Raw genomic sequence first — 103,522 nt, 5'->3', positions numbered from 1 at the left:
TAAAATTATCTCTGGAATATGATCAGAAGTATGGAGTTTTTGGCTAAAATTATCTTTGGAGTATGATTAAAAACGAAAGTACATTATGTTTAAGGGCGGCTCAATATAATTCGAGAGCTAAAGTGAAAATTTAATTAGAGGCCTAAAATTTTTTTAAAAAATATTATTCGTATTTATTATTTTTCTAAATTTTTAGATGTAAATTATTTCTTAATATCTTTTTTATAATTTATTTATTCAAATATTTTTTTTACTTATTATTTTTATGCAAGACTTTATCAATACAACATTGAAAACATCATTTTATGGAGACAATTATTATATGAATCAATTGTATAGTTCTAGAATAATAAGTTGATAAATTTTAAATAAAGATAAGAATTAGAATTATTCAAAAAGTTGATAATTTGGTATACCCTACTTTAATATGAAAAGTTACAAAGAAATAAAAAAATATTTGTAATTTTCTTTCTTCAACACTTTTTGTCTATAAATTCATATTTTCGATAGAATATTACTCTAACAATATAGTCAAAATAAATAATGTGAGTATTAGGGAAGAATATATATGTGCTTCTTATCATAAATAATTATTTTGTTCATGAAAAAAATAATCATAATATAGGAAATTGAGGACCCAAAAAGGCATTGGCCTAAAAATTAATAGGCAAGAGCTGGCCCTGCAAGTGTTATATAAGTGAACAAAAAACATCTTTGAACTATCCAAAAAGTTGCAAGATTAATTCTTTTATCTATATTTTTTTTAAAGAAACTCACGCCCAAACAAAAATATGTGCCAAGTTGAATGAATATATATACACATGGTTAAACTAATCAAGTTAGGAGATTTTTTTTAATTTTTCAAAATTGAGAGTTTAAATTATATTAAGATAATATATATTCAAATTCTAAATTTTCTTTGAAAAAAAAAAAGATACAGCTCCAACTTCAAAATTTTTAAATAAAGTAATTATTTTTTTTATTTTAATAACCAATCACCTACGTGATTTCACTAAATTTTCAATATTTTTGTACATTGTATAAAATGTGAACATTGTATATACAGTATATATCCCTCATTATTTTACTAAAGAAAATCTCTAAATAGTTGGATGCAATATATTTGAAATGATTTTTTAACATAATTTTTCTAACCTTCGAAACATACTGTATGAATATTTCAAAACTTATGTATTGGCATTTGGCGCAAGTCAATTTACTTGATGATGCAAAAAAAACATACTCTATAAACTAACTACACACGAAGTTTAAATTCAAGATTCATTTCCTATCCATATCCTTATTTTTTTTAGGTAACTTTAATCCTTTCGACGTGACCAAATCTAAAAAGTATGTTTATTTTATTGGTTCAATCAGTTTCTTGATAAAAATAGGCTAAAGGATGATTCTTGTTATTTTTGAGATAATATAAGGATATTTTTTGCTCACTTAGATAATATGAGGATGTATATTAGATTTGAGTCATAGTTGAGCGAAGTTAATATTATAAATTGTTTCAATTAAACACCTAAACATATAATAATAAAGCATTCAAATTAAATACAATATTCATCTCAAAAAGTGTAAAACTCTAAACATTTTCTAATTGAGGTTAATACATGTAATAAAGAAGATGAAATATCATATAGTTGACTTAACCACCTAATAAATACTTATGAACATGTAAAAAAAAAAGATAATTTAAAAAAAATTAAAGCAATAGTGTCTTATTGAAATAATTTGTGTTAGGTGCTCAAATGCTCAATTGAAACAAAGAATAACTCAAATTTTAATTTACTATTAAGTTTATGCGACTCACAATGTATAAAACCTAATATTTCTAATGATATATATGTTTTCGTCTTTTGCATGTAAAAATTAGTGGATATGGTTATTAAGATTCTGTTTCTTGAATTCTTACCACAAGAGTACTCCTCCATGCATGGCCCACTATGCTTATAGCTGTTTCCAGATTTATTATTATTATTTTACAAAAAATAATAATTTAACATACAAATTAAAATTACCATATGAATAAATTTTGAGGCCATTTTTAAAATCTGTTACCATCCACTAGTGGATCAAGTGGAGGAGAACAATGGTTCAGATTTTCTCATCAAGCAAACATAAGTTGAAAGAAACAAAATAAAGGACCACACACGAAAAATAAAATTAAAAAAAATTCAAAATTCTTATAACTGAAATATAGAGACAAAAATGTCATAAATAACACTAATAGTAGCAAGCCTTGTTCATTCACATGTTAAAATAGGCCCCATAAGAATCGTAAATATAGACATTTAACCAATGAAAATACAGTGTTCTGGATGGATTTTAGAAATTCAACCAATCAATAATCAGATGTGCCAATTTATGGGACCCAAAACAGCTTAATCTTATTTTCTTCTTCAAGGAAAATATTAGCCAAAAGTGCATGGACTCAACAAGTAGAAACAATAAACTGTTATATCAGAAGCGGTTGCTGTGGGCACACAAAAATGAGCAATTATTGTACTAACGATCCTTTATATATATCGAACTGTTCCACTTTGTTTTTTGGGCTTGTTCAAATTCCTTTTAATTGAATCCTCCGTAGCGTTTACGAATTTCACTATATTCTCCTTCGGATCTCGTTTTGATATTATATCAGAACGATTGTAAATGATGACTAGTGAAAGTAAGACGGCAAATGCTATAGGAGGAAAAACAGCTAGAGCTTGTGATAGCTGTTTGTCAAAGAGAGCACGTTGGTTTTGCCCAGCTGATGATGCCTTTCTTTGTCAATCGTGCGATGTTTCGATTCATTCGGCGAACCAATTGGCGAGTCGGCATGAACGTGTTCGTCTCGAAACATGTTCTAACAAATCAACCATTACAAAATTAGTCGACAAAACTCATCAACCTTCTTGGCACCAGGGATTTACTCGAAAGGCTAGAACGCCGAGAAATGGAAAAAAGGCACAAATCAGGCAATGGAAAAAGAACGAGGAAAATCGGGTACCGGAAATTGGCAGCGAAGAGAACTCGTTGGATGAAAATGAATTCGAAAACGAAGAGCAGCTGCTTTATCGAGTTCCAATTTTCGATCCGTTTGAAGCAGAACTCTGCAATGTGCCAGATGAAACTGGATCTATTGTTGATCTGGACATTTTGTTGAACACTGAAGATGCTTGCCATGATCTGAACCTTCCTGAGTTTCTTTCATCTGATATTGAGCTTGCTGAATTCGCTGCGGATGTTGAAACCTTACTGGGAGGCGAAGAAGAACAGAGTACTCAGTTATTAAACGCGGATTTTGAAAATAACAAGGCGATTAAAATTGAAGTTGAAGACGAAGAAATGAGAGCTGTTGTTGCTTGTCATTTGGATCCTGAATTGGATATGGAAAGGGAAGCACTGAATTGGAACTTTGATGAATATTATGAAGAAACAGTTGAGCAGAAAGTAATGGCAGCAGATGCAGCAGTAACAGAATTTATCGCTAGTGCAGAAGAGTACAGTGGTAGCAGTACAAAATCTGATGAAAAAAACAGACTGTTTCTCAGTCTTAATCATGAGGCGGTTATTAGTGCTTGGCCAAATCAATCTTCTCCATGGACAAATGGAATCCGACCCCATTTCAATCCTGATGACTACTGGCCCGATTTTTTCTCGGTATTTTCTTCTTCTTCTTCTTCCACAATTACTGTTCGTGTTGAATAACTAGTTATATATAATCATTGATATTGTTGTATATCTTTTTTATTTAGGAAACAAGTGTAGGTAATTATGGGGGACATGTAAGATGTGGCGATGGAGGAAGAGAAGCAAGGGTATCGCGTTACAGAGAGAAGAGACAGAACAGATTGTTTTCGAAGAAAATTCGATATGAAGTTAGGAAATTGAACGCAGAAAAAAGGCCTAGGCTGAAAGGACGATTCATTAAAAGGAGCTCATCGTTGTTTTCAGTGCCTGGTTTTTCTTACATGATGAATAAACGATGATGATGAATTGATCTTGATGTAGTTGATAGTAGAGTTTGTATTATAACATCACCATTTTGCTTACACTAGCAATCTGGAATGACTTAGGTTCTTTTTAGGCAAAATAGTCCGGTGGATCTTCGTACTTCTATCAGATTGTATTATGGACTCTTCAACTTCATTTTTTATCATCTGCACTCCTGAACTTAACCAAAATAAGATTTTTATTTCAAGTCATAATTTTCTTCATAATAATTTTTTAATTATTAGTAAAAATATTAAATAAAAGACAAATTTACAAAAATCTATTTTATCAAATAAAATTATTATTTTTGTACACCTTTCCTCCACTTCCCTAACCCACCATCACGGTCTTCAATTTTTTCACAATCCAGCAATCTGATGAAGTCATAAAATTACTTCACTCCCCGCTAGTGCTATTTTAATTTATTATTGACATTTCTAATCCTCTCTATTTTCACTATTTCACCACCAAGCCAGTGTCGTAAAATCCATTAGAATTCAATTGTAAAACCCAATATAGCATTTTTTATTTTTTGGCATGGATAGCAATACAAACTGGTCGAACAAGGTAGAGGATCTCGTCGATGCCGGAGAAATAGATGGAGCCATTGTGTCGTCTCCATTTTTGACGGCGGCGTCCTTTTTTGCCGGCATCATCGTCATTTTTTTCAGCAAGATCAAAGTAAGAACAACCTAAGTCATCTAACAAACAATAACAACAACCAAGCCACCTAACAACCAAATCTAACCAAACTTTTCATAATCCAATGTTAACTATTATTTCACACCCCAAATTGCTTACAAAGACAAGAATAATTTTGACATCAAAAGTGGTTAAGTTACTCATCAGAGATATCAACAACTCCACTAATTCCTGATTTTTCTTTGCTTATTATGTTCAAAATTTTTTGCCCAAAATTTCATTTTTTATTTAGGATAACCAAAAAAAAAAAAAACAAGAAAGAAGTTGAAAATGAGCAAGAAAAAGCAGAAAGATAGAAATTCAAGTATGGGAGGGAAAAAAAGAAGGAAAGTGATGATTGAAGATGAAAAAAATAGGGATGGGTGGGGGAAAGAGGAAAGAAGTGAAAGAAAAATGAAGATAAATAACAATAGGGCGTGGATTAGAAATAAAAATAGGTTGGGATTGGGGTGGCTGGAAAAAAGTTGGTGTGGGGAAGAAGATGGAGGTAATGTAGGGAAGAAGGTGAAGTTTTTTTCCTTTTTAAATTTATATTTCAAAAAAAATAATTTTAATAACTTAAAAATAAAAGTTAAAATTTCAAATATTATGTTCACCTGCCTTTGCAGGCGTGTGACTACACTCTCTTGTGAACTCATTTATATTAATGTCACATAAGGATGATCAATGGTCAGAGGAATTTAATATATTGTGAAATTTAATTTATTGTGTTATGTTGAGTATAAGAGTCCAGATGACAAAAAGCTAAGTAGAAGAGTCATAACCTATGCTTTTATTCAATTAACAAAATAATTAATTCAGCTTTGGTTACATATATTGCATATTTGCAAACATATATAAAGTATGCAATATCATTTTTAATTCAACGAATAAACTTGAAATAAAAAAAAAATATCTCAATCTGCAACCACTTAATTATATTTTAAAAGTTCATGCTGCTAAACACTTGTTGTTAGAGAAAGAGCTTAATGATAAACCCTAATTACTATACAAAATCACCCAGTTGTGCATGCATAATCAGATCGATAACAGATTATATCAAGTCAAATTACATCACATAAATTGAGATATAGAGAATATAAGATTGGTTCAAAGAAATAGAGTTCATGATCTTTAAGACGGTACATATATACGTGTCAAGTTAAAAATAGTTCCATAATTGAGTTTGATTAATATATAGAGAGAGAGTTCATGATCTTTAAGACGGTACATATACACGTGTCAAATTAAAAATAATTCCGTGATTGAGGTTATTAATATATATATATATGGGATGCATGTGGGAACTCGGAATAGACTGTAAACCCAAATTGAGAGTGACACAAATTGGATCCATCGTTCCTTCTAATTCAGTGAGTTAATATATGGGACACCCACGCCCAATAAAACATCCAATTTTATCGCGCTCCAATTATTAGGCTGTACAAAAATGCACCTTTCCTAAAATTTCATGATCTAAATAAAATGTTTTACCACATATAATTAATTATATTCCCATGAATTAGTAATTAGTTCCATATTTGATTACGCTATTTTTCCCTGTAATTCTGATAGTTGATCCATAAATTGACATCCTTGATGGAAATTACTTAATTTAAGATCTCCACGTGTCATAATTTTGTTTTTCGTGTCTTGGAAGCAAATAATGCACTATATGACCCAATCAAATATATAATCTCGTTGTATTTAGTTTGTCAATATATTCTATTAAATTAAGAAACCAAAAATACTCTAAATTTAACTTTGGTAGATATATATCATACCTTCGTCCTATTATATAATGACTTCTATTTTTATGCATTTAACAAGTTACTTGTCCTACTTTCTTTTTAGTTCAGAATGTTCTTTTTTTCTTTATGATAATTTTATAATTTCAATTTCTCATCTGACAAATATTTTGTTAAAGTTCCTATAAAATTGTAAAATAACAGAAAAATCAAAAATATTTTAAAATACAATTTGTTTTAGTATAGGAGATTGTTAGAGAACTAGAGCTAAATTTGCATGCTGATTTAACCTAGCTAGTTTTTGACTTTTTTTTATTGAATGTTCTCTTGGATATATATGATGCATCTATCGATCAAAAAAATAATATTTTTTTAAAAAAAAAAAAACTTGATAAAAGTTGAGCGGGTTAAAATATCGATATCTTTTGGGATGTCAAGGACAAGTGTTAAAAATACAAAAGTAAGGTCAATATAAAAAATAAAGAGGTATTGGGGTATGTCAAAGTTCAAGAACAATACCTAATGATATATCAAGAGCACCAAGCGCAAAGGTTGGACCCATACCCATCGACAAAACAAGAAAAATAATAATATTGTTATGTCTGACAATGTGCATTAACAAGAAACATGTTGTATTTGTTGCATATTAAAAAACATAAGTAATAAGCAACAAAGATATTTGCAAAATAACTTGATAATATCTCTTTCTTACGAGGAGAATTCATATATATCTCACTAGCTGGTTACTTTTCTATGCATCTGGTACCATAGATATATTCAACCACATGAGATATATATGGATATATGTATTTTTAGTGTATTTTACATGTATTTGAAATACATAATTATTTTCATTCTTATTTCGTTTGTCTCTCTCAATTTTAATATATCCGGTAAAAGAAATACATGGATCTTGATATATCTTCCTGAATATATGATAGGAAAGTCTTAATTAACGGTAAGTACATAATTATTTGAAGGAAAAATTACCTAAATATACAACTTATTTTACTATATTCTCTAAAATTCATTACCAAATGAAATAGATAAAAAAAATTCCTATTCTCTCACACATACACGATGTATCTAGATATGTACGATGTATATATTGAGACATTGATAATGTATCTGAAATCAAAATGTGATGTATCTGAATGTGGAGGTATGTATCCAAAAGGCCCTAAATTGAGACGGTATGTATTGAGACATTTTTGAATGTATCTACATTTCATTAAATTTGAGAAATTTTCTTATTTGAAAAAAGAATAAAAATAAAATGTAATTAACTCTTAATATTATGAAATTTGCATGAAATTCTCTTATTTGATATATAAATGTGCGTAATTAGATAGTTTCTCCTCTTCGAAACTCTACACTTCTCATTCTCTCGTGGGCCTTGGCCCATTTAGCATGTCTGAAATGAAATCCGACAAGCGAAAAGAAACAAAATTGAACCATACATAGTACATGCTAATCCTCTTAATTTATCATGATTTTCTATTAAGGTTGGTTTTAATTGTAAATCTCAACTTTAATAAAGATTTTTAACCAGACACTTTTCATTTAAATTTTTGATAAAAAGTAAGTGTGTGTGCTTTCATTCGTCTATTAACTACTTAGGTTAGTCATTCACAATATGTCATTTTTTTTAATCCTCATTGAAATGATGCATATAATTAAAAAGTGATATATATTATATAGTTGATACAACTATCTAATAGACGAATGAGGGGATCACTCAGGTAAATGTAAATATATGACAATCACATTTAACTCAACCTCAAAAGTTAATCTACGAGCGGATGATTATTCAAGTCCATATAAAAAAATAATCAATCCAATTCGCGAATTAATCCGTCCATTTCCCAACCAATGTGGTACTTAACCATACTAACAATATACATCCTCCAACTCCAACTATAAGGTTGTGAGGGCGAGTCATCAAGTGAACGAAAAGTAGAAACCTCCAAAAGAGAGTAGAAAAAAAAAATAGTCAGAGAACACACAATTTTTTCTTTCAAAATTAAACTAAAAGTGTGTAATTAGAACAGTTTATTAAGAGTTGAGATGTTCAATTAATACATGACTTAGTTTGAATGTCTATATAAAATATCCCGACAATTTTTTAGAAGGCATACCATGCCTTAAAAGCATAAATGGGAGAGAAGAAGTAAATCCAAAAATAAGGTCATGTCACAATCTCAGGAATAGGGGAATCCTAAAAGCTTAGAAGGAAGACAAATACAAAACATTCTTACAAAACAAGGGAAGGACGATTTAATTAGTCACGGAGGGACCAAAAAAAATATTACGACCTCGTATTGTTGTCTCATTCGTTTAATTCATCATTTCAATAACTCTTTTGACTTTAAAAGTTAGAGATTTATCAATAATAATGTTTGCGTCGATTCGTAATTATAATGTATTAATCAAAAATAGAATCGTGATTGCTGAATGAAGATTGTTAGGATAATTACCCAATGCCAAAGCCAAATCTTAAAGTTATATTTAAAATATTATTAAGATGATTTGAGATTTAATTAGCAATATTGTATAATATTGACTAGTAGATATTTTAAAATTTTCTAATTAAAAAAATTATGAAAAAAACATTCTAGAAAAAGTGAATCGGCTCAGCCCAATTCATGGCCTATATATGTGTCATTTGTTAAACGCAAGTGTATATATATGTACCTTCGTTTAATGAGTAATGTATTTATTTTAAATGACAATTTATTTATTTTTAAATAACTCCCGGTCATTATAATTTCTGTCACAGTCTCTATCCTTTGGGGATTCACTCTGTGGTAAGCACTGAGTAAATTTTTAACTGTGTAATTGCCTGCAAAACATATGACGCATGTAAATCACACTAAACAAGTCCTATGCGACACGCTCGACTCAGAAGACATTGAGAGGAATCAATCTCAAAGTATCCGTATGAATAATCACCCTTCAAACCAATTGACTCATTCCAAAGGTATATTTACTCATTTTTTTTCACTTTTAAATGATGCATATTTATTATTTTCGTTATTGTCATATGTATGCTCCCTCATTGTAAACATGTTCATCAAATTATTTTTTTTAATGCACGCGTAGCTCCTCATCTCAAGCATTATTACAAGAGCATTATTAGTACGGCTAGATTTAGTCAAAGATTTTGTTTTTTTATGAGTTACAAGTAATGTACTACAACATCTTTTATTTCCCATGTAGAGTCATATCAAATCACAAAAGCAAACAACACTGAGAAGCTTGATCACGTCACACAATCTGATATAGTATTCCTCTGTCTCTCGTCAGTTTGATTTGACACGAAATTTTTTTAAAAAATAAGAATTTTTGAAATTTATGATTTAAAATAGGTAGTAGATATTTTATGTGATGACTATAAATCATTTTATTAAAAATAAAAATAAAAAAATTTAAAGCTAAATTATTACTTATCATATAACAAAAAAAATGACAAAGGATCGAATACACTCGTACAGTATTAGAAATAGTTTAAATATACCCCTCATTATACTTTATCTCCAAATATACCGCTCCAATCTTACGATGGGTACATTTAAACTATTTGTAACAATATATTAGTATGTTTGACCATTTGATGATGAAGAAATGTGTTATTTGTTTTAGAATCGACAAAAAATGAGAGTAAGTGGAAAGTGAATTTAGCATCAGCTTCTACAGTCAAAGTATCCATTAGGTAATGAGCAGAGGCTTGTCTGCATGAATCATGATTCCCAAACTCCAAAAAATGATTAGAAGTGGCATAGCTATGTTGCCTATTGTCATAGGTTATTAGGTAGCTCAAAGATTCCAAACCTACCTACCCTACAATTTTTATCTAAGTGCAACTTCATGTAGGGCATGTTCTACTTCTACATATATAAATAGCTGATGGGAGTGAAGCTTCAACTTTCTCATACACACAACACAAAAAAAAAAAAAAAGGAGAAATTTTGCTCAACTATTATTTTTTTTTCATTTGATTTTCGAAGTCCACATTCTCAACTAGTAAGTTAAAGAATGTTTAGATGTAAGTAGGAGCTCCTTTCAAGCCAAGACCGAGGGACGAGGAGCGGCAAGAGCTGCCTAGTCATGCATATTGGTTAACCTTAACAAACAAATTATGTATAGTGTTAAGATTAACCAGTTGCATGGCAAGGGAGCAACTACTTCCGCTAACTTGTCTCACTTATTGGACTGAAGGGAGCTCCTATCCATTTATATATAGTTAAGTTAACTATATAAAATATATTAATTTTGACCTTAGCTTGTTCTAGCTAGTTAAGCAGTACTAACATTTTGATAAATAGTAAGTAACAATTTTATGCCACTTTTCAATCGACTTCTCCGTGACTTTAATTTTTCGATAAAGGTAATCTCTTTCTTTATTCATATACTGTTGTTTAATTGCTGTATGTATGTATAAAAAAAATAAAGAACAGATTTACCATGCATATATGTATCAATCGTACTCTTGTTAATTAAACATGAAAAAGAAATAATCTCTAATCATTGTGGTGGCAGAGGTTGAAAGAGAGACATCAACAAGGCGTCGAGGAACTCAATTAAGATGAGAATATACAATGTATATACATTCTAAGACACTTTTGTATATTGTACTTTTGTTGTAGACATAAAAGACTATATTTAGTTGGGACTCAACCCATTTGTTTTGGGGTTGGTTGTGTGTGTAACCTAAGATGATTTTGGGCCTTGTCCTCTTCCTATTTTGTATGGATTCATACATACAAATGCATATAAAAAGCCCAACTCAGTGAGTAACAATTACTTTGAGAGCGTAATTGTGATCGTAGAATTATCCATTTGTACCTATCGAGCTAGTATCGTTGAACCTACACATTTGACTTCGACAAGTTATGCCGAATCCAATGGCAATATACAAATTTAAATTAATCGTAATGAGAAATCAGTCAATATAGGCTCATTTGGCTATGAGAATTTCACTTTTTATTGTCAAAGCTTAAATAGTGTTAACTAAGCAATCGACTCACTAGGTACAATCATAATGTAATATATTACGAAAAAAAAAACTCTTAACCAAAACTCATCAAAGAAGAGAGAACCAATTACCTTTACCAACTCAAAATAGACGAACATAGATAATGTCAAAGTAGTTGTGATGATAACATGACAAATATTGTTTCTTTTGTACGTTATAAAAAGTGAATAAACCGGAAACTTCGATGAAAAAAGCAAAAATTAATTGATCAGAATTTTTTTATTTTAAGGAATTTATTTTATTTCATCTAATAAACCAACTACCAAGAAAATGAAAGGTGTAGCTATTAATAACACACCAAACACACTCTAGTTTTTCTTAAAATATTAAGAAATAGCCAAACATATGAATTTGAAAATAAGTAAACTTCTCACAATAAATATAGTTTATTCAAAAAATTATTATTTGAATACAAGTTCATCCATTCTAATATACACCACCCAAACCATAATCTAACTATACACATATTTGATTGGACGTTTTAAGCGATTTTAAAATTATTAATTTCACTATCTTTATTGTAGCGATAATATAAGTTATATCATATGTATATTAAATAAGCAAAAAAACTAATACTGAAATAAGTTAATAAACAGATTCGAGATCTTGGAAGGGCAAATGTAACTTAGATTTGTATAGTCATATATCCTTTATATCTAACATTCACATTGCACATGGACTTCTTTTACTGCAAAAAGAATTAGTACTAAAAGAAATACAAATCTACTTGGGAATAAACTCTAATAATATAAATAAATAAAAAACCACCATCCAAAAAACTGGGGGCTCTCTCACAGGATTATCTTAAATTTAAACCCGTCAAAATAAGCTCCAACAGTCGTATTATACACGTGGCCTCATCCAGGCCGTTCATTTCTTTCATCAGCTTCTAATCAACGGTAGCCACCCCAGCGTTAGTTCCAAGCAAACATCGCTCTCATCCAGCTTCGCTGGTAAGGCTTCTACGGTCTCTACCGAGCCGCTATCCACATCGCCGCTTTCTCCATCCCGGCTCGGCTCTTCCGTCCGCTGTTGGCTCAGACCCGAATTAAGGCTCGGTGACCCGACTGCCTCTTCCTCCTCCTTATGACACCAACTCCACATCACCCTAGCCGCATCGTCAACATCCGGCGACTGCTTCCTCGGCTCAGGCTTAGCTGATACCCGTTTAAACCGGGTTCTGGACTTAACCTTGTGCAGATCGGGATCCGAGATATTTTCTCTAGACACGTGGCGAATATCACATGCTTTAAGCGGAGGGCTCGTTGCGTCTGCAGCCGAGTCGGGTGAAAGTTTAACGATCGGCGCACCGTTTAGAACGGCTTCAACAGCAGCTTGACAAAGAGGCCAGTTGCCGGAAGTTAACAAACCAGTAGAACCGTAAATTGGATTTACAATACGTCCACAAGCTTCATACAACAACGATCTGAAAATAGCTGCAATACACAAAAAATCAAAATTAATCATCATCATCATCACTACATCTAATTTGCTACTTATAACATTATATGTAAAATTAACTAACCAGGACGCAAATGGTCAGGTCCAGAATTAATGAGATTGAGAAGCCCCGCACGGCCATAAAACTTAGCAAGGAAAAGAGTGGCGTTAGATTGAGCTTCTGGAGATTGTATCCATTGAAGACAAGGTTTAATGGAGCATTTTTCATTGCAACCTTTTCGGAGAACCCGGCAACCATTACAGCTTAAACGCATAGCTTATGGTTTAATAGAAAAAGAAAAATCAATTTTGTTTGTTGAGTTGTTTATGGATTTTTGGAGTTGGTGTGTGTATATATATTGTTGAAGGAATTGATTTTCCATGTGAGGGGATTGGAAGTTATAAGGGGCGCCCGCAAGTGGTTTTAGAACAGTGGTATCCTGGGAATATTTCAAATCATTTAGCTGTTTCGTAAAGCTTATTCACCTACTTTTGCAATCTCATTTTTACCCCTGCTTACTTGTGAATCAAACTTATATAGTACTCATTTATTTTCAAAAATATAAATATATTACTCATATTTTATTAGACTCTTAGCTTTAAAAAAAAAGAAAAGAAAGGCTAATTGTAATTAAAAAATTATAAAATTCATATAAAAAATTACTATAATTGCTATTTTTCACAGAAAAAGTAACTTATAAAAATTTCATGAGTTGCTTAAAGAACTGCTTACAAAGCTAATTGTAAGTTATTAGTAGAAATTTCAAATTTACTTACAAAGTTATTTATAATATATTTGTTGACAATTGACTAACTAAACTATTTATAAATTATGAAAGTAATCAATCAATAAATATCCATAATTATATCACTACATGTAGTCATGTACTTAAAGATCTCTCTATTCTTTTTATTTTGTGAGTTTTAGATGCTCATGTGTTATTTTGTTTATGATTGATCTATAAATAGAGTTGTATTTTACTTAATTTACAGTGGTGTTACCCATTTCAACAAACATGTTATATATCTCTTCTTTAAGAAAAATATCTTTTTACATCATGTGTATAATTACTGTCAGCGCTAAGTAGAGTTTGTGGCTTCGGATAAATTTAATATGTTTTAGTAAATTTTATATGTATGTGTAGATTATTTTATCAATTTCTAACAAAATTAATTTAACGGCTCAATGATTTAAAAATATTTCTCTTATATCTTAAAATTATAAAATCTCTAAATTTTTAATGTAGTCTCAAGCTGTGTCTATGATTAAAAAGTACATAACCAAAGCACATAATCTTCTCAAACTTTTAACTTACAATTTTGACATATTTATTCTGTGGCCTAACTGCTCATTTTTCTTACTTATTATTCTATACTTCTTCTGCTTCATTTTATTAATATTGTAAAAATAATTTGAACACAACAATAATGAATTATTATATTTTCAATTGTTGTTCTATTACCAAATTTTATTATACAATTTGAGCATTATTAGTTGCAATGTATTTCAAAACGAGTATTGAGGGTAGTTTGGTCATTTGGAAGTTCAAAGGCGAAAAAAATTCATGGAAAATGAGAAGGGCGGAGAATGACATGCAAATTGGTCCAAAACCAGGGATTGTGACATAGTGCCACGTGTAAAGCCTGTCGACATGGACCCACAACTACTTGACGGCTCGCCACATACTTCTTCTACTGCATATCCATTCACGCACTCTATATTATTACTATTCTCTTTGTTATAGAAGAATAATTCTATTTTTTTTAGTCCATTTAAAAAAAAAAGTTTTTTAATGATAATTTAGTTTTAATTTTTCAAATCACAAAATTAAAGGGTATTTTAATATATTTGATATAAATTTAAATTAAAATTATAAAATTAGATAATCTTTTTTTTTTTCTTAAACTACGTTCAAATCAGTCTAGGCTAATCTTTTTAAAACGGATAAAGTATAATGTTACTCACTCTGTCCCATTTGATGTGACAATATATAAATCGGTACGGAATGTAAGAAATAATAATGATTTTAATTTATTTATTAAATTGCCCTTTTAAAAAAATAAACTCACATTTCTCTATCCTCATAAATATATTAGAGTACTTAAATGAGACTAACAAACGTAAAAGAGAAATTATATCTTTAAATATTTACTAAGAAAATGTGACATTATTTTTTAGACCGATAAAAAATGAAATAATATCACATAAAATGGGATGGAGAGAATATTGTTTTTTCATTTTTTAACTTATATAATACACTTTTAATATATATAGGATATCAAAAATATAAAAAGGGAGTGATATATATGTGAGGTCAAGGTATCAGTTAGATAGTTGTTGTTTGGTTTGGATCGATTAAAATTAAATTAAATTAATGAATTTGTTTTTAAAATTAATTAAAATTAAATCAAATGAAAAAAATAATTATTGATTTAATTATTGTCAGTTTGATTTATTTTTTCATTTATTCGAATTGAAAGTAATTTTTTTTTGAACTTACGACCATAGAAATAAATACCTAGCACATAACCAATTCTTCGAAAATATATTGTCAATTCAATTAAACAATTAATAAATACTAGTTTTATCACTATACGAACAAAATATTTCAATAAAGAAAAAGTGTGACTATTTTATGTGAAGTAGGATAAGTAAAGACTAAATGAATTTTGATGGATTTAAATTTTATTTACGAATAATATACAATAGTTATAAAATTTATATATTTAATTTATCATTTGATTTAATTATTTTTATAATTTTTTAAAAGTGAAATCAAAACCAAACCAATAATATTAATTTTTTGAAATTTAAAACTAAATCAAACCAAACATTAACTTTTTAAATTATTTTAATTCACATTATAATTTAATTTGATTTTTTAAACCTGAAATCTTTTTACATTTCCTATCATATATTTTGGCGTGCAAGCAAACAAGCGAATCAGAATCAAACTTTTTCTTCTTCTTTCACAATATTTATGTCAAAAATACTCAAATCAATTTTAATCGATATGTTCACTTATGTTATGATCATTTTTTTTAAATATATGACTAGTTATTTCGAAGGCTTCTCTATCTAGTTTTTTTAAAAAAATTTATTTGATTTAGTAAATTTATATTACTTAACGATTAATTATAGATATAGTTTACTATATATAATTATAATTTCTCATTTATATTAATCATTAATCACGTGAACTTATTTTGAATTTGTATAATTAATCACGTTCGTATAATTCGCCATATTTATATAATTTACAACTAACAATTTCTTATTTGATTTGTATTTATATACGATAATAATTTCCTTTGGTTTTTCAATTTTGTCATCATATACATTTAATTATTTTTTTACAACTTTTTAAAGTTTATATTATAGTATAAACATGTAGTTTCAATTTCATATAATATAATCTAAATAATGTGATTCGTCTAGTATAATTTTTTCTAATTATATAACATTTATATATTTATATCAATTAAAATTATTCAATTTTACTTAAATTATCCAAATTTAAATTCGACCCGACACCAAGAGTAGGGGATTCGAAAGAAGAAGAGGCGCGTGGCTAAGGTAAAGTGAAAAAGAAAGGTGGGACCCACACTCACAAAAAAAACAAAAGCTATTCCCGGTTTAATGGAATACCGTACGCGGGGGACTATGGGCGCCCTTAGAACTGCTATTCTGGTTTTCCTCATACTCCTTCTTATCCTATTTTCCTGGAAATGACCCCACACCCACCATTTTACTAATCATTTGTATTTTTTTATTAGCTCAAATACGTAAATAGATTCTTAAACTTTTTTCTCGGATATCTTAACTATGTTATTTTTCTATTAAATCATTGAACCACTCATAATTTGTTTCTTTAAAACACCTTCGGTGGATTTTGATCGGCTTTTCTATTGTTAATGCCTTCAATTCTGTTCGAATTGTGATAATTTTGATTGGAGGAATGAAGACAAATCGTGTTAGTCTCATTTGTTTTCTAATGTGTTCAAATGATTTAAGTAAAACACAATTATTCTCAAACATTTTCATTATCAATTGGATTAATGAGTTCTGAAACAACATATGTATCCCCTCACAAATCTGGTTCCACATCAGACAACAGTGTTTGTTCAAACGAAACAAATTATGGGAGTTCAATGATTCAATAGGAAAATGACATAGTTGAGGTACCTGAGAGAAAAAATCCAACAAGTTTAAGAATTTGCTTATGTATTTAGCCTTTTTTATTATCTCCTAAATCAATTCATCTCTTTATTTATTTTTAGGATCTAATTTAAATTGATATGATTCTTTTTCTTTTATATAAATTATGATCTAGTTTAACTTAGTATAACTTTCATCAATAATAATTTTCCGTTTAAAAAAATGAAGCTTACCCAAACTAGACTTCATTGTATTTAGGAGTAGTTTTTTCTGTTCTTTTCTAATTATACTAGTAGAACAATATTGAATAAGTCTATTTTGCTATTAAAATTATATAATCACCATGAAAGCTTAATTTGTTCGATAAATTTACTACTTCATTTAATAATATTTCTCTCTCTTGTGTATATGTACGAAGTAAAATGTATCAATCTAGTATTAATAATTCATATATGTACTTTATAATTGACCCACAAAAATATTCATAGACTATTAATGATATCCAAAGGTTGCTTATACCATTTCAATGCCTTCAAAAGTGAGGTCTTTAATACAACAATCTGTAAATTAACCCTCATTATTTTGTCATAACAACTGTTCTTAGGTCTACATTAAAATCTACTAGAAATAAAAAAAAAATTCTGACAAGTTTGCTTGATTAATTTTTCTCCTCCACAAGCATAAATTAATAATAACTCATGTGTGACATTTTTTAGGAGTGTTAATACAATGTATACTGAACAACTTGTTGAATAAATATATGAAATAAAATAACTACGATTGAATTGACTCGTTCTAAATGTTGTAAAGAAAGGTTTGGTGAAATTTAAACTACTTTATTATTACTAGTTGAATTTTTTTAAAACGCAAGCAAACGAACCACAAAGTGTGGAAGAAAATATTTACTAGTCAAATAGTTCACATAGGTCTTAACAAATATAAAACATTTAAATAAGTTGTAAAATAGAAGACATTTAACTAATGGATTTACTCATTTAGTAGTAAAAAACACATAGACTAACATTTTTAATTTACGATTAACTGAATTTAGTTATTTAAATAACTAAAATTATTTGAAAAATCATTTCAATTTGGTCACTCCCTTATTGTGTGATTACAGATTTGATATTCTATTCAAAGCCCAATGAATCCCTTAGCTCTTCTGTATAAAAGTGCGCAAGCCCGATCGAATTGGCCCAACTAAGTAAGCCCATACAAGTGTAGTGTAAAACAGTAAAAACAAATTTAGACTATAAAATAGAGAGTGGTAGAGTTCTGAATTTCAAAAGTGACACGAAGAAAGTTACTCGGATAGTAAGCACTCCTCACTTTCAATTTTAAGATTGACCAGTGGAGAGTAAAAGACCGAAGCTTCATCGGGAGGGGAAAAAATTATCCGTTGTGACATTTTTACCTAGAATTCCACAAGTAGAATTCGAAATTTCATAACAACAGCTATTTTTGAAAAATAGAATCAAAAGTGGACAATGGACGTTATTTCATGAAGAATAAAGTATGAGGCCCACTCCATATGCACAAAGAATTTAGCCCGCAAAATGTTTCAAGTAAAAGCAAAATTAGTACTATTGTAGGATTTATGGACACTTCTTTATAGGCGTGGATGCAAATTCTTGCCCACGATATAGCTGTCTAATAAGTGTAGTGTATGCATAATTCTTTTTCTATTTGTAGCCAATAATTCAATAATCACATTTATCAGTATAAATGCTTCACCTTTTCCACATCAAGTTTTGTTGGTTCAACAGTTTCCCCTAGTAAAGTAGCCAAGATCCAAAAGACTACTTACCCGTTCGACTTAAAAAACATTACCAGTACTCTTTGTAACAAATCAGACGAACGATTGACACATAACAATTAAGAACTAAAAATTGAAAATGTTCGCTCAAAAGGAAGAAAAGAAACGAAAAAGTGTCTATGCACAGCAAGTTTCAAAATAGAGCAAACAGAAGACGAATTATTGAACCAAATAATTGTAGATGCTGTCCTCCATATTTGACAGCACAAAAGGCTTTGATGCTTGCCACCATTTTGAGTAATATCTTTTTTATTTTTTTTCAAAAAGTTGAGAATAAGGGTATTTTGGTGGTTGATTATGTAGTTGTCATTAAGAAAGACGTAAAAAAGTAAAAGGTAAAACAACATGAAATCCGCCAAAACAAGCAAAAACATACTTCTGAAACACCTCACTTATAAGATCACATTGAGTATGTCACGTTGTTGCAAGTAAGTTCTGCAAACAACTTACTCATAAGATCGAGTATGTTGTTATGACCTGTGATTGTCAAGATCATGAACTCGACAGCTAAAAACATGTTGCATGTGGCAACAAGATGAAAGGGTAATTTTTCGGATAACACTAACATCCTGCCTACTACGAGACCTTCATGATGAGTCAGGGATGGCCCGGGTTAAAACCATAATCCAAAAAAGCAAACACATGGCAAGGATATTATCATTGGTGAACAGTGGCGACTCATGGTCGGCACACGGCATTCTTCACACTTTGTTATGTGCACGATAGTTGGAAAAGGACACTTCTTGGAAAGTGCATGGGCCACCAATATGCCATTCTTTTATTGTGTGTATTTGTCTTAGCAAAGTGGTACCCAACACATGACCAAAAGCCAGCCTAGCAACTAGTCAGCAATCAATAAAATAGGACTCTTCCATCTCTAAAATACAACAATCTGCAAAACACAAATACCCCACACCACCTATTCTTCCCTAAATCTTAGGTGAGGGTCCATCATTCACATGAAAATTCAATATTTTTCCTCAACCAACTTGCCATCTTCAACAATTCTTTAAACCAAACAAATCTAATTAGATAAGTACAAAATCGTCAAGCTGAATCACATAGTTAGTGGGCGATAATAACGCCCTTTTCATATGACCAAACATTAATACTTTAAAACTACATCATTGATGATCAAAGATTGACAAAGAAATTAGCATATTGCTATAAAGAATTAGACCATTTTCATTACTCCTTCAGATTACAATTACAATGAAGGATAAAGAGTGACAAACTTTACCGTCACAAAAGAACAAGTCTTTCTTGTAGTCTCTCTCACACTACAGTAGATACTCAATACAAACTTTAGCCTAATGCTAAATAAGAACCCTAATTAATACCCAAACTAAAGAGAACAATCTTTTGATTTATTGCTCTTCTTTGGGTTTATACTAAAAGTATTTATTTTCCGATATCAAATGAACACTCATTCATCACCTAATAAACATATTCACAAACCGGAGTTGAATGATGACTCTCTTTTTTTCACTCTATATGTACAAAGACTAAAACGAATTCGTTATGGTAACTCATCTCATCCCAAAAATCTCAAATTTTTATTGTTTTTGGTTGGTTTCTGGTTTTACCTAAGCGAAAGCAGAGATGCTGCTGCGGCAATTGAAGCCTTCAATCCTCACAGTAGCTGGCTTGATCCGGAATTTCACCGGAGCACAGCCTCCTCCGCTCTTACGAGTGGAAGCAGAAGATTGTGGTGGAGAAGGTGCAGCTTCTGGAATTGCTAGTATAGGAACAAAATTTTTGTTGCTGAACTGTGAATCCTGAATCAGGGGATTCGATGCCCTACTCGGTGGAGATCCGAAAAAAAACGGTGGAGATGAAGCCATATCAAAATTGGGCGTTTCCATATCGAAATTCCCCTGTTTACCAAAATAAAAAATAATAAAGCATCAATATGAATTTCAATCAGTTCACATCACAAACTAGATCATAAAACGCATAAATTTTACCTTGCTGAGGATGATATCCAGAAGTTCAGTTCCGGCTTTCAAATCGCAACCCTCCGGTTGCTGATTACTGCAACAGAAACACCAAAACCAAATTAACAAAAGGGGGAAAAAACGGAGAAATTAAAACAGCAACAAAAAAAAGTTGTATAAACCTACTTGATTTGGAGGAATCTAGAAGGTTTGATAGGTTCATTGGAAAGCCCATTCCGGCGAGGCTTGGGACAAACAAGACCATCAGAAACAGAAATATCTCGCCGTCTAATTTCTCCAACACCATCACAACCACCCATCAAGGCCTTTTGCTGATAACCACACCTATTCATTTTTTTTCCTTTTTCGTTTTTGAACAACAGATCCAAAAAGCTGAAGTAACAAAGAAGAAAATAGTATATCAAACACTTGAGATCTCTATGATAATACCTATAAACACATAGTTTTTACATATATATGTATTTGATATTACTAAATATAAACATGATGATGATAAAAGAAAGAGCTAACAAACACGGAGTATGTAATTATGGAAAAATAATAGGATTAGAAAGAGAGAGAGAGTTGCCTGTGTGGGTGGGTGGCGCCTGTGAAAGGCGAAAATGGAGGAGAGAGATATTTGGTGAACAAAGAGGATGACGAACCAAAAAATAGAGGAGCTAAGGGACACACCATTCATACAACAAAAGAGACATTAAAAATAAAATTTCCGTACGGTTTAGTGTGTAGCACGTGGGATAATCACAAATATATCCTATAAATAGTGATAAATATTTTGTTATCAGCATAATAAACATAAGCAAATTCGTATGAATTATATACAAAAAAAAATATACCGAATATAAAATCTCTTTTTGATAAGAAGAAAATACTAGTGAACTCAAATTAATTAAACTTTCAAATTATATAAATATGAGATAAAAATTAAAAAACGTGGATAATCACTAGCATTGTTGATTCAATTTTCAAATATGGACGCATTTCATGGAGATTTGTATTGCGGGTTAGATAACACTAATTTTTTTTTTTGATAAATATCCTATAAAAAGATTTGTTCGGTAAAATTAAAACGTAGTTAAAGTTACTTTAGAGACAAATATTATAATATGAGATAAAGATTTTTAAAAAAAAATAATAATCATCACTAGAGCCGTCAATATGGGCTAGATTCGTTGGGCCGGCTTGGCCTAACCCGATATTTAATAAGGTTGTGCTAAGATTTTTGAAGCTCATTTAAGAAAAAAAAACCTTTTAGCCCGGCCTGAATAAGCTTGTTGGTTTAATAGGCTTGAAAAATATAGGTAGGGCCGGCCCGTGGGCCAATAATAATTAATTAAAAATATAATATAATATTAAAATTCAAAATTAAAGAGAGTCCAAATTCAAAATAATTAGGTTAATATTTTTATTTATATATTTATATTTTTACTTGAAAAAAAACTTAATCAATAGAGATAATTTCAGAGATCTCCCTCCAGGCTTCGCTCTATAACGCTCACCTTCCTTATGGTTTACGATATTACGTCTACCTCTCTTATTTTCATTTTCTTGTAACCATTCTTTAAACATATTTAAATAAATATAATTAATTTAGTTTGACAAATTTACCTTTATATATGAATATTTAGATCTAATTTTTAATGATTTATCTCTATTCGTTGGATCATGTTTCTTTTTGGGTGTGTAAATGTTTAACTGAAACAAAATCTTATTGTTCTTATCGAATTTATTTCTTGGGAAGTTCAATTTTGTCTTCTATTTGAAGAAATTATTGCCGGAAAATGATGGGTTATTGTGGGGAAAAAATTTACGTGAATAGATAAATGTGAAATAGAGATAAAGATTTAATATTTGGTGAGAATATGGGTCAGCTTAGTTGAAGAGTTTGATTTTTGTTGGTTTAAACAAATAAGGTTTTGTGTTAATTTATTTTTAAAGTATTTGTTCAATAAGTTATTTTTTATATAATATTTATTAATAAGAAGAAATTTATATAAAAAAAGTAAAATTGTCAAATCTATATTAATTTATATTTATTTTAAATAGGTTTAAAGAATTGTTACAAGTAAATGAAAATAAGGGAGGTAAACGTAATATCGTAAACCAAAGGGGAGGTGAGTGTTATAGAGCGAAACATGGAGGTCTCTGAAATTATCCCTAATAAATATTATAAAAATAATTTTATTTTGATTCGATTAACAAGTACTAACATTAACATCATATGTAATATTGTTTTGTTGTTATTTATGACAATATTTTAAATTATAATTTAAAACTTAATTTAATCTTATAAAAAAATATATATTTTTCTAAAAAAGTGGTCTGACCCGTTAAGCTTGTAGCCCACGTACTTGTGAGTTAGGCTGATAATTTTCTGGCCCACGCCAAAAATGGGCTAGACCGATCTGACCCGTAAAATATCAAAGCCGTATGGGTAAACTAGCCCATATTAACGACTCTAATCGTCACTGACGTTATTGATTTAAAATTATAAATATGGACTATATACTTTTTATGAAAAATTAAATAAGAAAAGATTTGAATTGCGAATTAGATTACAACTTATTTTTTGGGGCAAATACCTATAAAAAAGTTTGCCCAGTAAACTTAAAACTTAGGGAAATAAATTTTTAATGATATATTTGGAGACAAAAATTAGAAATCACTCTATCTAAACAATATAAATTACTCCATGTTCAACAATGTATTTTTACAATTAACTTTACACACTTTTTAAAAAATTACAAGTAAAATAATTATATATCTCGCTAAATGTAATAAATATAATATCTTACAAAATATACTAATAAAAATATGATTATAATTAGTGATAACAATAACTTAAAATTTGGTCAAGTGGACAAATATATTATTAAAGATCTCAAAATAACAGTAAACATTAAAAATTGTCCAATTTCGGGGGGAGGGTCTGTGCAAAACGGTGAAGCCCATGGAGTATTTGATTGGGCTCAACATGATCTTTTACGTATATGGGCTTCATTTTTTTTTTTCTTTCAAAATTATCCTCAAATCAACCTAGTTAGGGTTTTGTGTTTCCACAGCACGGCTGCTGCTGCTGAACTCTTCATCATTTGTCAAACAATTGAAGATAATCATCCACCAAATTTAGTAGATCCAGCGTTACAATTGCCCCTCCATAGTTAATCAATGCTGAGAAAAGAGCATTGCACGCTCTGTTTATCAATGGCGAATACATCCGTTTACAAGTTTTCCATTTCATTTCCCGTTGATACTAACATGGATAACCGTGCTTGTAAAATGGTTCGGGAATTTCATTTGAATTGTGAGCTATAATAATATTTTGTATTGGTTCCTAAAATTCATGACATGGTTGGTTTATAGAGCTTGGTCCCTCACATTCAGAGTTTTAGCAACCAGAATACAACTATATGATTGTTCAAGAAGAGGTATAAATTCATCTCCAAATTTGTCTTCTTACCAATATTAGGATACAACATTTCAATCATATTTAGCTCCTCCAAGTGAGGTTTTAGAGAACAACAATAATATTGTATTGGTTCCTAATGTCAATGAGATCATGAATAGAGATTGGTTCCACAAGTTGAGAAGTCATCTTGAGAATTTTAGCAACTACAATACAACATTGGACATATGTGTTCGTGAAGAGGTACACTAAATCTTCACGTCCATTTAACTAGTGAATTGTACTTACTAATATACATCATTGACATGGTTTCTCCCGTTAAATGGACGTTATCTAATTCAATTTCTTCCAAATTAGCAAAACACGTGTCTGAACTCAGCCATGGCGTGGCCTAGGAAACTGAAATCAGATGACAGAAAACCCCCCAAATCATGCATTGCCTTTGAGATTTGAGGAGGATAGAATGCAAACAAATCTTCCCCTAATCTCACTAAGTTTATTCAGAGGCTTCCAAGTTGGATTCTATGTTTCAATAAAAGCATAATCCTCTTCTGCTTCTTCACAACTATCAAAAAAGATCAACACTATTATAAGCAATCAGAATGATGTTTACTATCTACTAGGGGAGTTTTTACTTCAGTAGGTGCATTAATATATCCTAGCCTATGCTTGTCGTAGGCAAATGTGTTTCTGTCATGGCGAGAGGACAAGTACACCAGAAGATTTTTACATGGAGAGCAAATTGGAGAACAAAAATAAAATCACATTACTTTGTCTCTCAATTGGACTAGAAATAAATCTTACCCTCAAAGGCTCAAACTATTATGTTTCCTTGATTCAATAATACCACTATTGAACTTAATTGGTTCATAAATCATCAATAGTACCACTGTTGAACTTAAAAGGTTCACAAACTATTCTACGCCTGTATAAAAAATAGATATTTTGTGGACGTTACATACAAGTATATGTTTCTTAATCTCAAGCACAAAAAGAGCTTTTTGTTGTGTCTATCCTTCTCTTTTTTGAGATAGACTACACATTCGAACTTTTTTTAATTCACGCAAAGAATGAAGTTAGATAAGGCAAAATATATGGTATAATTTGCATTTACTTGAAACACATGTCTTTAAGGCAAAATATATGGTATAATTTGCATTTTACTCAAAACACATGTCTTAAGACAATATATAGTATAATTTGCATTTACTCCAAAACACATGTCTTACTATAAATTATCTCAATTTGGCCAACAGAAAAGAGAGTGACCTAACTTAATAATTGCCAAGTAAATATGAAATTGAACTTCTTTGTCTGTGCTTTTTCATTCGTAACTCGCTCCCTAACCTTGAAATGGCGCCAACACTTGTTCTGGGAATCTGCAGAAGAGTTGTCTTTCCTTCTGCTTATGAGATACTCATTGTAGATTTCCTGCGCAAATAAGCAAATGATATGAGAAAAATTATATTAAAAACCTTGAAGAGAAAATGGAAAACAATGTAAATATATGTTTGAGAACATTACTAGTGCAAATGCAGCAAAACTAGTTGACATTGATATAGTCAATACATTTGGATGAGACATCAAAAGTAAGTTATTAATTATATATTTTCAGCAAGGATCTATGGGATTCTTCTAAAACTTTGAACCTTATGTCTAGCTTTAAGTGTTCGATATGAGGTACCGCTTGTGTTGGAATTCTCCCAATTGATATGCTCCACAAGTTATTGCTCCGAGTTTACAAGTATTCCATTTTGTTCACTTTAATAGATGCAATGTTGCCGTTAATATGAATATTCGTGCTTGTAGAATGGTGCGGGAATTTCCAGTTGGTTTTGATAATGAACACTTCATCTCAGATTTCCCTCATCTTGAAAATCTGGTCCTTGGTCCTTGTGAGATATCTAAGTGTGTCAAAATTTCAAGTCCATCACTTAGGAAATTAACCTTGATATTCACACAACTGTATAATTATAATACTTCAAGGAAAAGTGTTGTTTTAGTTCTAAATTTATGTTCTTTCCAATACGTTGGTAGAACATTTAAATCATTTTTAGCTCCGAGTGAAACTCAAAAGTTGTTGAACACCATCAACATTTTTTGATTCCTCATGTTGAGAAGATCAATAGAGTTTGGTTCCTCCAATTAGAAGTCATCTTACGAAACTCAACAATCGTATTGGATTGACCTTCACCATTCATGATCAGGTACATAAACATACTTTAGATCTGTTAACATATCACAATTATTTTCATCGTACTGGCTATAAACATCTTCTTACAATGCATGAATAATGAAGACAAGTTTTTGTCTACTTTGCTTTTGAGTAATACACAAATCGAAAGAAGATCATTCATCCCAAAATTCGTTAAATAAATGTATACATTTTATAACCCTCCTCGCAATGCTAATTTCTGCTAATGTAATCAAGAAAACAAAATTTTCAAACAAAACCTTATGAAGACATTTTTTCTGAATTGACCAAACGAGGGACATAAATTCTGGAGCATACCAATTGGACAAAGTCCAACGCAAGTGATACCTCACATCGAACACTTCAAGCTAGACATAAGGCTTGAGTTCCAAAAGAATCCTATGGATACTTACTGAAATATACAATTAATAACTTACTTTGGATGTCTCATCCAAATTCATTGACTCTAGCAATGTCAGCTAGTTATGTCATTTGCACTTGTAATGATCTCAAACATTTATATATAATTTTTGGTTTTCCATTTTGTCTTTAGAGGTTTTAAATCTAAATTCCTCTTATCATTTGCACAAAATCTGTAATGAGTTTTTGATCAGCAGAAGGGAAGACAACTGTTGTGCAAATACTCAGAACAAGTGGTGGCGCCATTGGAATTCATTGTAAATCTTTTAAGTTCAACAGTGGTTGTGGTACTATTGAATCTCAATCACAGAGATTAGTTTCAGTCTTTGAGGGTACGATATATTTCTGGTCTAATTCACAGACAAAGTAATGTGATTATTTTTTTGTTGCTCCAATGTTCTATCCTTGTGAAAATCTTCTAGTGTACTTTTTCCCTAGGCAGGGGTTGTATAATTCGATGTATAATGGTATAGGTTCAAAATTTGTATATGCTTAGCCTAGCTTGTATATAATTATCGTGTTGATATAATTGATTTGTATTTATGTCATTAGCAAAGTTTTGGGCCATTGTAAAAGGAGCCCAAAAAGATTGTTAATGCATTAGAATCGGCAAGCCCATCTGATCGAGCTGCAGATCATGCCTCCGAAATATTTTTTGCTAAAAACTAATTCTAGTTAGAGTTATAAAATAAAAATGTCCCACTTTAATATCGCCCATTTATTGTGTTTACCATTTTATTTCTATTCATTATGAAGTGGATGAATTAAAAATTCAATATTTTAAAAAATCCACCTTTTTCAAAATAATTTATTAAGGATATAATAGATCAATTTTTCTTTTCTTGATTTGTCAAAATGGATAAGTAAAAAGAGATAACTATAAAATGACAAGTGGATAAATAAGGACTAATAATGCACCACTCAAAGAATTATGTACTTTTACCCCCAATTTATATGTTGCATCATATGAATCTTGAGAGTTGATTAAATTTTTATTTTATTAGAATTCTTTTATTTTATAAAAAATATTTTAAATTGTTAATTATTTGAAATTCGAAAGTTTGAATATAGGTGTTCAATTGTTTCTCATATCATTTGCTTATTTGCGCAGTAAATCTGCAATGAGTTTCTCATGAGCAGAAGGAAAGGCAACTGTTGTGCAGATACCCAGAACAAGTGTTGGCGCCATTTCCTAAAGGATTTCAAGGTTAGGGAGCAAGTTATGAATGAAATGGCAGAGACAAAGAAGTTCAATTTCACATTTACTTGACACTTAGTACGTTAGGTCAGTTTCTTTTCTGTTAGCCAAATTGAGATACTTTGTAGTAAGACATATATATATGTGTTTTGGAGTAAATGCAGATTATATTATATATTGTCTTAAGACATGTGTTTTGAGTAAACGCAAATTATACCATATATTTTCCCTTAAAGATGTGTTTTGAGTAAATGCAAAATATACCATATATTTTGCATTATCTAACTTCATTCTTTGAGTGAATAAAAAAAATTTCTTCGAAGGTATAGTCTATCTGAAAAAAGAGAAGGATAGACACAACAAAAAGCTCATTTTGTGCTTGAGATTAAGAAAAATATACTATGTAACGTCCACAAAATATAGATTCTTAATTTAGGCGTAGAATAGTTTGTGAGCCTTTTAAGTTCAACAGTGGTACTATTGATGATTTAGACGCAGAATGGTTTGTAAACCCATTAAGCTTAACAGTGGTACGATTGAATTTGGAGATGAATCTATACTTGTTCTTGAACATTCATATAGTTGTGGAAAGGATAACATCCATGTTAGGAGGGATGAAGCTGAAATTTTGATAGGCTTCTCTGTTTGACAAGGTCCTATTAACAAAGTTTCAAGATGAGGAAATCTGAACATAAGTTGTCAGAATCAAGACCTTTAGGAAATTTCCAACAATCCAAGTAAAATTCCCGCAACATCTTACAAGAGTATATATCCATGTTAAGAGTAACATCTCTGCTTTCATTACCCCAAAACGAAATGAAAACTTGTGAAATCGGGGCAACAACTTGCATCTCCGTAAAAGAATGAAAATGACTAAGGTGTATATAAAGCTTCTCCAGAGGATCCAACTTAGTTATTCATCCTCAAGAAAACATCAAATTCAAATATCTAATATTTTTCAGATAACATAACACCTTCCAATTTCAACTATTGTAAAGAGGGAATTATTTCTACACCACATAACACAAGTCCACAAGTAGTTAACTGTAGTATAGTAAGACATTTCGACGGAAAAATATGGGGCAAATAGCTGCCATACCTCGGAACAAATGACTCAATTTTCAAGTAATCCTCCTGAAAATCGTTTCCGTCGAGCAATTTCATCATATCGTGGAGATCCCCATGATTATTGAATTGAACACGCAATGCTCTTTTCTCAGCATTGATCAACTTATTTTTAGAAGCATCCAGAGAAAAACGAACTGACTTCCAAAACTTGTTATACGAGTATGTAGTTGGATTTTTTTCACCGAAAACGGATTCATCAAAGGTTAAAGCCAAGTGTGAAACATGCCCTTTTTTTTTTGGAAACAAGGCAGACATGGAGTAGATCGTGAAAATTAAGGCAGGAAAAAAATGGAATAGAGAAGATGATCGGGCAATTGTAAGGTTGGATCTACTGAAATTTTCTTTAACTGTTTGAGAAATGAGAAAGAGTTCTTTACCATAAGTCATGGTGTGTAAACTAAAACGGCAACACGAAACATATAGGTTAATTTGAGTGAGCAAAGAGCAACAGTTATATATGGTAATTTTGAGCCCAATTAAATATATGGTTTTCACTAACAAGTGTGTGCACATACATTATTGGAAAAATGATGGGTTATAGTTATTAATTAATTATAATAAATGTACATATTGTCATTCAGAAAATTTCGTTTGTCGCTCTTGAATCTCGTTTCGTTGTCGCACTTGTTTTTTTTTTGTCTCTCTCTTTCTCACTTAACAAACTAAATTATACAAATTACAATATATAATTTGTATCGTATAAAGTGAGAAAGAGAGATTTGATATACAAATGTTTTAATTTAATTCAATTAAATACAAATTTCATGCAAATATATATACACAACCATTGATACATATACATAAGAGATATATTATCGGTGCAATCACTTGTTTGTGAAGCCCATATATTTTAATTGGGCTCAAAAATACCATATAACTCTTGCCCATTAACCTAGATTTGTGTTACCGTCTTACTGTTTCAGTCATGGCTCATGGTCATGAGCTCTTCCTCATTTCTCAAACAATTAAGGATATCCTAACAAATTCAGTAGATTCAACTTTACAATTGCCTGATCATCTTCTTCATTCCATTTTTTGTTGCCTTAATTTTCACGATCTGCTTCATATCCCCTTGTCTGCAAAAGATGGCATCATAATACACCATCATCACACTTTGCTATAAACTATAATCAATCCGTTTACAGTGAAAAAATCCAACTACATACTCGCATTACGATAATTGGAAATCAATTCGTTCTTCTAGTAAGTTGATTAATGCTGAGAAAAAAGCATTGCGTGTTCAATTCAATGATCACGGGGATATCCACGATATAATAAAATTGCTCGACGAAAACGATTTCCATGAGGTTTATTTGAAATTTGAGTTATTAAATGTTCCATGGTTCTGTTCCTATTTGCCCTGTTTTTTTCAGTCGAAATATCTTACTGTTCTTCATTTAACTAATTGTGGACTTTATAAGCATGCGATACGTGGTGAAGAAATAATCCCCTCTTTGCAAGTGTTGAAATTGGAAGGCGTTTTGTTATCTGAAAAAATACTATCCATTTTTACTAGCAAGTTCCCTAATATTAGAGAATCGAGTTTGATATTTTGCTTGAGGCTAAGCTTTATCGTATTAACTAAGTTGGATTGTTTGAAGAAACTTTATGTACACCTCAGTTGTTCTTTTACAAACATACAAATTGTTGCCCCAATTTTACAAGTTTTCCATTTCGTTTTACGGAGTTATGAAAGCAGAGATGTTGTACCTGTTAACATGGATATACGTTCTTGTAAAATGATGCGGGAATTTCACTTGGATTGTTGGAAATTTCCTAATGGTCACAACTTCTGTTCAGATTTTCCTCATCTCGAAACTTTGTTAATAGGACCTTGTCAAACAGAGAAGCCTATCAAAATTTCTGATTCATCACTCAAAAAATGGATCTTGTCCTTCCCACAATTATATGAATGTTCAAGAAGAAGTATAAATTCATCTTCTTTCCAATATCAGGATACAACATTTCACCTTCTCCAAGTGAGCTTTTAGAGAACAACAATAATATAGTATTGGTTCCTAAAGTCCCTGAGATCATGAATAGAGCTTGGTTCCATAAATTGAGAAGTCATCTTGAGAATTTTAGCAACTACAATACAACATTGGACTTGTGTATTCTCAAAGAGGTACATTTAACACACATATTCAATCTTTTATTTGTTATTTATATTGATGAATCATCTTCTTACTGTGCATGAAGACAAGTTCATGTGGACATCCTAAAGGCACGCCAAGCTCCAACACAGCCGCTACATCATATCAAACACTTAATGGTAGACATGTACAAGCTCAAATATCAACAGGCATATTTGATGGGATATATTATTGATAACTTACTTTGGATGTCTCATCCAAACACATTGACTCTATTAGTACCGACTAGTTTTTCTCCAACGCTTTCCCTTCATGTGTGGGCGTCTTAACAAAAGAATGATACATCTAGTTATTTGAAATAAATTTAATTTTGAACAGGAAATAAGCATGAAGTTGTTTGTAGAGGTGTTGCTGGAGTACACAAGATAAGTGTTGGCGCCATTTCTTAAAACATTTCGAGGGTTAAAAGGAAAGAAGAAAAAGAAAAGCTCGATGCATTAAACTTCCACTATGTCCCTCTAGGACCAGGACAGGTCAAAGAAGATAGTAATGAGAAGAAGGACAAGTTAATTTTCACATTCACTTGGAAAATTCAATAGATAGGCAACTCTCCTTTTATTTTTGTGGTTTCTTTTTGTTCTCTTCTCTTTGCAAAAAGTTGAAAACAATTTCAATTTGTATTTAAAGTCAAGAACTTCAAATTTCAAATATCATGTTTTATTTTAATAAATAAAACCTGTTTTTTCAAATTTCACTATGACTAAATGCATGATTAGTGCCTCTAATGTGAGACTACAATATAAAATTGCTTTTTGATTGAAAAGTGATGATTCGAGCTCATTAGAACTCAAAATAAATATCCAATAGAGATGGAAGCAAATAAAAAACAAACTGAATAATCACCGGATGCAAAATTTCTTATATATACATTTAGTCCTAGTAAATTTCTATTAAAGAAAGGGAATTTTTATAAATCAAGAGCTAATAATATTCTATTTCCATTCTTTTTCAAATTACAGAAGTCTTTTAAATTTGGTGAAATTCAGATACATCTCAAAATGTTACTTCTAAAGCAAAGAAAAAGTTGGTATTTGAGTTTTACCCCAACTCATACTCTTTCAGAGAAATATATTTCTTTTTAATCAAAATAGTTACAGATAATTAATCAATCCTAGTTTTAAGGGATATGTGTATGGATTGTATGTTCAATAATATGTTATAAAATAAAATAAAATAAAATAGTTTATCCGTGTAATTAGATAATAAAATTGTTAGAAGAAAAGCCCATATATATATTGGGATCGTTAAGTGTTATACCATAGATTTTCCTCCAAATAAACCTAGTTAGGGTTTTGTGTTAGTGTTTTGAGTTTCCACAGCATGGCTTATGAAGATGAACTCTTCATCATTACTCAGACTGCAGCTGAAGATAATTCACCAAATTTAGTTGATCCAGCCTTACAATTGCCTCATCATATCCTCCACTACATATTTTCCTACCTCACTTTTCATGACCTGTTTCATGTACGCCTTGTAAACAAAAATTGGTATCTCAACACACCAACATACTTCAAAATCCACTTCAATGAATGTCTTTTCCGAGATAAAAATCCAACTTATTACTCACTTAACCAATTCGAACTCTGGGATTCTATCCGTTCTTCTATCGACACTATCAAAAACAAGTTGATCAATGCTGAGAAAAGAGTGTTGCACGTTGAGTTTATCAATGGCAAACGCGTCCGCGATATAATGAAATTGTTGGAGGAATACAATTTCCATGAGGTCTATTTTCGCACTACTGAATATGAGTATAATTTTCCCTATATTTTGCAGTCGAAATGTCTTAATGTTCTTCATTTAAATAAAGGTTATCTTGATAAGCATGTGTTATGTGATGAAGTAACAATTCCCACTTTGAAAGAGTTGAAGTTGAAATATTTCAACTTATCTGAAGAAACACTATCTAAATATATTCATAAGTTCCCTAATATTAGAGTATTGAGTTTGGTCAAATGTTATCTTGATAAGCATGGGTTATGTGATGAAGAAGTAACAATGCCCACTTTGAAAGAGTTGAAATTGGAATGGTTCAACTTATCTGAAGAAACACTATCCAAATTTATTCACAAGTTCCCTAATATTAGAGTATTGAGTATGGTCAAATGTTGGGGGATAAACTCTATAGTATTAACTAACTTAGCTTGTTTGGAGAAGCTTTATGTGAACGTTAGTGATTCATCTTCTTTTACAAACATACCATCTTCTTTTACAAACATACAAGTTATTGCCCCGAGGTTACAAGTCTTCCATTTCATTTTACGAAATAAGTATCCTGAATCCAAAAACGTTGTTACCATGGATATTCGTGCTTGCAAAATGTTGCGGGAATTTCACTTGAATTGTACCAGATTTCCTAATGGTCTTGATCCTCGAAATCTCTGTTCAGATTTTCCTCATCTTGAAACTTTGTTACTTGGCCCTTGTCGGACAAAGAAGAAGCCTATAAGAACTTCGGTCAGAAAATTGATCTTATCCATCCCAAAGATGTATGAATGTACAAGAAAAACTCTAGTTTCATCTCCAAATTTGTCTTATTTCCAATATAAGGGTATAACATTTCAACCATATTTAGCTCCTTCAAAACTTTTGGAGACCAACTATACTATTGTATTGGTTCCTAAACTTTGTGAGATCATGACAAGAGCTTGGTTCCTCAAATGGAGAAGTCATCTTGAGAATTTTAGCAACCACAATACAACATTGGAGATACGCATTAAGGTACATTAAATCTCTTAATTAATCATCTTTGTTAACTATGCTCTTTATAATTTTATATATTATATATGTACCATTGATGAATCATCTTCTTGCTATGTATGAAGACAAGTTTATGTCATCCTAGTAGCAAGCCAAGCGGACGAGCTCCAACACAGCCGCTACATTATATCAAACACTTAAAGCTAGACATGAACAAACTCAAATATCAAGAGGAACATTTGATGAGATATATTATTGATAACTTACTTTGGATGTCTCATCCAAACACATTGACTCTATCAATTCCCACTAGTTTTTCTAAAACTGCACTTGTAAGCTTTTTTCCCTTTCTTCCAGTTCAGTTTGTATCATTTTTTCGTAAAAGAAAATAATTTAAATTTGAACAGGGAGTAATCAAGAAGTTGTACGGTAGAAGGAATCGCAATTGTTGCTCAAGTACTCAAGACAAGTGTTGGCGCCATTTCTTAAAATATTTTGAGGTTAAAGAAGAAGAAGAAGAAACAAAAAAACATCCTGGTGCATCAAGTTCTCTGTATCCATGGAAGGTCAAAGAAGACGAAAAGACGTTGACAAAGCTCACTTTCATATTTTTTTGGAAACAAAAAATCAATAGTTAGGCCACTCCCTTGTTAGTTTTGTGGTTTTTTGCCTTTACAGGATGAATATTGGCCCGCAATTAGCACGGCTCAGAGCTTTAATAACTATTTCTATTGTCTTTTTGATTGACCTGTTCTCTTCACAGAATAAATTTTGGTTCGGCTCAAAAGCAACATCCTTCCGGTAAACATTACATAAAGAGCTAGGCTTACAAATGATACAGTACTAATAATAGTAATCAAGTAACATCTAAAATGCCAAATATGGGAAAGGGGATAGTAACCAGGGTGGGTGGGGGAACTGGTAGCGCCTGTGGAAGGTGAAAATGGAGGAGACAAATCACTAGTATATTGAACTCATATTAGATAAAAATGCTGCTAAGTAATTCATTCATCTCAAGTGATGTTTACATACAGAAACTGCTAGATATTACAGGTCTACAATGTAATAGTAGTTGTACTAATATATATATGACAACGACTTATCTTGGAAAATTTACTGGGGGTTCCAGGCTACTGACAAGTATGCTGAGATCAATGTCTTTGTCTTCAAACTTCTTAACAAAAGGGTGACTCTGAAATTGATATTGTCGTAATGTGGTGAGTTGCACATTTACAGACAGCAATTAAAAAGGAAAACACATGAAAGATGATGCACTGAGTTATGCTTACCAAAAGGTCCAGAGCTGAAGATCTATCCCTGGGATCCTTTTGAATGCTGTGTAAATAAAACAATGCAAGTTAGCTAGAGAAACATTAATTAAAAATTCTAGCCAAAACACATAAGCAAAAGATATTGTATCCTTACCAAGCAGAAACAAATGAACAGAATTCTGGGGAAAATTGATCTACTGGAGCAGAAGGTGGTGGACTGCTAACAATAGCATCCAAAAGCTCGTAAAAGCTAGGCCGAGCTTGCTGGTCCTCTGACTGTATGTATGGGAAACGTCCAATAGCACATTCAAGGATGACCATGCCCAAGCTCCAGATATCACTCTTGTAGTCATAGGTACTTCCACTTATTCTTTCAGGCTTAATCAGGGACAGGGTAAATAATGAGTCACTTTACTGCTAAACTGCATTCAATCATGAAACTAATCCTGGAAGGAATTATTCACAAGATTGCTGAAGTGATACAAAAATAAAAGGCAATTATTGTTGCAAGTTTGATTCCCCCACATACCGCAAATTCTTTTCTTGATCAAAAAGAGCAATTAATCAAAACACAGAACAAAACAACTTTACTGCTGTAGGAAGAGGACTTACTGCCATATAATTGTAGGTTCCAACAAATGTATCCCTCTGACCCATAGAGCTGGCTAGCATTGCACTTACACCAAAATCTGTAATTTTTACCTCTCCTTTGTGGTTCACTAGCAAGTTTGATGGCTTTATGTCTCTGTGGATAACATGTCTCTCGTGATGCAAGTAGACAAGACCTTGTAAAACCTGCAAGAAAATATCAAGCGCTAAGGCATAAATTCATAATAGGTAGACCAGAAGTTTGTTCAAAGATTAGTTTCTAGAAAACCAAGAACCTGCTTGCAAACAACTGCGAGATATGGTTCAAGAATGGTCTTAAGTTGCCCGATTACATCAACTAAAGATCCACGGTCCATATACTCCAAAACCAGAGATATAGCTCCATTGTGATAGAAAGAGTGGTAGCATACAACAACATGTGGACATTGTGATGCTTGATTTATTTTCAGTTCTTGCACTATCTGCTTACGAATATCTTCTTGTATATTCATCTGGATAACCTGGATCAGAAACAATCATCACATCAACATTGAAGGAGGTGATCAGGATGAAGTTAAATCAAAATACAATTTCGGCGCACCACTGCAACAAAATATGAAATGGGTCAATTTGCACCAAATGGATACAAGGGTCAAATGGCACCACCGCGGAATGAAAGATTTTGCAAATTGTTATTCCAAGACACTAAGACAAATGTGCTTATTTGGTTGCTTTATCCAAATGCTTAAACGGTTCTCCAGTAGGGATTAAAAACTCTTTTTTAAGATTAGTGTGGTTTTGTTTCGAGTGATACACCTTAAACAAGAAAAACTTGCACCTATGCAATTCACCAATGGAGGATCATTATCATAGCCACTATTTGATAATATTGATAGGTATAGCGACCTATGTGTTAGTATTGCACTCTTCTTGGTCCTAACCACACAGTGACATCATTAACCAATTAAATTGGAGAAAAGAGGAAGTCCAAGGCAATCTTGCTTGGTAGGTACTGACCTTCAGAGCAAACAATGTTCCAACCCATTTATGACGAACAAGTTGAACAACACCCCCACTTCCTTTTCCAATGACTTTGATGGTTTCAAGATCTTCCAATGAAAACTGAAGATCTATCTCCTTAGTTTCTGAGGGCTGTGAACATGCACACAAAATATTGAAACTTTCCATCAGATCATAGAAATGTACAATACCAAATTTTAAATTAACCTAAAATTTATGTATATACCTGCTCGTTAATTAAACAATTAATCCTTGCTTGGAGCTAAATTCAGTTTGACGAAATAAAACATCAGATAAAGATATCTACAAATTTACGGAAGTTCACAAATTGAAGTTTCCAAAGTGCAACTATAGCTAAATATACAATCAAAAAGAACCCGCTCATCTTAAAATAGAATAACAATGAAGACATATCAGGTGAAAAGTATCTGCGATTTTACAAAAGTTAACAAATGTAAGTTTCCAAAGGGCGGCTAGAGCTAAATAAACAATTGGAAATAATCTGCTAGCTTAAAATGGAATAACAATGAATAAATATCAGGTTAAAAGTGTATGCAAATTTACAAAAGCTAACAAACTTGAAGTTTTCAAAGCGCGACTAGAGCTAAATAAACAATTGAAAATAATATGCTTAACTTAAAAAGGAACATCAATGAAGACATCTCAGGTTGGTTTCATAACCGAAAGTAAATGCAATACGAAATACGAGAACTTAAACTACAACATGTGGAAATAGCAAATAAAATCAGATCAAATTATCTCTGTTTTGAGCCCTGAGTAAGGAGAACTCCTTGGTGGGGATAGCTTCCCTCAAATGGGCCCTATGCAGTGCGAATCCGGGTTAATCAGGCTCCAATGCAGTTACCGGACACGGATAGAAACCAAAAAAACAAAAATTAGAAGTAGATCAGTTAAATTGAAAAATCTCACCAGAGATTCATTCTCTTCAGAAATGAGTCTGAGTCCTTTCTGGTTCAAAAGTAAATCGCCATCATGAAACGTTCCACTCGCAGTCCTGAATCAATAGTATCAATATCATTTTTTTTCACTAAATAAATGGGATTTTTTTCAAAAAAAGTTGTACTACAAGTAGATTCGAGGTAATGAGTAAGAAAGATACTTACAAAAAGCTGGAAATGGGAGTATCTTGAGCAGGTACAGAGAGCTTAAGCTGCTTCAATGGCTTCGCCGTCTTCATAATTTTGATCCACTAGGGTTTGAAAGGGGAAGTGGAGATTTTAGAATTTGAAAAGTGAAACGGACCGCCCAAATAACCACTGATTTTCAAACTCAGACAAATGCCAACAAATTATATTCTATTTCTATTACTGACAGGTTTGAATTTTTATTCTACACATTTTATTTTATTTTTTTTAATAAAAACAAAACAAAACAATCAGTAATCCTTTATTCTTTTTATTATTTAAACGAAAAAGTTAAAAATATCTTTCAACTACTAAAATTATCCAATTATACCCCTATTTAATCCCCCCCCTTTTTTTTTAATAATAATAATAATAACATTGAGATGGGTTCTACCTTTTAGAAAAATATGTCACCTAAATGTTGTTAGAACATACATATGCTACGTAATTGTTACTCCTAACATAGCAGATTTTTTCGATGAAAATCAAGTGATTTCTTTTTATTTGAATGTATAATTTTTTGAAGAGTTATTCGATATGTATATTGATGCATGTAGGAAAATACTAATGAAATAGTTTGAATTGCACGATAATACTATAACCTGTTCACCCATGATATTCTCCATCCGGCCAGCCCAAATAGTTGGATTAAACGAAACCGCGTTGAGTTTCAAATAGATGGCTTGAAATCGATCAATTTCCAGCTACCAAATGCATTAAGAAATTATTAGGGCATAGTGCTGTAGCCAAGTGTAAGGTAAATGGTGTATTTATTTATAGCTGTAAACAACACAAGGGAAAGCCAAATATTAGTGCTAGCCTAAACGGCGTGTGACTGTTCTCCCAGCTGATCTTTCATTGTAAACTTGAAATGCATTTGGTTGGAGCCATTCGAATGACAAAAAGCTTGTTTAAGTGAAGAAGGTAGAAGAGAGTCCATCATCAACTCTCGATTATAAAAGCAATGCTTTGCTTGGAGCAACTTTCCAAGTCTTCTGATACGAAAACCATATCGTTCTTCTCGATGAAGTCATATGTAGAGAGATGAATCAGCTGCACATGGATGTACAATAGATCAAACACATTATACATCCATTGCATATTGATCACAAAACACCTATTCACCAAATAAGGTTTTATAGACAAGTTCCACCTAGCCAATATCATCAACTTGCCAGTGTCTGCTTGCAGATTGCACAGCTTGCTTAGTGTTAATTGGCTCTTTATGACTGTTCAACCCAGCATACGATATCTAGACATATTGCTGCAGCCAAAAAATAAATAAAAGTGCCCACCTCACGAAATCTTTTACCTTTTTTAAAGGGTCATTCACACATTTCAATGTTATACCAGAGCAAACAGCGAGTTCAAGTCTTGCAATCATCTGTCAATAGAATACTTCAATGAAACTAATCCAAGAACAGTCTTAACAAGGTAAGAGAGGGAGTGATGCAGCACAGAAGAATATATAAAGAAAAAATGCCATACCTCACCAAATAACAGCTTATAGATCACATGAATAAACACAAACTTAGTTGTCCTCCATATCCCAATCGAAGTGATGTGATGCCCAAAGAAATGGGAGAAAAAAGATGCCGTCTACGGCCTTCCCAGATATCAGTGTTGCTTATCTAAGTTACTTTTCATCTTTTTTTCTTTCATTTAGCTGATAAATTTGCTAAAATAAGTTTCAGCACATTTGATATCAACTCCTTTTTATCAACAGAAGCAACTAGGCTTAGAAATTAAGAACCAATAACAATTGGAGCTTACCAAGAAAGGAATGGAGGTCATTATCCTACTTCATCAAAAACAATATTTACATAATGCATGTAATCAACATGTACAAATGTGAACAATTCACTGTGATAGGAGAAACCAGGAGACCCTTACATTAGTATTTTTCAACTCCAGATTGAACAAGTTCATCCTGTTATATTGAAATAATGCCCCAGCATTTCAAGTTCAATGATTCAGCTATATAAACTTTGGACCTGAAATTCTGCACTAAGTCAACAGGAGGCACATAAAGTGCCCACAATGGAACTGCACAAATTTAGCACCAACGACACCCTTGATATCAGCTGGATCCACAATAGTAGATGGCTTCACGACTCCAAGGACCATACATTGCCTCCAACATATCCAAGACATTGGGTCAATTGGCATGACACATTATCTTAGAAAATCTGAGTGGCCGGTCTTTAAGCCGCATGAATTTAAAATGTGACAGAACACGCCAAGTACAAAGCTCAATAACCAATCTAGCAAAACAATTTTTGGGACAAACTCAAAAGCAGGGAAAGAGGACACTAGAGGGGGGAAACGAATATGAAGTCCTTGAGAAGTTTCAAGTTGTGGGACATAAAATCTTTTGCATTTATCGCATCCCATTGATCAAGAGGGACATATTGTAACGGCCCCTAGGAACGTGAACAGCTGCCTAATTTTAACGGTCGCCTATTCAGATGTTTTAGTTGTTTAAACGTGTTCTGCATCTAATTAAGAAGGATATCTCTCCCTCACAACTATTAACTAACTTATCTAATTAATGCCATCAGGGAAAGAATTACTACAAACTGATAAAGGTTTCTGTAATACTTGGCTACTTGCACTTATAATGGAAACAATTTGAAATTCTGTCTCTTCAGTCAAGCCCTCTTCTTTGATCTCTTTGGGCCTGACTATTCTTTTATATTTTTAGACGACTCTATTATCAAAAAGTATTGAGTTTTGATTCATCGTATTAAGAGAGAGAGCCGGTGTGATTTACATAACTGCTGAAAATGAACATACAAAGACCCATTTCTTTACTATTCCAGGACTATACAATTTTGTTTCCTATGGTATGAAAATGGGTTCAACTGAAACTAATATTTTACATTCATTCCTAAAAACAACAGACTTTTTAATCAAAAGAACATCAATTTATACAAACAAGTGGTATCTGAGCTAGATAAAGATGATCACTAACCTGGGAATGCCACGGCTCAAGTCAGTGATCGCTATATGATAAGTTTAAATTCCTGAGCAGAATCACATAAACATAGTAGTGCAGATAATAATGCATTTAAATGCACCTTTCATAAAGATATGTGTAAAAAAAATTATATGACTACAGCGTCGATAAACACAGTTCGACAGAAAAAAGCTCATTACACATTCTTCCTTGCAACGATACAGCAGAAACTATAAGCAAATTAGTAGCACAGGAAAAATTAAATTCGCACAATTAGTAGAATAAATACAAGATGAAAAGAATTTGTCAAAAGACGATCATCTTCTCTTCTCCTTTGAATTACAATTACAATGAAGGACAAGAGCGACAAACTTTTCAGTCACAAAGCCGAAGCCTCTTAAGAGTCTCTCACACTACAGTAGATACTCATTACATAACTTAAGCCTAATGCTTAAAAGAAAAAACTAACAATCCCAATAGGAAGAGGACAATCTTTTGGCCTCTCTCTACTCTTTGGGTTTCTCCATTTATTGTTTTTACGATCTCAACTTAACACTCATTCATCACCTCATAAACATATTCACAAACAAGATTTGAATGACCGGATATCATACATAACTCATGACGACCCTCTTTCTTTCACTCTATATATACAAGGCTAAAACAAATTTGGTTTGGTTTCTCATGTCTCCCCCAAAAACCTCACTTTTTAATATCTTTTTCTTTGTTGTAGTTATTTTCATAATGACCTCTGCAATATGATTTACCTAAGCTACAGCAGAGATGCTGCTGCAGCAGTTGAAGCCTTCAATCCTCACAGCAGCTGGCTTAATCCCAAACTTCACTGGAACACAGCCGCCTCTATTATTACGACCACAAGTCGAAGTAAAGGAGGGTGGTGGTGCAGGTGCTCCTTCTGGAATTGTTAGTATAGGAACAAAATTGTCGTTTCCAAATTGGGCATCCTGAATCAGGGGATTCGGAACCCTGCTGGGCGGAGACCCCAAAAAGAATGGTGGTGATGAATCCATCTCAAAATTGGTCATCTCCACATCATAGCTCCCCTGTTTACAGAAAAAAAAAATTATCAGCTGTAGTAATTGAATTATAAACGGTTCACATCACAAAGATATACCAATCTACCATTAGAAAAAACTAAATCATCTATAATTTACCTTGGAGAGGATGATATCCAGAAGTTCAGTTCCGGCTTTCAACTCGTAACCCTCTGTTTGCTGATTACTGTAAGAGAAACACCAAAACCAATTAACAAAAGAAAAAAGAAGGAAGAAATTAAAACAGCAGATCAAAAAAAGGGCATATAAACATACTTGATTTGCAGGAATCGAGAAGGTCTGATAGGTTCGTTGAAAAGCCCATTCCGGCGAGGTTTGGGGCAAACAAGACCATCAGAGACAGAGAAATCTCCCCCTCTAATTTCTCCAACTCCAACACAACCCATCAAGGTGTTCTGCTGATAACCGCATCTATTCATTTTTTTTTCGATTTTGCACAACAGATCTAAAGGGCTGAAGCAATAAAGAAGAATACAGTGTATCAAAAACTTGAGATCTCTATGATCATACCTATGAACATACATTGATATATATATGTTGGATATTACTATAAATAAAGATAATGGGTGAAATAGAAGGTGTAATTGGATAAGAAAGAGAAATACGTAAATGGAAAAGGGTATTTTACCTGTATGGTTGAGGAACTGATGGCGCCTGTGGAAGGGCGAAAATGGAGGAGAGAGATTTCAGGGGAACAAAGAGGATGACGAAGAAACAGAGGTACTTCAGTAGTGTACATGAGTAATAAAGAGATGAAGCATTTTCAAATAAATTTAAAGCAATAATACATAAATATGTTTCTAACTTCGTTTTGCGATTACTTTTATATTCTTTAATTTTAAATGTGAAAAAATAGCATTTTTGTATAAAGTTGAATAAATAAATATAAATGTTCTATGTATCATTTTTTATCTTATGTCTATTATTCATATAGGATTCACGTGTTTATTTATTTAAAAATTAAATAGTTAAAGTATATTTGTACATTATGAAAATTGAAGATCAAAATTAAAATTTAAAATTCAATATATACATTGTGTCAAATTTAAATTGTGTATATATAACTCAATCAAAAATACCAATTAAATTATCTAGTTCAATTAGAGAAATATCACTCCCAATAAAAGTTTTTTACATTATGAAAATAAACAAATTCTCTTTGATAAATAATAACATAAATAAACTATATCTAAAAATAAATATACAGAGGAAACTTGTACATAAATATATGGAAAAATTACATGAATTAGTACATTTTAATAAATAATTATTAATTTTAGCAATATTTTTTATTTATTACCATTTATAGTAATACTATGTTAACTCTGCAATATGAATTAAAAGTGAATTATGTATGTCATATATATGAATTATAATTGTTTTTTGAAATATACAATATTTTTTGGTAAAAATTTGACGCATTGTATTATAAGTGAATTAAAATGTGTGATAAATGTATTGTCTATCATTAAAACTTGTATTATATGTGAATAATAAATTATTCTTTGTAATATGTATTAAATTTGTATTATAAATGAATTAAATATGATCAAGTGGAAAAAAAAATATTGCAATAAATGGTAAATAATTTTTTATTATAATATATTTATATAAGTTTCCCTGAATATAAGTAATAACTTAGTTAAATAAGTCAGTCGGGATGACTGAGTGGTTTGGAGGATGGTTGTCTATACGGACGATTCAGGATTAATCACCCCTCAATACTTTCTGAGTCAAATCTGTTGCATAGAACTTGCCTAGTACAATTTATATTTCTCCGTGCAGTTTACAGGCAAGCTATTATACAATTGGAGAACCCGATGCGCACAAATACTCACGCAAAAAAATAAAAATTATAACAACAACAAGTTATTCCAATTCAAAACTTAGTCAAATAAACTCCATATAGTCAAAGATTTACATTTATAACTCAATATAAAAATATAAAACTTAAAAAAACAAACACATAAAAACAAAAGGTACAGTGAATTTGACCAAGTTGTTGACTGTCCGTCCGAAGGTCTAAATCAGGATTATATAGTAATCATCATAGAATAAATGAATTGTTCCATTTGCTATCATTCTAAAGATGAATTGGTCAAATAATTTAATATTAAATTGAAGCAGGCAGAAATTTTGATTTTAGTTTCCACCAAAATCTAAATCAAGATTATATTTTGACCAAGTTGTTAAAATTAGTCAAAAACTTACTCGTAAACTTTGAAATTAATCACAAATGCTCCACATGGCTCGAATTATTTTTACTTAACATATATAAATAATTAAACACAGAGCTAATAATTTTTTAGCAATTTAAAATTTTTAAAATTTAAAATCTTAATTAGCTCGATTTTTTGCTTGTTTTATTTATTTTGAATGAACTATCACTTTTTACTTACAAATTCGACTCATTATATTTTTGGTTAGGAGCAAAAATGATCCAGGCAACCAACCATACAATTAAATGAATTCAGATCTTACAGAAATAAGATTTCAAAAAATTGTGGCAATGAAGAAAAGAGATTAAATAACAATCGAAAAAGGGTGACGCCATGGCAGGTGAGCTTCTAACCTACCACCAACTATTTTGGGTTTAATTATTATTGTACACGGTTACTCCAACTGTCCAAAATTAAATACTTTTTTACTTTCCTAATTTATGAATCACAGTATTTATTTTTAAAAATAATTATCTTAAATCACATAAATCGATGATACAAATTAAGATAATGTTTTGTTTGACTGACACGTGTTAAGCTGCAACCTTTTACTTTTATTCAAGTGCACAATCTTCAGCTTTGATTTTCCTTTTAATTCAAGTAAGGCTGCCCTTGTCACTATCCTCACATATCCATCTTTTTCCTTTAATCCATTTGCTTATATATACTTTCTTCTCGTTTAAATTTGATCCTTTAGTATCAAAATAACAATTTAGTCTTATTATTATATAGATTTTGTGAAAAAATTAGAATTAAAAAAATATGGAAAATAATCTAAAATATTTTTAAAGTATCAGAAATGGTTCAAAATTACTCTTAATTCAACTATTGACTCCAAAATATCCTTGTCATTTATCTTTAGGTTCAAAATTAACCACTTATTTAACGATTTTAAATTTAAACTATTTGAATATTTAAATGACGATAGTTTTATACTATTTTTAATGATTTAAAGTTATTTTAGGTCTTTTTTTTTTTTTTAAATATCAAAAAAAGAAAGTGAGACAATAATTCACTTTTATCAAAATTGTTCATAAAATTCTTTTGTCATCCCCACAGACCACATGCATATTTGAACTTACTTTAATTTCTACTATGCATGGGTTACCCACTCTTTTATTACAGTACTTATTTACAAAACAACAAGTTCATGAGGGTATTAAACTAGCTAGAGTTTAAGAAATATACATGGTTAACGTAAATTTACACTATCAAATTATTTCTATCAGCTTATAACAGGTTACATATTTTATTTTTAATATTTTAAATCCTACATTTTAAAAGGGAAATCTACTTATAAATATCGATTCGATAGTGTGAAAAATTATTTAGTCAAACAATTAAAAAAAATAAAAACTTAAACTCATTCAACTAATGTGTGCTGGGAAAAAAAGTGGTGAAGCATCTCTATGTAATTTGCCATCAGAAACTCTGACTTTGCTCATTTTGTCTTCACACCAATGCAATTGTTCATCATTCACTTCACTCATTCTTAATACTCTTGATACCACTTTTAAATCTATTAATCCCATCAATATATCCATTTCTTCTTCTTCTTTTAATCTCCTTTTTCCCAAGCTGCATTTTCCTGACCTACCAATATCCTTCACCCTTGTCTTTTTCTGCATATATGCATATATATATCAAGTAAGTCGCTCGTTAAAATATGATAGAGTATTTATAATCTTGAAAATAAAACAGATACGCGCCTTTTTGTTGACTTTCTTGAGTAAGAGGAGAAGAGTAGGGTCAGTAGAGGCTCTTTTGTTTCTCCTAAAGAAAGCTGTCATTAGTAATTGACAAGGATTCTCTTTGTCTGCTTTGAGGAATTTCATAAATGTTCTCATTGCTTCTTCCATTATCCCAAGAAATGAATCTGATGATATTCTCGACCATAATTCTTCTTGTCCCTTTTCCTCATCTGAATCTAGTCAAAATTTTGTTATTTTATTTCGAGATGGAGACAAAAAGAAGATCTAAATCACATACACTATTATATTTTATATATGACAAGAAAAAAAAAAGTTCACTATTACTAGTATATAGTTTTACTTGCTGCGACTAGTCACGTAATGTTTCAATTTGTTTGTCTGATTTTAACTTGATACTGAGTTAAAAAGAAAGTAAAAGAGATGTTGAAATCGTGTGATCTTAAACTAATAATACATATTATGTATCAAAATATCATTTCGTCAAGTTCGGTCAAAATCAGACCGATTTCACCCCAGTCTCGTATTTGATGGTCGGCGTGGCTAATCAAAAATTCCGGCTCGGCCCGTTCTTAAATGTGTCACAAGGAAAATTGAAATTAAATAGCTGCCCAAAAAAAGGAAAGACACATTCTTTTTTAAATGGACTAATAAGGAAGTAAGACAAACAAATTGAAATAGAGAGAATATCATGTTAAGACAAACAAACTGAAAAAGGATGGAGTATCATAGTACATTAAGTCGAATAAATTGAAATAGAGACAGTGCCATTAAGTCGAACAAATTGAAACAGAGTAGTACATGTTTCGTAGGACACCTATCCATGCTTGCTATAAAAATTATTCATAAAAAACTTCTAAATGACGATTAGTAGTATATAGAAGTTAAACTCGAAAAAGGGATAAACTAAATTACCTCTATATTCAGGAACTTGAAGCAACTTTGGAGCTAAACTTCTCATCCTAGCATAAACTTCAGGCCTCTTACCATGTTCATATGGTTCATTCTCAATGTATCTTTGTAAAAGCACTTGAAATTGTTGAAAATGTTGAGCTACATAAGCAGGACAACCTGGATCCTCTTCAAGACGCGAAGCTCTTAGGCTTTTGAAGTATTTGTAGTTCCAGCTCAGTGCTTCCCATGCTAAGCATACCTACAAGCATACGCATATTCAGGATTTAAATTTGACGAGTTATATATTAACGTCTGTTAAAATTTCATGTGTATATTTATGCGTTGTGCGTGGGAGGACAATACTGAATCCGCCTCTGCATGCTTACCTGTGCTACATACGCAGCCTCTAATTCATGATATGGATTGTGTCGAAATTCCGATGATTTCCTGTTTTTCACTGCCAATTTATGAACAATCCTGTCTGATATTGATCTTGGACATGATTGAATGGATCTTAGTGACTCTGAAGAAAAGAAAAGGAAGAATTTAGATAATATTGAAAAAATATATAATAAACTTTAAAAGTGTAGCGTTTAGATGCTTGTTGCACACTACAGTGCTACAGTTCAAGTCTCACTGTCATCCATTATGAAGAAAAATTTCTACGTGTCACTGTAGAAATTGAATTTGAGTTTGCAAAGTTAGACATTACCTGTTTCATGGAGTTTTTGTACACTGATTTTATCTAAAAACAACATTTCTTCATCATATTTTTGGAAGACAGTGTAAGATTCCCATTTTGGGCAACTTCTTCTTGAAGAAGACGAAAACGGATCTTCTTCTTCAGTACCCGAATCTTTAATGGAGCTTCTCCATTCAGAAGAACTCTTAGAAATGGATCCAACACTATAAGAATCCCCAAATATTTTATCAACATTATTATCCTCCTTTTTTCGGAATTCGAGTTTCTTGCTCTCTAACTTAGCTGGTGCATAAACCAAGAAATTATCCTCTCTACGTAACTTTTTACTCTTCTTTACTTTCTTATCCTTCGTGAATTTCCCTGCATCAACAACAACACAAGGACAAAGTTTTAACCAACACATTTTAACGATTACTCATTGTACGTAGTACGTACCCTGATTATCCATCGTGTTCAAATCGCATTTGTAAGTATCCAATTTGAGATTCTTCTCTTCAACATCGTCGTCATCATCATCAGTATGAACAGATTCTGAAGCTACTGATGCATAAACAGAATCTACTTCATCAGCAACTCTGCTATTTAAGTTATATTCAACTTTTTCACTTTCGCCAAATGTGTGTGCTAGAAAATGTTTTTCCTCCCCTGTTTCAGCTTTGTTATGATAATTATATTCATTTTCTTCGTCTGAAAACTCAGCAAATTCATATCCATTAACTCGATTCCTGCAAAACCCACAATAGTCTGTCATCATGGAGTTCGAATAATTCAAATTAAAACAAAAAAGGAGGGAAAATTTTGAAAAATAAGAAGTCATTCACAATTACTAATGAAGGAATGATTATTCCTAGAAAAGTTAAGGATTAACAACTCTTCTTAGAAATATAATGGATTCAATCTGGTACTTTCTGACACAACCCTGATACTTAGAACGGCCTACCTATTTTAGATGGTAGAACCAAGAGAGAGGAGAAATCGCGCATATTCTCTATCCAGACATGAGAAGGAACATATATTGACTATGGAAAACATAGTGATGATCACGAATAAAAACTTGTGATACGATACGATACATACCTCCAGAAAAATGGATTTCCACCGAGAAAGTAGAAGACTTTGCCAAGTAAAATAGAAGTGAAGTACGAGAAAATAAGGAAAAGTTGAAATGAGCTTGAGACATTGTAGAATAGCCTTGCAATTGTTTCATTAGAACATTGCATTGTTTTCCTAAATTTTGTTGAAATTATGAATGTTTTCGAGTTTCTAATGATCCTCTTCTTTACTTAGGTAAAGCAAAAAATAACAAAGTGACACTAAATAATAAAAAGGTCAGTCCTTTAATTGCTTTCACAAATATCCTTGTTTGTCAAGATGGTCCTTTGCTTTTTTTCTAGATCAATTATTTATTCCATAATAAAAACACAAAAAAATAATTTTTAAAAAGAAGAGACCAAAACCCAGCCACACGCATTTGTAACTTGCTCTTTACAAAAGAATTACTCCACTAGAATACTCTGGTGCAGGCAACATGGACGGAGCTAGGGTATCGGAAGGGAACCCTGTATCGAAAAATTAAACTATATATATTGCACCTCCATTAATTTCAATGATATTTATCATCATCAGTAGATACCAGATAACTCTTGATAACTTTATGCACCAACACTAAAACATATAGTAAAAAATTACCTAGTGTTTTTTTCTCGATTAGAATTTAAACCTGAAACGTTATTTACTCAATTGTTTTATCATCAATCACACCGATACAATATAAGAATGTTATTCTTTTCATTCTATATGAAGAAAGAGCCAGGACAATAGTTAATAGTACATTTTAAGGTTCTCATGTGGAGCACTTCTATACTTGCGATTAATTTAAGTTATACACATTTGACGATATATAAGGAGTAAAATTTTAACTTAAAACTATAATAAGTAGTTCATATTATTTTCTATTATTGTTCAGCTTCTTAGTCTAAAAGTGTAAAAAAGGTACATTGAATATATGGCCTATATTTTGTCTCTAACTTGGCCCCAAAGATTTGTCAGGATTTCAAGTAGGATGTAGTAGTTCATTAGTGGGATTAGTATCCTATCCTAATCGTGTTTAATGAACTTTATAAGATCCTTAAAATAAACCCTTGAAATTAACTAAATTTTGTGAAGTTAAAGCACTTGTGCTGTATGAAAAAATAAAAGTAAAAATGTTTTTCAGTGCTTACAAAAATAAATAAATATGTATTCATGCTCTAAACTTGTATTTAATATGTATATCGTCATATATAATTACTTTATAATCTATATATATACGGACTAAGAGAAATAGTGAATACGTTGGCTATTTGTGTAAAGGTGAAAAAAATGTTGCAGGACTATATGGTCAGTTTCCAATAGGATAGTGGGCTATTCTATGGGCCATAAAACTACTGGGCCATGAAAGCCCAATTAAGTAGCAACCGTTTTCTTCTCTTGAAAAAAAATGAACATTCCCTTTCCGTCCTCCGGCTGAGAGTACGGTGGAAGAGGCTGAGAGCAATGGCCGGCGACGGTTTACCGTCGAATATGACTGGAATGTCTAAAGTAGAGTTATACGATGTCATGTCTCAGATGAAGGTACTCATATATGTGTATGCGTGTAATAATCCATACATAATTTTCGTTCGTGAAGATTAAGTCAATTTCGATTGTTTTTCTTTTTGTTTGTTACTTATATTCTCTTCCTAGAGCTACCTGATGAAATTTTCTGTGAATTCTTATGTGTTCTTGTGTAGGTATTGGTGGAACAGAACCAGCAACAAGCAAGGCAAATTCTCATCCAAAACCCTAGCTTGACTAAAACACTCTTTCAGGTCTTATTTTACTTTTTCTGCTGATGTTACTTGTTTGGTTTACTTTTGTATATAAATTGTGTAACTATTACTGTTACAAATGCTAAAATTAGGGTTTTAATTTCTCTAATTATTGGAATAGTGTAATTACACTGAGAAAGTGTGATTTGGTTTAGAACTTAAATTCGGATATTCGTGAGTGATGTGTTGGATTGTAAAGCTCAATATTTGAAAGTTGTGTGCCTTAATATTTTGGAATTTTGATGTTTCATATAATTTTAACATTTAGAGAGGGCTGATGTAGTTGGTGGCTATCACTGTTTTATGTCTTAATAGATAACTCTCCTCCCCTCTTCTCAAGATAGATTATGCATTGATTTTACTGTGATATGGATGATGTTTCAAGGAACTACTGTCTGTTTTGTATTATTAATCATCACAAGATTCCGTGGAAGATTGGGACTATTAGCTTTTACAATAGGAACGTTTCACATGAATTTGGAGGTTTCTTTGTTGGCTTCTTATTCTCTGATGTGGGTTTTTACAATGATGTGTTTATTAGGCACAAATAATGCTTGGGATGGTGCAGCCCCCACAAGTGGTAAGTTGGTATATATATCATTTTGACCTAATGAAATATCTGTTTTCCACGTCTACAATTAAGTTATCATTCTCAAAAAAAATAAAAAAATGTAATGCAGTTCTAGATATTTACTTTAATCTGCTTTTAGATACCAACCATCCAGCCAGCAGGAGCATTGAATATTCAGCCATCAGTATCTCAGCTTCCACAACCAATTGTTCAGGCTACTCCATCGTTGCCAGGGCATATTGGCATTCAGGAGCAAACAAGAAAGCAGCAGCAGAATCAAGCTGCTCCAACAGTGCCATCCGCTTCTCTTCCACCCTCGAACCTTCAATCCACATCCGTGCCATCTCATACATTGCAGACAGTGCAGCAGCAGAAAGGACTTATTGGTGCTCAAGCCACACCAATCTCTTTACCACAAACCTCTCAAGTTCCTAATATGTCCCAGCTTCCTCGTCATTCTGCTCCACCGCTGCCATCTCATCTTCAACAACAGATGCATCCAGCATCCCCCAAGTTGGAGCAACCAATGCAAACTAGTGTAAACCAACACCTGGCTATGCAACCACAGCTACCACCACAAGTGAGACCATCAATGCAACCCTTCCCCCATCAAGTTCACCCTCACATGGGGCCCAATGCTGGTTATCCACAATCTGGGGCAACTCAGCACCACCATTCACAACCTGCTTATCATGTAATTATTATGCCTTTAGTGAGTTTAAGGTTTACTTTTCCATGTATAAGATGTAAATAATTCTTTTATCATTCAGCCTGCAATGAGGCCTCCAGCAAGCATGGGACCTTCTTTTCTACCGGGACAACCACCTGGTCAAAGTCAGCTTCCACCCCAGCCTCTATATCAGGTGCCCTAGTTTTTTAAAATCTTTGACTGACAGTCTATCTTACCTTTGGCTGTTTCTTGCTCTACTAAATTTGGTTGATGTTAGTAGAGGCCCCATGGTTAAATTTAAGTGCCTCTTAATAGTTACCTTTTTTCAAATGCATGACTCCGTGCCAATTTTTCTGTTTAAGATTTTTCACAGCTGTATTAAATACACCAATGTCATGATCATTCGTTATCTGGGATTATGAAGTAGGATAGGTCATAGGTATAGGGGTTTCTTAGTCTTGGCGAAAAAATATCTAATACGATCAGATGTATGGCTAGAATGCATCATAGTTTGCATTCTATGTTTGCTCACTTAGCACATGAATGATGCTTTGCTGTGGTACTGTTTTCTTTTGACAGATCTGGGTTACTGACTTTTTATTTTACATACCAAATTATTCCTATACCCTTGGTCCCTCCAGCCCAAACTAACTGTTCTATTTTGACTCTATTTTCATTTTCTTATTTGACTATCAAAATATTCTTAATTTATTTGATATATTTGGAACTAAATTTACTTGTACTTTTACCATGTAATGTCAAGGTTATACATCAATTTGCAATATTATTTGGGTTGTTTCTTTTGTTTTGTACCTTCAACGTTTAAGTTTGATATTTTGTGTGACCATCTCATTTAAGCTTCTTAACTATGCCCCTTTTGGTTTGATTCTCCAACACGTGGATATTATTTTTGCAAAAGGTGGTAGTTAGACTTGAACTAAGGACCTATGGTTTTTCTGATACCATGTCAAATTGTAGTATAACCTCAAAAAAAACGTTGTAAAAAAATACCTTGTCTAATTGTGTGAACACAGAATATAAAAGTTAAGGTTGTTACAGGTAACACACTTTATATGCTTACTATAATAGAGTTTAAAACTTGAGAAAGTATAGCCTGACCATTCCCAAGTCATCTTTCTGTAACATGATGTTCCCAACGACAATCTAATATGTTAGTTCTGGCAATGGTCCACAATGCGTGATAATTTTTGGTGTCTATTGCTCGAAAGAGAATTCTTAGCTCTTACTTGTTTTAGAATATATGCCAAGTACTATTATCATGGGATTTGACATGATGCTTTTGTATGTGCATAATCTAGATGGGAGGTTCACATTTGAGACCAGAATTCAATCAAGTTGGAAATTCAATGCAAGCAGATCGAGGATCTCCTTGGATTCCCAGCTTACCAGAGAATACATCAGGAACACAGCTCCCAGGGCCACCATCATTCCCTGCACAGATGGGCCCGGGCAGTCAGCCTCCTAGACAAGGAGCAGTAATATATCTTCAGTCCTATTGTTCACGTTTTTAGTTTAAGGACAGACTGTTGGTTTTACTTTTTGTTTCAGACAAAAAAAAAGTTAATCTTGTTGATGTGCAGCTGTCCCCAGAGATGGAGCAGGCACTTCTTCAGCAAGTAAGGAGTCTGACCCCAGAACAGATTAACATGCTGCCTCCGGAGCAAAGGAATCAAGTGCTTCAGTTACAGCAAATGCTCCGTTAATCAGAAGCGAGTGCTGCAAAATACGGTTCTGCCAAGAAACTGAAATATCCTCATCTGGCTAATCGATTTTTCTATTTATCAATCACCATTGGGTAGATGGACAGTGCGCTCCTTGTTCAATGGTGTTTTTTTTCCCCTTTGTTAAGGTTATTTTTCCTTAGCTCAAGTCGGGTTGCCTGTCATGTTGCTAGCAAATCGTAAAACGTCGATGGAGAGCTTCTTTGGTGCATATATATCCCATCTTCTCCACCTGGATGCTCTCCACTTTCTTTTTTATGTAATGTCACTTATATGTATCATGTCACTGTATTAGAATAGCCTAATGCCCTCAATTATGAGATTGTGAAACAGTATAGCCCCTTCCCTTAATCTTGTATCCAAAATTTCCAGACACATTTTGGTTTTGCAGATGCATCTTGTGAACAGTTTGCTGGACTTAGTGGAAGGTATAGTTGGATATTCATTTAGGGGGTGTTCTCTCTTATCATACTAGGTGTACACAATGATGTCAATTTTTTTTTTTGGATATGCGATATTTATGTTCATTGTTATCAGACAGATTTGAGCAAAGCATGGACTCATGCAACAGTGGATGCTTCTTCATGGATTTCATTAGCCCCTCGTTACTCATATGAAAGTAAATAAAGCTTTGTTCAGGCAGCCATGTTCCCAAAAATGCCTCTCTTTAAGAAGAAGAATGTTCCGAAAATTTGGAACCACATGAAAGTTTCCCTTTTGTTCTATGAATCGTAAATATTCACTTCCACTCAGTTAGAAATGGAAAACTAACTTATTCATGTTACCTTTTCAGTTTGCCTCTATTTCCCCCTTGGATATGTGATACATCATTGACAATTTTAGCTCTATAATTCAACATAGTAATTACAAAAACTGGAAGATAGGACAATTGACAAAGCAATTACATGTACACCCATTACAATGTTCACCCCAGAAGACAAGCACTCCAATTAATTCTTCCATGTACGATTTGGGGCAGTTCATTCTTTCTTCGGAACAAACTGAGCTTGGATGGATTGCATGATGTGAAACCCCTTCCACAGTTTGAATCGACCAGCGATCCAAAGGCTCCATCAATGACCATAAGCAAGTAATTGGGATCTGTGACCTCAAATTATGATCCAAAAACCTCAGAAAGATTTTTGTTGTGGCTGCAATAATAGTGTGTCATACTTGGTCAATGAGACATACAGTTTATAGTTGGGACACATAGCACCCAAACAATAGTTCTTATCACATTGCGGCACTGGAAGTTAATGCCACTGTTAACATACCATCGGTTAAGGTGTAGTGAATATTAAGCGCATACTCCCAACAAATAAACTTATGTAGTTTGCAACTACTAGGTATCTTCTGAAAAAATTGAACAGTATATTCATTCCAATTGAAGACCAGTAAATCACATGTAGTTGAAGACTTAATCCCACACTTGAAACAGTTTAAAAAAAGAGCAATAAAATAGTTTTATGACATGCATCATGAGGTTTAAATTACAAACAGATCTCTTACTGCTAGTCTGATCATAGAACTGATTGTCAAACGTAATTACCTTGTCCTTTCAGTTTGTGGGAGCATCAACTTTTCCTGGAGAGATGTGCTATAATCATAGTCTAGTAAAAGTGTAAAACTTCCCTTCGTGCAATCTTTTTACATTTTTCACTCAGTAAAAATAATCATTGACCAGTAGATTTTACAAGTTAAAATGTATATGCATTTATTCACACTTAAAATTCTTTAAGGAATAAGAGTTCTAAGAGTAGTCTTAAGAATGAAGGCATAAGACCTGCAATGATTACCTCAAAAGGACCATGGCCATGATACAATGCAATTCCTCATATAGTATTAACCATGAAGTGTTGTTATCCTGTTTCATCGTCCTCAAGACTGGAGTACTCTGAATCGTCATCATTTTCCCATTCAGGATCTTCATCCTCGTCATCACCAGACTCTAAAGATGAATCTTCATCTTCACTCTGCATACCAAATAAAAATTTAGTCAATATGGATATCTCATTATACTGATCCTTTTTCTTGAATTACAATAAATTCACCCTTCCTCCCCTGGGGATCCCTCTACATCCTTCACCGCAAGAAACTATCAACAGCTATGACAAGAAGAAGCCACACACTTAAAGACAGTTCTCCGCTATCGTATAAGAAATCTCCCTGATTTTTCTTAGACATCCAGAGGAATCGTGGTAAACTTACTAGGGATTCCGAGACATGATTGAACTGATCAAGCACCTCCAAATTGCTAGTATCACCAAAATCAACCTATGGACAGACAAGAAGAAAATTCCGTAAACAAGTATAGAGGTGAGGTACCCACTTTGAACTTCAAAAGTACTGGTGAAGAACAGTGTGGTGCGCATAATACCACGGTTATCAAAACTAAAAGAAGATCCAATTAGCACAAACGATGTGGTGGTGTTCATCAGAACCATATTTTATGTAAGTTCTCCACTTCAATATACCAGGAAATCTCACACCATATCACAAAATTGTTACTCTATCAAGCAATGATGAAAATAGAAGTCCTTAGATTTCGTTAGAGAGATCAGACTCGGTCTTCTTCGTCACATCTCTATAAGATTCTGAACTGAAATTTGTAACAGAATCTGAGTTAAACTTCCAAATATTAGGATTTGGTCTTCTAAGAGATGGCTATCTTAATCAACGAACAATTATTTTATCAATTGTAATTTATAATGTTTGTTTATTTTTTGATGAAGGAATAGTAGATTGTATTACTGGCATCAAGTAGATGCATAAACTACAAAATTTATGTAAGCAAAAATACCGTTAGATGCTTTACATCGGAAACTTTGACAAGACGATAGAGCTTACAAAATCTAAAATGTTATCTGGGGATTCTATGGGAGGGGAATTATGCCAGCTATACAAATAAACTAAACATCTAGCTTTAAGGAATTATATTTTAGTTGATAAGCCCTCAAAACATCGTTTGTTCCTTTCTGTCCAGACACAGCAAAAAATATTTGTGGGGATCATCTTCCGTACTTGTTTGATGGCTTTACCAACTCTCTTGGTACGCCATCCTTTAATTGCTTCTTTACCAACTCCAATATAATGCTTAGAACTATAGTTTGATCAGCAAATTTAGAACTATATTTCTCTATGAAAAACTACTACCGATGGGCTAAGTATGGTCATTTATAGGAAATATTACTTTTTGAGTAAAGAAATTGATTTCAAGAGTATCTTCAGCTATGCATGATCATTGGCCTTTGAAATATGAATAATATAATAATACTCTAACAGTCTGATCCCACATTAAACTTAAACTTTCAATATGCTCTATAATTTATATGAGAAAGATGCAAGGATAGATTATGCACCAATTAGTAAGGATCCAGTTAACATGTTTTAAAGCTAACGGAACTTGAATCATAAGCCTCCAAAAGGTTTAAAAAATTCGGGGAAATATTTTAAACGAACAGTTAGAATTTGCATCAGAATAAAAACCAAGAAAAGAAGCACAAATGATCAGACAATTTGCTGAAGTTGGGACTTCAAAGTTTTCTGATACATGAATATTTAAGTTCCAAGCAGTATAAGCTATAAAGCTGGCTACCTGTCACACAGGCAGAATAACTGAAGAGCCCAAATCAAGAGGAAGGAGAGTGCACAGTAACATAAAAAACGGTAACATGAGGTACATTAGCGAATTGCACTACAATAACAAATCCAAGATCAGATTTTTTGGCTTACAATTTTACTTTTCGTTTGCTCTATTGTCGTCTCCAGCTCGCCTATATGCTGACTGAGAGCCTACAAGAGAGCATTTAGGATGCCAGATAAAACAAGTAGATTATCAGTAAAAAGTGAGATAACATCAATTTATAAATAGGACAGCTGACATGTTTAAGATGAAAAACCTCATAACGCTGCAGTGCCACTCTACGTTTTAGTGCTTTTGCTTTTGTCAGAAGGTTCCTTGGCCTGAGGCTGATAGGCCGCCTATAGTTCTTCCCACGGTAGAAAATAAGAGCATAACCTTTTGGCACTCTTTCTATTGCCACTAAAATCCCACCGCTTTCATATTCCAAAAGTCTAGCTGTTTCTTCAACGAAAGCAAGTACCTTTTCTTTTGATATTAACTTAACAAGTTCTCTATGTTTCCAATGCAGATGCATGTTCTCAATAACACCGTCAAAGACACCACGAATACCTGGTAGGTAAGCATATACATGAGTTCTCGGTTAAATGCAGGCAGTAATCAACAGATTGACCAATATTTTAGTTTACGTCCAAAAACAATTAACACTCACCAAGTGGCAGGTATGACTTCATTCTTAGTCCAACTCTGCGCAACATGACCCTCTCCTCCTCTGTTATCGTTTCCAGGTCATCAGAAGGACCAGCAGGAATCCAGGATTCCACAATCTTAGCCAAAATTTTCTCTGCTTTAAGCTTCTTGGTCTGGGACTGTTCATGAATCACATAAAAACTATTAATAGAAGACAAAGGAGTCATCAAAATAAAAAATGAAACATGACTAGGGAAAAATAATTTTGGAAACAAAGATTAAGGGAAGAGTTTTTTTTTTTTTTTTGGACAACGGTAACAGTTTTGTGTATTAATCTGATTAAGGGAAGAGTTTAAAAACTTATTTTGGCAGGACAGTTTCAGAAGATCCAAACGTTATAACAAAGAACGAAAGAAAAAAAAGCTACAGAATCAAAAAAGATGAATAAACATAAGAAGTTTTGAAAAAACAAAAAGCCTACACACATAAAAGGGTTAATGAAGAATTCCAAAGACATCAAAAGTAAAGGTAAAGAATTCTATAGCTCACCAGTTGATAACTTCCAATAGCTTGATAATACTAATACACCTCGATCACACCAAGCTATCTTTTTAAAAATTAAAAGGAATCTGATGGATTTGAATAAATACAAACATTTTGCAACAGAATGCTAAAATAAATTGAAGTAAATACAACAGGTCATCGTTAAAAAAGCTAACATGAGAAGTGCTTGTAAAATTAGGAGGAAAAAAATATACTTACAATCTCAAATTTATGTTCAAGACGTTTGACTACTCTAGCCATCTTAGCCATTGCTGCTTCTTTTAACATTCTTTCACGTTCTTCAGCAGATATTTCTCTCCCCCACCGAGCCTGAGCCTCATAAAATTCTGCTAAAGAACCGGCAACGGCCTGTCCATCTGTGATCAATGGTGCCACTTTAGCAGGCCCACTCCGTGTTTGCTCTTCAACATCTTGGATCTGTTTTGTCAACTCTTGCCTTTCGGCTAAAACAGCCGCGACAGTAGGTGGGACAAAATCCTTTCCTCGATAAAAGATTATGTAATATTTGTTTCTCAGAAGTAGGACCCCCCCTGTTAACATCTGAGATGCAACTGATATGTTAGTGGTATTACTCAGTAGATTTCCTAATTTAGCGGCACTTAAGTATTATGTGCTGCTCAGTTAAGTGTACTTGTCTACGCCCTAATTCTACAATCTTAACCACAATGGGAGGCATACTTCTAAATAGTTTTTCTAAATAGGAGCGCCTACCCGATTAAAAGGGACAAAAGAACCTTAATATCCGACAATCCATGGAAGAATATTTGTATGAACTTTATTATAAAAAAGGAATAACTTTAAGAACTTCTGACATTCCTAGAGAAGCCGATTAATATATCACTGTAAAAACGTAATCAGCTGATATATGATTCCAACAAAGGATGGCGCACACAACTCGATGGTGATTATAGAAATACTGTATGGCGTAAACAGCTTATGATGAGCCCCAAGAATCACATATGACAGGATACAGAGCATGAGCTTTTTGGGCAAAGAAATCTGTACATGATGGGCTATGGCACTTTAGAAGTGACAGAAGGAACAACTAAGATGTATTCTAAATTCAAAAGTACTGTGACGTCTTCTCCAAACAACTTTCCAGTTTCACATAAACAGGATTATTTTTTTCGTCTTTCAACTATGAGTGGTGTCTGCAGAAGGGAAAAAGAAATGAAAAACACGACGTGAGAGGCAATACTTCCTCTTGGAAGGTGGAATTATGAACTATGATCACTTGGGCTATTAAGGACCCTCTAGAAGTAATTACTTGTAGACAAGAAACTTGGGTGATATGACTAACAACCTTAACACAAACTAATTTCATGAAATCAGTATTTCCTCCGAGGGAAGATTATAGAACCTTTGAATTAATATGGCATCACTCAGACTCAAAGCAGTCACAAAAGAAGCAACTAATTATATCAAGGACAATCTTTTCCATATATTTTCATTTGGGATAAAATCATATCAAAACATTCTAACACACCTTTAACTCCTCTGACATCAGCTTGTTGTTTGTGTTCTGAATTCCACGTTTGACTGCTATTTTCACAACTAAACTTTTCTCCCAGAGCTTGACTATAGCAGCAGCCAGCCCTTGATGATTTCTGTTTCTCCCTAAAAGGAACACGAGGAAGATAAACCGTGTCATAAGGCTAAACGATAAAAAAGTAACAGTACTTAAAAGGTTGAAACTTACCGAGAGCAAAATGACAAGGAAGTGATTTAGCAATTTTTCGTAAATTAGTCATTTCTGCATTTGTTAGGCGTGATCTCATTCCAGTAGGAAGAAGTCGGAAAGGTGTTTTATAGCCAGGAATTGTCTGAGGAAGCAAATCAGCATCAACAGGAAGTACTCCCGTACCCCACCAATCCTCGAAACGTGGGCCTAAACCATCTAATACCCTATTGAATTCTGATTCCTCCTCAGTCATGCTTTGAACACGATTAGGATGAACTTGATTACGATTTTCAATAACTGGATTAAAGCTTTTGTTGTCTTTTGTAATAGATTTGTCAGATGAAACATCTGGAACAAAGAGAGCATTGTCTTCCTCATTCACAGATTGAGATCTTGAAGAAGGCCCCTCATAGTTACTTCCTCGATACACCACCATAACGCTCCCAGCCCTCCATATCACAAGCCCTTTTGTCCGACGCTGACAACCAGAAAAAAGAAAGTTTGCACTTCAAAATTTCTTGCATGGTAAATTACAAATGATTAAAAAAAAATGTATTGTGAGGAGTAGTGAAGGCTCAGATCAACTTGTTCAGGAAAGACTTTTAGGAGATTGCATGGGTAGTCCTTTTGATTGACAGGGAAAGTCTTTTAGGTTGACTGATAAACCATCGTATAACACTATTATCAAAATGCTTGGAATTAAACTTGAGGTTTGATATGCAAAGACTTCATTAGTTGTAGAAAAAGGAGGAGAAGGGAAAATATGTTACCGGATTATTACTCGTTAGTGCACTTTCCCAAACATATGTGGTTTTAACAATGTTACAAGATAATTGCTTGTAAAATATCTATCTTTTCCTTGAAATGGAGTTGAAGAAAATAACTCTACTTATTCTATATCTACATGCAATACATATGGAAAATATGGAAATCATAATGATGAAAATTGTTCTCATTTAAATCGAGACCATTTAAGGTTAAATAGCAATTTCATTTCTAAATGAAGATTTATGAAGAGATCTCTTTCTTCAATTTAATGGTGATTTTTAGTATTGCTTCGGAAGTATTATCTAATCTAGTTGGACCATTAGTTTAAAATGCAACTAGGACTATTCGCCGTAATCATGGCCATCACAAGGACAGTACAGGAAGAATAAAATATTTGTACAGAGTCTGGAAATTATTTTGAAGAATCAAATGACTTATACCCAAAGAACGCAAGATAAATACAAAAGCACAACACGACCAAGTTAATGCTATCATGGTAAAGCCAAGGACACCAACCTCTACAATCTCGTGGCCTGTTCTCATATCATGAGCCAAAACCTCATGAAACTTGAGCCTTACCAGCTCATTCTTCCTCCATGAATGATGAATCTTCTCCAACACTGCTCCTGTAACCCCAGCCTTAGGTACATTAATCCTTTCTCTCAAAGTCATACCTATTCTCCTCAGCCTCCTCAATTCCTCATCCTCAATGGTTAGCTCAGCCAGTGACGGTGCCCTTACCGTCCTCTTCCCTCCTCTCTGCACCTCCACCGCCTCTTCCTCCACACTTCGTTCCCATGGCAAATATGTATCTCCCTCATCATCACTCTCTTCCAATATCATATCCGGTCGAACCCAATCCCTCTTCAACAAATCTCCTAACTTCTCTTCTTCACCGTTAACCTGCATTGTCGAACTAGAATCCAACTTCAAATTTCCCTCTTCTTCATCTTCTCCTTCTCCTTCATCGTCAGAACCTAATCCTAAGTTTCTCAACCGAAGCACAATCCTATCTATGGCTGTAGTCCCTACTCTAGTGTTCTCGTCAAAATATCTGGTTTCCGTTTTGGATTCGACGGTTCTGGAATTGGATGAATGCTTTACTGGAGAAGATGTATTGGGCCATTTGTTTAGCCAAGTAGAAGAGCGAGAGTTGTTTGATTTCACAGGGGTAGAACTGGAATTTGAATCTCTGTAAGGTTTCCGATTATCCTTCCGGGGGATGTTGGTTCTGGTGTTACCGGCGGTGATAGTGCGGCGAAGGAAAAGGAAAAATGGAGGTCGATCAGTAGGCGTAGAGAAGGAAGAGAACAACTGTGGTGTCAATTGTGTAAATTTCGCCGTCGACAAGGCCATTTTTCAATTAGCTCAGCTTCTTCTTCTTTCAGTTAGCTTCATAGTAATGAGGGCAAAATGGTTTCAGTTGACAGAGCTTGACGATAAGGTATCAATCAATTCGGATATTTTTATATCTACACGTCAGCCTCCGAATTTATGACCCGACCCAACTGTTGCCATATCGGCCCGCAAAGGATCTTGGGCCCAGAAAATGTCGTGGAAATGGCACCAGGTAGCCACTTTTACGACTACTGTTTAAGTTTTAGCCAAGTTTAAAACTTCACGACACTAATATCCTGAAGCAAGCCCATTTCAGAACACGAAATCAGTTAATCAAAAATTATTAGCCTTAATATACAAATTCAGTGTATGATATTGATGCGAAAACTATCCGTCATAATGAATGGGGATATGGATTGTAATTTTTTTTGAGAGAATTGTATTTTTTGAATTACTTTGAATTGGATATGAAAATGTAATTATTTTGAGTTTTGTGGCTCATTTACGTAGTTACTTAAAGATTTGTGGGAAAAAAAAGCAGTATGTGTGGAATAGAAAAAAATGTAAGTTGAGCATCCACTAAAATATACAGTGAAAGAAAAATGTAATTCTGAGTCCTTGTATATACAAACGTTACGTTTTTATCAAACCAGAACAGGAATTAGCCACTAATGCATGCAACAGAGTAGGCTGCCTACATCACACCCCTCAGGAGAGTAGCCCTTCCGGACCCTGCAGCTTAATCCACCAGACTGTCCTTTCTTTAGCCAGTGGTTTCATTTTGAAAATGTGTGAATGTATTTTTCTTCCAGTTAATATACATACAGAAAAATCAATTCTACATCTTTAAAAATTCAACAAGATCAATATGGACCTATGACCTATCTAGTGTGATAATCATATAAAGTATATTAACAAAAAGGATAACAATGGGGTTATAGTTTTTTCAAGGTAAAATAGGTCTTCTACTCAAAGCATAACAAGGTGATGAATTAATGATTTCCTGTCCAAGCTCATTTATCTTGTTGAGCAAAAGTGTTTGTTCAGTCTCGAGCTGTACCATAAACTCTTCTTGTGTGTCATGTAGGCTTTCCATTTCGTGCAACGATGCTGAAAGTCCTTCCAGATCATCGTCTTCAATTAAAGACTGGAACTTGATCATCATTTGCTTCATCTGATAGAATCAATAATCAGATGGCAGGTACAGTTGATCAAAGTTAGTACATATATATCTTCCAGCTTTTGGTTGGAGAGTGGTAATTTTTTTTGTTTGATGAAATATTTGAGTTTCAAACGTTGATGTTTTAATATTGAAGTGTTTGTCAAAACAACGATATGAAGTTAAAAGACATAATTGTGATGAAAAGATCATCTCCACTCAAAAGCGAGGGATGCCACTTCCCCTCTTTTGGTGGAAAACATTTTCCATCATAGCAAACACACATCGCGTCAAGTAATCTACAAAATGTAATGACATAAAAGACCTTCTTACCTGGTTAGAAACTTGGCGTCGTGCTTTGGTTACTGAAGACTCAGAATCTAAGCTTGATTTCTTTTCTAGATCCGGGACTTTACGTGTGACTTGAATATGGATCTCTCCCTTCTTTACATTTTGAAGGGGTATCCACTTATCAAACATTTCATTTGGAGGCAACCTCTGGTACTCAACAACACAATCACCTATGCTTGATGTTGGCAGCAAATGGTTGTGGTCCTTAACATGCAACTCCAGGGGACTCCCGTCATCAGGAAATTCTAGCGTCTGGTGCCATTTTGGATTCACCGTTTTATACATAACCTGCGAAGAATGCAGGATGGATAGAAAATTCTAGTTAAACATTCATATTTTTCTTCTCTCCAATTTTCATTGCAGCTGGAGTATTTTGCAGTGATAACAACAACATATCAGTAGTAGTCCCACAAGTGGGGTCTGGGGAGGTAGTATGTACACAGCCTTACCCCTACCTTGTGAAGGTAGAGAGGTTATTTCCAACGAACCTTTGGCCTAAGTAATGCATATATAAAAGTATTTTGCTGGTGATGGTTTAAAAAAAAACAGAAGTTTGATTAACCGTTCATTACAATTTGGAGTTGGAGGGGAACATTTCAAAATAATATTAGATGATACAGTTTGTTGGCAAAAATAGGTTAACATGAGACAAGAAACCTTCAGCAGATACTGGACTGCAGCATGAAACTGCTAATTTAGCACATATATGAAATGGTATCAGTAGTCTGAAAATAATTCCTTTCTAAAACTCTTACCTTAGTTCTTTTCTTCAAGTTCCCATATTGTACCCTCACATAAGGATCACTGGTTCCTCGGAGATCAGCACCAACAAGGTCTTTAGCCTCGATGAGAGCAAGTTCAACCCAACCATTGGAAGTTGAACCCTAAAAACCAAAAGTAGAATGAAAGTGGAATCAAAATCGAGAACATGAGCATGTAGGTGTTATGGTTTTCTTTTCTCTAGCACACAGTGCTTACTTTCGGATAATATTAATTTCTGAAATGTTTATCTGAAATTCCTCTTTTCTCATTATTTCCTCATTAAATTACTAAATGAATAGATAATACCTTGGATCCTTCAGAGTCCTCAACTCTGACTGCTTCAATCTGGAGCCGCAATTCTCCAGAATTCACTTTTTCAAGAGGAATCCACACATCCCTTGGGGAGCCTTCTATAAGTCCTTCTAAGTTTACTCGTGCACTACCAATGTTCTCATCTGCAAACATCTCCTCGATGAAGCATTTTATCTTCAGATATTCACCACCAGCAATTTCATCAAACTCAAACTTCTGATTCCAGATAGCATTTGATGTATGTGGAACAGTTTTCGATCTTTTGAGAGCCTAAGAAAAAAGTTCAAGGTTTACTATAATTTCGATCAAGCTCCCTTGCATTGTATTATTGAAATAAAGTTGATATGGAAGAGCTTTTAGTATTCCATTTCTAAATCAATTCAGGAAGGGCAACATGAAGAGCATATATGGGAATTTAGCTTTGGATATGATATTTCAAGTGACGAGTTCTGTGTGGACAAAAGAGGAGATATACCTTCCCATACTGGAATTTCACGTAACAGCCAGAACCAAGCTTTCCATATTTATCTTTTGATGGAAGATCTTTTCCTTCAACTATTGTCACATAGATTTTTCTTCCTGTTCTAGATAGGAAACTTGATGTGCCGTTGAGTGAAGGTTGAGAGCTCATTGGCAAACCATTTGAGCTATGTGAACCATCAGCAAATTGCCATTCCTTTAAAACGAGTTTCACCGTCAACTGAAACAACAATTTAAAACAAAGAAATCAGCAGTATAACTTCGTAGCTACACCAAATAAAAACACAAAAACAAATATTACTTTGTTTTTCATTTCAATCCTTCTACTTCCGGTGGAGCATACCCTACTAAGGTAGTTCCACACGTGAAAAATAAGATGTTCAGCAGAAGCAGGACAAAACACTAATTATGTGGTACATATTAACCTACAAATTGTTATTGGTTGAAGAAAAACAGTTAGTAGAGACGTAATCAAAGAAGAGGGAAAAAACAAGGTAAGGACTATCTTTTAATTGGTTTAAATGACATGCAAAAAGCCTACATATAGAGGGTGAGAGTATATGGAAAAAGGGAAACTTTACACTGCATAAAATACGGGATCTATTACAAATTTGCTCAAGCTCCCTCGTATGTATACAGGATAAATCTACCCATATTTTTCTACAGGAGTCCAAACTCTGATGATCAAAAGCAATCTATGATACGACGAATGGGTGGAAATTGAACGACATCATACTTGTGATGATAAAAATGTGAATAATACTGTATTATGTTTTCTGCATCATCTTTATCAACTAAACGATGTGCAAGCTCAAATGAAGCCAAAGTAAAGAAATTATAGGGGTTGCAACTTTCTATGGACAATAGTTTAAAATTAGATTCCTACCTCCCCTGAATTGATCCCCTCAAATGGCACCGTCATTTCAATTTCTTTACCACAGAACTCTGCGCGCCTGGCTATAGCAGTGGAGTCTGCTCCCGTCGCCCAAAATATTGTTGAATCGTCTGCAACATATCTCATCTGTTTCATAAAGCCACATGTCACTACGGACTGTTAGATAACTAGAAAAGGTTTAAGCCTGTAAACTGAGTGAACTGAAAAATTACTGCATTAAGGTTCACCCCTTTCTAAGATGTTAATCCATAGTTAATACTTTCTGTTTATAGATTGAAAAAAGAAAAAGATGTCACTGATCTTTAACCAGATTTATGCATCATATTATGACATTCAAGTCAACCAGAAAAATTTAGTACTACATCACACAGTCCATTTTCCCGATGTACCCGTGCCAGGCGAGTGTGCTGAGCATGTGGGATACACCAAATATTAGCAAAAATCACCACACGTGTATAGGATACTTGAAAACAAACTCGTGTGAGATACATACTCATAAAGAAGTCCATGTGACAGAGCTTTAATATATAAAACATGGGTAATCATATTAATCTACACATACTCACCTTTACTTCACAGCTTGTCAGATAGTCATACTTCACACCGCCAGGAGTGCATTCAAATAAATTGAACTTAATTGTTCCTGCATCCTCATGTAGAGTCATATTGAACTTTGAGTCCCATCTAGGGCAGGATCCTGGTTGGACCTCTGTTCTCCTGGTTAATTCTTCAAGTTCAACCTCAACAAATGTCCGCAAATCCTTGTAATCATTAGAATTCTCCACATAACCATCTGTTGATGAACTGTGTTGTTTCCTGGAAGGACTAGTCCTCAGGTTACTCCTTGACAATTTGCTGGCAGACATCACGGTGACAGAGAGTACACCAGCAACAGCCGTTTTGAATAAATTCACCGCGGGCAAAGAAAAACAATTACGGCGAGGTTCAACCATCCTCTTAGCTAAGGAGTCATTAACAAGTTTAACCTGTGTAAGAAAATAAACAAAATAATGAACTTGTTAATAGTGTAGCAGAATGCTTCTGTAAACTGAGGCCAGAGAGAAGTTCAATAACATAGAAGCACAAAACCTTACTAATGGTAACAGGATGTGTGAAGTTAAGATCAGAAAATCTACTGCAAAAGAGCAGTTTGGGAAAGAAGATGTCAAAATGTAGTAAATTCAGCTGCATACCAGCCATGCAGAAACCCCTGGCAGCTCAGTTGCTGGAAGAGATTGGCTTCCACCACTTCCAAAAGCAACATTTATCCTAACATCCGGGGAAGCCACAAATGAGTATAAAAATGCTCTTCCATCTAAAACTGGCACTAAGCGGAGCTGTAAAAGTTAAATAAAGGAACAGTCATTTCACAGCAGTAATTCTAGCAGCCAAGGAAACAACAAAACAGAAATTTGACCCTAAGCAGATGGCTATGCAGTTGCAGCCAAAAATCATGAGAGTCAAGTACCAGATAGTTATCATCTCAAGGACTTAAGTTAACTATCTTAAGTAAATTCTTCTGCAGCCGAGCTGTTTGAACAAAGCTGCTCACTTCAATTTAAATTGAGAATTGCATAGTTGCAGGCTTATGTGAAACATAAATACTAGCAAAAATAACTAATGAAATGTTTGTACAATGAATCATTCTTCTAGCTACTTTTATATTTTCCCAAGAGGCTGATAAGGTAAAATTGTACATACATCACCCTTGATGTGGATACTGTTAACGACTATCCGAGCAGTCCCCATTAATGGCTTTCCCAACTTGGCAAGCAACATAATACTTATATCAGTAGTATCCCAGTCAAAACCAAGATGTGCAATTCGCTGTCCACGAAAGTAATAGTTAAAATACAGGCATGTATTAATTGAAAGGGAGAAAAAGGAAAGAAAGAAAAGTTTATTAATGAAAGCAAAGGTTTATAAACTACTAAAAGCTCAAAACAAGAACTTGTACAAGCACCCAGGATATCATCTAGCCAGTTAATGAAACTGAAAAAAGAATCATGCAGACAACATTATGAATTCAGCAGAGTTCAAAAAACTATTTGATTAATTTTAGAACTATCTAAACTTTGGTGGGCAGAGTTACTGAACCATGCATCATACCAGGCAAGTGAGGTCCTTGCTTTTGGCCCCTCAAATTTGACACCTCAAAAGATGATATGTAAATATTTTTGTTTTTCTTTCATAGTAAAAGATTGAGAATACTGGAAACTGGACCATGAGAATTTAAAAACTACAATAGTCACTCTCATAATGACAGTTTTGACTTTTTGTAAGGAATTAAAAGTGCAAAAAGAATTGATCAAATAGAATATAATACTCCAATTAATTAATTAATCATATAATGATATATTGTTATCCTTCAGATACCTATATTACTAATAGAACAATTGTAAAAAAACTCTTATAACAATTGTCTCATCTGAAAGAAGTTCTCAATTTGAAACTGATAAATCAATAATACCTTAGATCAAACTATCTAGCTACTAAATTAATACCTTATAGCTGGTAAAGATACATGATGTGACAGGGGTTATGATTACATACAACCTTTACATGTATCCCTTGTCTGTTTAGCTTCATTAGCCATGAAGCTAAGTAATAACTTTTTTTTAAAAAAAAAAAACATCAGTTTATCAAAGTAACTCCAAGGTACGTAAAAAGAACCAAACCTGATCATTGGAAGTTGACCACCGTACTCCACGAAGCCCTAAAACTGGAGGCTTAGAACCAAGTGAAAATTCTTGTAATTCAATCTTTTCCTACAACCATGATCAAGTCTACAATCAGTTTTTGTAATTTAGGCAACATTTAGTACTTCTAGCACCAACTATCATATGAAGGGACGAACAAGAAAACTCACAATCAACTTTGATCTTCGTTGTTTCATGCGTCTCTGTGTCATAACAATTAAAAGAAGAAGGAAAAAAAAAAGAAAATAGTTAGATAATAAAACAGCTGAATCTGTGTCAAAAGAAAAAGCACTGTCATTATAAAGCATCAGATATACATTATTTTCCAATCCATCGAAACATAAACATAAGATTAATACACCAAAAGCATTTTTCGGTTATCAAAAGAAAAAGATTAAAGCAAAGAATGCATCAGTATAAGCTATACATGAAGCATACACACATCAATCATGTTGAATCAATCAACTATACACATCATGCAGATGCCTCAATCACGAGCTAGTTGGTGGATCAATCTTGTTACTTCAGGAAAGAAAAAAGTTAAAGCTTCTATGTGGCCTAAGGGACAGTAAGTCAGAAACTCAGCTTCTTCTAATGTCCAGTAACAAGCATCTGAAATGATGGAAATCTCTTGATTCCTCGCGACAGGCCGGCTCTGATCAAACATGACTTAAAAGAGCTTTGTAACTATTTTCAGAGGTTTAAGGTGGCCTTTGCTTCACAAAGTGAGGTGGAGCGCCTTTAAATTTGAACAAGGTTTAAGGGTCTAGGATTAGCCTGTGCATAAAATAGATGCTTGGACAGTTGAACTCTAAACTAAAACTTTTATTAGGCTAGTCAGAACCTCCACAGCCAATTGATACATCCTGAGATATCAGGATTCGGCGTTTAAACCTAGGATCACAATGTAACTTTCTCTTAATGCTAAATTCTTATACATTAGGCAAAAAACTTGTATGCGGATCAAGAGTGTAAATTATGATCTATCTGACTCAGATTATCTCAGTAAAATATTTAACAGGATAAAGTAAAATAGCAAAGAAACAAAACAAAAGAGAGAGGAGAAGTTTGTGGTTATCAGGTATTTGTAAGAATGAAAGACTGTCACTTAAGTTTCTGGTATCAATGATACATCAAGATCCATTGACAAACAGGAGCTGCGTGAAGATCAACCTAAATTTTTATGTTGATAAATGACCAGATTGAAACTTCTAGAGGGACGGGAATTTAACATGTATCCTACTCACTAAACACTTACTATTTATCCTATCCACTTGTTCCATCAACATCGACTGTCAAGTAAAATTCTTCTGCTTGTTGAGGACAAAGAAATTTACCTCGACAATAGAAGAGAACCTCAAAGAAAGCCTCGGGCTAATATAATTAGGCCAAACTTCAATTAATAGCTTATTCAGCCACTCACACTGCTCCAAAGGTGTTGTTGGCTGTACATCATCGTTGAAGGCCAAAACAAAGAGCAAAATGAGAGTAAATTATTACCTAACTCGTGCAGGAAACAGTGGACAAAGAAAAGAAGTCGCAAGGAGAAAGGCAAAGAAATTACAGATGTCTCCAGCAACACTTGCTTCCATTTATTATTCAAGTCTTCTGCAAGAATTTTGCGTTGGTAACTTCCGTACTGCAAATAGAAAGATTGGTGTTTTATTAGACACTTATTGTATACCTTTTGTCTCTATTCAAAATATAATAGGACAAAAATTCTGGGAAAGAAAGGGAAACTAGACTATACCTGGCTTGATAAACATTAACTAATAAAAGCCATCAAATACCAACACTAAAGATCACTTTTTTCACATTGAAGACTGTTAAAAGACAACAACATAACCAGCGTAATCCCACAAGGGTAATCTGGTGAGGATAGATTGTACGCAGACTTTGTCATTGCCTCGTAAAAATAGAGAGGTTATTTCCGAAAGATCCTTGGCTTAAATAAAATATGTCAGGATGTTAAAGATATTTTGATAAATTTCACAGCAAATAGTGATCATCTAACTAGTTGATTTTTATAAATAAACAAGAGAAAAACTAGCTTCTCTATGAAGACATGAAAAGTACAAAACCACAGATCAAATCAGAAGAAAAATTAACACAAAAGATCAAGCAACATATCAGCAGGAACAAACAAAAATATACTATTTCATTCCCTATAGATCCAAGAACCTGTTAAAGATCAAGATATAGTTGAAGTAATTCTCATCCAAAACCAATAAAGAATAAATGTTACCTGAAAAACAGCCCAAACAGCCACAACTAGAGGAACCCAATTGGTCAGAGAGAAAATCCACTTTTCTATGCCCCAAACAACTAAAAACACAGGAATTACAACTGGAAGAAATGGCTTATCAGCAATCAACTGATTCAAGCAATCCATAACTTCCCTCACATCCCAAGAACTTGCTCTCTTTTTCTTCACCATCTAAAAAAAATGCAACTAACTACAGTTAACCAAATTCTCAACAACAGTACTTCACTTGGTCAACTTTAGACATTCCCAAAAAAAACCCAAAGATTCAAAGACTCTGTCTTTTTCACTTCTTCTTATTTTTTCAAGAATCAAGAATTCTGAAAGGATTAAAAAAAAAAAAAAAGACCCCAGAAACAGAAAAATGAACAAAGATTTAAAGACTCTGTCTTTTCACTTCTTTTTTTTTCAAGAATTCAAGAATAGATGTAAAAAAAAAAAAGGAAAGAACCCCAGAAACAGAAAGACGAAAAAAATTTCTTTATTTATTTGGAAATATATAAAAGGGGAAACATACCCCTTTGAATCCGTTAATGGAATTCATATAGACGGCTATTAGACTTGGTAAATATTGTGGCTTTTTGTTTTCTCTGTTCCAAAATGGAGAGCTGGAAGATTGGTAGCCAAGAAGAAAAGTCTCAAGTCAACAGAGCCTCTTTGGCCAATGCTGCAATACTCCAACATGTTGAGAATTACTATATTTTATTACTATTCCATATAGGAGCAGACAATGTCAGCTTTTAGTTTTAATTTATCAGCTAGTTTTGAGTGAGAATCGGAACTCTTATTCCCTATATTTTTGCATATTTTTCCTGTCATTATACGGTTCCTTTTGGTCCTCAATTTTGAAATCGAAATTATAAAGAGCGATTGAAAATAAGTTATTTTAAAATAAATATTTTATTATTTTAGTGTTAATTAAAAATATAAATAAATTTAATAACTATCTAATAAATGGACATAGCTACATCGAAAAAAAATTGATGTATATATTATAACAAATAGAAAAGGGCAAACGTATATATAATATAGTGCTAATTTTTCTTATAAAGGAGCGTGGAGCTTAGTTGGTTAAATGTGACAATTGTTCCACGAGAGTTATGAGTTTAAACCTAAATGTAAAAAAAAAATTCATGCGCCATTGACTCCAATCAAATGTGAGATAAAATAATGTCATATTTTATTTTTGAATCATTATATACTAGCACTTGAAGCTAAAATTTTGATCAAATTTTATGGCAAACAGAAAAAAAAATCATAATTGAACACTAGATATATTTTTAAATGTTTGGATTAAGATTTCTTTTCCTTTATTATAATTTACAAGTAACCATCTTTATATTTCACTTGGTTCGGATATTACTATTAATTTATTATTTTTGCTTGTCTATTTTAACAAATAAAGTCATATTCTATTTAGGTACTTCTTAAATAAGAACATAAATCAATAGCAATCAAATTTAAAATATCATAATATTTTTTATCAAATTAATTAATAAAATACATTTCTAGTACAAGATACATAAGAATCGTATCAAAAGTTAACATGAGTTAGGTAAATATTATATTGAAATGGAGGGAGGAATGGTTAAACATGATTACGATTAAAGAGAACACCAACTCATATATGTATCATCTAAATTAAATAGATCTTTAGTTTGTTACGGTATATTAAAAGTGCTTGTTCTTAAAAAATATTTATTGTATTTTTATATATACTATCCTTTAAAAAATGTTAATTAGGATGAATATTTTTTCCTAATTTGTATCTTGGTGTTTCTAATTTTTTAGAACATTTACTATTAAAGATAAATTTTATTTTAAAAATATAAAATAATGTTTTTTAAGATGAGAAAGAGGAAGGGGTTATAAAATTAACTAAAAATGGAGTGTAATGGTCAATAATTGAATTTCTTAATTAAATAATGAAAATTAAGTCTAACTAATTTATTCTTTATAAGTCTTTTTTTTAATCATTGTAATATTTAATTTGTACTATCTTTGTAACCTCAACTTTTTTTTTTAGCTACTATGAATAAAAAAGAATTGTGATGTAATAATAAAGACAAGATATGTAGAATTTAATTCCATAACTTTGTAGTTAGGTGCGCATCTAGAGAGAGATTCTTTATTTTAGCCTAATTTTATTATTATTCAATAATTCACCTTTGATATTTATGTCCTACAAAACGCTTTAATCTTTTAACATGTGGGGTACTTGGCTTTTAATATTATTTAGTCCAAAGTGTCAAAGAATTTTTATATAGTATTATTTTTTTAATCCGATGTGGATACCAATTTAAACTTAATTTACTGTATAATTAAGCATGTCATTATCTTTTGAGAATTTTTTTTTCCAGTTCCCTTTAAATGGAAACTTGGGATCGGGGTGTATATGGTAATAAGTTGGAATACGATTTTTTTTTTATTATTATTTTTATTCGATTCAAACTCAAAACTTTCGATTAAAGATAAAAGATTATTCATCACTTCACGACAATCTTTATCGGTGGATTCAAGAGAAAGTTCAAACACAAGAAAAAAATTTAAAAAAAATAAAATTAGTTGACCTGAATAATAAGATATATATTTTTTTTTGTGATTTTAAAAAATTACATGCCTAATAGAACAATATATTGATAAACGCACCAAGAAGATAATTTTATCATCACATTTTCATTACTCCTAAATCTTTATTATTGACTCGTTGACTGTAATAATCTCATTTATTTATTTGTTTATTTCCCTTAGCATTTTTGTCTTTTTTATTTTCATAAGTACGATTTGATAGCATTATCATTTTGTGCTCTTTTTTATGCATTGATAAATTACATCAAGTCCAAGTGTGGTTTTCTTTATGATAATACAATAGATAGTAGATTAATTAATCTTTCGGTTAAGATAATCAAGGTGCAATTTCATGAGTAAGCTGATAAATAATTCAATCATTTTTAATCAAAAAATTTATGTTATTTGTCAAAATAAATTTAAAAAATATTAAATTAACGACCAATAAAATTGACCTTATCATAAAGAATTTCTTTTTTTAAAAAAAGTAAACACATGATATCATTGCATCTAGAAAACTTGGTTGAGAAAAAATTGCAATTGGAGTGGATATTCTGGTCAATTTAATAATGTTTTCCCTACAAGAGCTCCTTAATTAATTATTGTTACTTTTCTAACTATCCTTTAATAATGCATAATGTCACATCATATTATATATTAGCGGTGGATTATTAAACTACTAGTAAAAGTTCTCTTTCTATACTAGAACTAGAAAATGGAGAAAAATAAATATGAGTTCGGAGTCTAAAGAAGGAAAAATATTAATAAAAATTTTAAAATGGTATATGATTTTTTTTAATCAAAACGGTAAAATCACTTATGAAGTAGTGATTTTGTCCTCTTGAAAAAGTAAAAAATCGCTGCAATAATAGCGATTTGTTAAATTTGATTTTTTTTTATAAAAGAATTAAACAAAATCTCTCCCAAAGGAGCGATTTTCAAACTATTTTTTTTTAATATGTCGCTGCTGAAGCAACGACTTAAGTTTAAGTTTTTTTTTTTAAAAATCAAACCGCAATGATTTTCAATTAAATTTTTTTCTTTTTTTAAAATCAAAACGCTAAAAAAGATTTTGATTTAAAATTGCTACCTTGAAAGCGATTTGATTTTAAAAAATTTAATTAAAAACCACTGCAATTTTTTTTTTTAAAAAAAAAATTATTTAAACTAAAAAAAAATTGAACTCAAGTCGCTGCCTCAACAGCGACATAACAAAAGTATAATAATAATAATAATAATATATATATATTTTGAAAATCGCTCCTTCGGGAGCGATTTTATTTTAATTTTTTTTTTAAAAAAAAATCAAATTTAGCAATTCACTGTTATAGCAATGATTTTATTTTTTTCAACGGACAAAATCGCTACTTAGTGAGCGATTTTGCCGTTTTAGTTAAAAGAAAAAATTCATACCGCTTTAAAAATTTTGTTAACATTTTTCACCCTTTAGACTCCGATATTGCTAGAATATCTTTGATATTCCTTTGTAGAAATCAAAATTGATATATTTTTTTAATCATGTAAGAATATTTTTGAATTGATTGTCGTATCGCTTTTTAACAAGCTATGAATAATAATTATTATTTTAATAATTCATTTTTTTTAACAAAATAAGAAAAACTTTTTAATATAATAATTATTAATTGGATGATCATATAAAAAATAAACTCGAATATTTTTATAAATTGCAGCAGAATATCGCAATTATATTTTTTTAAAAACTTAAAATAAAGTAAAAATTAGTAGATGTGCTAGTTTGAGGACCACCTCAATCAATTAGCATCATGGAAAATATTTGATCGATCACCAAGAAGCTTATAGTACATTTCTCTTGCCATTATTCGAGATTTTTGTCCGTTTATACAACTACAACTAATTATATTATGTTGAATTCATACAAAGTATTTTTTATAATTATATAATTAGAGACTAATGTAGAATTTAAGTTTAACTGATTCCACCAGTAGGCGATTTTACTATTGGACTAATCATATATTTTTGAAGTTTTGGTTCAAATTTTAATTTTTATTTATTTGTTTTTAATGAGGCAGTGGGCAGAATGATTATTTGTTTATTTTTTTCTTAATTAATTTCCATCTAAGACTATTTTATCCATGATTACAAACAGTGAAATTTAGTTGGGAACATCAATATAGAAAGGAACAAAAATGGTAACCCCACCATTTTTAGTGGATTTACTTTTTGTCTTTGTGAGATCAAGTATTATTGATAAAATCATTTAACAGCTAGCAACGAATTGATTCGTCAAGATAAAGAGTATTTTTAAGGTTTTGTAAAAGGGCAACGTGATACACACATCAATGATAAATTTAACTAATTCACGGACGTCACGACAGACGGTGAATTTTATATCAGTATTTAAAAATTTTTATATTGAATTCATTATATTTTTAAAGTTATTGATTTATATGATATGCTATTTGTTGAAGTTTACAAAATATTTCACTTATAATTTATATTCAGCAATAACAGTATTGATTTACGTGAATTTAATATTAACAAGCTTCATAGAAACTATAATTTTTATTAGTAGTAATTTTTGTATTAATAAAGTGATGAAGTATTTTGTAATTTTTAATAAAAATATATAATTATATGATCATACGTGAAATTTACCTGAAATTAGGGCAGTGAGGCCATTGATGAAGGGAGTTACAACGGTACAAGAGGCATTAATGGTGAATATGAAGATCATGGCATACATTCCATTTCTAGTATTTTTTTGATTAGCACCAAGGTCAAATTAATTGCGATAGCTTTGCAGACGTTACATATTATATAGCAAGCCAACCACTTATTTCTTCTTTAATAATAATGCCTTTGTATATTGTAATAGTATATCTTTTTTTCCTCTGTTGTAATTATTTTTTTATTTTTATTTTCATTCGATGTTTTGGAGCCTACAATAAAGTTTTGATTAAATTCGAATCACACATATCAAAGACCATTCAGAGATGACTCGCCCAACATAATTTTCTCCATACTTAGGATTTTGAACCTGAAAACTTTAATGAAGAGCGAAACAAATGCATCATAACTTTAAAAGAAAAAAAAAACTCGACACACGAGTATAAATATATGTGTGATATTGTAACAAATACATATTAAACGACTCTTAAGATGTATTTGCTTTTGCTTTGAAACACCAATGTTTTCTTTCAACAAAAACTTTAACGTATTATACAATTTTCTTTCTTTGTTAAAGCTGGATGATCTTGTGGGCTGATCCCGTCTCATTGGGCTCAAATATTTCCTGAAAGCCCATCCAGGGTTGTTTTGGTGTTTTTGGTACGATTTATAATGAAAATATTTTTTTGAAAAATAAACAGATTTTTATTTATTTTTTTAGTGTCTTAAAAATAAATAAAAAATATTATTTTAAAAATAATTATATTTTATCTAATAAAACAAAATGGAGGTAGGATAAAAATGAGAATCGGGATAAGGGGGATTGTCAAAGGGGTGAAAGGTTGGAGGAATAGAATGGGTGGAAAGGAGATAATCAACTTGAAATGTAAAAAATAATTTTTCTCATTTAAAAGGAATTTGTTTTCTTAGAGATTAATTAAATATGACAAATCTGAAAAATAATATGAAAAAAAATGTTTTTATTTTCAATTTGAAAAAATGATATTGAAAATTAGAATCTTCTTTTTTTTTCGGCAGACTCTGCGGGGAGGAAACCGTATGCTGCTTCAGCTTCTGTTTCGGCCAAATACGAAATCACGCCGGATAACAGGTATCCTCTTCTCCGACTACCGGAGCTCAGATTTTCTTATTGAGTTCAAAACCCTAGGTTTTCTATGCTCCGTGCCTTTTGTTTGATTGATTGAAATTGAAAAACCCCCCGCTAATTTTAGGTCGAGTAGCGTATTAATTTCTCACATGTTCATGTTTGTCTCTTCTAACAGTGTATCTTGTTGGATTTAAGTAGATAATGCTTGATATCTCCAGAATAAACTATTTAATCCTTTACTTAATGACGACTACCTAGGTTTTGAGGAATTGGAATATTGCAATGAATCCGTTGACGCTAGTGAAGCGTATTCAAAATATTAATGCAAAAGAAGCATCTTTAGGGATCTCCGATCAGGCATCCTGGCATGCTAGATACAAAGATTCAGCTTATGTATTTGTTGGCGGAATTCCTTTTGACCTCACTGAAGGTGATCTCCTAGCTGTTTTCGCCCAGTAAGTAATCTTACTCTTTGAGCATTTCTCATGCCTTGCCCACTTTGTTTTGTTTTCATCTAATAGAAGCGTCTTATGGGTTCTTCGATGTTAATTAGGTATGGGGAGGTTGTTGATGTCAATCTTGTTAGAGATAAAGGTACTGGCAAGTCAAAGGGTTTTGCTTTTGTTGCTTATGAGGATCAAAGGAGTACGAATCTCGCTGTGGGTATGTCTCTATCTCTCTCTTTCTTTTCTTCTGTTAGCTTCAACCATAGAAAGAATTTCTAGTGCTTGATTTATCGTTTTTTTAACTGATGATAAGCTTTTAGATAAGGTTACTTTATTCAACATATTTTGGCTAGGTAACTCACTTTTTTGGTATTGAACTTGTAGATAACTTAAACGGTGCTCAGATCCTGGGTAGAATAATCAGAGTCGATCATGTTACCAACTATAAAAAGAAAGAAGAAGAGGATGAAGAGACAGAGAGGAAAAAGAGGGAGGAGCGAGGGGTCTGTCGTTCTTTCCAGAGGGGTGAATGCAATCGTGGTGCTGCTTGCAAGTTCTCTCACGATGAGAAGGTTTGTTCTTAGTCTTTCCTTTTGTTCTTGTATATTGTCTTGTTTCTTTATATGTCATCTTCTATGTAATGTTATTGTTATTATAATTTCGGTTGTGATAGTAGTTTGGGAAGTGTAGTCACTTCTGAATTTGTATAATGCATGTTGCTTTGGTTCAGTCTGTGTGTTGTAGTTTTTGCAAGTTGAGTTCAACAGCAGTATCTAGACATATGCTTTACCAGGAGGTAATAGTTGCAACAGCTTCTTCAAATGTATGACTGAATATGTTAGGGATGGCTAACACACTCCTCTGTCGGTTTAGAACAAAAACACACACACACACACTCCTCTGACGATTTTGACTTTGACATGTGTATTGGAGAAAACACCAACATACCCGGTGTAATCCCCATGTAATCCCAGTGTTCTGGGAGAAGATGATCGAATATCGCTTAAGATTGTGTAATTCTTCATATCATTGCATTTAGGTGGTAACATTCCCATTTCATAAAACTTCAGTCTGAAAGGTAGTGAAACCCAATAGTCCTAGTTTTGACCAATATCTTGAGCAAGCTGTTGAATGTTGAAATGAGATTTATTTGTTCTCCTGCACTTAAGGGTGTGAGTAGTGAGTAGCAGTCGATGAACTGGAATGAAAACTAAAGGAGATCAAAATTTAACAGTCTTTTGTTCCATAGTTAGGAGTTTTTCTCATTACCTCATTAGGAAATTGGGTTATCTTTCTTATGATCTTAGGTCTTAACTGCTGCTAGTTTCCTTGCATAGCACAATTTTTCTAGCTTTCTTTTGGAGAAGCAGCGCCTTTGTCTTTCAAAATTGTCTGCTGATTATTTTCTGGAAGCTTTACTAAACTAAGGTGATCATGCGAGTTTCCTGTAAAAATGAAACAGGAAAGCAGATTTTTTCTTTTCTCACAACGCTCTGTTATCTCTTGACCCTCTTTCTCCATTTGGAGATTTCAGCTTTCTAAACTTTTAAGACATTTTTTATATATATAGGGTACTAAAAGTCATTTTGTTTTTGCCTTTAGAGAGCTGCAAACACAGGTTGGGGTGCTGAGGAAGATCGAAGTTCGAGATGGGCCCATGATAAAGCTGAAGATTCTAAGAAGGATGGAAGATCTGGCCAATGGGGTCGGCCTCCTCGGCCTGACTACAAGGAAGAGGTCAAAGTCTCTGATAAAGATCCAAGAAATTCTAAAGCAAAAATTACTGATGTAGAAAGGCATGAGCAGAGAGATTCAACTGCAAGAGATCATTATAAGAGAGATTCAACTGCAAGAGATCACTATAAGAGAGATGTCGAGCAGCACAGGTCAGAGCGGAAGGAAAAGGGAAGTAATTACAAAGAAGATGATCTGGATAGGTCACATGTGGAGAGAAGATCTAGGCGGTATGATGATGTACAAGACTCGGGGGAAGCTATTGGGAGAAAATCTAGGAGGCATGATGATGTGATCTCAAAGGAATACGATGATAGGAAAGACGAAAGAAGACAAAAAAGATATGAATCTGAATCTTATCATACAGAAAAAAGAGAAAGCAGGGAAATGGAGAAACGATCTCGCCTCCACCGTGATGGACGGGATGAAGAAGATCGGAGGCAAAGATCACATAGATGATGGTCCCCTGATTTTTGACTTCAGCTTTATGCCTTGCACTGGTGCTTAGATGACTACTGAATTGTATTAAATTTTGCTACTTCAGTTCCAATTTCAAGTACAATGCCATATCTGACGGCCAAGGTGATCTACCTATATACATGAAAGAGCTGTCTCAGAAAGGGGCCACCTGAATCGGAATCTCGGCCTCTTGTGCTCTATACAAGGGATGGCGAGTATTAGCATCTCAAATATCTCGGTGCAATTAAAGGAGTTGCTGGAAGGATACAAGTTGCCATTTACTGTACTTATAAGCTGATTCTCCATTTTGGCTTGAAAGAACAAAATATTCCGTTACATTTGATTTGGTATTCTTAAAGTTTCCATGAAACTCAACTTCTTCGAACGTGAGATCCCATTTTGACTTGTCACAACGTTGTAGAACTTGACAATTCACTAATTTTCAGCGCGATACCTATTAGCTTTACCTGCTCTATAAGTTGAGTAATGCATTTATTTGGATTACTGGCCCTTGTTTCTTGGTTTGCTTGTCATTATGATCGAACTGCAACCAGTTGTCTAGTTACTTTTTTGCGATAGCTTTTACAGTTGTAGGTGACCAACAACACAAAGGTATGACATTGCTCATGGTACAGTTGTTCTGCTGGACTCAAGTCTGAAGCTTTTTTTATGTTGAGGTACAGACTGAATTCTGGTCCTTGAATAAAAGGACAAAGTCATCATTTGTCAGCTTAAAAATATCAACCACATTGCACTGTTTCGAACTAGAACATGAGTTATTAGAAGACTAACATTGAGAAACAAGGATAGTATTATGTTGACAAATGAGGCATCTTTATCAGCAATACTACGCAGTGTGGAGTCAAGAATTGACTCGAAAGGAATTTGATTTTGCATCCACACTTAAAGACAGTCTTTTTCCACAGAAATGACTCCAAGATGACCAATCCTCTAGCTTAATCCTAGTGCCCATCTTTTTCTTCCATCAAGCAATGAACGGAAAAAGGACTCCAATAAACAACTGAAGAAACAGAGAGAAGAATGACTAGAGGTTTAAAGAACAGCTTCAAAGATCAGAAAATAAATTTCCGAACTCTTTTGAGTCCTGTCATGTCAAACCATGTCTATTCTAACAACTCCGAGTGATATCCAACAGCAGTTCACAGAACACTGTTTGTGCATCTTCCTTCGACAACAGTACATAATTCTCTCATCTTACATCAACCGAAAGAGAACAAACAAACAAATTTTTGATATCAGTGCAACAGTTCCTGCAATCGAATGTTGTCATCCAGAATTAGATATCAGCGTCAAGAAAGCTCGCGGAAAGCGTAACCTGCAAAGGAGAGACATAGCGGTGTCAGACTCTCACAATACTATCACAATGCAAACAAGAACACAATAAAATCAACAACGATCAGGACTACCCTAAAATCATCCCTCAGTGAAGCACCTCATCAAGTGTCATAGGCCTAAATGATAATGTTGGATAATGACACACATTTTAACAAGAATCACAAACCAACCACCAACCAAATCCTCAGTAGCATCAATTTGATGGCCAAGGCTCCACCAATGTTCAATAAACTATCAAGCTGAATGGTCATCGAGAATTTTATAATGAAAGATAATGCTAGCTACCCCCCGAGAATTCACTACGTCCATCTCCTAGAGATTATTCTTTGGAAAGTAAATGATATCTAAAATTTAATTCATTTAGAATTCAAAAGAAACAACAGCAGCTGTATGATCAATGACCAGAAGATAAGAGAGAATGTCGTTTTTCAATGATTCGGTGGGGGAAAAGACATCAATAACTCAAATCATTTATCAGACCAATTAGAAAAAAGACTGCACTATGCAGTCAACAACGGATGGAGAACTTGAATGTCTAGGCCAAATGAAGATGCACCACAATGTCAAACAACTCAAATGATTTAAGTATACAGTTTGATCTTTACATCCATGATGAACATAATAACAAACATTGTGCAGAGTTTGATCATTCCCTTCTCATATTATGTTTCCCAAACATCACAAGTATAGACCCCCCCCCCCCCTTCTTTGCAACACTGCAACACTTCTTCCACATGTTCTCAGAGTTCAAAAAACTTAAGTCCCATTGCAATTAACACTGCCGTCTGAATTACAAAATGTTAGTAATTGTTGTGCCTTCCCGTATACTGCAATCTTTTTCCTCTAGTAAGTAATAGATATATTAATAGAAACTTATTCCAGTATAACACAACCGACCTCACAGAGAAAAAGAACAGAAACGAAGCTTGTGCTTGACATGTACCTTTTCACCAAGTTTGAATGGAGGAAGACCCTTATAAGGGCATGTACCGCAACGGAAAGCATCACCTAGACCACACTGTAAACATAGAAGATGTCACCCAAAAAAAATTAATTAAAAAGAGAACCAAATGCAAAAACTTAAAAGGAAGATCGAGAATGATAAGGACGAAGAAAGAAACCAACTAGTTGTTCAGCTGTCTATTAATCACACTATAAACATCAATCAATTAACGAATGCACAAATTTGGCAATATTGACAATTGTCATGCACTTGGTTTGAATTTACCAGCAGAAACTACTTAACTAATGTACTCAGTCCTATAAAACTGGAGTGCTTTAGAGCTTGAAATAAGAAAATGAAATAGGAACAACCACGTTGGTCGGACCGAGATAGTGTCCAATGAAACACATGATTGTTATCATTTGTTATTTAGTTCCCTTTCTTACATCCATAGCAGCCAATTCTTTTTTTTGCATTTTATAGGGATCAGAAGGAACCATGATACTGACTCCCGGGTGGAAATATCATACTTCCCTTGCTTCTCAAAGGGATCTACTAGTTAGGCAAAAAGAGTAATCAACTATAAGACAATATCGATGTAGAAGAAACCATACACTGCCACAAGCAGACTGAGGATTATCCAGTTGTTCAGCAGTTGGCCCAAGTTGCACTTTAGTCTCTGCTTCAGCACGTCCGCACGAACAATTTTTGCATGCTTTCTTTGTTTTTCCAACTTCACAATCCCCAACTACACCAGCAAGTGAGCAACAAATTGAGTTCAATCTACTACTGATAAAACTAATAATGTCAGAGATAAACAACCTTATTGCACTTCTCTTACCATTTGGCAATTGAGGTTTCTTCAGATCTTCTTCAGTGAGAAGGCTATCCTCATCAATGAGATCTGAATCATCATCAATCTGAACTTTCGGTAAACTTTTCGTGATTTTCTTGATAGAGAAGGATGAACCAACTTTCCATGAAGGTTTCTTTGCTGTTATCTGTTGACAGATTAAATCAGCCATAAGTCGTATCAATAACTTCAAGGCTTTTTTATACATTTTTTATACAACATCTGTGCCCCAATCCCAACTTAATTGAGGTTGGCTATGTGAATCCTCTAATTGCATTCCACTTCATCCGGGCACATTTCATTTGACTACTCAATTAATCATTTAGAACAGGTGGAGGTTCTCTAAAACTAGGTATTCTCTAGATCTCAATGTTGGGACCATCATAGAATATTGAACCGACCCAAAAAGACTACTATCAAACACTAGATACTGTCACTATGAAGATTAACTTCAAGACTTTTAAAGAACATCAGTGTATAAGAGGGCCACACCAATAACAATAAAACCACAGGTCGCAGTTGAAAACTGAATAAAGATCAAACCGTATTATCACTTCAGTGCCTAGAGTAGCAGCACACCTATATAAAGCCATGGACGACTCTAATGCCATGAAAAAAGCTGTTAAGAATCTTATCAAAACTTCTTTATTTATAAAGCGAGGTGTTATCACAGTTTAAAACAAGGAAAGTAACATTAAAGTGGCGAGCATGCGGAGGAAGAAAAGAAGCAAGATATAAGGCACATGGATGAAATACTAACCATGATAGAGTGGCCGGCTTCAGATGACTGGGCATCAGAGAATCCAGCCAACAATAACTTGCGCTCGTGGGTGGAGTTTGCCTGCTATACCGAAAGGACAGTTCAGAGCCCACACAAGTTCTCCACGGAAAAAGTATGTACAAAGAGACATTTCACACACCTTCGAGACTGATTGAGAACTTAGGCTAAGTAGGACTGTTCCACCTGGTTTCAACACTCTTGAGATGTCCCCACACATTTTATCACTAGGAAACTCGAGGGACCTGCATATGAGAGCAACAATATCCCTAGATGCAGACTCCACTGATGTCAGACCTGTAATAACCAGATTTTAACATAGGAAAAAAGAATACATCATCATGGCCAAGGGACAAGCACTTACAAGATAGAGTTACAAGATGATTAAGTAGAGGTCGCAGAGAGGGAAAACAGAAAGGAAAAAAAGACGAGTTTGCACTCTTTCCTAACCAACTTGAGAACTTCTTTCTCCACACATGCTTCTCTCTCTCTCTCTCTCTTACACACACACACACACAAAGAAAACAAAACAAAAGTTCATGTTTTAAAGGTGTAATTATGGTAAAGAAGAGCAGCTATTTTCTTCTGTTTCCTAACCAATAGCAATCTTTTTTTGATATGTTTTAACATTGCAATAAACTTTTTCTTTGATAGTATAAACATAGGAACAGACTTAAGAAGCCAAGAGAATCATAAAATCCATATAGACGCACATCCCAAAATGAAGAGATAAACATCCGACTGCTGAAAAAGAAGTGAGCAGAATATTGACACAGAAAACAAAATTGAGTCACTCGTGATCACAGCATAAGCAAGCTAGAGAAGTATCACTTAGCAGACATCAAGGAGAGAATTTTACTCTGGGTTGAAGCTTGAGTTACAATCATAGGGTCCAACTTCTCAACTCCCTCTTTCTTCAAGATACTGATGGCATTGTATACCAAGCTAATTGGTACCATAACATCCTCGACAAGCACCAATATACTACCATCTCCAACTTGACCGTCCTACAAAAGAATGAAAACCCGAATTTAGAGAAAAAACAATCATACATCCCCAAAACTAAAAGATAGAACAAGTTTGCAACATTAACATCTCATGGAACCGTGTTAGCAAGAAAACAACCCACTCCACCTTCCCCTAAAGAAGTGGCAAAATGACCAAATTGAGGCTCAAACAAGGAAAACTAATTCAATTTCTTTTATACTACCACAATTTTATGCTGTAGGTACATAAATGCAACACCCTAACACTAGAATCTTGAAAAGGAGGTTAGTTTACCCATGCGAATACACAAACATAGGCATGTGAAGATCGTTCATTAACTAATGATGAGCCTATCACAATAAATTGACCTAACTGTGTACATTCCAATTCGGAATAAGAACTGATAAGAGATAAACACTTAGCACATACAAGTTACTTCTGCCCATTGATTTTAACCTAATAAAGTTCTACACAAACTCACGATAAAAAGAAAATAAATACGAGCTCTAGAAACACTGGAAAGATGGAAAGTTCAATTTCGAAAGAAAGAACAAATACAAAAAACTCACCATATTGAATAAGAAAACAGTTGAATCGGAAATACTAAAAAACTTCAGGCGATGGATGATCGGAGATCGGAGTTGTGCGGCGGTGAAGTCAGAAGTGCGGGTCAAAAGTGGACAAATGTATCTGCTTTTTATTTGTCTTCAAACCAATTTATACTTTTCTCTTTCTGTAAGTTTGTCGACTACCGCCTTTGCACTAGGTTATAACCGCCTTCAACTAATTGGGTCGGGTCTAAACATTAATCTCACCTTATTTGGTGTTTATATTTTAATAGAGAAAATGTACAAGTAGACTCGAAATTTTAGAGACACATTTATATTATATTAATGTTTCTATTTTTTTGACCTGTGTGACACTAGTTTTAAAAAAAAGTTAATTATTGTTGGGCTACAAAATAGTGTCATGTAGGCCCAAAAGGGATAGAATATTATAAATAAAATAAGTTCAGGAGGTAATAAGACCTTAGTATAGTATAAGTTTGTCTCTAAGATTTTGGGCATAGGTCGAGGGATACTTGTGCATTATCCCTATTTTAATATTTCGATTTTTTCAAATATTACTTTTTCTATCATATTTTTTTTGATACATAAGTTTAAATTTATGAGATACATATATTTAATTTTAAAATAGAAATATGTATTTTCATTTATTTAAATTAATTAGTTATAACGAATTTCTTTAACCAGATGTGTAATTGAGGATTTTAAATATACTTGAACAATTAACTCTGGAAATTTAAATTAATTAAATCGCTTAATATAAGGTGGAGATCAAGCAATATATCTATGTTTAATTAAATTTATTTTATTATTTTTTAAAATAATAAATTCATTAATATTATTAATAAAAAACAAAAACATATCAATTTCATACATTATATCCGAAAACATGTATCTCAAATAAATATAAAAATAGCTAAATACATTGTAATAACATAACAAATATACATGATAATATTAAGATACATGATAGAAGACTAGATACATATTACAAGATTCGGATACATGACCGAATAAATTGTGTCAAATACATGCGTAAATTTCTAATAATACGTAAAATATCCGTATATTAATTAGATATATACATACTTAATAAGATATTCTAATTAAAACTAGATACATATAATTGATATCAATAATGTATTAAATATATCAATAATGTGTCAAAAACATGCATTAATCTTTGCTTATTGAAACTTTTTGTTAAGTTCATGACTGGTCAAGACAACTCACCGCAATGATAGTTGTTTCATGTTGATCAATCGGTGTTATTCACTGCCCCTACGACGGGAGAGGTGCACGAAATTTTTTGGTTGATTTTAGTATACAAGGTAAGCAAGCAATTCCCTTTCATACTCTCTCATACTCTCTTACGAGAGAAAAATGATATTTATTTTAAATCAAAACACTATTTTTAAAGTTTAAGCGTAAATATAATTAATCAATCCTAGTTTTAAGGGAGGTGGGTAAGAATGATATTTTCAATAATATATGATATAAAATATTAAAAGTGATGATATATGTAATTGTTTGAAAGTAGAGGTAAAATTAGTATATAGGATAATGATGTATGTCTAATAAAATAGTTTATTATTAGTGATCCAAAAATATATTTGACTTTTTCTCTTTGAAATTTAAGATTTACATTTGTTAAGAGAATGAAAGAAAGACCAAGAGAGCTTTGAGATTTAAGATTGCTAAGAGATTGAAAGAAAGGCCAAGAGAATTTTGAGATCGCTAAACAAGTGAAAGAAAGACTAAGAGAGTTTTGAGAAGGCTTTGTATATTGTTTTACAACTTGTTTGGATTGCTTGTTTTAAGGTTGGATGATTTACAAATAAGAGGCCTCTATTTATACTACTACTTCCTAAGGCTAAAGTATAAATAAAAATTAGGACACAAGTCTCTACTTATTTATAATTTAGTTCCTCTTCTAGAATACTAGTCTATAGAAATTTAAAGTTTTCTAAGATATTTTCTAATGCATTCTAGAATCATCTATTAAAAGATTTAAAAAAATTCTAGAATTTTTCACTAACCTCTCCATAACTCTACATTCTTGCGGCTCTTCATTTTTATGCCAAATTTGAAGGTTAATGTGGCGGGTCATGACACATAATTTAGAAGAACTTATATCAATTAACTAGATACTTTTATATCAGTTATCAAAATAAAACTTATATTAAGCTTTGTCTCAACCTCATCGAAATTGATTCATCATAGTATTAATACTTTTACTGTTAAAGAATGACAAAAAGTCCCAATGGTTAATGAGATGTGTGGACTCTTTATAAGCTTGGACAATTTTCTTCCCTTAAAGCTAGCTTTTGGGGTGTGAGTTAAGCCCAAGACCTAATTTAACATGGTATCAAAGCAGGACCCGTCTCACCCGATGTTAGGGCTCCAAAAATCAAAATTGTCCACGTAGCAGATGTTAAGCACAAATCAGACATCATTGATTAATATAATGAAAAATTAACTTTTGAAATGTAAGTTAAGCATAAGAACTAATTAAACATTTACTATATTGGTTGTCATTTTGGATTTGTTTTTAATTTGTTAGTTATTTTTATAGGTGGGAACTCTTCAGTGGAACATATTATATTTTAACTTTATGTAAGTTAAGCATAAGAACTAATTAAACATTTACTATATTGGTTATCATTTTGAATTTGTTTTTAATTTGTTAGTTATTTTTATAGGTGGGAACTCTCAGTGGAACATATTATATTTCAATGGAACATATTATATTTCAACTAAAGTTAACTAGATTGGGTGTTAAATAACTTATACTAGTTTTTTTTTTAAAATAAAAAAATAAATAAATGAATTTTAGTATATAAAAGGCAAAAAGTCCTAGGAGAGTATGATGTCTCCTTGGCCTAAACTAATATTCACCTCATTTTCCCTACAAATCAGCTGTATTTGACACTCACACACCATCCTCCTAACAAATCTTCCATTCTCTTCTCACATATAATCTAGGTAAAAATTTACCCACATCAACTCTAAAAATACGTGATATATATTTGTCCATAAATATTTAATCTCTTCTAGTTATAATAATAATAATAATAATAATGTATTATTATGATGTTATTAAATCATTTTACTATAGTAAATTTTAGTGTAAATACCCACCCTTGGCAGCAATTACCATGAAGCCTCCAACATCTCCATTGAAGATGAACAAGGACTCTGTTTACATCAAAAAATCCCCTTCATCCTCATTCCTAAACCAGCATCGTCCCGTTATAATTTATACTCATTCCCCCAAAATTATTCATACGAATCCCTGTGATTTTAGGGCATTAGTCCAAAAACTCACTGGTCTTTCGAGTCATAATTCTGACCCAAATACTAATTATCATGACAACAACAGTTGCGATGCCGGGATTGATTCCTCATCAGCTGCCATTTTTGATCCGCTTAACACTAATCAAGATACAAATAATATCGGAACTAATTCATGCTGCATTCCTCAGGAACGAGCCATTTTTGATCTGCCTCACACTATTGATGAAAATGAAAATGAAGATACTGACTTGGATTTCCTGTATTCAGCTTCTTATGAACCACTCTGTAATTATACCGATTCTTTCTACTTCAAATAGATTTTTTAGGACTATTTTTTGTTTGAGGTGTAATAAATGTTCGATATTCCCGTTTTGATTTCAGGGGAATGCATGCAGTATTCATTTAATCATCTATACTTGCTTTTGTTTTATCATCAAGTTAATAATATACCTATACAATTTTTTATTGTTGATAAAAACTTCACGAGAACATTGTGAAAGGGAAAGTGGTAATACCTGAAATGACATTCGTTAGAGCTTCAACTTCACGAAAATATTATGAAAGGGGAAGTGGTGGAACCGGAAATGACATTCTTTGGAGCTTTGAGTCCTGTTGGAGTCTTGGCCCGGTACACTCACGAGTCACATATAAATGCTTTAAAGTTCGATTGGAACATTATGAAAAGGTAAGTGGTGGTACCGAAAATGACATTCGCTGGAGCTTCTAGTCCTGTTGGAGTCTTGGCCCAATGACTCGCAATTCAGGACATAAGTAAATTTCATTTCTCGTACACTCACATATAAATGCTTTAAAGTCCGAAACTTGACCAGGCATAAGTAAATTCCATTTATCGTGCACTCGTATAAATGCTTTATTTTAGGTGAGGATCTTTCAAATATCTCTACCAATAAAGGTAAATCTACCCACAACCATTACTACTCATGCTCCACATTGGGATTACATCGGATAAGATGTTTTACACTCTTTATATGGCTGTGAATGATTTTGCAGTTCAAATTTCACTGAGGACAATAAGATCATGAAGATAATGATGAGAATCTCAAGTTAACCAAGCCAATTGTTTCTCTAGATGATTTAAAATCAAAATGTTGATAAGAAATCCGATCTTATAACCCATGATTAGTAGGATACAACACATAATAAGTTTTCAATACCCAGAGACAGTGATACAACACTAAAAGCAAACGTTAATGGAGACCTCACCAAGGCCAGTGAAAGTTACATCTTTATCTTCTCTCATATAATACAAATGTACAACCACAGGACATACTAGGATATTGCTCCGCGGATGGATCGTATGTCAAAAGATTTTCATCATCTCTTCTTTTTGTCTTCTTTGGCTTTTTCAAGAACTACAGGAGCCGCAGGGATACTGAACCACCATTCCCTTAGTCTTCTAGACCATTTTTCTGTGCTTGCTTTCCGGATAGGTGAATATCTTGTGAAGAGTTCCAGAAAAGTCAGAAGGATTATGTATTTCAAAGGTAAGAATGCCAGAACTAGTGCCGAAACCAAAAAAACACCCACTAACTTCTCGGTTGCCTGAAATGACAGGAACAAGATATGGTTCACAATTCATATTATCTACATCCAAATAAAAATGCAACTACTGTTAGTCACAGTCAAGCAAAGACATTTTGTTTCGAACTCCTATCACGAGTTCAAATCTGTTATGTGAAAGAAACATCTAGGAACGTTTCATTGTATCATCCTGGTTCAGCCTCAGCAGCAAACCAAAGTTTTCAGATTAAAAAAAGAGTAGGGTTCAGTAACCACAAGACTTGTTCATTCATGACAGTTAAGAACCTCTATTTACTAAACAACTTTCCTAATAGGATTGTTCCAGTAACAGAAAACTAGTAAAATTTGCACAAACCTGTGGGAAGATAGACAAAAGTAAAGCGCGAAATTTGAGAAGAACAATGTTTCCATCCTGGATTAGTTCTTCAGCTTGAGATATTGCATTTTGAACAGCCAAAAGTTGCTCCATGGCATTCATTGAAGGTGGAACCATTACTTTTAGTTCATCAACTGTCTTGCCTTGACTTAAGCAGCGATTTATTACCAAAAAGACGGCAAAAAAAGTTAGCAACAGTGCAAAGGCATAGCACAGCCATCCCCTGCAACCAACAAAAAGAGAAAGAAAGAGGACATCAGTGAATATTTTCCAACCACCACATTTTCAACAAATTCCATCCATGCGCGGGAGTGTACAAGGAAACATAGCAGAATACCAAAAGGCAGTTCAACAAAGACTATCAGGCCAGCTTTTAGTTGGAAATGCCACAAATTAAGGGAACAGAGCAATGAATTTTGAGAACCAGGGTGTTTCTTAGGACTTGAAAAGACTGAATAATTAAAGAATCTAATCGGACACATTACACAGATAAAATTAACTAACTACCTGACAATAATAAATGAGAAAACAGAACAGAAAATCATGGACTTCAAAGGGTCTTCCCAGTAAGCCAGAAGAAGAATCCAATTCCCAAGTTGCATCATAGGAGAGAGCAACTCCTGCATGTCAACGAATTTCAAAGGATTAGTATGTGAGGTAACTCAGTTTAAAGATACAGCTCAAAACGAAAATTTGTTGTAAAGAGATACTCCAACGGTTCTGTTCAAAAAAATTGTGCTATGTAAATATTAAGGCAGCTTCATAAAAGTTCTTAAAGACCCACTCCCGATTTCCTCAATAAAATGGCAAAATAATTCAGTTTATCCTCTTTCACCCTACTGTCTCGTTTGAAGCCGCAATAGTTATAATTACCTTCATCACTGCCAAATTGGTGTCAAGACCATCAACTTTCACCCCATCAACCGTAGCTTGTGCTTGCACCACCTTTCTATAGTTGCTTCTGGATTCCTTAACTGCTTTTTCCAAGGGAGTCATCTCCCCCACAGAAATTTCACCCACAACAATTCCTGGCTCATTAGGAACATGCGAACTTGTCCCAAAAACTAAACCCAAGTTGGAAGCCAGGGCTGAAGCTGAAATTGAGTACATTCTGTTTTTAGGTTTGGGAGAGTTTGTCCTCTCCAGTGCCCTCACAGTTGACCTATCTGCAATTGTTTCTAGTATAAGGTCTCCTCCAGGAAGTTGATCACATACATTGAACATAAGAAGATCCTCATAGCAAAGTGAATTTTTGGAGCTCATATCTTTCAGGGCTTGTACTCGCAATATGCCAAATATAGCTTTTAGAAGCGCCTCATCACGCTCAATTCCAGTAATCTGGAATTTAAGTATGAACTGATGCACATGTAGAACTTCCCGAATAATGGCTAACCAATAGTCACGGCGTGTATGTCCTTTAAGCTCAGGAAATTCCATTATAACAGGTTCTGACCTACAACATTTTCCAAAGACCAATAACAAATTTGAAGGCTGCATGAACTAGAAAATAATCTTATAGTGTAGAAGAAATACACAAATTCTGCAGAGAAGTATGACCCACACAGGAGTCATCGTGTGGCATGCCTTACAAGGAAACTGATTTGTACGAGACTGCTTTATCAAAGAGTCTTGTGCCCCATGGTCCAGTTAGTTCAGGTCTAACAATCTGGTTTAAGTCATCTGACAGATCATATAACTTTGGCTTGTCATAAGATACAACACGATGTGCCTCAAAGTAGAGAGCATGATCCGTCAAAGTTAGCCGACCTGAAAATCACAAATACATGACCATGAAATATATCAACTAGGCTAATAGATACACGTAATCCGCACAAGTTCCAAATGATATCATCCCTTTCATCTCTGCAGATCAGAATTTCCAGCAATTAAAACCATTACTACTCGCAAAAACATACCAGGCCATGCTGAAATTCCCACATGTTCAAGCACTGGCTGGGTTGTCACTGTCCCATCTAGCTCCAGAATTTTCTCCCCTCTTGTTGTACGTAAGGCAGACAGATGGGATGACTCAGACTGGTTCTTAAATTTTTTAATTGCCCTGAAAAAGTTCCCAAACAAGCAACATTCTCAACCAATGATTATGAAGGGGCTTCTCATAAGATCTGTAATGAAACAGTTAAGAAAAGATACGCATTATGAATCACATCACTTCACTACACTTCAAAGTAACTAACTAGACCACTACAATCTCACCACTACGAAAGTATTAGCCGACAATAGTGGAACTGCAGGATAACCTTATGCAAGCACACATAGGCTTATAGGATAGTCTTCCCGGCCAAAACACATTTAAACTTGGCACTCCTCTCTCAAGTTGAACTTGGGTAAGATATAAATGATAACAAAAGAAGCCTATAATCTATAATTTAAGCATTCCCAAAAAAATAAAGTAGAAGGAGCACACACAAATAGATATAGAGGGGCACTCATTCACTCTTTCATTTTGTGTGTGTGTAGGACCTGTAGGTAGGGGGAGGGGGGGAATTGTGTCAGTTCTTCTATTCAATGTGAGGAACCTTTTCAACTCTGCCTCCAGGCGCGCTATAATATACCAGATCTATTAGCTGTTAACAGCATACCACCAAGGGTAACATGCAGTATACTCAGAAAATGGCAACACGAATCCAGTTTATATAGTACCTAAAGCATGTGTATATATAATAACAGGGCTAAACAGCATTTTGTGATCCCTTAAATAACTCAAGTACCTATGTCATGTGTTGGTAGAATTGTTTGTGTTATTTACCTTGATTACATTACCCAGGTTAGAAATGAAAATCTATCACTAGAACCTATGATCTGATAAGTTAGTTGGAAGATGAACCACATACTGAAGCAAGCAGCAAAAGGCATAAAGATGATAAAACTCGAAAAGCATGGAACTCAAGAATTTGCAAGTAATAAAATACCGAAGTTGGTATTACCTTTCCAAATAGGTCAAGTACTTGTCATAGACTGAGAATAGAAGTCGACCGCCTGTTGATGATGTAAGCACTCCGAAAATACTATCAGTAACTATCGCATTGGAAATTATAGGAACTGCTGAAGCAATACGGGAAAAGGCCTCAAGACCAGCAGTGACATCTTCATCCATCTACAATTAAATGGAAAGCCAGTAAATAACCCAGAAGACACAGGACAACAAGCAATACGTGACTAATGGACTAGTCAAGAATTTCATGATTAATCCACACAACCAAGGAAGGTTCAGTGGTGTTCAACAAACTAAAAAATCATTCTGTGGAATTAAGGAAAACATGGGAAAGCAATTCATACACTGGCAAAAGGCTGACTTGAAGCTGCTGGAAACTCCCATGCAACCATCATGTCAAATGTAAGGCGTCGAAACTGTTTGTCGCCTAGGTAACCATTTACTTGTATAGACAAGGCAAGAGCCCTGAAGCAACAGTATTCCAAGAAGTTCCTTGCATACTGAGATTTATGCTTTATGGATTCAGAAGCCTCGGCCTCAAAGTTTTCTTGAAGTTGACTCATGGAAATACCAAAGATTCTGCATAGAATCAGATTTTGGTTATTCATATTACGCAATCTAAATTGGAACTTGGCAACCAACTCAATGCTTTTGTAACAGCTAAATGCATCCGTCAGCTCACTCGCTGAATCTACTAGCGGCAATCAATATTGTTAATAATTACTACACTGTATCTAGATACAACATCTCAGTTAAACAAAATGGAAGTCCTGTTTGATATTTGGCATATTATATTCACCTAAAACTGCAGAAGCCTGAAAGACAAGTAAGAATCGGAAACTTACTTTGAGCATTTTCGGATAACTACATTTGCAGCAGGGGATAGCTCTGGCAACCAACTCTTGCCAGTGGATGAAGACCCCATCTCATCTGAATCTTCATCACATGAACTCGGGGTTTTAGTCAACCATTTAAACGACCCCTCTTTAACCAGACCCTCCAGCATAGTTCTGGTTTTACTAACCATTGCTATTCAAAAAACCTCCTCCTCAGATCATTAACCAACAGGAATCACCCACTTAAATCCTTACACAAACCACTGCATTACGAAAAATCAACAATATGAAACACCCCCAAGCTTTCGCATAACACCACAAACAAGAAACACTAGGTCATGAATACTCTCCAAAATCACTTCTTTCACAGATGCCCATAGTCGAAAAATCACAGTTAAAGACTAACTCCTGAAACTCTAATCAACTATTACAAGCGATAAACATCAATTTCTTTGATACGGGTCAATTCAATACTTAAAAGGGGTTTTATAAAAAAAACTCCGATAACCCCAATAGATTGTTTGAAGAGATGAGTAAAGAGCATATACCTGTAAAATCAATGGCAGAAGTGTGAATGAGAAATAGGGAAAGTTAGTTGTGCGAAATCGGGCAGTGTAAAAGCAGATATTGAGGTCCACCGACTCATATATTAGTATGATTATTTTTTGATAAGAGATAGAGACAGGGAATAGGTGAGTATGTGCGTGTCTTGTTGTAGATGGAAAGAGACAAAGACTAATCAATCAGATCGATAATGGCGTCGTCGTCTTGTGAGAGTTAAAACTCTGAGATGAAACTGTGAGAAAGCAGCTACGGTTATAGAAAAGATTTTGGTGGTGTGAAGTGTGAACCACGCAGATAAAAGAAAAAGTATGTAATTTTGGGGACAATACTAATTTATATTTGAACTAATAATAAGTTTTGAGTATGGATTATTCTACTGTTTTTGTTAATATTGTTAATTTTTGCTGATGTTTATGGTTATTATTATGTTATAAGGATACTTTTTAATATGTAAATTTAATAAATTTTAAAATTTATGATCATAAATTAACTTTATTGAAAAAAAAATAATATTTTTCCTATATTCAAATATATAATAAAACTTCATCAAAAAATAATATACTTTAAAAAAAATTTATCAAACCTGGTTAAAAGAGTTGAATATGGCTTTTGGAGAAATTAATTTTGGTGAGATTGGTTTTAGAAATCTATGGATTAAGCACACGATAATTTGAATTTGGTAAAAAATTTTACATCATTAGTTTGATCATTTGTAGGAATTATCCGTAATAACGAACTTGCAAAATGAATCTGAATCTTTTTATTATAGAGATATTCGTCGTTCCTCTTCACCTTAATTGTTATTTGAACAAGTAAAAATTTTATCTTGGTCCGAGTGGGAATATCATTTCTATTCTGCATGTCCATGGAGTTTTGGAAAATCCAAACATAGATAAAGAGGTAAAAAATTCTCGAACGAATCGCATTCCTTCGTATACGTCAGGAGTCCATCGATGAGAAGAGACTGTAAATCCTTAACATTTCCCCTTCTTACTAAGACTACGTAATGTTCTTGTGAATTATGGCCAATACCAAGTATATTGACAACTTTACGTAAGGCAAAGTTTGATTATTTTAGGGTGATAGTGAAAAAGTTGACAAACAAGTCACCCTTCTGGCCACTCTACGACTACTTATTCAATTTTTTCAAATTCATTGGATCCTTTTTCGCATTCGAGAATTCTCCCCTTCTTCCACTCCGTCCAGGAGAGTAACTAGGATTAATTTAGTCACGTTTTCATGTTTCAATTGAACACAATCAACTTTTTATTATTCTCAAAGGATAACATTATTCTCTTTACCAAACATATGCGAAAGAAAGAAATCAATTTTGGTGAAAATTGGGTCTAGAAATTTATGGATTAAGCACAAGATAATTTGAATTTGGTAAATTTCAACTCATTCAAGTCTTAATCCATATTAAAGAAATTTCAATTGAGTTTAAATTTCAACCCGTTTTAAAAATCTTTATTTCTATTAGTATACTGTCTATTCTCATAATAATTTTATGAATTATTGTCTATTTTATATTCATTTGTAACTTGTTTTTTCTCTTGAGATGAAATATAGAATATGGTCATAAATGTTAAATAACAATATGTTAAAATTATCGAAATTAAATAGATTTATTGGGCAACTTGTGATTCAACATCATTTTTAAGTTTATTTAAACCCATAGTAACTTCAAACATATTATAATCTAATCTGATTTTTATTTCGACTAATTTTAATATTAATTCTTTAATTTCAACCTAACCTGTCTACTTAACACACCCCTAAATTACTAACCAAAGAAAATTGTATCAAAATTTATCAAGACGCTTATCAGTTTACTAGAAAAACACCAAAGAAAATAATAAGAATAAATCAAAAGGTCTTCTACAAAACTTAATGATACAAAAACGTGTGTTTGTTTTGTAGTTTGATAGCTCACGTGTTCTACACATTATCGTCTCCTTTTATTTTGATTGCGAAAATTAATTGAAATTATTTGTATACTCCTTTATTTTATTTATTTATGTCAAAAGTTGATTTAGCTATTTTTAATCTTGTAGTTAAAGCTGCAACTACCTATTTCACGTTTTTTATCTTGCAAGTTTAATATTATTTGAGGCGTAAAGAATTGTGTCAGTGGTCTGATGATTTTGTTTCTTTTTTTTACGAAAGAAACATGAAAAAGTTAGATTTTGATTTAGGTAGCAGAACTATAAAATTGATATTGGTTTGATTTGTTTAGATTTAATTTTACATTTTAAAAATTTAATACTATTTGATTTGATTTTAATTTTATTAAAAAACAACTAAATCAAACTGATAAATTAGATATAGAAATTTTATAATTATTTATATATTATTCATAAATAAGATATAAATATTTTTTAAAATTTTAAGTAATTTTGGTATTTTGACTTTATCATTTTCTCAAGTCTAACACGTAAATTTTAATCTATCTATAACAATTACAAGTCCAAGTCCATTAAAATTTATTAATTAAGTCTTTGCCTATCATATCTTACATAAAAAAGTTATTTTTTTCTTAATTGATTCACTTTATTTTGTTTTATAATAATATTTAATTATTTAATTGAACCAACAATAGAAGATTTTCAGTGAATCGTTCGTTAGACTCGTCTAGAAAGCAACTCATATATTATATGAGTAGTGAAAGACGTTTCTTGATTGAGTATACTTCTGTGGATAATACTCCATGCCAGTATTTGGTGTTAAGGTTTATTCCAAGTTTAGTATCCACATATTTTCGTCTAAGAATTTGAATATTTTAACTCGTAGGACTTCGATTGATGCCTGTGGAAGGATGTTTTATACATACACTTATGAGAGAAATGATGTGATTGACTGTGTTCTTGCATTTGATCCATTCACAAGTAGGCGTTTGGCCATGTAATATCATATTACGATATAGTATCATGAGATAGAATCAGCGTTTAGATTTTAATATAAAAATTAACCCACAAGTTTATATTTTGTTATAACAATACTCATATTTTATATCTACTGACCATTTATTTCACATGTAAATAAAATTTATAATCACATCATTACTTTTTAAAAATGTTTATTCTCATCGACATAAAATTTATTATTCTCACTAAAATATAGTCACTTTAACTCACATTTCACGATTCTTGAGTAATAAAATCTTGAAGAGCCAGTGAAAGGTGTTTCATTTTTACTCAAATATATTGATGAAACAATTACTTAAGTGGAGTACAAATAACTTTGTGATAATTTATTATACAATTTTATGATTTTTTATTTATTTGATAATATTGAATAAACAATTGGGGTTATTTTAGTAGTTTTACAAGTTATGAGATTTTAATGTTTATAAAAAAAAATATATAACACTAAAATTTTATATCGCATATCCAAATAAAACTTCAATTTCATTTCATGATTTCATATCATGATTCCATTTGATACCATACCGCATGATCAAACGGGTCCTGATAATCCTTGTCAATTTCTATGTGTTATTGATTTTCCACCTGAGGCTCGTGATAAACCTTGTTTGACTTGTAAATTGGAGGTGTGTGAAGGTCGTCTACGGTTTGCTCAAATAGTTCTCCTACCAAGTATTAGTATATGCAATTGGTATATAAATTGATTGCAAAAAGATTACTTTAACTACTAATAAAATTTCTACGATACGATTAGAATTTTAGTTTGATTTTGAAGTACTTTTATGATAAAAAAAATATGAATTGATATTTCAATAATTGGAGAAAGTTGTTATGTATTAGTTACAGAAAATCGGAAGTGATGGGCATGAATATCAGATTTTAGTAAGAAATATGTGAGAGAGGATGAGAATTGAATTTATTTTATTTTTATATTTTTACAGAAAATCAGGGATTAATCAACCAACCAGAGAAAATCAGGGAATTAATATTTGGGAAAATTGTATATAATAGCAAACTAATAACCTAAATTAAATAGAATAGCTAGGGTTTGATTTAATTGTGCTCCATAACAAACATTAGCTAAAATTTGCCAGCGTCTCTCTCCCAAAAATCTCGCTCGCCACTCTCCATTCTCGCTCGCCTTTCTCGCTTTATACACAGAAGTGTATAATTTTGTTTCTGTTTTGTATAAAGCGAGAGAAAATTGTATATACACATGTAAAAATGTATATCTTCGTGTTATACACTTAATTATACAATTTACAAACATTTTACTTCAAATATTGCAAAGAAAAAGACCAAAGAATTATACAATTGTGAATTATACAATTGCAGTGAAATACAATTTTCTTTAGCTTTATACAACAGAAATGTATATATTGTGCTTCTGTTTTTGTATAAAGCGAGAAAAACATATATCTTCTTGCTATACACTTATAATTATACAATATACATACATTTTAATTCGATTCAACTGTATGCAAAACAAATTATACAATTGCAGCGAAATAGGCCAGCGAATTATACAATTTAGGCCAGCGAATTATACAATTGTATATGTATAGCAAATTATACAGTTTTATGTTTGCTATGGAGCGCAATTATGCAAATTTTGTTATATCATACAGATATGAATTTTTTGTTTGCTATATGTGAAAGTTGCTCATATTTGCCATTCATTTCAAAACTCTTTATTTATGAAAAAACGAAATTAATTTATTAATGAGGTTAATAATTAAATTAGTTATATTTTTTTCGTTTTAACTAGGTTTTGATTGAACTCTACTGTTATATATTGAAGAACTAGAAAGTCCTGTAAATTTGTTATTTATGTTTTTTTTTCGCCGGATTTCATCTTCTTCCGACCAAAATGTGGAAGATTTGTAATCGCTGGTTATCTCTAATCTCATCTTTAATACCTCTCTAATTCGCAATTACGACAAAAGAAATCTCCGTCCCTTTAGTTTTCTTTCAATTAAATGGAAAGTTTTTTTTATTTTTGTACAAGTGAAAAGGACTTAATTTTATGTTCTAGAAAGATATCTGGTAGTATTTATTATTCTAATGTTACTTGTGATAACTTTGATACTGCCAATATATATTGAACTGACAATGCTCTCACCAAATAATCTGTTTCAGCTTTGTACTCCACACTTGACTATATTAAATATTTATTTTTAAGTCACTCACTCAACCCCATAACCCTTTACGACTTCATATTTCAGAAACGGAGATTTCTTTTGTCGTGATTGCGATTATGAATTAGAGAGATATTAATACAAGCATAACTAATATAAATATTATTTAAGCAAGTATCGTTAATACACTCTACCTAAACACGACCTTTATATAGGTCTCTTTTGTAGATAATATCCAATTAGGTGTTGATTTCAAATAGAATATACCTATTTTTGCCAAGCTCATTATGGGCTCATAGGTTCAGAACAAAGATTACATGAAATGATTTGAGCCCAACGTATAGTCCATAGCTAAAAGTATCATGTGATATCCATCTCGTTTTACCAACTTAATTGAAAAAAAAATATAAAATGACACATGAAATTGTTTTAAATTTCAAAAATAAACCTTAAGTATGTGAGTGTTCTGTTTCCTCACAAAAGTATTACATATCGTGGTTAAGAGATCATTTTGACATATTTTATCACCAACCCATTATAAAGTACTAAATTAGTCCACATGGAGTACAATTTTCACCATGGTTTATTTCTTAGGCTTAGTTTTTACAGCATCATCGGTGATCGGTCACCCCATGTGTGTACTTTAGTTATGTAAAAAAATGAAATGATGTAAATTAGTATTTTAAAATGTGTTTTTAAAGTGTTTGAATAAATTTAAAAATGCTTATAACTTAAAATAACTTGTGATTTTGATTTAGCTCGTAAGTTAAAAACTAAAAGTCAATCCAAATATGTTGTAACTTTCAAGTATTAAAACAGACTAGTGAGATAATAAAGTGAGAACAAAAAAGAATTTTTTTTTTCCCTCCATCTATGAGTAAATTTTTGGATCTTTTTTCATTGTTTCAAATAGTATAATTGTTCAAATTTCAATAGAAATGTTAAATTCTTTTAACATGGTTTTTCTTTTTTTAATAAAATTTTATATTTATAATTTCACAAACGATAGTAATGGAAAATATGGTTCGAATTATGTCCTCCAATGGTTTCATAGTGAGTATGTATTGCCTCACAGATTTAATAAATATGAATAGGATAGGAGGGAGTATTTTGTTTGACATTATTTTTTTAAGTTAGTTCGTTCTAAAAAAGATATGCATATTCCTATCTCTCCTTAACACGAAATTCTTACGTTACATACGTAATATGACACGTTTAAGATTATAATTTTTAAAAAATTTTATCGCCAATTATTAGCTTATTTATTTATGAGGTTCCTGATAATTGCGCCGGAGAACGTAACAATGCATAAGGATTAATTACTTTCTTTCTTTATTTCATAATTTTACAATTCATATAAGATCATTTTCTTTAGCAAATTATATAGCATCAAACATATAATATTTGCTCGTAACAATTCAATTATACTTGATTACCTAATTAGACAAATTCAATTGTTATTATAAATCACCGATTTAGGGTCCACATTTGTAGGATTCATGTTCTACTAATGTCATAATAATAAGAATCTTCCGGACCAATAAATAAATATCGATACAGATATCAGAAAACAACAAGAAAAAACTTTACTTGAAATATCATAAATTTTTTAAAATTTAAACTATATTATGTAAATTGAGACGGAGTTCGAAAAAGATATATATTTTCACGGGGTGAGTAATAATTAATCAAAAGAAAAAAGGAAAAAGAAAAAGAACATGCAACAAGAAACTAATTAGAACCTTTCATATTCATTTTAATTTAGTGATGGTAACATACTAACAGTCGACAATATTCCCAATTTTTTAGGCTTTTTTGTGATGAAAGTAAAGACTGTGCTAAGGATCCATGAATTTGTCCCAATTTTGCATATTAATTCCCTTTCTAATTCTTATCTGTCCCAGCTAGCTATTTCCCAACTTACCTACTTGTCACTGGGGCATGTGCATTACTTACACCCATAAAACTTCACTAAAAATTATAATCCGTTTAAAAAGAATGACATATTTTATATTCAGTAACCAATACAAATAAAGTAATACTTCAAACTTATTAATATGGATTGTAGTGCAATGGTTGAACTACTTTATCCTAAATTAGGGATTTTAAGTTCGAGTCTTCAGTACGAAAAAATTACGTTGAGAGCTTCACCTTCGAATAGATCCTGCATTACGCGATCTAAAATCAATCCGTACATCAGATGAGGAACCAAAAAATAAAGAAAAAATTACTTCAAAGTTTGTATTTTATCTTTAATGAGATCATGACAGTCACAAATTTCAAAAATCTTTTTTTCATCCTCAAAATACCATCAATAAAACTGAAACTGAGAAAATACATTTTATACAATATATTAAAATATGAACGTCACTGAACATAAGTCACTTAGTGAAAAATTTGACTTCGTCACTAGAGTGGATTTTATTGGGATATACTCTGTCTTATTCCAAGGAGATCGATCATGTGTAAATATAATTTAAATGACTCGATAGAGTAATTCTTTTTTTGGCAAAACACAATGTATATGTTTGTCATTATAAGTATGTATTTATTGTATTATTATGCCAAATATGTCTCTTCTTGAATCTTATGTGATCTACCATATATGTTTATCCAATTTGTTAAGTATACAATTAGTAGGTCCCCAAAAAATGTTGTTCCTCCTTCCTTATGCATGTATACTCCAACAAACCAGGCAACAAAATTTTGGTCAAAAGAGAGTCAACTTGAAAAGATGTTCATTTTTTTTCTTATTTATTAGTGGGAATTGAGAAAAAACAAAAGTAGCTTTGAAGGTTCATTAATCTCTTATATAACATTTTAGTGAAATTTTGGATAATTGACCCTTTTTCTTTTGGCCTATAACCCCCACTTGTCCCATTTCAAGCTGTCTCATACAACGTATCTGCCTTTAAAACATTTACATCTTATACAAATAAATAATATCAATACTATTAATTATTTTTTCTATTTGTTTTTTATTTGGAATTTTGAAAAAAAAATAAAGGGGGTCCTCAAGATTTTAAATAGGAATAAAGGGGGTTTGGAATTTTGTCATTTGCAATCTTTCTCAAAATTAATCATTTAGCCAATGAATTGGCAACATCCATCTGATTTATGTTCTATCCCCTAATTTACTGTTTTTCAGTCCCTCAAGCACAGATTATTAATAGTGGCTAGAAAGTCACAGTTTATATATATTGCGTGTTATAAGTTCTAATAAAACAAATGAACATTTCAATTTTATTGAGTTTCTTGTCCCTGCTATCTAATTATTGTGTCTATTTCATTTTTCAGAAAAAATTATATATGGTGATAATGTCGCGTGTGATAACAAAATACAGTGATAGTTTTTGTATTTACGAAATATATTAGTTTTGAATTGTAGCAATATAAATAAATTAACTATATTGTACGCATAATAATAGTGAAATATATTATATTTATAAATATAGTAAGTATAT

At 32.5% G+C, this 103,522-nt stretch overlaps 14 protein-coding genes and 2 long non-coding RNA genes across 25 annotated transcripts; 6 read left to right on the top strand and 10 right to left on the bottom strand.

Moving 5' to 3' along the window:
- Positions 1–2,061: 2,061 nt before the first annotated feature.
- On the top strand, positions 2,062–4,199 carry LOC101254370 (zinc finger protein CONSTANS-LIKE 16). The gene is made up of 2 exons (XM_004235757.4): positions 2,062–3,654; positions 3,750–4,199. Exons 1-2 carry the CDS (start codon positions 2,662–2,664, stop codon positions 3,981–3,983), a joined length of 1,227 nt encoding a protein of 408 aa, XP_004235805.1. The 5' UTR covers positions 2,062–2,661; the 3' UTR covers positions 3,984–4,199.
- Positions 4,200–10,445: 6,246 nt separating this feature from the next.
- LOC112941197 (uncharacterized) lies at positions 10,446–11,110 on the top strand. The gene is made up of 2 exons (XR_003246258.2): positions 10,446–10,803; positions 10,956–11,110. It is a non-coding gene; the product is annotated as an uncharacterized lncRNA (long non-coding RNA).
- A 947-nt stretch (positions 11,111–12,057) lies between these two features.
- On the bottom strand, positions 12,058–13,407 carry LOC101257056 (LOB domain-containing protein 40). The gene is made up of 2 exons (XM_004235767.5): positions 12,977–13,407; positions 12,058–12,887 (listed from the first exon to the last, which is right to left on the bottom strand). Exons 1-2 carry the CDS (start codon positions 13,164–13,166, stop codon positions 12,334–12,336), a joined length of 744 nt encoding a protein of 247 aa, XP_004235815.1. The 5' UTR covers positions 13,167–13,407; the 3' UTR covers positions 12,058–12,333.
- A 6,612-nt stretch (positions 13,408–20,019) lies between these two features.
- Positions 20,020–21,706, bottom strand: LOC101257942 (uncharacterized). The gene is made up of 4 exons (XM_010320309.4): positions 21,393–21,706; positions 20,990–21,196; positions 20,834–20,900; positions 20,020–20,743 (listed from the first exon to the last, which is right to left on the bottom strand). Exons 1-4 carry the CDS (start codon positions 21,497–21,499, stop codon positions 20,453–20,455), a joined length of 672 nt encoding a protein of 223 aa, XP_010318611.1. The 5' UTR covers positions 21,500–21,706; the 3' UTR covers positions 20,020–20,452.
- Positions 21,707–25,358: 3,652 nt separating this feature from the next.
- LOC101261504 (uncharacterized) lies at positions 25,359–29,625 on the bottom strand. The gene is made up of 2 exons (XR_003246138.2): positions 29,142–29,625; positions 25,359–25,661 (listed from the first exon to the last, which is right to left on the bottom strand). It is a non-coding gene; the product is annotated as an uncharacterized lncRNA (long non-coding RNA).
- Positions 29,626–32,525: 2,900 nt separating this feature from the next.
- LOC104646557 (uncharacterized) lies at positions 32,526–34,770 on the top strand. The gene is made up of 3 exons (XM_026030192.2): positions 32,526–34,044; positions 34,149–34,355; positions 34,431–34,770. Exons 1-3 carry the CDS (start codon positions 32,644–32,646, stop codon positions 34,659–34,661), a joined length of 1,839 nt encoding a protein of 612 aa, XP_025885977.1. The 5' UTR covers positions 32,526–32,643; the 3' UTR covers positions 34,662–34,770.
- A 197-nt stretch (positions 34,771–34,967) lies between these two features.
- Positions 34,968–38,246, bottom strand: MKK3 (MAPKK). Of its 2 annotated transcripts, XM_019212593.3 has the most exons (9): positions 38,027–38,246; positions 37,833–37,917; positions 37,129–37,164; positions 36,900–37,034; positions 36,179–36,403; positions 35,907–36,089; positions 35,449–35,672; positions 35,313–35,358; positions 35,003–35,215 (listed from the first exon to the last, which is right to left on the bottom strand). In XM_019212593.3, exons 1-9 carry the CDS (start codon positions 38,098–38,100, stop codon positions 35,123–35,125), a joined length of 1,101 nt encoding a protein of 366 aa, XP_019068138.1. In that variant the 5' UTR covers positions 38,101–38,246; the 3' UTR covers positions 35,003–35,122. The 2 variants fall into 2 exon arrangements, with proteins under 2 accessions (NP_001234591.1, XP_019068138.1); NM_001247662.1 differs by lacking the exon at positions 37,129–37,164 and having other exon boundaries at positions 34,968–35,215; positions 38,027–38,120.
- Positions 38,247–41,265: 3,019 nt separating this feature from the next.
- On the bottom strand, positions 41,266–42,873 carry LOC101257351 (uncharacterized). Its single transcript, XM_004235768.5, has 4 exons — positions 42,711–42,873; positions 42,338–42,535; positions 42,182–42,248; positions 41,266–42,070 (listed from the first exon to the last, which is right to left on the bottom strand). Exons 2-4 carry the CDS (start codon positions 42,499–42,501, stop codon positions 41,774–41,776), a joined length of 528 nt encoding a protein of 175 aa, XP_004235816.1. The 5' UTR covers positions 42,502–42,535; positions 42,711–42,873; the 3' UTR covers positions 41,266–41,773.
- A 2,602-nt stretch (positions 42,874–45,475) lies between these two features.
- On the bottom strand, positions 45,476–48,980 carry LOC101252267 (uncharacterized). Of its 2 annotated transcripts, none has more exons than XM_004235750.4 (7): positions 48,685–48,980; positions 48,043–48,332; positions 47,617–47,967; positions 47,291–47,427; positions 46,926–47,163; positions 46,011–46,228; positions 45,476–45,923 (listed from the first exon to the last, which is right to left on the bottom strand). In XM_004235750.4, the coding sequence occupies exons 1-7, from the start codon at positions 48,825–48,827 to the stop codon at positions 45,669–45,671; spliced, it is 1,632 nt and encodes a 543-aa protein (XP_004235798.1). In that variant the 5' UTR covers positions 48,828–48,980; the 3' UTR covers positions 45,476–45,668. The 2 variants fall into 2 exon arrangements, with proteins under 2 accessions (XP_004235798.1, XP_010318613.1); XM_010320311.3 differs by having other exon boundaries at positions 46,011–46,222.
- A 1,079-nt stretch (positions 48,981–50,059) lies between these two features.
- LOC101248183 (cleavage stimulating factor 64) lies at positions 50,060–53,884 on the top strand. The gene is made up of 7 exons (XM_004235736.5): positions 50,060–50,220; positions 50,379–50,456; positions 50,998–51,036; positions 51,167–51,721; positions 51,798–51,890; positions 53,017–53,193; positions 53,299–53,884. The coding sequence occupies exons 1-7, from the start codon at positions 50,143–50,145 to the stop codon at positions 53,419–53,421; spliced, it is 1,143 nt and encodes a 380-aa protein (XP_004235784.1). The 5' UTR covers positions 50,060–50,142; the 3' UTR covers positions 53,422–53,884.
- Positions 53,885–54,087: 203 nt separating this feature from the next.
- LOC101266406 (CRM-domain containing factor CFM3, chloroplastic/mitochondrial) lies at positions 54,088–62,375 on the bottom strand. Of its 3 annotated transcripts, none has more exons than XM_026030191.2 (10): positions 61,239–62,375; positions 59,973–60,432; positions 59,760–59,890; positions 58,472–58,813; positions 57,732–57,888; positions 57,339–57,631; positions 57,172–57,231; positions 55,648–55,713; positions 55,236–55,412; positions 54,088–54,792 (listed from the first exon to the last, which is right to left on the bottom strand). In XM_026030191.2, the coding sequence occupies exons 1-9, from the start codon at positions 62,076–62,078 to the stop codon at positions 55,299–55,301; spliced, it is 2,463 nt and encodes an 820-aa protein (XP_025885976.1). In that variant the 5' UTR covers positions 62,079–62,375; the 3' UTR covers positions 54,088–54,792; positions 55,236–55,298. The 3 variants fall into 3 exon arrangements, with proteins under 3 accessions (XP_025885976.1, XP_004235759.1, XP_010318614.1); XM_004235711.5 differs by having other exon boundaries at positions 54,088–54,590; XM_010320312.4 differs by having other exon boundaries at positions 54,193–55,023.
- Positions 62,376–62,624: 249 nt separating this feature from the next.
- LOC101264611 (uncharacterized) lies at positions 62,625–71,762 on the bottom strand. Of its 2 annotated transcripts, XM_004235705.5 has the most exons (15): positions 71,499–71,762; positions 70,964–71,155; positions 70,283–70,357; positions 70,056–70,163; positions 68,889–68,921; positions 68,698–68,787; positions 67,721–67,846; positions 67,213–67,356; positions 66,586–67,005; positions 66,011–66,145; positions 65,120–65,344; positions 64,639–64,914; positions 64,326–64,454; positions 63,553–63,858; positions 62,625–63,234 (listed from the first exon to the last, which is right to left on the bottom strand). In XM_004235705.5, the coding sequence occupies exons 1-15, from the start codon at positions 71,523–71,525 to the stop codon at positions 63,007–63,009; spliced, it is 2,514 nt and encodes an 837-aa protein (XP_004235753.1). In that variant the 5' UTR covers positions 71,526–71,762; the 3' UTR covers positions 62,625–63,006. The 2 variants fall into 2 exon arrangements, with proteins under 2 accessions (XP_004235753.1, XP_025885975.1); XM_026030190.2 differs by lacking the exon at positions 67,721–67,846 and having other exon boundaries at positions 71,499–71,700.
- A 5,236-nt stretch (positions 71,763–76,998) lies between these two features.
- Positions 76,999–80,411, top strand: LOC101251965 (zinc finger CCCH domain-containing protein 25). Of its 4 annotated transcripts, none has more exons than XM_069295634.1 (6): positions 76,999–77,084; positions 77,237–77,311; positions 77,568–77,761; positions 77,860–77,969; positions 78,137–78,324; positions 79,355–80,411. In XM_069295634.1, exons 2-6 carry the CDS (start codon positions 77,258–77,260, stop codon positions 79,943–79,945), a joined length of 1,137 nt encoding a protein of 378 aa, XP_069151735.1. In that variant the 5' UTR covers positions 76,999–77,084; positions 77,237–77,257; the 3' UTR covers positions 79,946–80,411. The 4 variants fall into 4 exon arrangements, with proteins under 4 accessions (XP_069151735.1, XP_004235797.3, XP_069151736.1 ...); XM_004235749.5 differs by having other exon boundaries at positions 77,002–77,084; positions 77,237–77,309; positions 77,565–77,761; XM_069295635.1 differs by lacking the exon at positions 76,999–77,084 and having other exon boundaries at positions 77,108–77,309; positions 77,565–77,761.
- Positions 80,412–80,991: 580 nt separating this feature from the next.
- LOC101253469 (anamorsin homolog) lies at positions 80,992–85,662 on the bottom strand. 2 transcript variants are annotated; one of them, XM_010320314.4, is made up of 8 exons: positions 85,432–85,662; positions 84,735–84,882; positions 84,018–84,172; positions 83,858–83,941; positions 83,086–83,245; positions 82,859–82,992; positions 82,245–82,319; positions 80,992–81,281 (listed from the first exon to the last, which is right to left on the bottom strand). In XM_010320314.4, the coding sequence occupies exons 1-8, from the start codon at positions 85,432–85,434 to the stop codon at positions 81,243–81,245; spliced, it is 798 nt and encodes a 265-aa protein (XP_010318616.1). In that variant the 5' UTR covers positions 85,435–85,662; the 3' UTR covers positions 80,992–81,242. The 2 variants fall into 2 exon arrangements, with proteins under 2 accessions (XP_010318616.1, XP_004235802.1); XM_004235754.5 differs by having other exon boundaries at positions 83,858–83,938; positions 85,432–85,643.
- A 2,924-nt stretch (positions 85,663–88,586) lies between these two features.
- Positions 88,587–89,042, top strand: LOC138347716 (VQ motif-containing protein 8, chloroplastic). Its single transcript, XM_069296031.1, has one exon. The coding sequence runs from the start codon at positions 88,587–88,589 to the stop codon at positions 89,040–89,042; it is 456 nt and encodes a 151-aa protein (XP_069152132.1).
- Positions 89,043–89,790: 748 nt separating this feature from the next.
- LOC101267791 (uncharacterized) lies at positions 89,791–95,306 on the bottom strand. Its single transcript, XM_004235716.5, has 10 exons — positions 94,981–95,306; positions 94,442–94,695; positions 93,941–94,175; positions 93,589–93,758; positions 92,560–92,702; positions 92,233–92,410; positions 91,517–92,096; positions 91,151–91,263; positions 90,623–90,866; positions 89,791–90,288 (listed from the first exon to the last, which is right to left on the bottom strand). The coding sequence occupies exons 2-10, from the start codon at positions 94,621–94,623 to the stop codon at positions 90,061–90,063; spliced, it is 2,073 nt and encodes a 690-aa protein (XP_004235764.1). The 5' UTR covers positions 94,624–94,695; positions 94,981–95,306; the 3' UTR covers positions 89,791–90,060.
- Positions 95,307–103,522: the final 8,216 nt, after the last annotated feature.

The sequence above is a fragment of the Solanum lycopersicum genome, chromosome 3 (genome assembly GCF_036512215.1).
Source record: "Solanum lycopersicum chromosome 3, SLM_r2.1".
Classification (NCBI taxonomy): domain Eukaryota; kingdom Viridiplantae; phylum Streptophyta; class Magnoliopsida; order Solanales; family Solanaceae; genus Solanum; species Solanum lycopersicum.
Note: the sequence above shows the minus strand (reverse complement) of the source record. Positions and strands in the feature narration are given on the sequence as shown.

Coding starts and splice junctions, on each gene's coding strand:
- LOC101257056 (XM_004235767.5), bottom strand. CDS start 13,166: ATGCGTTTAAGCTGTAATGGTTGCCGGGTTCTCCGAAAAGGTTGCAAT. Junction 12,888..12,976: donor ACCTGACCATTTGCGTCCTG/GTTAGTTAATTT, acceptor TGTGTATTGCAG/CTATTTTCAGATCGTTGTTG.
- LOC101257942 (XM_010320309.4), bottom strand. CDS start 21,499: ATGGTGTGTCCCTTAGCTCCTCTATTTTTTGGTTCGTCATCCTCTTTG. Junction 20,901..20,989: donor TCTAGATTCCTCCAAATCAA/GTAGGTTTATAC, acceptor TTTCTGTTGCAG/TAATCAGCAACCGGAGGGTT. Junction 20,744..20,833: donor TGGATATCATCCTCAGCAAG/GTAAAATTTATG, acceptor TTTGGTAAACAG/GGGAATTTCGATATGGAAAC.
- MKK3 (XM_019212593.3), bottom strand. CDS start 38,100: ATGAAGACGGCGAAGCCATTGAAGCAGCTTAAGCTCTCTGTACCTGCT. Junction 35,673..35,906: donor GAACCTACAATTATATGGCA/GTAAGTCCTCTT, acceptor TCCCTGATTAAG/CCTGAAAGAATAAGTGGAAG. Junction 35,359..35,448: donor TGTTCATTTGTTTCTGCTTG/GTAAGGATACAA, acceptor TTATTTACACAG/CATTCAAAAGGATCCCAGGG.
- LOC101252267 (XM_004235750.4), bottom strand. CDS start 48,827: ATGCAATGTTCTAATGAAACAATTGCAAGGCTATTCTACAATGTCTCA. Junction 47,428..47,616: donor ACAAAAACTCCATGAAACAG/GTAATGTCTAAC, acceptor TCTTTTCTTCAG/AGTCACTAAGATCCATTCAA. Junction 46,229..46,925: donor TCAAGTTCCTGAATATAGAG/GTAATTTAGTTT, acceptor AATTTTGACTAG/ATTCAGATGAGGAAAAGGGA.
- LOC101253469 (XM_010320314.4), bottom strand. Junction 83,942..84,017: donor GTTCTCAATCAGTCTCGAAG/GTGTGTGAAATG, acceptor CTTTCGGTATAG/CAGGCAAACTCCACCCACGA. Junction 82,993..83,085: donor GAAACCTCAATTGCCAAATG/GTAAGAGAAGTG, acceptor TTGCTGGTGTAG/TTGGGGATTGTGAAGTTGGA.
- LOC101248183 (XM_004235736.5), top strand. CDS start 50,143: ATGGCCGGCGACGGTTTACCGTCGAATATGACTGGAATGTCTAAAGTA. Junction 50,457..50,997: donor TGACTAAAACACTCTTTCAG/GTCTTATTTTAC, acceptor TGTGTTTATTAG/GCACAAATAATGCTTGGGAT. Junction 53,194..53,298: donor AGCCTCCTAGACAAGGAGCA/GTAATATATCTT, acceptor GTTGATGTGCAG/CTGTCCCCAGAGATGGAGCA.
- LOC101251965 (XM_069295633.1), top strand. CDS start 77,198: ATGATATTGAAAATTAGAATCTTCTTTTTTTTTCGGCAGACTCTGCGG. Junction 77,312..77,567: donor AATCACGCCGGATAACAGGT/ATCCTCTTCTCC, acceptor ACTACCTAGGTT/TTGAGGAATTGGAATATTGC. Junction 77,970..78,136: donor GAGTACGAATCTCGCTGTGG/GTATGTCTCTAT, acceptor TTGAACTTGTAG/ATAACTTAAACGGTGCTCAG.
- LOC101264611 (XM_004235705.5), bottom strand. CDS start 71,525: ATGAATTCCATTAACGGATTCAAAGGG. Junction 68,922..70,055: donor GGTTCTCTTCTATTGTCGAG/GTAAATTTCTTT, acceptor GTTATGACACAG/AGACGCATGAAACAACGAAG. Junction 63,235..63,552: donor GACGCCAAGTTTCTAACCAG/GTAAGAAGGTCT, acceptor TGATTCTATCAG/ATGAAGCAAATGATGATCAA.
- LOC104646557 (XM_026030192.2), top strand. CDS start 32,644: ATGGCTTATGAAGATGAACTCTTCATCATTACTCAGACTGCAGCTGAA. Junction 34,045..34,148: donor CATTGGAGATACGCATTAAG/GTACATTAAATC, acceptor CTATGTATGAAG/ACAAGTTTATGTCATCCTAG. Junction 34,356..34,430: donor GTTTTTCTAAAACTGCACTT/GTAAGCTTTTTT, acceptor AAATTTGAACAG/GGAGTAATCAAGAAGTTGTA.
- LOC101257351 (XM_004235768.5), bottom strand. CDS start 42,501: ATGAATAGATGCGGTTATCAGCAGAACACCTTGATGGGTTGTGTTGGA. Junction 42,249..42,337: donor TCTCGATTCCTGCAAATCAA/GTATGTTTATAT, acceptor TTTCTCTTACAG/TAATCAGCAAACAGAGGGTT. Junction 42,071..42,181: donor TGGATATCATCCTCTCCAAG/GTAAATTATAGA, acceptor TTCTGTAAACAG/GGGAGCTATGATGTGGAGAT.
- LOC101266406 (XM_026030191.2), bottom strand. CDS start 62,078: ATGGCCTTGTCGACGGCGAAATTTACACAATTGACACCACAGTTGTTC. Junction 60,433..61,238: donor CAGGCCACGAGATTGTAGAG/GTTGGTGTCCTT, acceptor TCTGGTTGTCAG/CGTCGGACAAAAGGGCTTGT. Junction 59,891..59,972: donor TCCTTGTCATTTTGCTCTCG/GTAAGTTTCAAC, acceptor TGTTCCTTTTAG/GGAGAAACAGAAATCATCAA.
- LOC101254370 (XM_004235757.4), top strand. CDS start 2,662: ATGATGACTAGTGAAAGTAAGACGGCAAATGCTATAGGAGGAAAAACA. Junction 3,655..3,749: donor ACTGGCCCGATTTTTTCTCG/GTATTTTCTTCT, acceptor TTTTTTATTTAG/GAAACAAGTGTAGGTAATTA.
- LOC138347716 (XM_069296031.1), top strand. CDS start 88,587: ATGAAGCCTCCAACATCTCCATTGAAGATGAACAAGGACTCTGTTTAC.
- LOC101267791 (XM_004235716.5), bottom strand. CDS start 94,623: ATGGTTAGTAAAACCAGAACTATGCTGGAGGGTCTGGTTAAAGAGGGG. Junction 93,759..93,940: donor CAAGTCAGCCTTTTGCCAGT/GTATGAATTGCT, acceptor ATTTAATTGTAG/ATGGATGAAGATGTCACTGC. Junction 92,411..92,559: donor GGGAATTTCAGCATGGCCTG/GTATGTTTTTGC, acceptor TGTGATTTTCAG/GTCGGCTAACTTTGACGGAT.